The sequence below is a fragment of the Manis javanica genome, chromosome 16, assembly GCF_040802235.1.
Source record: "Manis javanica isolate MJ-LG chromosome 16, MJ_LKY, whole genome shotgun sequence".
NCBI lineage: Eukaryota > Metazoa > Chordata > Mammalia > Pholidota > Manidae > Manis > Manis javanica.
Genome location: NC_133171.1, coordinates 26,273,884 through 26,389,569, shown reverse-complemented (window position 1 = coordinate 26,389,569; position 115,686 = coordinate 26,273,884). Strand labels below are relative to the sequence as shown.

General features: G+C 41.4%; 1 protein-coding gene and 1 long non-coding RNA gene across 2 annotated transcripts; one reads left to right on the top strand and one right to left on the bottom strand.

Moving 5' to 3' along the window:
• Window positions 1-36,882: 36,882 nt before the first annotated feature.
• LOC140846713 (uncharacterized) lies at window positions 36,883-80,677 on the bottom strand. Its single transcript, XM_073224287.1, has 6 exons — window positions 80,637-80,677; window positions 77,341-77,671; window positions 73,761-73,942; window positions 64,609-64,670; window positions 40,587-40,729; window positions 36,883-40,472 (listed from the first exon to the last, which is right to left on the bottom strand). The coding sequence occupies exons 1-5, from the start codon at window positions 80,675-80,677 to the stop codon at window positions 40,662-40,664; spliced, it is 684 nt and encodes a 227-aa protein (XP_073080388.1). The 3' UTR covers window positions 36,883-40,472; window positions 40,587-40,661.
• Window positions 80,678-83,432: 2,755 nt separating this feature from the next.
• Window positions 83,433-102,727, top strand: LOC108396182 (uncharacterized). The gene is made up of 4 exons (XR_001852900.3): window positions 83,433-83,710; window positions 84,238-84,307; window positions 92,028-92,175; window positions 100,995-102,727. It is a non-coding gene; the product is annotated as an uncharacterized lncRNA (long non-coding RNA).
• Window positions 102,728-115,686: the final 12,959 nt, after the last annotated feature.

The following is a 115,686-nucleotide window of genomic DNA, read 5'->3' as shown; positions in this document are numbered from 1 at the left end:
CTACCTCTTACCTCTTGCTTCTATCTTCTTCCCACTTGGGATGCTCTCCCCTCCCAGCTTTGCCTTTCCAGGTCTCCTCAGTTTTCCAGACCAGTTCGCACGTCCCCTCTTCTGCCAGCACTCGCGGCTGCTGGGATCCCACCCGCTGAAGCATCTTTCCTTTCTCTGGCAACTGCTCTTGTAGCCGACCACAAACTCCTTCGGGCCGGGGCAGCCTCTGACATCTCTCCCCCACAGCCGTGGCTTTCAGTCTAGTGGGAAGAATGCACCAATTGAATAAGTATGAGGGGTGAATCATGTAAGGTCATGCGGTTGAGAAGCACAGGTGTGAGGCCCAGAACTTCTCTTTATTCCTCCCTTTACTACCTTTTACCCCACAGGTGCTGGGAAAAGCCCCCCCCCAGAGCCTTGCACAGCCTCCGGAAGGAAGAAGAGCTTGAATGTGCCCCAGACATTCAAAACCGAATCCAGGGGGACAGTGAGACTCGCCGCAGGGAGGCGTCCCGGCAGAATGATTAGTTTAGGTGCCTTTTCGACTACTAATTCCATGTGGTAGTAGAACAAACGGACGGTAAAGTTCCCTATGAAACCTGTGACTATTCATTAGCTCTTTTTATATTCACTCTATTTTCTTTTAAATTGAAGCCAGGTTGGAAGTTCACAGTGTATTTTGTATGTGGTCAGCAATTTATAAAAGGGTTTGAGGATTGCATTCACAAAACAATTTTAAATGGCGCTTTTTGCAGGCACGGGCGTCCACCTGCCTCTGGCGTGGCACACTCACCACGCCATCCCGTAACACCGTGATGCTGTTTGAGAAGTGTGTGCACAGTCTTGTGCAGTTTGCTTACGTTCCTTGCCTGTTCTAGTAAATACACAAGCTCTCTTTGGTCTGAGTCAGGACTCACTACGGCTTTTATTCTTTGCACCAACTTGTACCTCAGTGTTCCATCTGAGAGGTGATACTAGAAATTATGTTGGCTTGGTTGTAGCAAAAATATGTTTCTTGAAAGTGTGATCATTCACCTCTGACGTGACACACACGTGGACACATGCTGCTTGGGGGGAGCAAAGTCGAGGCGGACGGGCAGACACGTGGCCCGCGGTGGAGGCTCAGGGTGTCCCCGCAAAGCCGTTCTCCCTCCGTTTCACCGGGCGGATGGGCAGCTGGGCACGTGGTAGGTCAGCCCGAGACTCATCCCCCAGCCTCCTTCCCCCTCTGCGAGGACCGGTCCGCGCAGTAGGGTGAGTGAGCAGGTGCGTGTGCTTTGCCTCTCACGGCTGGAGTTAGATACACCCACAACCCAGTTCCCACTCATACCCTGGCACAGAGGTGGGCACACATTTTCCATCAAGGGCCGAATGGCAAATATTTCCAGTTTTGCAACCACACAGTCTTTGCCTTGTGGTGTAGGCAACCAAAGACGATACACAACCAAACGGACGCGACTGCATTCCCATAAAATGGTGTTTTCAGGAACAGGCGGCAGGTAGATTTTTGCTCACGGGTCTGCGGTTTTCTAACTCCTGTCCTCTGGCGACAAAACCCCGTGGGAAGAAGAGGCGGCCACGCCGTGGCGGGAGCTGCCCGGCGACCAGAGCCCTCGGCCCAGGACCCCAGGCGCTCAGTTTTCTCTAAGCTGCTGCGCTCCGGGGCTCCTGCGCAGGTGGGGGCTCCCCGCGCTCCCGCAGATTCAACCTCACTTCGGAAAGCAGGACCTTCAGCTGGGCTCCGGCCGTTCCAAGTGGGACCTGTTGTTCCATCTTAGCTTCTTCCAAGAAGGCCGAAGTCATTCCTTCCTCTCCACCCGTTTTATTGAAGGAAGTAGAGCCGCTTCCTCAGTTCCCATCTGTCTGTCTGGTCCCTTACTTGCTTCCTTGAAACCGACACAGGCATTCAGCACAGGGGCTGTTCTGACGTCTCTGGAGCTGCCTGGGAAGCGGAGTCCTACCCAGATACAATAAGTGAAGGAGGTGAAATATTTTGGAAGGGATTTTTGGTTCCCCCTCTACTGAAAGGTCTCTTTCGTCTCCCCAGTTGTCTCTTCCACACCCTAGTCTTGGAGCGTCGCTCTTTCCTAGCTGTGGATTGAAGGGATAGATCATACAACCTAGTACGTCCTTTTCCCCCAATTTGTTTTGTTTTGCTTTTTTCCAATCACAGATTATATGATCTTAGAAAAAAATTGAAATTTATAAAGTTAAGAAGTTATGCACAATACAACTCCCAGACATACTCCTGGCTAACAGCTGTGGAGTATTAATTATGTATGCACTTTTGGCTGGTGTTTAGGCATAATTTAAGAAAACTCTTCAAAACCTAAAGAGATGAGATTCGGTAATTAAAGCTAATGGAGTTGGTGAATAACAGCCAGAGTGATCAGTTGTTTTTGCCTAAGGATCAGGGAAGGGTTGATGGGAGAGGTAAAATGGTCTTAGAGTATAAATAACATTTTGAAGGAAAGAGAATAAGGGGAAAAATATCCTATGATAAGAAAAAAACATGGAGGAATTCAAGTACATGTGTATATGAATAATTTTATGGCTGACTGTGTTCTGAGGAATCTATTAAAATTTTGTTCTCCAGTTTCCTTATTTACGCACTGGGGATAGCCATACTGGCCTTTTTATTATCCTAGAAAATGGAATATGTTAAGATAATCCATTTTCAAGTACTTTGAACTCTTCAAAGGAAAGGCACCTAAAAATCTACAGCATAATTGAGGTATCAGATTTTTGTCACTCTTACTGCTAGGATTTTATTCACTATAATAAGATAGAATAATTCTCCTAGTCATTTCTATGAAAAAATGTACAAGAAAAAGGTATTGGAAGATTTTAATAAATATTTATTCTCTAGACTTTTACTCACTAGGAGAAGCTATTAGGAAATCATACTTATTCTAAGTAAAATGAGAATAACACTGAGTTAATTTTCCTTAGGTCTTTCTGGATGTTTCTGACTGTGACAGTAAAGTGTCACAATAGCTTATAAAGTTAATTTTCAATCTCAGTCATTATTAATGTGGCTGTCTCAAAATCAGGTTATATGCTGTTCAAGCACCACTGCAGCGTCATGAAAACAAATCACTACTGTGTGTTCAGATATAAACGTTTCAGTTGCAGACAACTTACAGTTAGTTCAGAGTGTGTGTTAATATGACAACAATTGTATTTCAGGTATTTCTGCTTCTTGTAGGGTTGAGAAAAAATTAAAACAACCTAAAAAGCAGTGGAACAAAGAGAAAATATTACATATCATCTGCTTTAATTACCATGTGAATACCAGAAATGTCAGATCTTAGCTCATTTTAATCTTGAATTCCCTGTGTTTTATATGATGAGCAATATAGCCTCTTGTCAGGGGCCATGTAAAAAAAAAATTGTACTGGATTATGTTCACATTTATGATTGTACTCTAATGTTCACAGGGGCTAAATAAAAACCTGCTTATTTAGACCTGTACAGGAGTAATTTCCCTGTCATTTTGCAAGTTGGATTTTAGTTCACTAATCAAAGATAGGTTTATTTTTAAAGGAACTGTAATTGAGGTGTTTGAGGTGAAGAAAATAAAGTCAGGTATACAAAAAAAAATCCCAGTTCTTATTGCATTTCAAACAAATTGAACAGACCCTGACTCCAACCTTATCAGATTTCCAGGACACCCAGTCTCAGTCTTGGGGCCCCTGATTCTCTTAGGATCGTATCAACATTGAGAAGGTCGCATGGTGTGAGTTCAGGAAAAGGGGCCTCGACTTGCTGGGCCATGGCAGTCGCAGCTGACATACCATAGTTAACTTCAAAATCAATGGTTCCTTGAAGTGTCGTAGCTCTCTGTTCCGTAGCAAGCAGGAGTTTAGGGCTTTTTGTTAGGATGCGGCTGCCACCCCCCCAGGGGCTGTCCCCCCAGCACACTGGGGAGCCCCCCCTCTGGAGTCTGCTGCCTTTTTGCAGACACTGCGCTGTGCTGTGCTTTGAGACCTGCACGAGGGGCCAGGGTGAGGGCGGAGGGGTCAGCACCAGCCTACACCCAGCTCACCAGGCCCCGTGCTCCGGTAAGAGGCTGACTCGGTTCCCTCTGCTGAGCCCTCGCTCGCCAGCTCTCCTCCCACTGAGAAGCGAACTTCTTTCCTTGGCGTGGCTGCTTCTCAGAGGCACTGTTCTGTTCCTGTCCGTGACCCCAGCACAGCCTCCTTTCAGGACTGAGGATTCTGCGGGAGAGTAGAACGGCCCTTGGTAGTTTGGGTCTCTGCCTGGCCAGGAAAGCCACAGAAAGGAGTTCCTAGGACCTGGAGGTCAGCGTATGGCAGGGGACAGGTGAAGACCAACACCACGAAGTCCCCACCGCACAGGTGGAAGGGAAATTGCCGAGTTACTGTGTTTATGGTCTGCAGCTTGCACCTGAGAGAGGAGTTTTTTGGCCAGACCACCTTGGACTGCAGGACTGTTGTCCCAGGTGAGGACTGAGCCTGGAAGTCAAGATGAGGATAGGAGAAAGGAAGGGGGACAGGGGGCAGGGCATGGGGCACTGGGGCCAGGGCACTCAGACGGCCCCTAGGACATCCTGCTGTGTGCTGTGTGATGTATCCTCTGACCACCCGTACCCCACGAGACTAAGTGAAGACCTCGTTGCTTTCCAGGCTTTTTTGGGGGTGAGATTTGTAATCTTTTTAGGCCACATCACTGCAGAGATTGTCCTCCAGACGGCCTAGTGTAGGTGGGCACATGGTTAACTGTGCACCGCCACTCGGCAGGCACTGTCCTTGCAGCCACGGAGGGAAAGGACAGGCCTAAGAGTAAGTCAGACGAGCCTATGTAACCTGTGAGAATGGCTAAAATTTTAAAACTGGTAAGTGCCAAGTGTTGGTTAGAACATGGAGGAGTGGGAATCCATCACTGAGAGGAGGACGTAAGTTGGTATGACTTCAGGAAACTTTGGAGCAACTGTAGCAGAGCTTACGTATACCCTGTGACCTGGCAGTTTACTTCCTAGGTGGGCGCCCAACAGATGTGCACACGTATGTGCACCAAAGGACGTATGCTATAGCCTCAAACTGCCCCTCAAAGTGCCATTAGAATAAGTTAAGTCTATTCAGGATTGGAATTCTACGTGGTAATGATCATGAACCATTTACAGCTTCACAAAGCAGCAGAGCTGCTTCTCACAGCGTGCGGAGGGGAAGGAGTCGGACGCAGAAGCGTTTACGTTCTATGATGCTGTACACGCGGGGTGCAGACACAGGCAAAACAATGTCAGAGGCACTGCAGCTCAGGATGGGGCTGGCCATTGTGGCAGGGATGGTGCCAGGAAGGAAGGATGCCAGGGCTCCCTGGAATATTGGTGAACGTTCTGTATCTTTTTTCTGGGGGCTGTTTACATGGAAAGCTCGTTAAGATGCAGCAAGCAGTATAGTGACAGTTATAATAGGGGCACTTTTGGGCATGTTTCTCACTCTTCAGTAAAAAAGTAAAACCAAACACGGGCTTCCATTTTGCTGCACTTTATATATCGGCTTCTTCATAAGACTGCAATTTATCTCTCATAAAAATAATTGAATGGTAGCAGCATTGAATACTGAATCATTTCGCACCCATCAAACCCTGGTACAAAGAACTGAAAAATAACATTAGTTGAGGAACTTGGGAAATGGAATTATCTGTTCTTAAAGGTAATTGATGTCAGAGGATGTCTAACATTTTTTTTCTCCTAATGGCAACTCAAAGATAAAGGCACAGATTAAAGGAAATTGTATTATAATGACAAGCACAGGGCCTCACTTACAGTAAGTGGAGGTGTTTGTTTCTAAGGGCTGCAACCATGTGGTCCAAGCAGAGAAGCCCACATTTATCAAGACATTATGTCTCATAGAGCCTGATTCCTGCTTTCTACCTCTACTGGAGAGTTTGGACTGGATGCCAGTTCCTGTGTGTCTTGGGGGGTCCCAGGGATGGTCTGAAATGAATTTGCTTTTAAGGTATGTAGATGAGCAGCTAATGTTAGTCAACATTTATTGACTGTTTGCTATGTTCCAGGAATTGTTCAAAGCAGAGTTGATGGGAGGGAGGGGAAAAGCTGGTAAATTATGAGGAGCCAGGGGTCTAGAAGGATGCCTGGGGTGTATTGATATAATATGTCAATGCAAATCTTAAAGGTTTTTTAAAGTTTTAGTTGTATGACCCTGTTAATGGGGGTCTTTGTTTTGTTGTTGTTTGTCTGGCTCCTGACCTTTGAAGTAGGTAGTGTTGTATTTCACAGAGGAAGAAACAAAGTCTCTGAAAGATTAAGTAATTCACTCAATGTCATACATCCAGGAAGGGGCCTACCTAGGATCTGAACCCAGAGAGTGTGACTCCAGATCTAAGAGGTCAGCAAGCGGACTGCGCTACCTGAGGGATGTTACTTGTTCATGTGTCTATCGCCAAGCACAGGCAGGACAGAGCAGGATGTCCGCCGCAGTGCAGAGATGTTAGATATTAACCCAGACAGCAAGTGGTGTTGATCAAGGGGTCTCAGAAATCTCTGGTAAATGTTTTGCTGAAAGGTTTCAAACATAATTCAAGTTTATTTAAAAATCTAAAATAGTTTCTTACAAAAAAGAAGAGGCTCTATCCTCATCGACTGGATACATATTAATGTCCAAGTCACTAAAGCCATTCTATCTTATTTGAAGAGGTTTTAATCAATATTCTGAGATAATATACTTAAATGGTCATAAAACTCCTTTTTGCATTTCTTAGTAATTTAAAGCATTCTTTTCCCTGTCAGCCAACATTTGAAAATTCATTTCTTTCATATTAGTGGAATTTTATGTGCCTGTTAAATACCCTGTGGAAATAATCAGGCCCCATTATGAACCCAGGGCCACTTCAACACCAGTTGCAAAGCAGTTTACTTGGTGTCAGCAGCCATGCACTCTCTGCTACAGTGAACTTGCAAAACCCCCTGCTGTTCATTTTGAGTCCCCTTCTCTGACGAACATTAATCGCCTTGGCAGGATCTGGGCGCTGCTGGGGCTTGCTGGGAGCCAGCCTGTACCATCAGGGCCAGGGGGACAGCACGGAAGACGTCTGGGAGGGAGGCCGGGTGCTCTCTGCGAGATGACTGGCTTCCTCTTTCCGGGACTTGCATGGAATGGACTTCGTCCCATCACTCGGGCTCGGGTTGGAGAGTTATTTCTGCTTCTTAGAGAACTAAGGCAGATTCGCTACCAGCCTCATCCTCTTCTAGAACCTTAGCCAAGAGAATCTGGTTCCTTTACCATGTTGCTGAGGTCACGCCTCCTGGCAACCTCAGCTTATGTTTTTCCCTCATTCCTGACCTTTCAGTCCAGGTCAAGAGACCCTGACGTTTGGCAAATGAGACACTAATGAAGGGAAAGCAGAAGGCCTCTCACAGCACCCCCACGAGGGCTGAGTAGCCCACCTAATGCTGGCTTCCCCAGCCAGCTGCGACCTTCCGTGCTCTGCCTGGACTGTGGACACACCTAACTCTGTCCTGTCCACAGTATGGTACTTTAGAAACTAGGTCTTATTTTGAAACTAGAACCATAGAGAAAGAAACTTCTAAGGACTTAATACTAGCACAGATGAACTTCTTTAAAGGAATAACATCTCCTGGTTTAAGGAAACACGGCCTCTTTTTTGCCCATTATAACAGCAATTCATAATCCCTGCAGAAAGTTGGAAACCACCAGGGGAAAACGATACTGTGTGAAGCACTGCACGTGGCCAACCACTCATTCATTCATTCAGAACTTGGAGTGAAATGGCAAATGAGTTAGTTGCACACTGTCTCTGTTCTCATGGGTCTTATATTCTAATTATGTAAATAGATAAATAAATAAAAGAGTTATAGATAGCAATTCAGTCATTTCAGGAAAGAATACAGCACTTAGAAATAGCGATGGTGTGGGGTCTCCTAAGGAAAGGGTGGGTAAGTCTGAGAAGGCAGCACTTAAAAAGAGCCTGAATGAAAAGAAGGGGTTAGCCAGGCGGAGACCTAGAGGAAGAGCATTCAAGCAGAGGGAAGGGCAGGACGGGAGACCCTGAGGCAGGAATGGACTTCACGTAGTTGAAGAATGGAGAGGCGGCCAGGGTGTGTGCTGGAGGTCAGCAGCAGGAGGGGGCCCGAGGCTCCGCAGAGGGGCCAGAAGAGGAGTGGGAGGGGAGGCCCCGAGGCAGTGAGGTGGCGGTGACCAGCAGGCCTCTTACAGTAAGCACAGCAGGAAGCCCTTGGGGAGCTCGAGCAGGAAGCGACATGATGCCGTTTGTGCCCTAAAAGATCACCTGGTTGAGGTGTGGGTAATGGATCATATGGGGAGAAGCTAGGTGGTTTCTGGGCTCCAGGCAGGAGGTGAGTGGGGAGCCAGGGTGGGGCGAAGGGAAGCTGCCCAGGAAGAGGAACCGACAGGACATGGGGCAGCGCCGCCGTGGGCCCTGCTGCAGGGGAGCTGGGATGGGACAGCTGGTCTTCTAGGGACCTGTCCGGACTCTGTGCACAGAGTGGTCCAGGGGTGCTGGAGGGGGGTGACCCCACGGCTGCTTCTCATTCCTCTCCAGCAATCAGTTTGCTGCCTCGGGGGTGACTCCCTCTCGCTCGCAGGTGGCATCATGAGCCCCCCAGTGCCTACCCGGGCAGTCTGGAGCAGCTTCTGAGGTGGCCCTGGTGGGGGTGGGGGGCCCCTGCCCACCCAGCTGTGGGCTCTGGGAGGCGGAATCTGAAGAGGCGTGTAAGACTCGCGTCTGACACATCCGATGGCATCAGGCTGAGTGCCATGCTTGGACTGCACTGAAAGCTCATCAGAACCCTATGTGGGAGCTATTATGCACCCCTATTTACAGATGGGAACTTTAAACAGTAAGTGGTGGAGCTGGATTTTCATGTAGGAATTTGGGCTCTAGAGCTCACACCGTAACCACCGTACTTTCCTTTGGAAGGTGCTGGAAGAATACAGAGAGGCTCATTCAAGGATGAGATGCCAGGGAAACACACAGGCATCTGGGGGGGGGCCGGCTCACCGCGGGGGGCCAGGCCAGCTCAGAGGTCTCTGAGGCACAGATCTTCATGGCTTCTCTGCTTCTTTCCATGATTTTCTCTCCTTTCCTTTACTCTGTGCCGTCTCCGTGCTCCTCCCGCACTTTCTACCCCTTCTCCGACCTCTGTTCTAACCTGTGGCCTTTTACCTCAGCCTCTTACCCTCTGGTACTGTGTCTGGGCCTGGTTTTCCATTTTGACATTTCTCAGGGAAGCCTTGGCCTAACAGATTGGTTAGAATGTGTTGGTTGCAAACAACAGAAAATAAGTCTATTTTATTCTATTGTAAGTGAATCATTAGAAACTATGGGTAGATGACAAGAACCCTGCTTGGAACCTAAGGGACCTGGGTGCCTCTGCAAGGTCTCAGAAGCAGGCTCTGATGGACACCCATGTAAGTGCCAGACCTGGAATGTTCTTTTCTTTTCTGCCTTTAGGTAACATGGCTTGAAATTCAAAGCCCGTGAAAGGAGTGTCTGCTGAACAGACACTTCTCCAAAGAAGAAATACAGATGGCCAGCCAACATGCAAATGAAAAGATGCTCCGCACTGCTGGTCATCAGGGAAATGCAAATTAAAACCACAGAGAGATATCACCTCACACCAGTTAGAATGGCCACTATTCAAAAGACAAGAAATAACAAATGTCGGCGAGGATGTGGAGAAAGGGGAACCCTCCTACACTGCTGGTGGGAATGTAAATTGTTACAACTGTTGTAGAAAGCAATATGGAGGTTCCTCAAAAAACTAAAAATAGAAATACCACTTGACCCAATAATTCCTCTCCTAGGAATTTACCCAAAAAAAATCCCAAAGTCCCTGATTGGAAAAGACATATGCACCCCTATGTTTATTGCTGTACTATTTCCAATAGCCAAGATATGGAAGTAACCTCAGTGTCCATCAGTAGATGAATGGATAAAGAAGACGTGGTACATATACACAATAGAATATTATTCAGTCATAAAAAGCAAAAGAAATCCTCCCATTTGCCACAACATGAATGGGTTTAGAGGGTATCATGCTCAGTAAAATAAGCCATGTGGAGAAAGACAAATACCAAATGATCTCACTTATTTGTGGAATATAAATATAAAGCAAAATGGAAGGAATAAAATAGCAGTAGACTCATAGATGCCAAGAAGGGACGAGCAGTTATAAAGGGTGGGGGATAAGGGGCACTATAATTCGCAATCACAATTCAGGTTAGTCACAGGGATGGTAGTACAGCAGAGAGAATACAGTCAATGATCCTGTAACACCTTACTATGTTGACAGATAGTAACCGCACTAATGGGGGTAAGGATTTAATAATGTGTGTAACTGTTGGACCACTGTGTTGGATATTTGAAACCAATGTAAGATTGTGTATCAATGATACTTTAATAAAAAATAAAATAAAAAAAGAAAAGAGGGTCTGATTGCCCAAGTGTAAGTGATGTGTCAGCCTTGAGTTGTGCCAGGCAATTTTCACGAGTAAATTAGTTGAAGGAGCCATCAGTGATGCCTGGATCCATTTTCCCAACAGGAGGCACATAAAAGGGGAAAGAACTATCTAAGAAGATATTAGGATGCCCTCAGGAAGCAGGGGATGAATGTGGGGAAGACAGGATGAACGTTTCCCACGCCCAGTTAGTATTTTCTCTCCCCACAGCATGCCACTCACTGTTTGATGGCTAGTTTATAAAGGGCCCATCCTGTAAGTTGTTACCAGTCTTAATGGTTTTCAAAGTAAAATATAAATGACTTTCCAATTATCTGCTCTTTTGAATTATTTATGCTACCGCTTCTTTCTGTTTGTACATCCTAGAGCTGATCATGGAAAACGACTATATGATAACCATTTATCACACAAAACTTGGGCATTGTATTATTTACAAATAATTCTCAGCATTGGTCTTTTGTTTACCACAGCAGCAGGTATTCGGGGAGATAGAGAGGCACCGGATAAAATGTGATCATCGCTTTCTAGGTGATTAGAATTGAATATGGGAAACAACACAAAATAAATAATATAGAACAGTGCATAATAAAAGATCAGAAGTATGCCCATGCATGGAGGGCATGGAGGGCAGCATGGCTGAGAGCATAACCTGTGCCAATGGAAAAGAAGCTAAGTGCGATGTGTGATTTAAATCTTGAAAGAATATATTTGATCTGGCAAAGAGATACACTTGTGGTGTGACTACTAGAGGATCTGTGCCCAGCCCATGTTCATTACAGTTTTGCCTGTTCATTTGTTCCCAGACATCAGACAGATGGATTTAGAGTCTCTATCTCTTCTGTGTGTTGTAAAAGATTTTGTCCCAGGGGGCTCCCCCTAGGCCACAGTCCTGCTATGTCACCTGCAGGGAGATGCCGCATCTCTGCCATTCGTAGGTGGTATAGGCCTGGCCTGCCTGCCTCCCGATATCTTTTCACTGCTAATGTCATCAAACACCTCTGGCAGCATAAGTAACTTTATTACTAAGCTATAAAGTAGGGCAAGTTATTAATATTGTATGAATTGCATTACATTCAATTTTTTTTTTCTCTAATGGAGAGAGAGCTCACCATATCCTGGAAAATACATCCTTAAAACGGCTGGGCACCATGTATTGAATGAACTGAATTAGGAATCCCCGTTGCTGCTGGAAATTTTGATTGGGAGCTGGTTTTAATAAGTTCAGATTTACTTCTGAGATGCACATTTTCTTTAGGAATTCAACTGATTAAGGCAGCCTAACTCTCAGTAGTAGCTACAAGAAATTAGATTTTACTGCGAAGTATAAATAGGCATGTGATTGATGACACGCCACACTGAGCGTTATCAAGAGGCTCTGTTGTAGGAGGTAATCGACACTGAAAGCTTTTGAAAATCGAGGTTTACAGGAGCAGGCCCAAGTCAGAGATGTTTTGTTTCATCGGAGGCATGTGAATAGGGCATTAGTCGGCATATACTAACACCACATTGCAAAGCCCGCATTTAGGCAAGATATTAACCTTCTCTACAGCAAGCAGTATGTAAGTAGGAAAGGATAAAAGTAAAATTCCCTCCAGATCAGTGTGATTACTTTGAGGAACGGAGGAAGAAAGGGGTCTACAGATATCACAGACGGAGCTTCATTTGATATGGGTTTATTTCCCGTGGGCCGTTAACAACCACATGTTTTCTCCTTCTTTGATGCCTATCACTAGATGGAAAGTCTATCCTATCTATTACTACAAGTTGATTCAAAAACAAAACCCTCTTAAAAAACTCAGCATGCCAGGTTCTGGATTTTCCAGCAGCTCACAGGATTTTTCCACCCTTGTGTCTGCAAAGGCAAGGAGCACCCGACTCATTACATCGACTGGCACAGCTCTTCCTGAGCGGTTGCGGGGGCGGGTGCGATTCCCGGCTCCCTAGCAGGGGACGGACTGACACTCCGCTCTCCCACTATCCAAGCATCACTCTTTTATTAGTAATAACAAACTACTTGGCACACTGCCAACCAGGTGTGACTACCAGGAATCTTAACGCCTGGCGGGGACCTGCTGCATTCACAGTTTGCTTGGCCACAAATGGATCACGTGGTTTCTCTGTGCTTTCCTTTCCTCGTTACTGGGCCCCTTTTGTTCTAAAATCCAGTCCTCAATTCTACAAGCTCTGTCACAGAGCAGCAACTGGCCCCAATGAGGCCTTTTTGTATATTGGTATCATGTCAACATAAGAAATCGTCACACTTAAGCCTTCCAGGTCCAAATCTGAATTTGACAGTGGCATGCGGATGTGACTTTAGGGTGTGTGGTTATTCTCACTGGCATTCCACTCCAGGGTTATGGCTACTCCTTGAAAATATCCTAACTTTCTTTCATGTCTGTGTTGGACCTACTAGCCATTAATGCATAATGCATACAACTATGTTATGATATGAATATGAGTGTGGTGTCAATATAAAACGTGTATTTGCCAGCGCTTCCAGCCATCAGGGTGCTGGCCTGTAAGTTCCATGAGGGCCTGGCTTTGGGGCTGCTTTGTTCCTAGCCTGAGCTGGCACAGAAAAGCAGTCCAATAACGTTGAGTCAACAAGCAACTTCTATAGTAATGACAATATATAAAGTAACGGTGTCTTTTATTTTTTGTATTGTCAGTCTTTTTGTTTACATGTGAAAGAAACTTGACTTGAATCAACTAAGCAAAAAGAAAAGATGCTGTGGTGTGACCAACCCTAGACTGGAGGGTGGGTACCCGGAGTCAACACCTGTGTCCGTCTCGCATCCCTGATTCGTCCCGGCATCCTCCCCGAGGGGTCACAACCCAGTCTTTGCACAGGGGACCCTCTCCTTTCTCAGGCGGGCTCCAGTTTTTTACCTGGAGCAGCAACTGTTAGGGGCAGGGCGGGGTTCCACAGGAGACTTCTCACCAAGGATTTGTTAGTTCATGTTTAAAAACAGGTTAAAGGAGGGAAAGCTTTGAAAGGATGTTTCTTAAAGATTTTATTTTAATGAATTAATTTGTCAATCCTCTGATGTAAAACCAAGACTTTTTATTTTTGGTCTGGGACCATTGCTGGGAGCCTATCTTGTCCTTTTTGAGAAAGCCATGCCGTTTAGGCATCTTGTCAACTGTGACATCTTTAAAATGGAGCAAAGACTTAAAGACACTTACAATCATTCTGAGTGTAGAATTCTTCTAGATATTTAAGATTTCCCCCTTGATTGTGTATAATGGTATTTCCCATGATTTGTTTGACAGCTGTGTGTGTGTGTGTGTGTGTGTGTGTGTGTGTGTGTGTGTGTGATTTGCCTTTACTCTTCCTTTCAGGATACATTTCACAAAAATAAAGCTTTCATTTCTGCTTCACATATTTTATGTTTGTTAAATATTTAATGAAATTACACACTTGCAATAATATGTAAAACTGGCATGAAGGTGTGGGAATAAGTATCACTGACTCCTGCTTAGTGTACAACTCAAAAGAGGTAACTAAGTGTGCAAACAGTCTGAGAGACGCCATCGGGCCACAGTCTTTGGTGTGGCCTGGGCGCCAGCTGTCAGTGGGAGAGGCGTGAGGGGCCTCTGGGGCTGCGGCAGCTTCGCTTTGACAAAGGTGACATGTGAAACCTCACAGTGTGCAGAGGGACAGACGCGCCCATCTAAAAACATGCTGTGCAGACCGTGCTGGGTCCGGATCAGATCTCTGCCACGAGAGAAAGCAGGAGGGAGACCCTAACTCCGCCCAAGGGCGGGGGGTCAGCTGGAACTGCTTCTCAGAGACGCGTAAAGGGGGTGTGGGGGTGGGAGTTGGTAAGGATGAAAGCCAGATGTGTGAGAACAACACAGAGCTCCTGATCCGTCCCTCAGTGGAGGGACCCGGATCATTAAACACTGGAGAAACGCCAAGACAAATGCATGAAAATTGGGATATACTTTACATGTTTACATTTAATAAATTAAAATCGTTTGCACATGCAGAAAGTGCTATTCACAGGAATAATTTAAAAAACGCCATGCAGCTGGTGCGGGCCAGCACTGGGGCATGTTCGGGACTGCATGATGCAGGGCTGAGCGACGAACACCCTGTCAGCGTATTTATGTGACTCTGTGTATAATATCATCTGGAGATAAAACCGAAAGCCTAACTTCGAAGTGGTTATCAGCGCCGCACCATAGCCACGCGGCCTCCTCCCTGCCCGCCTCCCTGCTCAGACGTGCCTGGAGCCTGGTGAGGACCGCGAGCTGTACATGGCTGGGGTGGATGAGCGGCACAGGATGTTCTAAAGAACCACAGGAACTAAGCAATGATGGGAGACAAAAAACCCAATCAGGACGGACCTTGAAGCCATACTTAAAATCTGGAATAAAGGTATCAGAGAGCCCAGCAGTCCCCCTCTCTGTGAAAAGCTTTGGCGGTCACAAGCCCATGCTTGCATTTCCCCCACTTTTTCATATCGATTTCTTGTAAGACTGTGATATTCTCTTAAAAATATCAAACGGGTTTGGACTTAAATAGGAATTATTGTGTACCCATCAGACTGGGTAACAAAATGCTGAAAAAAACTTTGGCTGAGTGCATTGGGATGTAGAATGATTTGGCCTGAAAGATAAAATTTTGGCTCAGGTCGATTATGAAAAATGTTCAAGAAAGTAGTCAATACCAGAGCTTCATGCAAGTTCTGACCTTGATGGAGCTCCTAGACTCTCCCCACTTCTGCTTGGCTTTGGGGCTGCTTTGTTCCTAGCCTTCTCCGAGCTTCCACCATCATCATTCACTCTGACACACTCCACAAGGGGGTCAGCGGGTGACATCCCTCCCCATGGTGCTGCATTTTCCCCTGGCAGGCGTGGTTCACAGTGATGGATGTCATATACGTACACCGACAGCGTGCATGTAAAGTGCACTTGGTCTCATAGAAAACGGTAGGCAGAGTGACACTAGCTGTCAAAGAATGTGATGATCAAATCTGTTTTCTCATACTTGTTAATAACTCCACACTTTTTAAAGAAATAAGTACTGAGTATACTTTTGGGAACATTATCAAGGAGAATAACCTTTAATTGAAGGAAATAGATCTGACAGCAAGTCATGGATGGATTTTTTAGAGGGGCAAATACTGCTATAATGAGCACCTGTAAACTGGAGGAAATCAAGAGGCAATTGCCAGCTTTTCAAGCACGAAAACTCTCCCTTTAGCCTGGAGTCAGGAGCTTGGCCCCTTCAGGCTTGAACAGGCCCTGGCAAGGCTGACGTGTAGACTGTCAGCGTGATTGCCTGAATGGTTTAAGGAAGATGTAAAAATATGCTTGACGTTTCCAGGAGTGATATAAATGTAAAATTGTTGGAGATTTTGCTATTTTTTTACATATTTATTTTGGTTAATTTATTTTCCATATGGAATCAGAAGGTCTAACTTAAATGATCAAATTACAGAATCTTAGAACTGAATTGTTGATCAATAACATCAAATAATTTAAAAAGCCAGGGCAAAATGGTAGCTGCAATAGAGGTCATGAAATGTGAAGGTCGTGTTTTGAGATCTTTGCGTTGATGATTGGACTCAGCTGTGTGAATGGGCCCCGAGGCGATAATGTCTGGCTTAAGAGCTGCAGTGACCTGTCGCCGTTCATACACAACTTGCCCGTTTTGAGCTTAAGAGTCTCTGGCTCTGCCCAGTAATAAAAGGAAGAATGTGTCTACTCTGTTAATTCCACCATGAATGGATCATGAGTGGGATGGGATGGTGTGAATGGAGTTAAAAATAAACCTCTTGCCATACAGATGTTTCTCCTTCATTTCTACCATTTGTAAGTTGTGTTGATTACGATAAACTTTAGGTGGAATTGTGTTGGTAGCCATTTGTCAACACTGGTTTTACATATATCCATCTATTTTTAGAGGAAGGTTCACCAAGGGAAGAATTTTTTACTAGACTCACAATGTGAAATGTATTATATGTCATACAAATATATACTTAAAATATAAACATATAATACTTTTATACACATCTCTTGATGTTAATATTGTGTTACCCATCAGACTAGATAACAAAATACTGAAAAAAGCCTTTGTTTATATTTGTTTTTTGTTAATATTTGTTATTTTTAATACTTGTTATTTGTTAATATTAACATCTTTAGATGGTAATATAATTATAGAAGTAATATATGAAAAGCTATACAAATTATATAAATACGCATATCAAACAAAAGTCTCACAGAGCAAACGCCACTCTTACCACTAGTAGTGCTCTAGGACAGGGGCCAGGTGGGCAGGGTTCCCAAACCTGTGTGCCAGCACCACCTGGCAGCCAGGCTCACACATTTCCACAAAAGCAATGCTGTGCTAGCCAGCCGGAGCAATGTCCCCACCAGGCCACCTGCTAGAACCAGACCCCAGCCATGGGGCCCTGGGTGACCCCACAGACATGGGTTTCAAATCCCTTTGGAGGCATCCAGGGGACCCTAAGTGGGGAAGCAAGTATAGAATGGAGCATCCCAAAGGGAGAAATAGGAAATGGATGTGGAGGGACCCCGTCCACTCTGCAGGTCCTGTCCAGTCCTTGGCATGTGAGGCACTCGCCCTAATGCATGGGACGAGGGGCTAGGGTGACTGCCCTGAGATCTATTCTATTTTATACTATTATTCCACAGTTTTAAAAATGGCTTATGACTGTTTGGATTAACAATGCCCAATCTCTGTGTGCCTTTGTGTGTCCCTGGTTGGTGTCCTAGGAGCATTTGAGCAGCCAACTCAGTTGAATGAAATATCTATACCTGCACTGGTTAGTTGTAGACAAGGGGAACAGGATTCTGTAGTCCAGATATGGCCACTTGCTATATTTAACTTTTTGCATCAAAGGGTTGAATTCCAGCAGAGGAGACGCTGTAAGCCGGGCAGCCTCCCTAGGTGGCATCTGTTAGAGATGCAAATATTCCCAGGGTTTTGGACCCCCCATCCTGTTTCTCAAGGGCTCTAGTCCAGGAATACTGACAGGTAGGAAGTATTATCTGGTGTCAGTGGAGAAGAATCCAAGAAGTGACAGGCTGAGGGATTTGCTCAGAGTCCCCTGGGGAGTCCAAGAGAACAGGGCTGGCTCCACCCCTTGCTCCTAGTCCCCGGCACCAGGTCGTTCATTCAACGCAACGGATTCAGAGACCTCATTGGCATTAAAACTGCTTTGTTCATGTTATTCCTTGAGAAATGAACAAAAAACTCTACATAATCTGAGCTAATATAATGCTCTCCAAGATGTGATGTTTCCTGACACGTATCTTACGCAGTGTTACAATACGGCATTTGATCGTCTGCTCTGCACCCACCTGAGTCCCGCCGTCTGTGATTCTCTGCGCACTCCTCTCCCCCTTTCTCTGGTCAGGGAGAGCACGCCCCTCCGTTCCTCTTCAGGATCCTGTGTGTGTGTCCTTTATTACTCCTCAGAAAGATTGAACGGTGGCTCTGTAGTGACAATAGTAAAGCAATTTGTGATCCTTCAAAAAGATGCAGGGCAAGTAAAAAATGAATACTCTGTGTTAACAAAGCAACATGACACCTAATATATTTTACTCTGATTCACATGTCGGTAACACTGGCTTTTCCAGAATTAGGTCTACGAAAGTGTATTTTTAAAATGTGAAATAGACATTGGTTGAACTGGAAGAAAAGGTTTTTAGGCTTTTCTTTTTCTCTTCTTAAAATTTAGAACTAGCGGGGTTATGCTCATGGGCATTTGGAGGAGCATGAATTACTGGGTGAGGGCACTGGGTGAGCAGGTCCAAGCTGAGAATTCTATAATCTCTTCTGGGTCTCTGTCAGGATCCTGGTGTAAATATTTCTTAGTAAACAGAAAAAAACCCAAATAAGAGCCTTCCGTTGGTCTTAAAGCACGGTACACTTGTTGGTCATCCCATTAGACCTGTAATGACGAACAGTAAAGTATGTGCACGTATTTCAGAAAGGAAGTTAAACTCAGAATGTAGATGACTGCTCCTTTTAGAAAAAGAAGAGATTCTAGCAGAGAAAGAAATATAAGCAAGGAACTCAGCTAATGATTAGGAAGGAACACCTCTGTTTGGTCAGAAGTTAGTATCTCGTTAGTGTCTGGCTGTCATATAGAAATCTCTGGTTTCTGCTTGAAAGGTCTGAACGCAGCATTTAACTCTCCCCTGATGTTCATCCCCACTACCTAGCACTCTATCAGAAGGGTTTCAAATGGTTTCAATATTTTCTAAACCTTACTGGATTCAATTCTCCCCTTGGTGACAGAAAAGATAGCCACCTATACATCTCTGGCCCGCTCCCATGCCCCAACAAAATCTCTTCTGGTTTTCCAAGATTGAATTCGAGCTGTTCCCTAAACTTACCACTCGATGCTTTCAGGAACTGAGAAATTGAGAATACGGAACCGGAAGTTTCCTACCAAGGTAAGGGCCAAACACACCCAAAGAACCCCTCGGGCTGGTGGGGGAGAGCTCCCTATGTGTCCTGAGGCCTTCTGCTCAGGGATCTACGTCGGGGGAATTCGCTCTCCCCTCAAAGGACACGCTTGTTTCAGCCTCACAGCGGCCTAGCGGGCTGTCGGGCTGTTCTGTCGACCTGCTAGTCCTCAGCAGGTGCTTTCTTTTCACACTGAAATTGTGTGTAGGAAGAAGACGCAGCTGTCTAGGGGAGCCTTCAGAATGCCTGGCTGAAGTTAGTGGTAGCAGAGCACGCATGTCTGGGGCTGTCCAGACACATTATTTATCCCAACTCACCATAAATATTCCACGAGATTCAGGGGTAAAGCTATTACTTTCTGAGAAGAGTTTCCTGCAGGGAAGGGGCCGCGAGGGCACGGCTTTTCAGTGGCACACACTCGGTAGTTCCCCAGGGCAGAGCAGGAATGGTTCCCTTAGGAAGCCTTTACTTCTAGGTTGGGCCATCAACAAACCATCCCCTGACTCGGTCTAATTAAACCATCCATATTTGGAGGGATATTAAATAGAGATGCTGACACGGCAGAATGTGTGCTGCTGACACTCATGTTCTGAGAAGGGTGGAAGCACGCAGTGCTGACACAAACCTTCTTTGACAACAGCTGTTGGAAGTGATCTTCCAGTGTCTTCCAGGGGACTGGCTTTAAGCATTGTCTGGGCCGAGAGTGGAAGCCCCTGCTACTGAGATTCAATCCCCTAAAATGAAAAAACTAACCTATTGATTTTTCAATTACTGATTTCTCTCATGCCAGTAACCACTTACGTTAGAGCACGACGGCTTTTAAAGTCAGTACTAGGTGAAGACTGCGGTACTGATGGTCTCTGCATTACAGACTTAGTTTACAGGGTCTCAAGATGATTAAAGTTCATTTACTTTGGGGTGGTAGATTGTTATTGTATAAAATAAGTCACATCATAAATACAGATTTCATGTTGCCATGACTTCTGAACTACTGAGTTAACTGACAATTAGTGGCCACGGTTGATAATTCTGTAGATGAATGTGATGAAAGCTATAATTCCTCTTCAGGGAGAATTGTATGCCCACTCAGTATAATGTACACTTATTTAAGGGGCTTTGGACCTCCTAAAGTCACCTATGAACCCCAGGTCAAGAACCTCCTTCACTGGTCCCATTACTTGATCAGAGATGGCATTTGCCACACATTTGGGGGTACAGTATACCCAAAAAGGCTTTTAAAAGATTCCATCTTCACCCACAGTATCTTAAACATTGAAAATCAAGCATTTGTGAGTTAGCAGCATCTACTGGCTATTGGAGCTGTTCAAGTCTTCCTAGAAGCTAATGCCAAGACAGGACTAGGTGTGCAAGAGATTCACTGTTGGGGAGAGAATGCCTGTGAAGGATACACGAGGAGACAGCACACATTTCAGGTGGACCTTCAGACCTGGAAACAGGGCTGATACCCGTGGAAGCAGAGGATGGAGGGATGGGTGGGGAGCGTCTCAGCCAGGCCAGAAAGCTGGGGGACACCCCCTGGCAGAGGTTATGTGTTAGAGGAGTTCCACCTGCCTCCAGCAGCGCCACCTGCCCGTCCTCACCCAGGAGGGGCTCGGGAAGCACGGCCCAGGCATGGGTGCACGGCAGATTCGGAGCTGCAGCAGCTGGAGGCTGTCAGCACACATGCCCCCCACGTAGGGTCTCTTGAAACAGGATCTATGCAGTGGTTTTCTTGGCCCCCACACAGGGATAAGAGGGTCTTTTTGGTACAAAGGTGCAAGTTCTTTTTCCTCTGACTTCCTTACACTTCTATAGCTGCTCATCTTTGGCCAGTACAACACTCCCAGCCGGAGCATCCCACAGGGAGGGGTAATAGGGTATCACAAATTTGTGACTTAGTTTCTTGCCACTCTAATTGTTGGATGGGGTAGAGCGAACATGATCCACTGAGGCCGCACACCCTGGCTCCTTAATCACGATCTTTACCTTGGGCCCTGGGGCAATCACAAACAGATCACCACCATCAAAGCGAGAGCTTGCGGTTTCTGTGCAGAGGCAGGGGCACTCTCCCGGGTCTGGCAGACGCCACGCGGGCTTCAGCGGCTCCCTCAGCCTGCAGTCTCTGTGGCATGAGGTCCTTAGATTGGCGTCCAGTCTTTGATCTCCCTCCCCCCAACACAGGGGCTACTGGCCCTTTTCTCTCACTTCTACAAAAGACACACGGAGGATTTCCTTCCCTGAACAGCAGAGAGAGGGGGGTGTCCCCCTCTCCGGGCGCCTGTGTTCTGCGGGGTGGCAGGAGAGGCGCTCAGCGCAGCAGGTGCCGGAGCGCCCTACTGCCGGCGGGGGCAATGCTCCCAGGCCTGGGGGTGTGGGGAGCCACTCCCTCACCCCAGAGCAGTCATGGGCTGCGTGTACCAGATGCCATTCCAGGTGCTTGGGACACACCAGTGAACCAGACAGAGCTCTGCTTCTGCAGCTCACATTCTAGCAGGAGACACATGTCCACAGGCAATAAGCAAAATACATAAATAAATCACATCCACGTAAAAATATCACATATACAACCAGCGCTTTTCTTGAACCTGGTTTCAGCAGGACCCGCCTCGCCCGCTGTCCCCGAAGCGGAGTGTCCTCCCGGCTTCCCTGCCCCCTATACGTTCCTTCACCTTTGCTCGCAGTGTCTCCCCCTGGGAAGGAGCGGCTTCCTGGGTGGAATTCGGCCGGTGTGACCTCCAGGAAGTCACCAACAGATGAGAGCACCCTGAATGTATTTAGTGAATATCTTTGATCTCTGAAAAGCCTGCTTTTTAACTAGATCTTAATACGTTTCCTCAAACCAGTTCAGAAAACATATTTAAATATAATTGACTAAACTAAAATACTCAGGTCGTCAGTTCTGAATTCAGTGGCATTAACCTACCGAGGTGGGCCCGGCAGTGGCTAAAGGCAGCCACACGCCTCACTGACGATAATCTAAACCCCACAGATCTTCTCGGTAATAAACAGGGGGTGAGACAATAAAAGTACTCAGCTGGGCAGAAGGCAGACGTTTCAGCTCCCCCTTTGCTACATTAAACCATTCAGCCTGCACCCTGCAGAGAGGGGAGAGCGGCCAGGTGAGGAATCATGACCTCGAGGGGGCAGGACTCACAACTAAGCCCCGCCCCCATTTCAGGGCCCAGATCGGTTGAGCGTGTATGTACAAGTCAGTTGCATTTAATGGAAAAATTTTTTTTTTTTATTTTGGTGCAAGGGACTACTTAAGGTCTTCTGGGCTCATATTTTTTAGGAAAAAACCCCACAAAAATGAGTTGATTCATATGTAGAATAAAATGATATACTTTAAAAGAGAATATAAACGAATCTGCAAGCTACATCGCCACCTCAGTGCCAGGCCTATGCATAGACTCTATTGTTAACTTCCTAAATTTAAAAAGCCGTGGGTGGTTAAAAGGTAAATGAAGCCTGATTCAGCCAGTGTTCATTAAAGACAACGCAGGCCACAACCAGAAGTAATTTACAGAATGAATGGAGACTCCCTAATCCCTATTACAGGTATCATTTCACAGAGCGGGGCTCGCTCCCTGCGCTCGCCCCTGGTCCGGCCCACCTAGATCCGGCCGCCTTCCTAGGATGGCTCTTCTTGCCCCCTGTGGCATCTGTCGTCTTGGATGACCGCATCTGGCCCCTATCGGGTTCCCCCACTGCCTTCTCTTTTCCTCATTCCTTAAATGCAGGCAGAACCCCAGTCCAGTCACTGGTCCTCTTCTTTTCGGTATCGTGCCCCCCACAGCTCCCACTGGCACGCTTTGGGCTGGGAGCTCTCCCTAAAGCATCAGCCCTGAATGCACAGCTGTCTGCTAGGCACCCGCAATCGGACGCCCCCCTGGGGCCAAGCCAAAAGTCTGACACAGGACCTCGTTTTCTGCCCCTCTTCCCGCTCTGTTGGTAATACCCCCGGCTTATAGTCTTGTCGGTCTGTTGGGCTGATAAACTCTGTCAGAATCTCCTTCAAGTCCTTCTTTCTCATCCCTCACATTTAACCACCCATCTAATCGAATCTATTCCTTTTTCCTAACTGAATTTCCATTTGCAAAGCCGCTTTCCGTACTCAGGCTCATGGGAGGCTTTCTGCCCACAGTACCAGAACAGCCCTTTGCTGCAATCCCTTCCCCTCGCCCCGTCTTTCTTTCAGAAATGCTCACCTGTTTCCTATGATGTGCCCACACCGCGCTAGGAGCCTGGGGAGCAAACGGACCAGGCCCCGACTCCTCCGAGGGGCCCGCAGCGCAGCGGGAAAGGGCGAGGGTGATCCTCGCTTCTCCCGCCCTGAGGAGCGCTGGGCACAAGCACAGTCCGGGTGGCCGAGGGGCGGTCATCTGCTTGCTTGTTTGTTTTGCAGGAAGTGAGCAGAGGGAGCTCATAAAAGTTTAGTAGAAAAGGTGGCTTTGGGGCTGGGATTTGGGCCTGGACGGGATTTCACAGGTGGAGAGCCTCGCGGAAGGGTGTTCTGGTCCGGGTGACAATGGCACGAGCCCAGAGACATCAGGCGTGTGGTGCGCCTAGTGGCCTGGTGCCACTGAGCGGCACGGTGAGGCTGGCCGGCGGGCTGGGCCGGGTCACGACGGGCCTCCCGTGAAATGTGTGCGGCCTGGTCTGTAGGCAATTTGCACAATTGGTTTCACTTCCCTCCTCTAACCAATGACCACGTTCTGAGTGGACTCAGATGCCTGAATTTATCTGTTGTCCTGGAATCCATTTTGTTCCTATCTCATTTCTGGCCCTATTCTTGGGGGCCGTTGGCCAGATTCCTCTTGATAAGAATGAGAAAACCTCCTTACTGAATGCCTACCTTTAAATTAAGGATCTCTTCCCTTTCTTAGAGTGAACAGATAGGATTTGGCAATATGTGGCAATATCGGGTTCTATGTGCAAATTTCCTAGAAGATGATCTACTCACATATTTTTTTCCATTAAATTTTTGCCACCGTTCTGTGAGAAATCTCACTATGCAGACATTTTGCTTGCTTGCTGTTTTTTGGCCACTAGGCATTGGAGTGGTATTTCCATCCTGGAAATACCAGCCTCAAATGACATTGGGAGTGGCCCGTCCTTTCTGCCTGAGGGACGTAGTGAAGGGGCTACAGTACCTGCCACTGGCCTGGATGCGGATGGGGAGCAAAGCCCTCTACGTCCTCCTGACCAGGAGGACGCGCCACCCCTCCTCAGGTGGCTGCGGACGGTCTCAAGCCCTCCACCTGGGGACAGTGCAAGAGCTAGGCTGCTAGTGTCCCCTGCTGTCTTGAGTAGAAAATGAATGGAAACGAAGAACAATCCTTTGTCTAGTGACAAAATGTCCTTTGGTGTTTGAAAACTTCTGTCTCGTTAGTTATCACACAGATTCAAGGCTGTCTTAGAGAGGGGAACACCCCTAATTTTGGAAAGGTCGCTAAAGCAAACTCAGTAAGCTTCACCTGGATTATTATGCTGACAGTTTAGCTGATGATCGCCCTGCTCCCTTCGTTCTGTGTATCTTACAGTCTATTCTCTGATTTTTCCTGTTTAAAATGCATTATCTTCCAGGTCTGTGTTTAAACACTCCCGCATACTTCCTGTTGCTTATAGGATCAAGTCCAAAATTACTTGATGGCATACGTGCCTCACCAGCCTCACTGCAGATCTTGACCCAGAAACAACATACAAGATCTCTAGGAATAATCCCAAAATATGTGGGAGTTGTGTGCTCTGTACCGCTATCAGAGATTCTTGACATATTAAGAATTCGTGATGCCAGATGATCCACAGGGATTTGAAGACTGATTCTGAAGGTCCTAGAACTTCTTGGAATGAATCTCACTTATTTTGAGTGAGATATGTATTCCTCAGAGCATCTCTCAGGGGGATAAGCCCCACATCTCCTGTGAGACTTTCAAGTGGGCCTTTTCATTCCATAGGTTAAGAACCACAGGAAATCTTTTGAGAGCTTGGACATTAGGTAAGCAAATTTGATAGAAAAACAATATGCATAAGAATAGATGACAGTCTTTTAGTTAGATCATCCCATCTAGAACTTCATTATAAAATGTAACCACTGAGGCCCAGGGAGTTACAATGACTTGCCTGAGATAGATCGTTCATACACTGAACACAGTTCAGATGTAATAGTGCACTGTGTTCTGTTTGTGGGTTTCATATATTAATCCTTCTACAACTAGAATAGAGCGGAAGCTACTTGAAGGCAGGGACCTTGCCTTGAAATGATGATGGCATTGATGATGATAAAGATAATTTTGGAGGAAACTGTGAATCAGTAACATGATGAAGGTCACAGACTAACTCTTATAAGCTTTGAACCAAAATAAATATACAGTGTTACATAGTGCTATTTGTTACATAGTTTGAGCACCCACTCTAGCCCTTAAAAGCCTGGATAATGAGAATTTGCTTATTTAGGTACATTCAATAGGTCGAGTTTTCCAAATATGAGATTTTTAAAATGAAATGATTGGAATGATGGATCCATGAATTTGCAGGTCTGGTAACATTTTTGTTTTTCATGTTACCCAGGTGACTTACAGAATGATTCAAAAGAGAAGCTGCCATTTATCTGAGACATCTTCTATTAGGCTTTGTAAGCAAAGGAACTCACTTCACATTTTTGTTTAACCTTTACCAGATATTTCAAATCTTCCCATTGTCTGTTTTACTGATTTATAAAAGGTTTTAGGAATGGGTTTATTTTGTTAGAGAACTAAAGTGCCCTCTACTGTTCATTTTCTGTCATTACAGTCAAATATCTGTTCAGATACTGAGTAGATAAGTCCTTACAGAAATAAAGGCATTAAATTCATTTCTGATAAAATTATGAATTCCACTTATGAGAGGAATTTATCACCAGCATTTTTGAAGCAGCTACATGTCTTATATTTGGTCAGTATATAAAATCCCAAATGCAAATCCACTTTATAAACACTTTCAACTTTTTGCATTGGCTTCAATTCATTTCATAATGGACAGTTTTTTATTATAACTAATATATTTTTAAGAAGATGAATCAAATACACGTAATTTCAATTCTAAATGTCCAGAAGCATAAAATAAGGGTCAGTCATTTTATTAACATAATTAATGAAATTTGCTACTGAAAAAAATATCCATCTTATTAAGATGTCATGTGATTAACATTCTGAATAACTTAGAAATAGAATTGTCTTAGAAGTTGACATATCTGATTGTTGCAAACTCAAGTTTTGATCAGTAATTATGCATACTACTTCCCCTCACTAAAATATTTCAAGTTAGATCAGATTCATTTCAACCACTATTAATAATAATATCCTTTAAAAAAAGAAATGTTATCTCCAAGTGTTGATATTTCAATTATTTACATGCTTAGAGGCTTAGGATCTGTAGAGAACATTCTTTTTGCAAATTCATTAATCATTTCAGAAACACTTCTGTCTTTTTTACTCTCTTTTCCATGGGACTATTCCATCACTGCCAGGGTTTTAGAAATTTTCTAGCTATTGTAGCTATTCAGTTCTTGTACAAAGACACAAATTCTGGCTGCTGGCCTTTTGGCAGCTGCTAATATTTTCATAGACCTCAACTGAACTTTCATTCTGTTTGTGGAATTTCAGGGTCTGACAATAGAAGCTGCTTCTATTTGTCTTTTTAGCCTTTACTTTTCAACCTTTCCATCATCCACTGGAAAGCACTGTACTGACCAGTTCAGGGCTCGAGAGGGAAAAGAAGAAAATCTATGTTCACTCCATAATGTTTGCATCTCCCTTCTCTCTTTCATCCAGAGAAAAGCAAATTAAGCAAGCATTAAAACTGGAGACATTACGTCTAGGATTGCACAGGACTAAGATGAATACATAAGCCTCAAACTCATAACACAGTCATCTGAGCCTCTCATATGTGCCAGAATTTACCAGCAGAAGCCACCATAAAGGCCCAAATGACAGGGAAGATGGATTCACACCAAGCAGCAGAAGCAAGAGGGCTGCCAAGGAGTAGGGGGCTCACACTCACCCAACTACAGGACTTGAAATTCTCCATAACACGCAGGTTCTTCTGGGGCCTGCCAGTTGGTCAGTCTCCCCTTCCTGAAGCCCCAGGGAGAACAGCTTTCTGTCGGCCTTCCTCACCAGCTCTTCTCTAGGGGGGCAGGCATGGCCTGTCTGGGCCATGACAGCTCTGCCCTGCTTCCCGGGGCTCTGGGTCACAGCGTGGGTCGCCCCAGGGCAGGTGGAAGGCCAGTCTCCATGGCGGCAGTCCTGGGCTGCCTACTCGCCCACTCTCGGGTAGTTGCCCCACCGGCCAGGACACACTCTCCTGGATGCTGGCAGACCCTCTAGTGTCCAGCTGAATCCTACTTGTAATAAAATGTGAGGTGGATACCTGGGAAAATGATCAAGGGCCAATTTACCATCATATAATTGGTCTCTGCTGTGTTTTTTCTTGTGCTCTTGCACTGCCAGCCAGGGAGCAGCACGTAGGGTCTTGGCCAGTGAACTTTAGCTCATCCTCTCCTCCGAGGAGTGTTTTTGTTACCTACGCTATACTAAATGCCTTCTACGATGTATGCTGTTTAATTTGCTGGAGCCAATCTTTCTGACATTTGTGTTCTGGCAAACCTTTTGGACCTGTAATGTCAGACAAAATAGAGGGGAGTAGAAATGTGGAACCAGTTGCAAATAAGGAAAGTTAACTGTGATGCAAACTACAATCTGAGTTTTATACAGTCTTTAAAGAAATGTTTGTAGGAACATAGGGTGAAAGTGAGCAACAATTTGGGCTTGCTGGTAGGTCTGCAACATCCAGAGGATCATTATAAACTTCACAGCAGCCCAGAAAGATGGACTGAAAATCGTCATCAATAGCAGGTGGAAGAACCTGTGGCTGGCTTCATAGCATTTGAAGAGACGAGGAAAACACATGTACGATGCCACAGATAGTCTGTCTCCTTGGGAGCCAAGCTAGCCCGCTCCGGCTCTGGGATCAGCTATGTCTCCTAGACGCCTTGGTTCCTTCTAATGGGACCGAGGTCTGGACGCCAGGCTCGCTGGTTGTTACTTTGCTCTCTGGCCCTTTCAATAAGGAAAACGACATCATAATTAAGAAAGCCTCTCCTTCTACACAAACTTTAGAGGAATCATTTGTGTTTTCTTTTGTTACTTGATAGTTTAAATATATATATATATATATTTAGATCTCTGACCCATTTGGTGTGTGGTGAAAGGCACAGATCTGTGTGGTTTTCCAGCTGGCCATCCAGGTGTCCCCACACTATACATTAAACAGAGTGTTTTGGCCCCACTGACTCGAGATACCACTTTTATCATAAACGAGATTTTTAGATGTAGCTGGATCTATTTCTGGAGGTTTCTTCTATTTCATTAATCTGATGACTTATTCTTGGGCCAACAACACACTGCTTAAGGAATGCAGCACATTTTTATACGTGGTAGCAGTTCTTTCTCCAGAGGGCAACTAGTAATTACCATCTACAGCCCTGCTTTGTTTAGGTGCGTGCCACACCTGGGCTGACTGATTCGGGCTTCACAGTGAGTCATACCCCACGCACAGATCCTAAAGGACTGTGGGTAGAGAAACCTAAGATAATCCGCCCAAGGCCCCTGTTGTGCCCTCACTCCTGCTTCCCCTTTTCCAGTGCAGCCCTTTTCCTGGGTCTAAACTTAGTAGCCCTGCTAGAAAAGACCCCCGAAAAGCAATTTTCATTCTTCCCTGGGAGCTCACTCCCTGCAGGGGCCTCCTTCTAGGTGCCCAGCTTCCCTCTGTCCTCCAGGGGTCCTGTAGGCTGGGTGTTTATATGCACACTATTTCTGTCAGGTTGAGATATCCGTGTTACACTTGGCTTCATTAAAAAAAGTCAAAAGTTATTTGTGACTTCTTTCAGTCTCAGACAGTTTATGCAGTATTAGGATTATCTGGTCTCTAAAGGTTTGGTAGAATTCTCCTGCGTGATGATCTGGGCCTGATGCTGTGATAACGGGTGGCTAGGAACTTTTTTTCTGTTTCTGTAAAAATTGTCTACATTTTCTATCTCTACCGGAGTCAGTTTGGGTACAGGGTACGGGATATTTGCCTAAGAAATTATCCATTTCCTCTAGGTTTTCAAATTTTGTTGCATAAGCCTATGCAAAAGTAGATGTTAATGACTTAAAAAATTTTTTTTCTTTGGTATCATGATTATTCCCAACTTGTAATTTCTCATCTTGTATATTTGTAATTGCTCCTCTTTTTCTTTGTAAAATTAGCTGGTGGTTTGCCTATTTTTGTTTATTTTTCAAGGAACCAGAACCTTTGGTCGATTTGACCTGCTTTTCCGTTCTCTCTTTCATTACATTTTGCTTTTACCTTGAATAACTCCTTTCTGCACTTTCATTTGATTTATTTATGTTGTTCTTTATTTAGTGTTTTGAGTTGGGAATTTAGTTCATTTATTTTTATTCTTTCACTTTTATTGATATAGTTATATAGAGTTACAAATTATTGTCTAATTATTGCTTTAAATGTATCCCATAATTACTGGTATATAGTGTTCTCATTATTTTTCAGAAATACAGTAATTTTGCCTTATTTCTTTTTCACCCAAGACTTAATCTTACTTAATGTAAGATCTTTAATTTCCAGGGAGGAGTCTTTTATTGTTTGGTTTTATTTTTAATTTCCAGTTTCATTGCAGGTTGGTTAAATCATTTTTTTTTGGTATGGCACTTCATGGAAAGTACCTCAATATTCTTGTGTTCTAGAACAGTGGTTAGCACACTGTGACCTGGAGGTCCGTACATTTTCTTGTAAGTTTAAGAAAAAACACAATGGAGAATTTAATGAAGTATTAATAGTTATGAGGGTAAGAAATATTTTTAAATGAAAGTTTATCATATTTGGATTTATGTCTTCCCTATTCCCACAACAAAACAACCTGAAGACTTATTGTAATAATATAGGTCTTCAGTCAAACCCAGAGCCTGTTGGAAGAACCCCACTCCTCACAGCAGTGTGAGTTTCATAGCACACTCTTCTGCCACGGAAAATGCTGATGCTGTTCAAGACATCGAGAAAGAGCTCAGCCCTTATAATATGTTTCAAAGTTTAACATGTAGGCAGATTATACAGAAAATGATTTAAAAAGGTGTCCCCAAACAAATCTAGTGCTTTGACAAACACCTGAGAAATAACTTTAAATGTGTTCATTTGTTAAAAAATAGTATCTTATAGAATGTTTTTGAAATCACAAATTACATGGATGAACAGACGACAGGTTGCCCTGAATTAGGGATAGTGGAGAGAAGGGGGGGTCTGTGGGACATGAGAGAGGGATCTTTGTGGTGATGGGATAGTTTGCATATTAATTGCTGTGGTAGTTACATGAATCTATACATGTAACAAAGTGTTACAGAACTACACACATGTGTTGAACCAAGGTCAGTTTTGTAGTTTTGAGAGGGCACTAGCACTTTGTAAGATGTAACTACTGGGGGAAACTGAATGAAAGGTATGTAGGATCATTCACACTACTTTTGCAACTTGCCCTAAATCTACAATTACTTCAAAATAAAAAGTAAAAATACAAGTTTACAATCTATTCATTGTAGGTCATTTCACAAGTTAGCTCAGTATCATTTAAGAGATATGTGCCACTGTTAAACACACACAGAATAATTGCCTCTAATAATTTCTGGAATGAGGCAGGATTATAAACAAACAAGCTTAAAATAGTTCAAGAAAGCTATTGAATGAAAGGTTAGGAATTTTGTGATTAAATAAAGTAACCTTACAGAGTAAAGTAATCAGAGTCAATTTTCAGCAAGTAATAGAAAAAAAAAATATCCAAGTGTTTTAAAAAGGCAACCCTGCTGGTTTAGGGGACAAATCTTCTTTTTTGTCTTTTCCAAAGTACATGAACACCTATTGCCCCGTTAGTCATTCAATAACTGAAATAATGCAAATCCCCCAAATCTGAATGTAAACATGAGAAACTGAATAATGTTGGCGCATATGTAAAGCAGTATATACACGGATGATGCGGTTACTTTACAGTCAGAGTTTGAAAGACAGTTAACCTAAGAAAGGGAGAAGTCCTATGCCATCTTGCACCATGAAAACCGTAAGTGCAGTAAAAAATTTGAGTGACATTCTTTAGCTAACATTATTGGTGACAGTCTATTGCCAGAATGTGGATCTCAGAATTAGAAAAGGCAGAAAAATTTCCCAGGAGGCTGTCAAATCATGATATTAAGCTCCAGACCAAATACACAGGTCAGAGAATGGCAGAAACTTTTCTTCTACATTTTGTTAATCTCAAGCTCACCACAGACATCAGATTGTACTTTTTAAGGACTTTAATTACTACAATAAAATTAAAAGGCACACAAAAGAACCAAGTTTAGGTTCTTGAAGGTCATACAACACTAAAAGAGAGGTAATAAATAAAAAAAATATGACTTATTGGGTCAGAAAGACCTAGATTCGAGACACATATCTGATACCAACAAGCAATAGGAATTTGGGCAAGTTATTTAGGCCAATTCTAAATTTAGGCCAGATTATATTACGGTTACAAACTCGCCTTCTCCATCCTCAACCTGAATCTCAGTTTATTTACCAAGACCAAAGTCCCCTCTGTGTGTCCAGCACTGGACGCGGCCACTCAGGGATCCGGGGCGGCGGGGGCTCCTGCGGCTCTGCCAGCGCAGCGGGAGAGGCACCCCGTGAATTGGGCACACGCGCTCTTAGTGCCCGCCTGGTGCTTCTCACATTTCATTGAGTGCCTGGCACATGGCAGGGGCACTAAGCGCTGGCCTTTCGGCCCGTAGCGAGGTCTCTGGCACAGAGAGGCCGTAGTGCCACTGGTGGTCGCTCTGTGTATCGCCAGAAGGGAAGTCGCACTCGCTGCCATCCTGCCCCGACGTACTGGGTGCTGCGCCAGGCCAGCGAAAGCCAGTGACTCCAGTGGCGTTCCCGGGGAGACAGCAGAGGCCCACGGAGGCACAGGTCAGCGGGAGCGCAGCAGGAACAGTCCCCACCAAGCTGGACGCTTCCTGCCCTGGGGACGGACCCCCTCCTGCTGGCGCGGCCGTCCGGTGCCGTCGCGGGGCTGGCTGACCCTGGCGAGGGGCGGGTGCCAGTGGGAGGGACGGCGCGTGGTCCGGCCGCTCTGCGGTGCCTGCTCTGGACCCAGCAGAACCTCCTGGGGCTCCCGGGATCTCCCACCACCCGGCTGGGGTCCACCCTGGAACCCAGCCATTGTAGCACCAGAGGTGGTTTTGAGGACATGTTTGGTCTTGTTTTACAGGTTTCCAGTGACTAACCTACAGAGTCAAGTCCTGATGTCAGATCCTCGAGTCACGGGCATGACTGAGCTGCAGAAGTAACCGCTTCACCCTAAGAGACTGGGCGGTGAAAGAAAACGGGACGGATTTTACTCTGAGACAAAAAGGAAGCACCCTGAGGCCCTCCTTGGCTGCTGGTAACAAAGCTTTGATGGACCCAGCCTTACAGAATGCCTGCGGGTGCCCTAAGGTCCCTGGGTATTTTTCTAGTCAGTCTGGAGGCAGTTTCTCCTCTTTAATTATGATGATTTTTAAGATCACCCAGATCAGATCTCCTTCAGACCTGCAGGCTCCGCAGCCAGTACACCGCAGGGCGTGTTAAACTGAAGACTCCGAAGTGTGGATAGTTTGAATTTTCCCGAAAGTAAATCATCTTGAAGAACATCCTAAGGTTGCCTTGGTTGGGGGCTATTATTACTTTGGTCAAAATTATTTTTCTGTTGTCTGGTTCTGCCCCATACCTTGTAAGTGGCATTTCCCAGTTACTGTGACAACCAAAAATGTCTGCTCCCCTTTCCAAACACCTTCGTGGGCTGCACTGTTCCCCGAGGAGAAACGTTCAGTGGAGCTCCTGGCTCGTGTGACTTGATGTGTGAAGAGGTCGAGGTTTTTTGGTTTGGGCTGGATATAAGCATCCTCAGGCTGGTGTTTGAAGATAAAGCCTTTTCTTATAAGAAATAAAATTTAAGAGACAATTTTAACAACACAAAATATTCTTTCATTTCAAGAAGACAAAAGTTCAGTCACAATAACCATTCTAAAGATGGGCAATAAGGATGCTAACTTTACAGTCTTTTCGTAGTCTTGACTCTGAGCCATAGAGCGCTTCTATTTTCGTGCCCCATCCTGGGTTACCTGGCAATGGACATACTTCAGGCATCACAGAGTCATTCTAGCAGTGTCTCCTGCAGGTCTCAAGTGGCTACAGAAACCTATTCTGTTCACTTCCCAACTGCTTTTAACCTGTGTGTCGGGGGACGTGGTTTCACACGCACGCCACCCTGCAATGTCCCTCACCAGCAGGGTGTCTGAGAATCCAGCTCAGTTCTCTTGCTCTCTGCTGGGAGATGGCACCCGATTCCCGGCTCTGTCTGACCAGACTGTCCCCATGATCCCAGCTCCAGGCTGCCCCCTGTGCTCCTGACCCACGGGCTGCAGAGTGCAGTGCCCACAACCTCCCCTTGGGTCAGATTAATTTGCGGGAGGGCTCACGGAGCTCAGGAAAACACTTATGTTTACCAGTTTAATAAAGGACAACATAAAGGCTATGAGTCAATGGCCGGAGGAAGAGACACACAGGCACTGTCCCAGATGAAGGAGCATCCGTCCTGTGGAGCTTGGGGCCTGGCTCGGGGGCACGTGGATGTGTTCGGATTCCTGAAGCGAGGAAGGTCTCTCGGAGAGGGAAAGCCGAGGAGGAGAAGCAATGCCCTGAAAGGTTTTTGTGAAGGCGTCACTGCAGAGTCACGATTGACTAAGTCATTGGCCATTGGCTGATTCAACCTCTAGCCCCTGCACTTGGGGGGGTGTCTAAAAATCTCATTTACATAAAAAACCCATTTCAACTCTATGGCCCTAAAGTGTTTTCAGGAACTGCGGGTGAAAACCAAATATATTTCTTGCACATCGTTTCATCACACCTATATGGTCCTAGTGAGTCCGTTAACCTTGTGATGCCCCTGCCTCCCTGAAACGCAGCTGACTGAGGTGGTGGGCATGGTGGCCACAGCTCAGCACCTTCTAGCTGCTTCACCCTGAGAGTTCAGTAATTTGGTGACTTGTTGGAAAATGAGGATTGAATCAGTACAGTGAGCTTCTGAGAGGAGTTGTGCTCTGTGAAATAACATATATCTTGGAGAGAAGAGGATGTTTGCTCTAAAGTCTATTTGCTATGTGAGCTTACAGATGGTGGGACAGTTTGGGTCAGTCCCAGAGAATGTTCCTCAGAATGTGTGCTGTTACTATGTTTTGGGAAGAAAGATGCTCTGGGAGAAAGAATTTACTTAGTGAGTGCTTGGATAAAGATACATTCCTCCTTTATTTAAGGTCAGGTGAAATAGTTTAATGTTTTAACACTTAATTTTTAAAACCATTTTATTACAGTATCACATACACTCAGAAAATTGCAAACATAAATTTCAGCTTGAAGACATGTAAGGGGAGGCAGGTCCTTGGTGTGACCATGAGAAAGAATTCAAGAATGGGCACAAAAGTGGGTTGAGCTTTTGGGAGTTTACTGGAAAAGAAAGAGTTTAAAGGGAAGCAAAAGTGCGTGCTGGAGAGTTAAGCATGGCTGACCCCCAAGTCACTCTGAGGATCTATTAGGGTGCTTTTTTATGTAAAGGGGGATGAACATTAACTAAGTGGTAATAGGTCTCAAAGGGAACAGGTGGAGTCTCCTCAGAGTTCAGGCCTGCTCCGCCCTCATGCCTGGTTGGGGAATTTTTGGCTATATTTGGGTCTCATGGGATCTGTTATGGCACAGAGAAGTGTAATTTTTACTGTTAATGGCAGAAGGGCATGATTCTTACTACGTTAAAGTGTATAATGTATTTGGGGGTGAAGTTGGGTCATGTTGGAAGCAGCCGATTTCAGCTGGTCTGTTATCTGGTCTCACCCCACGGTCTTGCTTACACAGAATGTGTAGAATGCAAACAACCAGCCATATGGATATAATGGTCATCCTCTCCTCAATGACCGCCCCACCCCATTCACTGCTCATGTCTGGCTACTTTTTATTCTACCATGTCTATTCATGAAGGGACACACCTGTGTGACCAGTGCTTAGAGCAAGAACCCACACATTACCAACCCCCCAGAAGTCCTATCCCTCATGTCCATTCCCAGTAACTATATCCTGACTTCTGTCACCACAGACATAGATTAAATCTGCCTGTATGCCTTCTTTTGTGTCTGGCTTATTTCATTCGCATTCGTGAGATTCCTTGGTAATTTCTTGAGAAGTTGCAGAGTGTTCATTCTCACTTCACAAGAGTATGGTACTCTCTTGTGTGAATATACCACAATTTATAAACCCTACTGTTACTGGGCATTTGGCTAGTTCCCAAATTGGTGTCACAGGAAGTGCTGCTGTGAGCATTCCTACTCATTTCCTCTGGAGGACCCCGTGCAGACTTCTGTGGGGTGGGAAGAAGAGCTGGGGCGCCGGGCATGGCTACACTCAGCTTGAGTGGATTCCGCCGGTTTTCTAGAGTGGTTGTGCCAATGAATGCCTCAATCTGGTGTTGCTCCACATCATTGCCAACATCAGATACATTTTCTCCTTGGTAATTTTACCCATTCTAGGTGATTTCAATTTGCATTTATTTGATAACTAATGAGGCTGAGCAACTTTTTATGTTAAATGGTCATTTGCATATCATCTTGTGTTCAAGTCTTAGCCCATTTTTCTACTGGGTTGGTATTATTGATTTTGTAGTAATTTCTTATATATTCTGGATACAAGTTGTTTGTTATATTTTTACAAATATCTTCTCTACTATACTGCAATTCTTAGTGATGTCTTTTGATGAACAGAATTTCCTGACATTATTTTCCAAATTGTCATTTTTTTTCCCCTTTCTGGTTAGTGTAAGTAAATTTTGCCCACTCCAAAGTCATAAAGATGTTCTATTTTTCTTCCCAGTAGTTTTAACTTTCATGTTGAGATCTACCATCTGGAATTGATTTTTATGCATGGTGTGAGATGGAATCTAAATATTCATTGTTTTCAATAAGAATATTAAATTTGGCCAGTGCTGCTTATTGAAGAGACTACTGTTTACCTAATGTACTCAGTGTCATCTTCGTCATAATGGTACCTTTATTCTTTTTGTCCATCTACTGTCTGTCTGTATACAGACATAGCACACTACCACACAGGCAGAGTATATACAAATAGCATACTATCACAGTTACTGTGACTTTATATAAGTATTGATAAATGGTGACTTCTCCATCTTTTCTTCAAGATTATCTTGGCTTTTCTTTTTCATTTGAATTCTAAATTTTAGAATTAGCTTACCAATTTCCAAACACCCCCTCCCCCCCCACACATACACACATCTGCTCAGATTTTGTTTGGACTGCCTGAATCTACTTGGGGAGAATTAGCTACTAACAATACTGAGTCCTGTTCTCCATGAACATGGTATACCTTTCTGTTTTATTCAAGTCTTAATTTCTGTCATTAATATGTAACATCCAGTGTAGAGGTCTTACACATCTTTTGTTAGATTTATCCTTGGGTTATTTCACAGTTTTTGCTGCTGTTATAAGTTATATTTTTAAAATTTCATTTTGTTACTGATAAATAGAAATGCAATTGAGTTTTGTATATTTTCTGCATAGTTTTTCAATGACAGAGCTTAATCAAAATAACATGCAAGAACTGCTGTTGATTAGTGAGTTGCTCTCTGCAGTTTTAAAATGAAGAGGAGAAAGGAACTATATTAAATCTAGAGAAATCTAAGTAAGAGTATTTTTATAGAAGTATATCACCACTAGGCATAAAAATACTTCCATTACAGGGACTTACTAATTTAAACACATAAGGACAAGAAGACCATGAATTCATAAATGAATATAGGATATATATATATATAGGCTTTTATTTCTGTTGAGTTTTTATGACACGAGTAGGCTAGCAAAGAACTGTCAGTTGAAGCTTAGGTTTTTTTCAAGTACAAATGAAAGTTTACATTTAAAAATAGCTTCTTCTTTTTAAAGTATTTACAGCATTTTCTTATCAAAAAACAAATATACATACAGTGTAAAAATAAGTCATCCTTATTAGTATCTGGAGAAATATAAACTTGAACATTGAACAGAGTAAGGTCTAAGTTAAAATTTACTTGCACTATATAAAATGATAATTTGAATATATATAAACACATGTACATTTAACCTTTTATATTATATATAACTGCTTAGCAATATCTTCTCAGTAACCTCTCAAGCACGTTTATTAATTCTACTTACCCATGTCACAAAACAGGCTAGCAACAATGAGAATATATTTGGAAGAATAATGCCAAATACAAAGGCTAACTATAGCATGTAAATTTGTATCTAGAGGCTTTTCATAGACAATGAAAGATTCCAGAATATTTAAATTCATTTAGTTTTGAAAGACTGACAATAATACCATTAAATAAAATTAGATATTTCAGATACATAGAACAAGATGTTTAGATCCTGACACATAATGTATTTATTTGCAGGTTTGTGAGTCGGGATTTTGTTTCTGATCAATGCTATATCCCCAGACTCTAAAACTGGCACATGGTGGGTGCTCAATAAATATTTGTTGGATAATGGAATGGCTATCAGCATCTATTTCAGTAAGCTTTGAAACAGCTACATTCACAACTGAAAGTCAAAATCAACTTACACCTGGAAGATGTGACTGTCTTCCCTTTTCGACAGAAGAACCAAAATGCTACGGGGAAAGCAATCTCTTCTCTCTGACCGCTTTGAGCTGCTTTTGCAGTTACCCAGATCATCTGCATCTCCTGGAAAAAGTAGAACTTCAAACACCCAGAATAACTATTTCTTTGAGAAGACTGTATAGTATTGCTTCAGAGGTCTTCCTCAAGCCTATAGGCAAAATCTAAACGGGTTAGTGGCCCAGACAAGCGCGAGTCGCTTGCCACGCTCCTCAGTAGTGTCTCCCACAGCCCCATGTCCAACTTCTTCAAATACTTCCTTGAAGTCACATGCTAGTCATTGTACTTGTACACTTTTTTTGTTAAGAGTCCCACGAAACAACTGTACCTATTGTCTTAGATTTTTCACTTGGCAAGGAGCTTAAATTAAAAGGTCCTCTAATAACCTAAAGCAGTAGAGTGTCTCTTAGTTTAGGTATGACCGTCAGACTTGATGTGCCAAGACAATACATGTAAGTTACTGTACTCAGATTTAATAGTCAAACCAGGGGTTAATTTTTAAACGTACTTTTCAAGTACTTGCTATATCAGAATATACCCTATTATTTAAATGTGCTCTTTGAAAAGAAGATATTTCATATTGATTAGAAAACAACAGAGACTCAAATTTCGGGTAAGTCAAATTCTAGATTAGATATTTAATAACTCTTTTGATCTAAATTAGTTCCATGGAAGAAATGAGGAGTGACGCTCTTCCGGGTAAGGCTTACCCTACGAGCGGGTCCTGTAGATTTTCTTAAAATTCTCTTCTTGTGCCCTACCTGCCGCCCCCGCCATCCTATCTTTTCTAAGGTGTGTAACTGTGTTCTGGCTTTGAATGGCAGGCCTCTGCACATGGCTCATCACCATTCTTTAAGCCCAGGGCTCCCAGCTGCATCTGATCCTTGACAAAATATCAAGTCCCAGGACACCAGAACTTTTTTTTTTTGCTTAAAGAAAAGCTAAACTCGGTATGGAAATGCTGCTCAGGTTAGTGTAGCCTTGTTCAGTTTAATGTGCAGGCATTTAGTGTTGCTTTTGTAGGCCGGCTACAGCAATGCACAAGATGTAGCCTCAGCTTTGTACAAGTTACCAGAACCTTCATGTCTTGAGTATTCGGTAATTGCTCTCCCCACCACCCACGTTAAGTCAAGGATAAGTGATCTTACAAATTATTTTCTAGTTGTTAGCATGACACAGTCAATTTACTTTTTTTCCTTTTGGAGTTGACCTCGTAAGTAAATACTGGATAGGCTTCATTACAGGACACACACAAAAATACTCCGAATCCATTTCTCTTTAGTTGATTTCCAAGGCAGAGAGAGTAAACAGCCTTCTCCCAGCTTTCTCACTGTCCACAGCTGAGAGTGTAGGATGTTTACAGTATCTGTCACTCAGTGGGGTTGGCGGTCAGCAGCACAAGCCTCAGGAAACCCAGCATCATTTCAAGATACCACAACGTGGGACAGGGGAAATCAGCAAGTGTACTCAGGAGTAAATGAGGGTTTCTGCAGGACTGGGGGTGGCAGCGGGTGGGGAGGCCACAGGCACTCCCTCCCCACCGCCTGTTCAGTTCTTGCTGTCTTCCTACTCTGTGCATCCTGGGATTTTCCTTGCACACTCACGGAGGCCTTGCATACCCAGACTGTGGCCTCACACACTCATGGATTCTGTTAATAATGGATTTTCAATATTCTACAATTTCCAAAAATGCTCTCAGAATCACCCATCCCTGAATGGCACGCCTTTCCTCTTTGCGTGTGGGAAGACGTGAAATCCAGCTTCTCACTGAGCTATACGGCTTTGTCCCGGCTCCTGCCTGCATGTACCTGAGGACAACGGCCGTGCTGTGCTTAACTACCCAAGTCAAGTTACTTGAATTATGTTACACAGTCATAAGCTCAATCAACTGAGCAGAAAGTAAATAGGATAGTTACATGCATTAAAAATGTAAGTTGCTAAGAAAATGCTGAAATTTAAAAAATCTAATACATTGGGGAGTAAATCTGTAATTAGCAGCACATATGTTAATGGAATTAGTTGATACCTAAAGTTCTTTTTCTAAGACTAATTAGTTCACTTGGTTCTTGGACATCATTTCTACATTGATCTGTGATGCATGAAACACTTGAGTGAAAAGTATGCCATCAGTACTGTGTATCACAGAACAACCTTCCAGAATAAGAGAACACCACACTGTAAACCAAAGTGGTACCTAATTTCAAACCGTTCCAGGATGTTGTTTATTCATTCATTCAACAAACATTTCTGAGTGACTCTCATATGCCAATAATGTTTTAAATTCTGAGTGAGGAGAAATGGTTTCATCCTTCCCCTTAAGAAAAACACAGCCTAGTTTCTTTTTAAATCACCATTGTTTTAAGTGTGACAGGTGCTGTGATGGGTCAGAAGACACTACTTCCCAGGCCGAGTCTTGAAGATTGAATGAAGTTAGCTAATTGAGATGGTATCACAGGGGTCTGGAAGACAGGCAGGGAACGCGATGGCACAGTCCGAAGTGCAGCAGGAAGAACAGTCCTAGAGCTGGAGGAAGAAAGGGAGTGTATGCTAAGACCTTCCAAAATCTAGAGCTGGAGTCCAAGATCCATGTCCAGGTGAGGGGGGCGGCCCCCGGAGGAGATTCTGAGAGTCCCTGTAGGCCCAGCCAAGGCACTGGGACACTGTCTCCAAACCGTGCAGGCCAGGGCAAGATGGTAAGCAAGCAAGTGGTATGACTCTGGCTGTAGGGCTGTGAGTAAGGAAAACAGGAAGAGGATATTGCAATCGTATCGAGGAGAACAGGAGAGCCCCCCACAGATGCCCATGTCACAGCACTTCTATCTTACTGCAATTATTTGCTTACCTGTCTCCATAAAATGCTTTCACTTCACTTCATTCATTAAAAAAATTTCAAACCATGTAGCCAGTTTGTTTGGTACTACAAGAGGTTCCCAGCAAACGCCTGATGAACGAATGAATGAGTGAACATATGATGCCATCTGCCACCTGGGAATTTATTAACAATTTGAAGATAATTATTCAGGTTTCAAATATTTAAATAACAAGTACTTACCAGTTCTCAAAAATTTGTCTTTAAACTCCCAAATAATTCAAGGTTAGGCAGCTTTATTTTCCCAAGGAACTCATGGCTAAGAGGAGAAATTACTGAATCACAAGCAATCATTCCTTAAACGACAGGAAAACCTTCTGGGACGTCAACTTTTCATGGAAGGAGTTTTTATTTATTTTCTTATTTTTGTGATGGATTTCAAGTGAAGAAAACCCAGGGTACAAACAGTGCAGAGGAGAAATGCATGTAAACACTTTATAAATGGGTAAGAAAGAAAGGAAATGGCCCCCACAGTTGGGTCTGACTATTGAATAATCATTTAGGACTTGACAATGTTCTGACTGGAAAGAGCCACACCCTAACTAAATACACTCATTAAAATAATTTTAGTTACATAAAATGATTTTAACCACTCAAAGGCAAGTCTTAGAAGGTCCTGTGGTAACCTGGAATCTGCTCTTTGTGTTTAAGTAGGGCTTCTGATTTACTCACATAAAACCAATCTCCGGTAAGCTAAGAGTCTGGTCACTTTGAGTACTAAACGAAAAGATATTTATTTCAAGGGTATATTACCTCTAACCACATTCGGCACATTTTGCATTCTGAAAGGTCTTTGAATCTATCACTTGATTTAAAAAAAATCTGCAGTTGTACACTTCGCCTTTCAGGATACACAATAGTTTTCCTTCAAAGTTCATTTTTTTAGTTAAAATGTAGCAGCTTTGCAGTTGCCACGAATGACCCCCCTGGACATGTAACACCCTTACTATGGTGGAAGCTCAGGAATATTCAGCTGTTCAGAAAATCACAATGAAAATGTGACAACACAAACTCTATTAAACCTCCTTCGTTTATAGTAACTTCAGAGATTCCTACTCTACTTTGTATGTACCCGAGACCCTAAAAGAAAACGGCATGGATGGAATGCCTCACTGCATCATAGACAATATATGGATGACCAACAGTCATGTGCTTTAAAAATATGTCAGTGCAGAATATGTTCACAAAATTCATGGCAAATTATCTAACTAAAACATTCCATGGTTTAATTTTCAAATCATTTGCTCTGAGAAAGTCTACTCCCTCTTTAATGAATCTCATGTTTGTCCTTGGGAAATAGCTCTCTCCCTGTACTTACACACTGTGCCTGAAGTGGTTCTATCTCAAGTCTGTCTCAAGTTTTCACTGCAGCTCGATCATACTGTTCAAGTGCTGGTAAATTCCACAGTGGGAGGGAACAGCCTCACGTCAGTGTCATCTTTATGTAGGATGCTGTGAGAAGGCTCAGAGGGTTAGGAGTCTTGGTAAGTGTGATGAAGCTATTCACTTACTGCTTTTCTTAAAAGTTCTTTGGGCTTTTGATTCCTCTAATTTTATTTTGTTTGTTTACACTTACTATTTCACTTAAGTTACTGTGCCCAGAAGAAAAAAAAAATAACATGAATTAATATTTTTTACTGCCTATCAATATAATTATTTTCCTTTTAAAGGTGGTTTTTTGAAAAACATTGTGGGAACTTAAGTTTTAAATGAATATATATACATATGGGCTTTCAATTGAAAGAGGTAGAAAAACTGAATTCAAACAACAATTTTTAAAAGGCAGTTTCTAGAGTCCTCTTGCCATACATTCCGTAATGAAGATTACAAACTACAGATCATTCTGACAATTTCAGACACAATACTTATGGGTCCTGGGCTTAAAAGGCTGCTACCTCTGACTCCAGCCATGGTGCTGAGGGTGTTGCCCTGCGACAGAAGCAAAGGTATTCGGGCAGTGTCCCCACCCTGGAACAATCACTAGAAGAATAAAATGGTGGTCCTGCTGAGATTTTAGTTACATCTTGAATATTTACTACAGATACCTGAAATAACTCTAGAAACATTGGCCATTTCTATAGAGCATCGAATTGCTGTAACACTACTTAGTGGCACAAATCCATATTTTGATGAGGCTAGGCTCTCCACTGAAGAGGTTTTTACCAGTATAAAGCTGCTTTGGCCAAATGCTACCTTTTATGTGTCAAACACACAACCCATCTCTGTCTCTAATACAAATTGTATGTGTGTGTTCGGGGCAGGGGTGGTTCTGGAAAGCCTTATGCCAAACTGACAGTAATGGTGACCTCTGGGCAAGGAGGAGGGGTCTAGCAATGGGTGCCAAAGAAGATCCCAGCCTTATTGGCAATAACTTAATTTTTAAGAAAGAGAACATACCCATGCTATACATATATACAGATTAAATTTTTAAATTTAAATTAAATTCTAAATTAGAAACAGGGCTCTATTAGAATTCTGTCTTCTTTAGAGATTTAACCCAATCATCTAACCCTGACCATGGGTACACTCCAGAACCCTCTGAGCCTCAGCTCTTCCACCAGTGGAAGATAAAATACCACAGTGCGTACCTCATGGGGCACGCCAGGTGCGTTCTCAATAAACGCACATCTGCAGGAGAACTTCGTAACATGTTATGAGTCTTAGTATTTCCAGTGTTGGCAGGTAACAACGCCTTCATTCTTTCTGCCTTAGTTTCCTCCTGCACAAGGGCACAAATCTGCGCAAGCCTGAGGAGGAAATGTAGGGACACTGGCTGCTCCTGCCACTTGGGCTTCTGCCCAAGCAGCCCTGGCCCAGAAGGGAATGCGGGGTGGGAAGGAAGAGGCCTCTCAAGGAGCCTTCTTGCTGGGAAAATAACCACTAACCAAAGGCTCTATGATTACTTAAAAAAGTTGTAGACAGATAAATCAGAAAACGTGAAAACACAGTACCACCAGGTGTCACTGTAAACTAGGACACTGCGGGCTGTTCTCTGTTCAGTTGGAAACTTACAGGCAACCCAGAACTTTTACAAGGCTTTCCATGTCAGTAATTTAGGTTGTCATAGTTACTAAACTACAGTTACTAAATTCTAAACAAGCAGATCAACACAAGCCTTAATTTAAAAAATTATAATTGGCGACAATGAATGTGAAATGATTTAAAATTCAGTAAATAGATCTTTGAAGGTCAAGGATTTCATATTTTCAGCTTTGCCTTTGGAAGGCCAGCCCTGGAGCTCATGCGGACGGTAATGGGTCATCATTGAGACAGGTCTGACGAAGGAGCGAGTGAGTGCGTCTAGCTGACTGCCCACCACTTTTCTTGTTCTATTCCATACTGGGAATACTTATGAAAGTAATAAAAAGTTAGAAATTTCCATAACGAATTAAATTATAATGAATTATGACATTTATTTTAAAGACATAATTTATTTTAAAAACCACCCTGGAATTTTAACATCATTTTTATATTTTTCATATCTTAATTTCTTGATGACATATGATTGCTTAGAGAAAAACTTATCACACTGTATACTGGGTTTTAAAACCTAGGATGTAACATATATGCCAAAAATAGCACAAAGGGTGGAGGGGAGGTGAATGGAACTATAGAGCTATAATATAAATATCTGACAAATACATACATCTTATATGTGTTGATATGTATCTTACAAATATATATATCTTACAGAGTTCATTCAACAATAATTTTAAGTTGTGATAAATTAAAGCAGCATATTATAATCCCTATCTGTAGTAACCATTAGAAGAATAATGAAAAAATAGAGCCATAAAAAGCCAACAGATTTAAAATGATACACTAGAAAACATTTAACACAGAAGAAAGCAGTGAAGGAACAAGAAATAAGTGAGACAAATAGAAAACAAACAGCAAAGAGGCAGCCCTGAATTCAAGCACATCATTAGTTGCATTAAGTGTAAATGGGCTAAACACTCTCATCAAAAGGCACACATTGTTGGGCAAAGCCATACAAAAAAGGTAGACTCAGCTATATACTATGCATAGGATGCACTTTAAATGTAAAAACACAAGCAGGTTGAAAGTAAACGGTTAGAAAAGACACACAGTATGCAAAAGTAAGCTTCAGCGGCTACATTAGGAACAGATTAGGCAGAATCTTAAGAAGTATTACTGAAGTTAAAGACATTTCCTAATGATAAAAGAGTCTATACAGCATATACATATATAACAATTATAAATATATACATCCAATAATAGAACTAAAAAATCCATGAGGCAAAAGAAAAAAAAACACTATCAGACTTCAAAGGAGAAATAGACAATTACAATTATAGTCACACTGATGACTTAAGTGTTTCTTTCAGTAATAGAATAAATAGACAAAAAATTAGTAATGACAGAGTTGCACAACACTATGAATCAAACTAGTTTAATTGATATTTATAGAGCACGGCTCCAAACAACAGTACATTCTTTTTATGTATACACAGAATATTAATCAAAACAGACTATGTGTTGAACCATACAAGTGTCAATATAGTTCAAAGGACTGCATTTATACAGAACATGTTCTTGGACCACAAAGAAATTTTACTCAAAATCAGTAACAAAACGGTATCTACAAAATTCCCAAATATTTGGATATTAAACAGTATGTACATAAATGATCCACGAGTCATAAAAGAAATTATAAGGGATATAAGAAAGTATTTAAAACTGAATAAAAATGAAAATGTCATCAAAATTTGTGGGATATAGTTGAGATACGCTTATAGAGAAATGTACAGCTTTAAAAGCTTATATTAGAAAAGAAAAATGTCATTTATTTTAACTAGGCTTCCAAATTTAGTAACTCCAATTCTCTTTTTATTCTGCTTGATGTTGAAGGAGTTATTGCCAGTTTTTAATATCTGAAAAATAATAGTTATGGTGGTATATATTTCTTATTACCCTTGTGGATAACAGAGGGAGATAGGAAGCAAAGAAGTAATTACTAAGTGCCCACAGGGCAGCAAATGGTGTACCTACATGCAATAGCTTTTTTTTTTTCTCCTTCTGAAATGCAGTAAGTGAAAATGACAGTAAGTGATGGAGAAGTTCACACTTGCGTGCGCCTCGGTTTACAGCTCATACTCCTACTACACAGCAGGGTACCTGCATTCTTAATTTCTGTTGAACCTGTGGTCCACCATGGCTCCTGAATTTCTTTCATGCAAGCTTTAATCTGTTCGTCTTACTTTCCATTATGGTAGCTTGTTCCTTATTAAGTGGAGTCTCCCACAACCCATTGCAGCTTATGCGAGAGCAACTGTATCTCTGACACTGTGTCGCCCTTTAGGTTATGAAGTCATCCTGGGCAACACTTGTGTTTCTACATGGAATGTGGCTGGAATGGTAGCAGTCACCCTTAACACTGAATGCTAGGAATTCCCCAGAGGGTTACTAAAAGAAAATGTATTTATTAAAATTAATTCCGTTGAGTTACCTGAATAAGTCACATGCTATAACAGTTCTGGGTTAACATGATTGATCAGACTTTAGTAATCATACTGCTTTTCATGTTCTGAGCCCTGTGCTAAATGCAATTACCATAAGGCTGTTAATAAGCCCACACAGATGAGGAAACTGTAACATGTCACATGGGAAATGTAAATATGTACACCCTAAAGACAGAAAGTAGGCCTAAGTAAAGCACACTCTGATTTTAAAAGCCTTGTATTAGTAGCTACTGGTATTAGGAAAGTAACAGAGGCTCAGGCATATCTGGGTACTTTAGAGTCCTTCCAAATTCATGGGGGCCTGTATAAAATTTTAAGTTAATTCTCTGGGATCATACAATATCTTTATCATTTCTTGTCTATCAGTGTTTCAATATGCAACAGTGGAGTCAAAAAATGCCTGCTTTCACAGCTATAAGCACATAACTCCCAAAATAAAAAAATCCAAATTTAGAGATCACTACTAATTTTTCAATTGAAAATTTCAAGTAAATGAATTTTCTGAGTTAGCATCTGCTACTAAATTAGCAACATTTAAACATATACACAGGACAGATATGCCAGCTCTGTCATACTTTTGCATAGCTAAAAAACCTGCTTTTGACTCAGTGATATTGCTTAGGGTAATTTGTCATAACAAAAGAAAGCAATGGAACTAAAAACTATAGGGGAATATTCATTGTCAAAATGAAAACAACTTAAACAGTAATCCAGTGTATCAACATAATGCAGTCATTTAAATGATTAGCATGGTACCTAACTACAAAATTTTCTAAAAAGCACAATTGCCTCCACACAAAAATGGCAGACACTGCACATTAAGAGGCAAAAATTAAAATATTTGGGTGTGAATAGTAGGATTATGAATAATTTTTCTTTGGGGACTGTTTGGCTACTATTTTCTCAATGTTTCAACAATTTTTAAGAAGATAAAGGACATGAGAGCATGTAGCCTCACAATGATGAGACAAATGATGGAATGCCTTTCGGTAGTTGGAAAAAAAAGCTGCTTGCTCGCTACGCAGTAATTGTGCTTTTAAAAGAGTAGCAAAATACAGTAAATTCTCGGGTGGCTGATTGTAGATTGTACTCAGGTGAAACCTGAATACGAGACTCTTTCCATGCAAGAAAACTCTGTGAAATGGCTTCTTTTTGGCGGCACTAAGGGTGGTATCCTCCTGCAGTTTCGCTGCTGCTTTGTGTATTAACATGACAGAATGTTTTCTTTGACAGAAAACAGAACCCAGCAGAATCAAGCAATGAAGAAAATGTGCTGAAAATTTCAAAGCACATTGGAATTAAAATATTTTGAGAGTTTGTCACAGTCCTTAATTTTATGTTTAATAGTATTGTACATATAGATTAAATTTATCACAGATCTTTTCCAATTATGTTAAAATTGAAAATAGGTTTCAGATGAAAAAATTAAACTTATGATTAGTCTTTTGAAAGTCATGGGGATGTGATGTACAACACAGGGAATACAGTCAATAATATTGTAATAAATTTGTATGGTGACATGATAATTAGACCTATCATTGTGACCATTTCATAATGCATAAAATATATCACTACCTTGTACACCTGAAACTAATATAGCATTTCAATTATAATTCAATAAAAAAAATCTTATGGTGAAAGAATGTTATCTTGTTACCTTTGGAAAATCAAATTTTGGACCCAGTCTTCTCTATCTCCTCCCCACCAAGAAAATCCTTAAAATAAAAAGAAATCCTATTATCTGAAAGTTCATCTGTACATACCCTTTCTAACTCAGAAAGCTGAGGAGTTTGCAAGGGAAGAAAGAAAAAGTTCAAGTGCTTAAAAAAGATCTGACTGGCTCCAAATCTAGTTGCTTCACCACCAGTACCCAAGTGTCTCCAGGGAAGCAAGAGACATAAGTGCGGGTGAAGGAGCATAACTCAGAAATCTGAAAGATGTGTTTCCCCGCCATCTCTCCTCTTTCTACAGCAGGGAGGAAAATAATGCAACATGAGTTAAATCATGAGGAATGAACAGTCACCTTCGAATTAGACAAAAGAAATGAAAAGTAAAATCGAATTGGCTGTTTCCTTTTCTCCAACATTTCATACTGAAGTTCATGGAAAAAAACTGGAGCAACTGATACGCAACTTGCAGATGAAGTATAATTGAAATTCTGGCCTTATTCATTCTGATAAGGAGGAGACACTCTGAGGTAAGTGGCTGCTTGTGATTAAGTTTACTGCATGGCTCTTTATGTTCATTATGCTTTCTCTATAAAGACACACCAATAAATAGTTACAAATTTTACAATAGTGGGTTGTAACCACAAATAGTTACAATAAATAGTTAACTTGTCTCTTCTTTGGGACATTTTATAGGGTCACATGACTAAACAGAGCCACAGGTCTGAGCTGAGATGCAGTCTCTGCTTACCACTAGGATGACCTTGGGAAGTGCTGGCCTTTAATCCGCTAAGCTAAGCGTTAAAACAGACAGTGATGACAGCAACTCCCTCATTAAGGCAAACCTCAAGGTTCTTAATTGTCGAAATTTAATAGGTATGTCTCTGTTCAAAAGAACTTATGGATTTACTGTGGACCAGGCATTGCTCTAGATTGTTAGGGATGCAGCAGTGGATCCCTGATCTCAGGGTGTTAAATTAAATTAACATTTAATTTGACACGTGTGACAAATGCTTCAAGGGGAAGGATAGGCTGAGTGATCAGGTGGGGACAAGGGCGATTTTAGGTGGAGGTAGGGGCCAGGCAAGGCCTTTCCTACTAGTGACATTTAGCCCGGAAACTAAATGAAGCCAGGAAGGGAGTCATCACATATCACATCACACATCTCATTTCATTTAGGCATGTTTCTAATATCTAGGTGTTACATACTTTTGTACAGGAAGTACTACCTGGAGAAACAGTGGTTTGAAAGAAGATTGGGAAGTAAAGAGACTCATAGGAAAGTATATGAAGGAAGAGTGGAGAAAACAGCAAAAGAGAGAAAAGAAAATCTCTCTTTCCTTTGGCCCACTGGCAACTTCTCACACATAGCACCTGGGTGTACATGAACACCCCGGCCTATAGGACCCCTGGAGGGCAAAAGGGAAGCTGGGCACCTAGAACGAGCCCCTGCAGGAAGTGAGCTCTCAGGAAAGAATGAATATTGCTTTTCTGCAGTCTTTTCTCATGGGGCTCCTATGTTTAGACCCAGGAATAAGCTGCAGTGGGAGAGGGGGAAAGGAAGCGAGTCACGGCACAATAGGGGTCTTGGGCGGATTATCTCATTTTTCTCCACCCACAGTCCTTTAGGATCTGTGCGTGGGGTATGATTCACCGTGAAGCCTGTATCAGTCAGCCCAGGTGTGGCACCAAAACAAAGAAGGGCTTGTAGATGGTGATTAGCAGGCGCCTCGCCTCTGGAGAGACAGTGGGAGAGATGGGTGTAGCATAAACAATTCTCTGAAAATGCTCCGAAGAACATTAGACTTAGGCAATGTACTAAAAAACTGATTCATTGTTCTTCTAGGTTTTTTTTTCCCCTGTGGCAAAAGAATCAAAAGGCTTACTTAAAGGGCAGTTCTCAGTTCAAAGACATCTGCTTCAGGTGACAGTGCCATTTTTACAGTATGTTAACCAGTGTGTGAGAAACCTGTTGCTAGTGTGCACTTGAACTGTTGGCAGGAAAGCTATTAATACATAGTTCAACCAGTTTCCCAATCTATCTAGACCTCAATGCCATATTTTATGTTACAATCTCAGGAACTCAAAAAGCTTCCACTTCTGCAGATGCTATTTCCCAGCTCTGGGCTGTTCACCAGAGCCCACCCTTCAGCCTAAGCACAGCCAGTCAATACTGGACGTTTCTGGGGAGGCAGGGATAATGTCTGACTTGTTTACAGCTGTATCCTAGAATCTTAGCACAGGGTCTGGTTCAGATTGCCTTTTTAATCAGTATTTATTAAATGAATAAAGAAACACCTGAAATCCTGTCTTAGATCCACAATAATCTTTTTTCTTTCCTGAGAAGGATGTGGGAGAGAAGGCAGGCAGGTATTTACACAATATGGGTTTTGATTTTCATTTCCTCCTTTTTTGATAGGATTATTGGATAGGCATTCAGAGAAAATGTGTTGAGCAAAGTATGTTTGACCAAGTCTCTGAAGATGTCCTTATGGAGAAATTGAGCTGGGATCCTAGTACAATCTAGAAGATTCACAACTGCTGAACAACCGCGCCCCTCAGTAACTTCGGATCAGACAGATACCAACCCCGGAGGAGAGTATCGTGAGCCAGACCTTTCGGCTTTGTCCTTGCTTGGATATTTCTTATATGACAATTTTGTTTTAATATTTATTATTATCTTTGGTTAAAGTAGAGAATAAAGGCTTTCTCAATTTGACATAAAAGTCAAGAAGTCAGTTATTTTGTTGGCTAACTGAATCAGGATCCAAAGGTCTTTGACAAATTCGTTCAATGGGCCAAATCTAGCTTAACAAATTAGTAGCATTTCTATGAAACTCCCCATGGAGCGAAGGGTGACATAACTGCAGCCCTTGCGAATGCAGCTCAGGGGCACATGTAGTACTGAGTTAAGTTCAGGTGCTGCTCCTGACAAGTACGAACAGGGACAGAGCAAGTCATGGGAAAGGAGCCCAGCTGAAAAAACACTGACGGCTGCAAATAAAGCAAGTGTGATTCAGCTGACACGAGGACAACCACCAGGCATATATCCCGGTTTTAAGGCACATTCTAGTTACAGGACAATGAGTAATCAGGAAACAATGTAAGGTACATGATTTGACAGCCTAACTATCAAGGAAATTACTCCTCAAAACTTGCCAACACCCAGAATCAAAACTGAAAACCAAAAATCAGAGGCTTGACTATACTCCATGGGCACCGCCCATTAACTGATTCACCATCACGGCCAAAGTCATCAAGAACTTGCTGTAAAGAAGGCCTACTACTCTCTTTCTTGAGGTCAAATAATAGAAATATGTCTTAGAAATGGTCTTTTCTGGTTTAGTTGTTTTAGTTTTAAATGGAATATAAATTCACTTGTCTGGAAAACTCAGTTCTGAAGATCAGCTCATTTCTGAATGGGGTCGAATACATCAGACTGTCACACATTACTGCCCGCAGCTCGAATTACTGCCAGGGCCCTAACGCCCGCCCTTCCTTGCTCAGTCACCGAAAGGCCCGTCTCCTGTTCAAGGCCAGTTCTTCTCTCTTTGAAGTCGCTGTTCCACCGACTTCTCCTCAAATTCCCTGCGCCCTCATCTTCCTCCTCCTCCCGGCTCCCTACCAGGGATGCTCCTCTACCCACCTTTAAAGGTCACATCTCGGTTCTGCCCCAGGTCCTCTCTCGTGCCTACTGGGCATCACGACCCCCAGGGCCCTCTCCGGAGCGGGCTCTGCCCTCCTCACCTCCGTATTGTGCACGTGCTCGGTACCTTCCAGTGGGTCTGCCCCGCCGACGCCCTTGTCCGAATCACTGCATGCAGCACGCTCAGCAGAGCTTCTCCCTGGGCCCCGGCTCCGCAGCTCTCGGGAGGGCTTCCAACCGAGGTTCTCTCACGCAATTGCTGGCTTCCATGTTTTTATCTTCTTTTTAATCACCAACTCCTTGAAATAAGAGGCGGATCGTTGTTTGCTGTACCTCTGTGTGGGGATGGTTCAATACATGCCTAGTGTGAACTCAGGATGAATTTCGGATGCGTGAAATGTGATGACTCAGGAGATAGGCAAATACTGTCTGGATGACCAGTTGGTGGGGCCGTCATTTGACAGGGATGCAGACCAAACAGCTAATGTCCCTGCTGAGAGGACGAGTTTATGATGTTCTGAGGATCCCATACCAAGTAAATCTTCCTGAAGTTATTTTTTTTTTTTGAAGACTGGAAATTAACAAAGTCTAAATAGACTGTACAATAAATTTAAAAGTTCACTTAAAAAAGAAGCATTATTTTGCCCTATGCCATTTTCTTAGCAGACAGTAAAACACTTTGGGTGACTGTTGTTCTGTGTTATGGCAGCATGGGTCACTGTCTAATGAAGACCTAAACCACCTTGTGTCCTAGGCCTGTAAACTTAGAGGAAAGGGGTCTACCACCGAGACGGCTTCCAACTTCCATTAACTGCTGACCCACCATCTGACCCTGCCTGACAGGTGCACCAGACCTAGAAACGTGAGCCTTCAGCAATTCCCTTGGAGACCTCAATGCGATCAGACACATAGGGGATGAGGACAAGAACATCTTTTCCTCAACTTTGTACAACTGCTATTTTTAACATAAAGCTAGTTGGATTTAGGGCTTTTTAAAATACCAAGTCTTATGGTGATTATGTGAAAGACAAAAACTTCCTAGCTTCTGGCATTGCTGGAGACATGAATAGACCTCTGGCTGTTCAGTGAAATCACAGTTTTAAAGCTTCTTGAGAGACTGTTATTTTCTCACTAATTCCCCTTAAGCAAAATATTTAAGATCAGTATGAAGTTAAGAGACTTTTTTATTCTAAGGATTACCTTTCATGAAAATGATAAAATGGAAAAAATAATTATTCCACAAAGTCCAATGAAAGGGTCAAATCCTCCCAACAAATTCACAGATACCATTACCCTTAAATACACCCCACTTATCAGTGGGGAGAAAAAGACGACTTCCTAAGATCCATTCAAATATAAAAACATTCTTTACTACATTGAATTTTTACAAAATCCTATTGTTAAATACTTCCTCTCAAACTCCTGCCAGATGGGAGGATTACTGCTGAAACAGACAAGGAGTATGTGACCTCCTTCTCCTCCCCTGATGCGCACCAGGGTCACACTCTGGCACACACACAGATCTATTTTCTAGAAAGGAAGCAGCTTTTCAGAGATGTGAAGGATCTGGAATGAGAACACTGGCCCTCATCAACCCACTTCCTCTATTGGAAGGGAGTCTCCCAAATAGTCCTCTAAAGGAAACACTGGTATGAAGTCACCCATGTTTAGTAAAGTGACAGCATCCTGATGATGTGATCGTAGCAGAAGTGAGACAAGGCGTGGCAGTTAGACCAAAAGTTCACTGGGACTTTTAATAATGCAATTTTAGATAAATATTTGCACAGATGTACACATTTATTTGTTCTGCCACAATGGGAGTCATCCAAGTGGTAGTTTTAAAATATAAACTGTGTGGAATTGCTGTAGTGATGACTAGCAAAATACAGCAATTATTTGCCGGAGCTGAAAACTATTCATCTAATAAGTAGGAAGATGTGTGGGAGCAGAAGGAGTGAAGTCCTCTAGCAGGCGAGGCCCGCTGGAATGTAATCACTCACTCTGGCAATCATATTTGTTGCATCAGCAGGCCAGCGCTCCTACTGTGCTGCACAATGCCATGGACAGTCTCCATCTTAAACACCCACCCTGTTAGCAGAGCGACTGTTTCTAGCCAAGCTGCATAATTACGATCACGGCAGCAGCCCTTGGATATATACCATTTATTCCATAGCTCTGAGCAGAAGATCTGTACAACCCAGAAAGGACTCTTGTTAGTTCAGAGATCAGTTTGGCAGAGATGCCATCAGATTATTTGAAAATGTGTTATTAAGCAGTATTTCAGAAGCAGCTCATGTGTCAGCAGATAGTTATGCTGCAGTTACAGAACATAAGACAGTCTGCAGACCACAGTCTGAACAGCTCCTTAGTGATACAAGCAGGGTCCAAGATGTGGAGAGCTCTTGCGGTGTTCTCCTGTCATTAAGCAATGTGTTCCTTCTTCAAGGATAATTTCCTCATCACTTTGTGCTGAAATTAACTTCCCCTTCAAAAGTGAAGAGATTTTAAGAATGTATATGCATTGCTATAGTATTAAAGGCAGGCAGATGTAACTGATGAGCAGAATAATATAATTAGATTAACCTAACACCTATTATGCAAGCAGCTCGAATTTATAAATAATAAACAAATGACCACCCATGGAAGGTCCACATAGAAGTTAGGAATGTAAAGAAATGGAAAGGGTGAGAATATATAGTCACACATATGTCTGCATACATATGCTCATACAAATATTGCTGTTTTCTGTGCTTATTCACTAGTTCTCTTATGTTTGAGTATTAAATATAATTTAGTTAAATTAACTCTTCACCAAGATTAACTCTATTAGTTATTCATAGTAACCCAGAAGCCATAGGCCCTTTTTTCAGATACTCAAATACTGCCTAGCAAATATTTTTTCCCTGTGGCAAATGTGTGGTGGATGTGGAAATGTTTGTGGAAATAATCTGAAATATTCATTCAGTGGAGGAGGGACAATTAGGTATTTGAAAAGATGGGCATTTATGAAGAACAGTCTCATATCTCCTGTGCAATGAGACGTTTGCAGTTAGTCACAATATGGACTTACTTCCTGGCCACCAAAAGGGTGTGGCTGTAGCCGGCATCACGGCCCAAGCAGGGGGCAGACCCCCACTAGCACAGCCCAGCAGAGGTCAGCAGCCCGCACACCAGAGACCCCGAGGGGAGCCCACTGGCGCCAGGATCAGGAATGACTTCCCGGTGGCACATGGGGCCTTGGCGTTTTGGGGGTGCACAAGAGGAAAGTGATCACGGCAGAGAAGCAGCTGAGGAAGACTTGGGGTGAAAGTCTGAGTTTAGTACAGCGGATTGGGAGATCGGAAACTCTTTGAACATTTACTAAGAAACCTGACCGGGAACTCCTATACTGGAAGGTACGGAACACGGAGACATCATGAAGGAGAGACCCAGGCAGGAGTCAGGCCCTCAGCTACAGCCCATGGAGATGGGTAAGGGCCTCACTTGGAGGATTGGAAGTCAGTGTTTGTGTAAAATTTGGTGGAGAGTAATTTTGCTTTAAAAACCCTTTTTAGAGAATTGTGAATAGTTCCCCTCTAGCATTCCCCACAGTCATTGCGGAGAGGGCAGCTGTGATGTAGAAGAATACCGTCCCACTATGGCTACCTTCGCCACAACAGCTGCTCCTGCTGCAGGCCTGTCGGACCCAGGCCTCGGCTGCTCCTGGACAAGGAATCGCTCAGGCCACTGTGATTCAGAAGCATCCCGGCGCTAGAGAAGACACCAGGAAGGCCGGGAGACAATGGCAGCCTTAAAGGCCCTCGTTGAACAGAATGTATAATTTCATTTAACAGCTGCGGAAGCTCATTAACTACGCTGGCATGAATGATTCTTTACAACTACAAAGAGAGAGGAAAACAGCAGCCTATTTACAAATGCAGCAAGAGCCATGCCTTGTTTTCTAGCTTTCATGAGAAACAAAACATCTCTGCATAATAACTTTATCCTATGATTCAACACTACTTAAAAGTGCAGCTTGCCATAAGCTTAATGAGATATTTTTGCACCACATTTTCAGAACCTCCACAATATTTCAGTGCAGTTTCTGACTGCATGGCTTTCAGGTTCCCTGTGACCTGCTGAGGGGCCACTCAGGCAGCCAGGCACGCCCCTCCTGCCCTCAAACATTTCTTTCCACACACACCCGTCCTGCGTGTCCTCAGCTGGAGGACAGTAGAGCTTACATGCCTTCCACATCCCTTCCGGCCCAGAATGCCTGCTCTTCCCTGTGGGATCTCTACTCCGCTTCAGGTTCTCTGCAGTTACTGAACGAGCTTCAGCAAGTCACTTAGCCTTTCTGCGCCTCAGTTTCTTTACCTGTAAACTGACAGCACCTACCTCACAGGGCTACTGTGAGGGTTAAATTGTGAGTTAACACAAAGCATCTAGAACAGTGCCTGGCACACAGCATACACCCAGTAAGTGCTGGCCAGTATTTCTTGATCACTACCACTACTTAGGACATCATGCACCACTATTACTTATTTTACACGTATTTTGTTAACTCCACCTAAATAAAAATTACTCGAGGACAAGTTTTGGCATCTAGGGCGAGTATGGGTGCATTTAAGCATCCTTCTTGCCCTCTTCCCACTGCTCCCCATCTCCCCTGCACCTGCCCCAGATACATACAGAGGAGGAATGCACTAGGGTGGGGCAAGTTGGCTGACATTTTCTTGGCCACTGGGCTCAAGGTGAAGGTTCAGGAAGATCTAGGCTAAAGGAGTGGGAAATAAATGATTCCTCAGTGCAGCCTGGTTCATGAGCATTCTACACTGTGCCGGGAGGGGATGCTCTACTTAGTGGCAATATTCTGATTGCTTTCCCTTTACTTGTCATTTTTTTCCTGTGAGGCCTTTTCAGGCAGGGGTGGCTGGTCTCAGGTGGGATTTGGGTAATCCTGGGTCTCTGGTCCACATGGTTTTTGTCTCATCCCACCCTGATTAGCAACCAGAGGGATCAAGTTTTTCTCAACGTTGTATCCTACAGCCCCCTAACATTCACTGTTCTTTATATAAGTAGGCAGGCATTCAATGGGCATTGAAGCAAACTATTATTCATCCTTTCAAAAAAATGTTGCCCACATTCTGGTTGGGTCAGGCATGATGACTGAGGGCCTATCATCTCATTCAACTATTCAAAATTCAAAGAACACCACTCCACTGCCTGTCAGCACTATTGAGACTTAACACTGTGACCCTAAGGCCCTACATTGCCTGACCCCAGCTTACCTCCCTGACCCCGTCTTGCTCCCTCTGAACCGGAACACTTCATAGTTCCTGCACTTTTGCACTCGCTGTGCCCTCTGTCTGGGATTCCTTTGCCCCAGAATCTCACAGGACGGGCTGCTTCTGTGATGTCTGTCTCAGGACACAGGAGGAGCCCACAGCACGAAGAGAAGCAAATAAGAGAAGACTGCCCCGAAGAAGTGATGACGTTAAGTACGAGACCTAAAATATGAGCGTGCGTGTCTCTGTGTGCACATGGGTGCAGTGTTAAAGGTGGCTGGAATGTGCAGAGGGGAGCACTAAGGCAAAGCTTTGGACCGCCAGGGAAAATGGCCAGGTCCGTTTGAAGAACTGGAGGTCAGCGTGGGTGGAACTCAGACATGGGGGGACTGCAGAAGAAGGGACAGGAGCCAAATCACGGAGGCCCCTGTACAAGAGGCAACAAAGGAGGGGCAAGAGCAGCGCTTATGCGCCGGAGCCCGCAGGTAGTGTCGTGATCCAAGACTCAGATCGATCATCCATCTCGAGCGGAAGGCTTGCGCTCTCGTGCGTGTCCTCCTGCTCTTCCCTGACCTCGAGCGGCCGGCAGTGCTGGGTGCCGGTCACCCCAGGACTTTCACATTTCCTTCAGCAATAAAGTGAGCCGCGCTGCCCGAGATTCAGGGGTGGGACGCTCACCGGCTCCTGGGGACTTACTTTCCAACCCTGAACATGACCACTTCTCATAATGCTAGTCCCGGTGCTATTCCTGGGTGGGAAACGGAGTGAGTTTTTAAAGCTGGCTCTAATTAGCAATTATCATATCACACACATTCAGTAAGAATAAATTTGGCCCAACAAACCGAAGAGCATCTTTTCTGACAAAAAGAAAAAGTAGATATATTTCACTGTAAGTTGCATTTTGACCAATAGAATTTATGCTATTAAAATAGCCTTAAGAACAAATCAGCAGCAGACTCACAGAACCCAAGAATGGACTAACATTTACCAAAGGGAAAGGGACTGGGGAGGATGGGTGGGGAGGGAGGGAGAAGGAGATTAAGGGGCATTACGATCAGCACACACAATGTAGTGGGGGGGCACGGGGAGGGCAGTAGAGCACAGAGAAGACGAGTACTGACTGTAGCATCTTACTACGCTGATGGACAGTGACTGCAATGGGGTATGTGGGGGGGACTTGATGATGGGGGGAATCTAGTAACCACATTGTTCATGTAAGTGTATATTAATGATACCAAAAGAAAAAAAATAGCCTTAAACTTTTATAATTTCTAATAATTCATGATTTTTAATTGCTCACAGATTTAGGAACAAGTCACAAAAAATTCAATGAAATCAGCGTGGAAACTAAAGCTCAAGTACAGAAGGGTTAGATGATTGATTCAATATACAACTAAACATTATACTATGAACAGGCAGTGTTCAGATTTACTAATTTTGTATTCAGTGTCTGACTGCCAGAACCTATTTTAAGTACAATACAGATTTACTTGGGTAAGAGAGTGGAATGAGGGTCGGAAAGAGACATCTGTATCTGCATGGCCAAGAAAGCCACTGAAGTACAGGAAATGAACAAATGCTTCAAGATTAAATTTGCCAGGTGGCACTCCACAGCTCAAAGATACCATGCCAAAGAGAATTTAATATTACAGGGTAACTGAGTAAGGAATTTAGCAAAACCACTTCCTTAATATGCACTTAGAAAGATCCATTATATGTTAATTCTGGATACTCAAAGTTGAGTATCTGAATTTGTAACTTTTACCAATTCTCTGACTCACTTCAGCAAACTTCTTACATTCAGAGCAGATAAATCTTCATTTAACCAGGGCACGAAGGCTTCCGCTAACCAGCCACACACATCTGGGAGGAGCCACTCTCTTAGGGCATCTGCCATCTATTAACATATTTAACTGCATGTGTTTCTTTAGCTTTTACATACAGTTTCCTTCATGGGTATAAACATTTGTTCAAGAGTTTAACTCTCTAGCTAAAACACACTAAGTCCAAAACTCAGAAATAGTAGCTCAGTCCCTGCAAGGAAGCACATTAGTAACAAGCTTATGATACATTATCATACTGTAAAAACATTTGCTGTTCTCCAACACACTTTCCACTAAGATAGCTCATATCTGGAGATCTCATGGTGTCATTTTGGAAATGAGAGCTGAGGAGCAATTCTGATTCCACTAAGAGTTATTAAGGATGTGAAGGAATTCATTCATTAATTTCCCTAACCATGTGGGGCCCTGAAGCCTTTGGGGACAGTAAGTTTATATTTAGAATTTGTGCTGAATGAATCCCTAATCTGCTTTGTTTTAATCTGCATTAAAAAGTCTCTACTCTCAAAGTGGTGCATCATTAGGTTTCTATAATAATTAGGCATATAAATGGTAACATTAACTTGGACACCACACATAGACTGAAGATTTAAAATGCGTGTATTATCAAGAGAGACTTGTTTATGCCTGACAACTGAAGAAGCCTACTACAGAATATTTAATTCACTGACTGTTATTTCTAATAATAAGGCACATTAAGAGAATTAGATTTCCTTTCTCATTTTATTTATTGGCTTTTTGCAAATAAGAGGAGCAAAAATGAAGGGGAAAAACAGTAATCACAAAAACTCCAATCTCTTAAATGATTTAACAGCTTCATTCGTGCACACACTATCAACCGTGTCTTTCAGATCTATTTGGAGTACTTATTCTGACATAGTACCATAGGAAGAGACTCTTTTCCATTATTTTAGTGAGACTAAGACAGCTCCCCAAGAACTGTCTTTAAGATTTCAGTGGGTCATTTAAAAAATTAAGAGGAATAATTAACTTCCAGTTACTCTTCTGGCATCCCTGCATCAGTCTTTCTAAGCCACCCCAAACTGACGCCACCCAAGAGAGCCTTTTTCCCAGGGGTGGTACTTCGCTAGGACTTCAGGCCCAGAGGGCCAGTCTGATGGTGGTGTGGGGGGGGGGGAGGGTGAGAGGAGGCGGGTTAGAGGGAGGAAAGGGTCCACAGGCTGAGCGCCCGGCCCCAGTCCCTAAACAGGGCCGACCTCTGCTGCAGCCGCGGGCGTCTCCACAGCCCCACCCTGGTCTGCTTACTCTTCAGCAGAGGGACCATCTCACACAGGAATGTTTACAGACAGCATCACTACAAAACAGGGTGCAGGTTGACAGCAGAGTCTCAAGGTCAGGATCATTTAAATAAGTCACCACTGCCACTTGCAGAACCACTTTAGACCCCGTCACACTTCCTGTAGAAATCTCCCTTTCAAAAACATTTCAAGAATGATGTAATTTTTACAAATTAAAATATTCCAATAAGTAATTACTTAAATGATGGAAATAACCAAATAAAAGTGGGAAATGGAAAATTTACAGTGCAGTGAGGCAAGGGAGGGAATGAGAAATAACACAGGAGGAGAACCTACACAAAGTAAAGATTAGAGAACCAGGAAAAGTTTACACGTTTCTACAAATGTATAGTCATTTACTGAGGAAATGTGGTTCAGTTCCTGGGGACACAGTTGAGTTATTTATGCTAAATGTTTTAAGTTTACCTATTAAAAAACAAGGCACATTCTCAGTTCCAGGCTCTGGAGCCTGGTGGATGGAAAGCCGCCCGCCTCCCACTCCTGTTTCGGTGGCAGCCTGCTAACCTCTCAGGGCACAGCATGATTAATTGAGTTTTTTCACTCGATGGTCTTACGTATGACGGAAATTTAAAGACATTTCTACATATTTTACTCTCCATCCCAGCTAATTATAAGTTCAACTATCCACAAAATGTAGTGGTATGGTCACACTGTTAATTTCAACTCTTATGAACATGAATATTAAACAGGGAAGATAAACTATTATTTCTACAATAATAACAGTACTACATGTTTAGAGATACTGTATTTTAGAGGACAAACGATGCCACCCTTACTATCTTTACAGTTTCTCCTTTGCATTATTTGTCTCACTGTAAACATATCTGCCTTAAGGCAAACAGAGATTTATGAAAAAGAGAAGTCAGAAGTTTGATCCTTCACAGAGACCCACAGTGGGATTCTCTAAAAAATCTTAGGTTGCCTTCGTATATTTGGGGCAGCATTTGATGCACATATTGTTCCTGAGATACGTGCTGTTGCATAAAGCAAAAGTAACAGTTCAGATGAACGAGGCAGTAGCAACAATGCCTGGCGTGCTATTCTCATCAGCTGAGACAAGAACAAAGAGCCTTTGCAAATGTGAGTTGAGTCAACATTTGTTTATTTTAGGCACTTCATTAAATTGAAAACTAATTTATTACTTAAAGACTAAAATTGTAAGGAAATAAAAGGGGTTTAATCCAAATAATGTGAAAGTGAATTAATTCTTCACTCTGGCTGGCCTTTGCTTTTCTTCCTTTCAAATAATTTAGATTTCATTACTAGAAATGTTTGTGAAAGGTTTTACCTATTTTAAGTTAGATAAAAATGAACAGCAAGACAAAACATAACTTTTTAGAGTGACTTGTGAAATACCACATAAGTACACGTTTTTTAAGAGCAAAACTATTATATTTCCTCACTTCTCTCAGGAATTCTCTCCCTCTTCTTTCCTTCCTTCCTTCCTCTTTTTTTTCCTTACATTGCCAATTCTGCACACATACAGAACACTTCTCCTGCCTTGCTGAAGTCCTCTAAAAATGTACAGAGATGGTTTAAAAGGTATTTGATTTATACCATTTACACCCAAGCTTTGTAAAAATGCATCAAAGAGAAAGCCAAGCATTCGGTTCTGGTTAGCAAGGTGACTGCTCCTAAAGCCGCTCCCTGAGGTCGGCGGCAGTCGGCAGCTGCAAACATCCGACTGAAAGCCCCTCAGAGGCTTCACAGCTTCCAGTCGAGGATGTTTACAGCCGCTCACTGTCAACAGGAATAGGCCTTCTTTCTGTCTGGTTGACCTGAAGAAGGATCCCTATCAAGTAAGATGTTCAGGCAGCAACTCTGTACATGACTAACGTCTCATTCAAACACAGAAGTATTCTGGAAAACGTCTAAAATTCAAAACAAAAAGCTCCATGCATGTTTGTTATTCACGTACCAAGTTTCTCTAAGATTCTGTAATATATGAAGACAACATATGCAAACAACTTTCCTCCATTACTGTTAGTTACGAGGAACACATAGGCAATGGTAGGGTTACTCAGTATGACTCCCACGGGCACTATACGACCAAAACCCTTCCCTCAGCAAAAGTGACCGAACAGAAATTATGTTAAAAACATAAAGTGCGCATTTAAGTGAACTTAGACTCTCAAAGAAAATATAAAAGGTCTATTTCAAACATCATAAATTCTGCCCCCGCCCCCTCAAAAAAGACTTACATGCTGCTTTTATATATCATTTGTGCTCTGAAATCTGCCTCCAGAGACAAGTTGTGTAGTCAGCTGGTTTTTGAAAGAGTAAGCAACAATCAGGAGAAAAGCAGCAAGGAACAGCGAGGTCTGCAACAGGCTCCTATCAGTGTGCGGATCAGTTTCCCACTGGAAAAACACAGAACCCATCACTCGCAGCAGAGTGACGCACATTAACTCCAAATCTGAATGTTTTGAATTCCACTCCCATTCTCTTATGAAAATAAATGAGGAAAACTGAAGGTTAAGCATTATCAGTCACTACTTTCCTGAAGTAATTCAAAACCCTTTCTAGTCTAGTGAAAGATCAAGTTGATACAGAAAAGTGGGTGTGCCTTTCCCCACATTTTATTTTCAGATGAAGTTACCATAAGGTTCTTAAACTGCAGAAGTCTTACAAGTTTGTGACACCAAACCCAAAACAAAAACAAAACCCACACAGTGTCATGTTTACTGACACTAACAAACGTGAAGTGCCCCATAAATTACTTTCTCCAAGCAAAGGGAAACTCGATCCCATCAAGGTTAAGCAAGTTAATCTTTGAGGCAGCAGGTGAAAACAAGCTGAATTATGTCGTGATCTTTTTCTTTATTAACTAAGGACTCTGAACTACTAAAACTTCCTAGGGAACCACATTTTCTCAATGGGTCAAGTCACAACGGAGAACAAAGCAAACTCTATCTGTGCTGTGCGGTTCTGCATTCCAGAAACTCTTAGTGCCTGGCGTTCATATAACACTGATTACTGGAGCTCAAGGCAGTTCACCAAACTCAGCTAGACCTACCGACCTTGTGGACTTCTCACCAAGACACTCACTTCTTTTAAGTTAGTCACAAACAGGCAGGCAGGGGACTCTTTAATTAAAACAGATAAATCCCAAGCCTTACACCCTGTGAAGTCATTGTATAGCAGTAACTGTTTACAAAAAGAAAATACTTTTACTCCCATCAATTTTTCTCAAAGTGACAGACCCCCTACTTGCCTCGGAATCTTGCTGCTTTTAAGTAGTAACTTTAAAAATTAAAAGTGGTAAGTGACTAGTACAGACTAAGTAAATAACCTCAACAACTCAGTGAGCAGTGAAAAGAGCTACTAAACCTTAGTGCAACCTTGAAAATCCAGCCGTCTGCTCAGAGCTCCATGAATAAACAAAAAATTTTCCCAAAAAAGCATGAAAGACTGTAAGATCTTAGCTATAAGGGCTCATAAATCAAAGGGCATTTAATAAGCAGCAATATAGTACTTCACTGCCTATATCTAGGCTTCCTTTTTAGCAAGGCACCATCTAGATAAAATATATGTGAAAAGTAAAAGCCGGTTTATCCCAACCAGGTGCTGAACAGTTTTGCTACTTTAAGTGAGACTCAATGTTATTTACTTTCAACTATTTGCTTGTTTTCTGGTAATTAAGCAGAACCCGTTCCATTTCAAAAAGCAATTCTCAAAATGAGAGAGTGGCAAGGGAATGATCAGGACAGCTTCTTTTAATCCTGGGTGCCTGAACTGCCTCTAGCCCGTCCACTCTGCAGTTCTGGTTCTGATGGGGAGGGTGCTGAGTATGTATCCTGTGAAAATTATCAAATGATTTTGCTATGCTTTAGAACTGCTAATTTAGAAAGATGGAACTAAATAAAGTGCTTGAGGCTAAAAAATTTTGCCACTACCTGAGAAATATGACCAGTAAATCCGTTAAAAAATTACAAACTAAAAACAAACATCGAAGAGTAAGATTCAGTTCTGTCCAGTACATCAGACCCTAAGTTGCCTTACATAACCCTGGAAATGCTCACAGAAAATTTAGTTCAAAATCGTAGGAAGCCTGACTGCTTGAGCCTTGTAAGACAAGGTCCTTAAGTCTTCCCAACCCAGAAGTGCAGCTCTGTATGTCTACACTCAGGATAGGTTTTATAATATTCCCCATGTTAATTTAACTGTTTGAAGGCTTAATCCATTTCGGTGGATAGTTTAGGACTGGCCCAGATAAAATTTAAAACTTTTTCTTAGCTACTCCGAACCATTCAGTCTTGAATCCTTTAACTGACTCTAAAATCATGCGTTTTCCTGAGCTACGGATAACTAAAAGCAGCTTAAATAGTACAGCCATTCAAACTCCCCTCCCTCCATCCATTTACCAAATTCTCAGAATTTTAAGATGTCAGAATATTTAAATGAAATGACCCATAACTGAATGGTGAGATTTTAGGCACTTAGCGGGTGGTAGGAGTTACCATTACTTTATTTGTTCATTTGTTCATTTATACTAAGACCCTCCTTTGGCCACGGAAAGGCAGAGGCACGAGTAGGTGGCCCTGCCGCACTGACGAATGCTTCTCCCTCTGGCTCCCACCTCTCTCCTGTGCCCACCTCACCCCCACCCACTGTGGCCTCCAGGAAGTGGGGTGCTTCGTGCCAGCACAGAGCCCAGTGTCTAGGCTCCCTCTGCATCGTCCCTCCCTCGCTCGCTCAGGAGGCCAAGGTCCCAGGCAACGATATCAATAGTCCTGGCGTTCAGCCCCTATCCCTTCCTTCAGAAAACCCACCTGGAGACAAGAAACACAAGTGGTCTCTGCTTCCTTTTGCAGAAAGCATACCCAGAAGTGACCTGAAATGGAAGGAAATACATAGATGAACAAAATAGGCCCTTTAAAACTAATCTTCACCTTCTATTTATACTTCAGTCCCAACAGTCCACAGTTTTTAGCCTAAATTTCCTTATATCTCTTTCTAATGACAGTGACGATGAACTTCCTGTTGCTTTCTTTGGCTAATTAATAGAAATACAGACCTACCTGGTCCTTGCCTCTTGAAAATGGCTGAAGACTGTAGGAATTTACTGGGAACGGTTTCCCATGGATTGTGCACACAGGGGAGATTATGAAACTGAAATTCTAGGGAGAAATGTATTATCTTGGAGAATACAGAGCTTACAGAATTATAAAAAGTAAAACCTCTTCTACTCTAGAAATCTAATTTTTGATCAATTAAGATTTTTCTAATAAAAAGGTAGTGAGAAGTCGAAAATCAAGTTTCATAAACTGTGTATATTCAAATTCATAGCCTTAATTTCAATACCATATCTTTTGAGTATGCCAGGCACTATCTATGCATGTTCTCATTTCATCCCTGCCAGGGTATGCGAAGCACTTACTACCATCACCATCACACAGATGGGACTCTAGTCCTTTCTTGGAGAGATGAAACTGCATTTCTCACTCACTTTCCTACTCTGATGTTCTGCTTACTGTAAGCTCTTTTAAATCATTCGTGGAGTTGGGGAGGATGTGGGTTTGAATGACTATGAGACAGTCAATGATAATTTAATAAAAATGCTCTTTTCATTGTGAATTGGATATAAAAATTAATAAATGGAAAAACTTTTAAAGAGTAGAAACGAATATCCAGATCCTTTAGTGATAAAACAATTCATTTAGTCACCTATTCATTCACCACATATTTATTATCTTGCCAAACTCCTTTAAAATAATACTGATTTACAATCTAGGCCAGGGTTTCCCAGACAGGAGCTCTGCAGGCTTATCAGAAAGTTGTTTGCTTATTGCCATACTCCCTCTCTGTCTGGAGCCCCTCCTCTCCTACTCTGGCTGGCATTCCCACCAGGGAGGGGGATCTCAGAGGGCCAGGGCATCCTAGCCGGCAGGCCTAAGGGACTTTCCGCCCCACTCCTCCCATCCTCTCCCTCCCTCCCTTTCCTGGGACACAGCACCGTCAGCAGTCCCCAGGCTGCATCCCTCAGACCATCTGCTGGCTCAGCTCTCCCCCACCAGGGGTTCCTGCTCCGTCAGATGCCACACAAAGAGCAACTCTCCTCTGGGAATACCTCCCAGTCCTGCTGAAATATAAGAGCATATCCCCAAAAGGATGTCAGGTGAATTTCAGATGAATTTCACTGTAATAATCACATGGCAGAATGCAGAATTCAAACAGACCTGGTTTTTGCTTTTTAAGTCAAAGCTATTAAAGTCCCCTAAACATAAAAAATTTAACACCAATTGTACCTTCAGAATAATGATAAATGATTTCAGAGGAACACAATTCTATAATGGAAACTTCATTTAAAAAATATTTTTGGTTATAAACTCAATTTAAAAAAGTATGCTTTTCTAATTTAGGTCAACTGTACATAGTTGATATTTCTATGGATATTTTAAGCAAGTTAAAAGATTTTGATGCTCTTACAGAGAGATGTGAAAGTAACCTGCTATCTAGTTCATTAAAAAAATACTTTTAGAAAGTATTTCTTAGTAGTAACCAACTTACTCTTTTACTAATCATTTGTGCAAAATAGCATCAGTAATTGTTGTAGAAAAATAGTCAGATTACTGACGTACTTAGAAACTAACCTGTTTTGAAATTATGGCTTCATTAAAACATATTAACAAAACTATGTAATGATACAGAACATGAGATACCCATCAAGTAAAACAAAAGCCACGAAAAAACTATGTATGATATAAATATTGCCATGTTAAAAAATTCAGAATATACATGATTTATATTATACATTTTCTCTCTACTTCTCTGTATTTTAGAAGTTCTCTCTAAAATGAATATTTAATTACAAATATTTAGAAGAATTTGGCCCATTTCAGACATAAGAATTAACATTTCTCAGAGCTCCAGAGTAAAACAGATAGTACTAGACATCTCTCAAGAACAGTTCTCTATCCAGCTGAATCTTTTGAGTGGACAGCGGATTGCATAAATCTCCTCTCCCCTGAAGGCCAGGATTCTGTCTCAGTCACTTCTGTGTCCACTGAAACAGTGTGTATACTGTGCCTTACTCACAGTAGGTATTCAATATCTAATGGCTGAATTTTGTGAATGTTCATAAGGAGATTCTTAAAACACATAATATTTACAGTTGTCCAGCATCTTGCTTTTGAAAACGCATGAGCTCATAGATCTTCAAAACGTGGTTTTTTCGCCCTTTCAAAGTAGTGAAATAGACAAAAGTTCATAATTAGTCCAAGCTTAGAGCCAGTGCTTGAACATGAAGATGCGAGTCTTCAGGGCCCCTCTGATGGGTGACTGGCATGGACAGGTCGCTGACCACTGCTGAGCATACCTCTCTGCGAAGGGAAACAAGGATACCCACACCTTACGAAGCTCTTCTGAGAGTGACGGCCATATGTGTGTGTAAGCATCACATGTTAGTTGTTCTTACTGTTAACTACCTTCCAGTTACGAACATTTTAAAGCAGATTAATCAGAATAGGGTTTACTAGTGGAAATAAACTACCAGTGTCATTTGGGCTTTTAAACTAGTTACATGACCTCATTTGGCCTCATTGGACATCAGTTGCTCCAACTGGAGTATGAGGGTTAATCAGATTTTTTCTAAAATCCTTCCAGCTATAAAATCCTATGACTCTAATTCCTTCTTTGTCTGATTTTATGAGGTACATGAGGGAACTGAAGTGGGAGAGAGTTGAGATAATTTTCAAAAACTTAAACATACACAAATCATGGAAGTAGACTTCCCTTAACTAGTTTGATTTTTCTAAATACAAAGAAGCACCAATTACTCTGACTTCATTCACTATCACAGTCCACACCCACACATTTTTAAAAATAGTGTGACTACAAAAGAGTTTAAGCACATATTTACAGACATAGTTAGGAGCTGACTTATAAAGCTTTCTGTGGAAGACGTTATTTCTCCAGTACTGTCTGGCATGGAAATTGGGTTATAAATAGCAAAAGAAAAAGGCCCACCCATATACCTTATACCTGTGGCAAACAGTGACACAGCATGCAGAAATAGGGTCATAAAAATGTTTAATCAGAGTCCAGGCTTGAAATCAGGTTGCAAGACCCCTACACCATTCCATATAGAGATTGGGCAACTTAACTTGAAGTAGCTTTACTAAAGCATCACAAAATCAAAGACACTTTCATCTGACTGTTGCTGTAGCTTAATGTTTGACTTCTCACTGTTTGGGGCTATCAGCAGCTTAGCTGCTCACACAAGGATTTCCTAGATTTTCAACAAAATAACTGTAACTCAAAGGATAAAAACCATACCCTGATTCAAAGAATAGTTACTCAAAAATCCCAGGTTATAATTTCATCTTACTATATTCACCTAATTAATATGTACTCACAGATCTGGGCTAGATCTGAACCACTAGGGACAGCTAATGATGGAAACACAGTGTGACTGGCCCTGATTTCATTCGCACAGTTAAGCACTAAGGCTGGAGGTATGAAGTGCAGGCCAACCAAACGGGGCGGCCACAGAGCCAATGACAAAGCACCAATCACTGCTGACGCTCCTGCCCTGGCAAGGAGGGTCTGGGACAGTGGGAGTAGCTGGCATGAGCTTCTAAAGGCCCAGGTTCCATTTCTGCCTCCTTCTAAAAAGCCTTAGTGTGGTCTTAATTCACAACATACAAATGGGGCACATTTGATAAGCAGTGGAGGAAAACACAAATTTCCACGATTACAGGAAAGGATGGACAGTGTGGTAAAAAAAAAATGGGTAAATGAGAAAGGAAAGCTCCCTTCTCCCCTTTCTATTCCCTAATTTATTAGTGGGTCTTAAACGTTTTACAGGATGTGATTGCTGTGCAATGGTCAAGAACAACAATCTGTAGTTTACTTTGTTCTGCCTGGGAAATCTAATCAGTTCTGTGAAGACCAGGCCCCTCTATTCGGGAAATGAATAACTATTTAAAAATAGATTAATTTCTTCAAATCAATACTTCTCATTTAGATTAGCGCAACAGTTTGTTATTTAATGCAGGTGTTTTTTATAATGCTACTTAATAATGTACCTATCTACAGAGGGCAGGACAAAGGGAGAAACTTTGGGGGGCCATATATGAATTATCAGAAAGTTTAAGAGTAAACATGGCCATCCCTTTTGGATTTTCTGGGAGCATATAATTTCAATGATTCTGTCCCATCATAAGTCAGTAGGAAATACTTTTAGGCCTGTGATCTGGCCAAGAAAAGTCATTAGAGATGACTTATACAGCATTAAAAAAATCCTAAATTCCCTAAAAAGTTAACCTTAGTTTTACAGTCTATAGAGCAAAAATGCCAACTTTTATTTTACCTAAATTATCTCCTAAGAAAAGAGGATTTATACACAAAAAGAGTAGTTTAAGCCTACTTTAAAAAAATAATTGATGAAACCACTCTAACTTAAAGTCTCTGAAAACATAATTTTTAAAAAACCTACTATATTGGTTGGCATTCCAAAGTCTGAATGTCCTAACATTCTTCTTTCTTTCTGAAGCACTTCTGAAAATTGTCTCTGGTATTTTTTAAATGTGCTCAGAAGTCTGAGGATTCCAGCAGTTTTTTAACTAATAAAATAAACACAGCAATCAAGTACCTGCAGTTCTGCTAACAGCATGGTTTTTATTCTAAGCCCCATTCACAAAGGCTGCAGAGAAAAATATCCAACACAAACAAATATTACTTAGATGCCAGTGGCATCTCAAAGAAGCGTACCCAAGTCTCACGATGCACTTCTGAGGGAGGGACCCATGTTCCACTCCCGTGGTGCATAGCTTCCTGGTGACCCTCACATCAGGCAGAAGAGACTGAAAGTGCCTCTCTTGACCTGGAGTTGGGGAGGAGGCGTGGGTGTGAAGCAAGTCAGTCACTCTCTTTCTTCACTTTTTCACCATCCTTCTTTCCCCTCAACAAATCTCCTCTTCCCCACGACATCTTTCTTTCTCCCTGTTTACTCCTAGCTGTTCTCGCTTATTGCTTCTCCAACTCCGACAGAAAGGATAGCTTTATCCTTTAATCTCACTGCTTAACATCAGTTTCTAGACTTCATATGAGTTCATACAAACACTCGTCAATATTTCCGAAGTAATACCTACAGGAGGCGACAAGAGAGAGTGAAGTGGGCTGAAGGCTGGGGAAGCTCTTCCCCAATACTGCAACGTGCAGCTTCCAGCTGAGAGAGAAGCTGAACCCGTGGAGGACAGAGGCTTGAGCCTGGGGGCTGCCAGGAGGAGGTGAGGCCTAAGCATTCCTGCAGCCCCATGAGAATCACAGTGACCAGGGCAGCCCAGCTCTCTACTGACCAGGCAGCTGGAACCTACGGCAATGACCACTTCTCACATGACGTCCTGTCCCGGCACTGGGGACAGTCTCCTCTTTGTGAGTCTGGCCTTTGCTTCTTTAGCCCAGGGCTTACAATGGAGGAAGACGCACTACTTTTTAAGACAGGGCCCAGATGACGCTCTGATCTTCTCCATGCACACTCATTTTCCCAAACTCTCGCACATCCTTTTGTTGACTCTTAGCACTACTGTTAGGTTATCCACTCTGCTTACACTTACCAGTCTCCCCCCAGGTCCAGTCCCTCCCCTAAAATAAACTCTATGCTTAGTTTTCCTCATTGTAAAATGATAACTGTAACTTTACAACAATAACTATTTGTGTTAAAAGGATTAAATAATCTAATTTTGTACAGTGTTTAGATGTCTGTAGTATGTGAAAGTGTAAGATTCTGACAGATAAAAATCAAGATAATCTGTGAAGACATGCATCTAGGTTCAAATGACAAACACTCTTTCTGATGGTGAGACAGACTTCAGGCAGAAGAGAGCACACACGGGTGGTTTTGTCCACACACATCTCAGTCCAGGGGCACTGCCAAGGGGATCACTCAAGGGGAAGGGCTTTAGTTACTGCTCTGCACTTGACCGGTTCCAGCCTGGGCCTGGGCCACTTACCTACCGAGGAAGGACACACCCATTTGCTGGAACCAGCTGGCACGGTGGAAGCAGAGCTCGGCCCCCGCCGGGCGGCGAACTGCACCAGGCTACTCAGCATCGCCTTCTGGGCGTTCCTTCCCTACTCAAGAAGCTTTACTGTATATTCTAAAAAAGGACAGAGTTTGAAGTTCAGTGTTTGGACAAAGGTAAAAGGACTTGTGCTGGTTTAGAGGTGGGGTGATAATGGGATGAAAGGGGCAGCTGTAAGTTGTCAAACTGGGAGCAGAAAAAGCAGGAGAAAAAGAACAATCTGGAAAGAAAAATGACGATGAGAAAATGGTCATATTCATGAAATGACTAATCACCATGCATGCAATGTGTGAACAAATGGATATAATGGTTCCAAAACTTATTATAAATAAGGAAAAACCTGCATCTCTAATACCAAGCTGCATATTTGAAAAGTATAAAAAAATGAATTTTTTTATATGAAAATAAAACCTCTGGCTTAAATTTTATCTCCTCTATTTAAAAAGTGCTTTTAAGATAAAAATATTTTTAAAAAGCCATGTCTGGAATCTCAAAGATAAATCACCCCAAATTGGTAGTTACCAATGTTTTTATGTTCCTATCAACTTTTAGCAAAAAATGTAGCTATTTTTCCATCACCATGAGAAATAGTAATTTAAAAACGGTTTAGACAGCTACCCATGTTAAAAGTTACTTCCACAGACTAGTCCATAAATGAAATACCCAGAAACGTTTAAACATTTCAGATGTTCTCTGGTTGAGAGCAATAAAATGTTAAGCTTGAAATAAGAAATACATTTGACTTTGTTAAAAACAGATACATCATTTATAATGAAATAAAATTCCATTCATAACAATTCAAGGAATATAATAAGAATCTGCTATCAAAACAGGTCCTTTGAATCCTTGTTTAATGAAAGTGTCAGCACTGATGGGTGTTAGTCTACAAAGACTGGAATGGAAAGTTCCCCCAACTCTGATTACCCTAAAAATATGTAGTGTTGAAGTGTTAAGCTTCTCTAAATTTTAGCATTATACCTTGAAAAGTCCTACTACCTCTGCCAGGAGACAAGTACACTTCATCTAAGCAGGAAATTTCCATTCCTCCTATATTAAAAAGCCACACCCCATATAACTAACGACAGGAAAGTATTTCAATTCAAACCTCTAACACCATCCAGCCTGAAGCAAAATGAGAAAAAAATAAATAAAACACAACTCACACTTTCAGAGAAGAAAGGGAACTCTTGCTAAATCATTAGCAATTATGCTGAAGAATTTATATGCTAAGCACGGCTGAATGTAAAAACAACAAAGCAGTCAACCACAGCTTTAGCACTTTGAGTATGATTAACAGAATGAACTTGCAAAGGTCAATTAAATGTCAACACACTTTGAAGACATACTCTTCTTAAGTCTGGTCAATGTAAAACAGCACCTCATAACTTAGGGGTACCTTTCTTAATTTAAGTGTAATGTGCATGTGATACAAGTACACACACATGCAGACTTACAACCTGTCATCAACCAGATCACTACAGAAAATCACCTAGCATCTATCCCAGAGTTTTAGCTATTTTCATGTTTTTCAAGTTACGAAATGACTAAAAGGATGGCATAACCGTACTTATTATACAGCACTAGCCAATGAAGATAAAATGCAGAGTAAATGTTAAGTGCTAAGACTAAGGTTTATCCAACAGCTGACCTTATTTATTCCATCATACGAAGTCACTCACAAGGGTAACCCTCATTGTCCCTAACACATCACTGGGTACCTAAAGCATCCCCCACCAACTCTTCCCTTGAATACTTGTAGTTAAGAAGCTTGCCAGAAAAGGTACTTGGCATTCAAAACTTGCTGGGTCCCATCCCACAGAAGGAAGGCCACATTGTCCCAGAACCTCAGAATGAGTAAGAACCATAAACATCATGTGGCTCAAACTCCACGTTCACAGCCGGGAAAGGAAGCAGCAGGGGTAAAACAGTCTGACTTGACTCCCACCGCTCCCTGGTAGAGGTCAGGTCTTAAAAATTTACTTATTCATTGCTTTCTTTTCTTCATCAAATGTATCATAGACTTTTCCTCCATTAGGACTTTAAGACAAGGTTATAATTGACCAAATAGGTGCGGTCACCATCAGAATTCAAAGAATGATGGTATCTTTAAGGCATTAATGATCTGGGAAGGTTCCAAGGAAGAGTTAGAAATTGATGAATGGGTAGAATCTGGGTGATTTGAGGGGAGGCCTATGGGGTAGGGCCTGGTGCTGGGTAAGCTGGCCATGTTCCAGGAACCAGGGAGAGAAAGTGGTTAGAGTGGGATGGGACCCTGGTTTGAAGGCCACAAAATAAGCCGGGCAGAGGAAGTTCAATTTGCTAGGAGTGGCTAAAAGAGTGGTTAAAAGATTCTGATTTTAGAAACCTGATGCGCAGGCAGTAAAGATGAGCCTAGCAATAGGTATGCAAAAGAGAATGGAGGTGGCGAGAGAGAAAGATGTAAGGTGCCTCACAGGGGTTCATCTAGTAACACTAATATTTTACAGGGTTGTTGTAAGGAAAAAATGAGCTGATGAGAGAAAAAGCACTTTGAAAAGTAAGGACTCTTGAAGGTAAAAGTATTCTTAAGTCAGGGGGCAGGGGACTCTGTGATCACGTCCCAAGTCTTGATAGCATACACTTTTCTGAAAAGGCATATCTGGTGTTGAATTCTGCATCTATTCCTATGGGGTCAGAGTTAGAAATCTCCTCCTTTCTAATTCCAAAATCTAGGCTCCAGGAGAGACAGCTGCCACCCATAAGGCCCCGGAGGTTAAGGACCATCAACACTAAAATCCAAAACCAGGATTAAAATTTTGAAGCTAACCATATAGTCAATATTTCTCAAAGTGAGTCAAAAAAGGATGTAAAGTGCTATAAATAAGGTGGTACAAAAAGGAGGGTAGAAGAGACAGCACCTGAGCCAGGGGACACACAAGGACACCCAGGTTAGCAGCTGGCGCTCGGTCTGCATCCTCCGCCCATCCTTTTCCCTCTGCTCAACATTACTGTTGCACGTGTGGCTTTCCCTGGGTCCAGAGCAGCTTATCTCCTGCACTGCCTTCCTCTCTTGTCTCTCTTCTACAGCAACTCTCCAGGGCTAAAAGAGAAATTTTTTAAAGTTACTATAATAAAAGCTATACATATGGAGTATACATTGAGTGACAGTTATTATTTGTCACTGATTTGTATCTTACATAATTCCCCAAAGAACTCCTCTGGGGCAGGTACTATTATCCTCATTTTTCAAGTAAAGAAACTTAAGCTTAGAGGGTCAAGGACGCAGCTCAAGGTTTCTTAGGCAGTAAGTGGCAAAGCTAGGATTTGGATCAGGCGTGGCAGACTCCTCAGCCTTTGCCTGAACCTCTTCTCAACTCTTACCTATTTTTTCAATAAACATGCAAATCCTCACTTACATGTTGGGGTTTTATGGATACAGCGGTTATTTGACAATAGATGGCAAGGGGCCCGTGCTCAGCCATGGCCTTGGGCTACCACACTGGCAGCTTTAGGACTGAAATCATCAAATCTGAGTGTTCAACTGTATTGAGGGGACAGCTTTCCACTCAGCATTCTTGCTCTGTTCTCAGGCTTTCTGTCCCTTGGGGTCCATTCCCAATGATTTGCTTGAAGGCTGATCTCCCTAGGTGAAAAGGAGGAGGTGGCTGGATTGCCACTCCCACAAATCACACACAAACTGAGGGAGGGAAGGTGGGAGTAACCCATAGTCAGAGGGGTCTCTTGGGCCTTGTGCCCCAGAGCAGCCTTAACTGTGCTTGCAAGGTGGTGTCCTCGTTTGCTGGCTGAAGTGGTTCATGAGGGGTTCCCTGGCCCCAACTAAGAGATGAAGCCCACAAGCCTGGGGACGGAGGGGAAGTGATAGAGCAGGAGCAGCTGGCAGTACTTTTTAAATAAATGTTCCTAGGAGAAAGCGACAGTTGCCATTAAACACTGGTAAGAAAAGTGTAACGTTAATTCTCACAATGTAATGTGATTAACTCTCACTTTGGGAGGAGCTTGTAAAGAATACACAATCTACGTGTTGCTCATGGACGTTCTTATTGTTTAAGTGTAGGAAGTTGCCCAGGAGTCTTAAATTTTGTAGAAGATTCTGCTACAAGTGGTTAAAGGACCTTACTCAGGTACACTGCTATTACCGCCCTGCTCTGAGGAGAAAGCACAGTCCACAAAGGCAGCCTCTTGTTCAAATATCAATGCTAGGTTCTAGGTTGAGTGGTCATTTTTAAATAAGGCCACTAGGCTTTCCAGAAGTTTCCAGGCTTACAAATGTTGGGGACTTATTTTCCTGATGTCACCAAATTGACTATTGCCCAGGTCACTCAGTTAAAATACAGTATCTCACCCATAATGCGGTCCATGTGGGGGATTTCTCCACATACATGGTACTTGGCTAGAGTGAAGACCTTGGCGAGACACTATTTCCAGTGCTTATTTTATGTTTGTTGTAAGACTGGAGATCATTTTCTCACTGAGCATTTAGTTGATTTCAAAAGGTACACTTCCCTTCAAGGAAATGTATTAAAAAGTTTATTTCATACTGGTTTCAAAATAAGACAGCGCTCAAGTGAAATAATATGGTTAGGCCATTTAATCAGACATTCAGTTATAATGTAAAAAGCAACTGATAATTTAAGAAACACATCTTTTCAAGGGTTTGTGTTCTTAAAGAAATCTAGGTCATAACATATTAAGTCAATATTGTTATCTCTCTCCTAGAAACCCTATCAATTATCTTTATCTTTTTCCAAATCTGTAGCCGTATTTTAAGGTATAAACTTTTGGACTAGATACTGGGATTAAAGTATTTTTCTGCCAGTCTCTGATACCTTCTTTCTTTTCCCTAATGATGATATTTCTTATGGATGGGCAAGAAGAATTTTTGATTATTTTTATCTGAGCACTGGGTATTTTATCTAGAGAATATTTGTTTAGTAGCTATATTTATGCATTTACATTTTAAAAAAATCAACTTTTGTTGTTATAAGGTCCACAAGAAAATGCCCCATGGAGCACCCGCCATCTAGAGGCATGAATGGAGAGAAAACTAGGGGAATTTATCGTTGAGACAACAAAATAACTTCTCCTGTATTCAATACTGACAAGGATATATTTAATAGCTGAGATCATCTTGGTTAGGAAAAGTGATTTCAGTGTTCATGGAAAAGATGCCAGGTTATTATGATAACCAAAAGTTAACGCTCCACTGTATTGCCACACAGCCTGTGATGGCAATATTTTAACACCATTGCCAGACTGAACCTTCAACATTAATAATTTATCAAAATTATACATGTCACTAACACATCCCAACAAAGAAGATTATGTAAGTGAGCCGTCTTGGCGTCAGGGATAGTGAACACAGCAGCTATTTTCAATCCTTCATTAAAATTAGATTAAGATGTACTTGCATTATGTGTTGCTGGTCTTGTAAGGCAAGATTTGCTCTTAGTTTAAGATTTACTTTGGTTATTAGTTTCCTTGTCCGAAGTTAGAGTCCGCACGGACCCCCCCACAAAACTTTCCAGTAGAAAGAAGCACTTACAGAAAAACAAGAAAAACACCTGCCCTGTTTATTCTCTCCGAGGTATAATACAAGCCTTGTTCTCCCCCGACACCGAGTCCGAAAGGACGAAGGGACCCGGAGGGCACCTGCCACTTCACCCCTAAGCTGCGTCTCTGTCCCCAGCCTGGCCCTGGAACCCCAAACGGGGCAGCAAAGGCTACCAATCTTAAGCGTTTAAAAAACAATGCGTAATTTATTTTTCACTAGGAAGAAACCTTCAAACAGGGCTGTTCGAAAACGTCAGACTTAAAAGTTACTTCTCCATAGGCCGCAAGGTGGACGAGGCGGCCGTAAACACGGCCCGGCCTACCGCTTCCCAACTCGCTGGGGCCCCGGGGGGGATCCCCGCAGAGACCTTCCGAAGGACGCGCGCCCGCCACGGCCCCCGGGGCGCCGCCCCCGCCTCGCCCGCGAGGCGCCCCGAGCGGCCGAGCCGCCCGTCCAAGGTCAGGCGGAGCCGGGCGCAGCGGGACGGGCGCGCGACCTGCCCCCCGCCCGCGGCCCCCGCCCCCTCGCTCGCGCGTCCGTGTGTCCTCCCCGCCCGCCCGCAGCGCTGCAGGCGCCCCCCGCGCCCAGAGCCCGCCGCCCGCCGCGCGGGGTCCTCGAGCGGCCCGGGCCTCCCGCCGCCCCGCAGCCGCGCCGCCCGCGGGCCCCGCGCACGCCGGGGGCCGCCGCCGCCCGCCCGCCGAGGCGCCGCAAACTTTTCCCGGCTCGCGAGTTGCCGGCTCGGCGGCTGCGGAGCGACGGGGGCGCCCTCCCCGGGCGGGGTCGGGCCCGCCGGCCGCCCTCGGCGCGCGGGGCCGGAGCCGCCCGCATTGTTCCCGCGGCCCCGGACCGGCCGGCGGCGGCTCGGGCGGGCGCGGCCGGGAGTCGCCGTCCCGGAGTCGCCGCCCCCTTTCGCCGCCGCCGCTCACCGCATTCTTTGTGTCTCTCGCCGCCCTTGGGCCGCCGCGCCGCCCGCCTGACAGCTGACGGGCTCGCCGCGCCGGTGCCGCTTCCCTGCCGCCGCCCGCGGAGCCCGGCCGGGCCGAAGGAGGAGGAGAGACGCGCGCTGACGGCCGCTGTGCCGGAGCGGCCACCGCCGGCGAGGCCCCGGGCTGCCTCCGGGAGGCGCGGCCGGCCGCGAGCGCCGGCCCCGCGCCTGCCCCCTCGGGGCCGTTTCCGCGCCGCACGCCCGCCCTGCCTCCGCTGCCGCCGTCCCGGCAGGCGGCCAGCACCCGGCGCCCCGCTCCGCGGCCGAGCGCGCTCGGTCAGGGATCCTGGGGGAGCTGCCCCGCCCCCACCCGGCGCCCTCCAATGGTCTGGGCCTGTGGGGCCGCCTCGGTCCAATCAGGTGGCGGGAAGCCCGGCCCGTTCCCCAAGAGTGCAGCCAATAGAACACGACCCGGCAACACCCCCGCCCCGATCCACTAGGAGCCGACCGCTCAGCGCCCGGCGGTGGGACTCGGCGCTCGGCGCCCAGGGCTAGTCCGGTCCGGCCGGAGCTGGGTCCCGAAGGGAGGCTCTGCGGGGCGAGGTCTGGTGCCTAAAGGACTGTCCTGCAGCGTTAGACGTTCACGAAGATAGGGACGCGGGCGCACCGCTTTTGTAGGTCATTTAAATCCCTACTGTGAACTTAAACTTCTCTAGTGAAAGTTCACATATGGAAGAACGCTTCACAGACACGTTGTAGCCCCACAAACTGTTCAAGTTAGGGCCTTGCTTTTCAGAGCATTGCTTGGAAGTGTCTAACTAGGCAAGTGCTCAGTGGGTGCACCCGCAGTTCCGAGCATTTGTATTCTTAATAATTGTGCCAGAACACCACGTATCTGAAACAGAGGTTAGTTTCTATCCTGTTCCAAAACACAGGCGGTCATGGCATTGCCAACTAGTTTTTTTCTTGGAGAAAATTGCATTCAGGAATGAAAATACAGTTTTGTATGCAAGTCATCTTTACTGTGAACTTTCTGTAATAAAGCCACACACTATTTTCAATGGAAGTTGTATGAAATAGATGAATATGCATATATATTTTCACAGAGATAGACTGACACAGAGAAAAGACTTGAGTAAACCACTATAGCCCTTAATCATAGTACCTTGCAAATAATAGGCACTCTAAAGTTGTTTATTTGATATGAATAGGATTTCTCAATTCTCGTTGGTCATATAAGGTTTGTAACTTTACTGTGCTCTTTACAGAAAGTGGACCACTCCATAACGAAAACAGTTTTTGGTGATGTATATTTGCATAAAATCAAATCACACTTACTTGTACTTTAAAAAGTTGTCACAGTTTATTCTATAAAAAGTTTATTAAATGCAATAAACCTTGCCTTTAAACATTTTTGTACATATATGATATGTTCCTTCTACATAAATTATTTTAGAGTCAAAACTTTGTTTCTGAACAAAATTATTTTGGTGACCAAAAATTAAAAATTTCTGTACAATGAACCAAAAGAAGAAAAAGGAGATCAAACAAGTAAAAAAAATGGCTTATATTACCATCTTGCTTTCATGATTGAAATTTACCACACCATATCACATTAGCTTCAAGGAATAGCATGGACCCCAAAACTAAGTCTTGTAAAAGATTCCAATTCTGGATTGGCCTTGAACAAATCTGTTAATGACTAACTCTGTTATAAAAAAAAAAACAATATCCCCAACACTGCCTGCTTCAGAGTTGCTGAGATCCAACCGAGATAGCAAGAATTTATTCTCTGTAAGATGTGCCAAATGCACAACAGCCTTAAATGTGTTATTTTCCTTTTCTGCTTTTCTACACCCAAGAATCAAGATACTTGCCCACTAGCAGACTGTCAGTATTTCCTCTCACTGCACACTTTTTCAATTTCAAATATTTTTTGAGCCATTGGTTTTCCATCAAACTAGATATGAGTGAAACTACTACTCTTAATTCTAGAACAAAGTAGTATTTCCAGTTTTTTTCTTTTCTCTCTTTTTAATAGAGAGGGGTTAAGAGAGAAATTTAATGAATGTATCCTATGATTGTCAATGTGCATAGTTTTACATAGAAGTTGTTAATGACTAGGTCAAACTTCTATCCATTTAATCAAGTAATTTTGAAGGTATTTATTAAGGATTTGCTTAAGGAATTTGTGCTTAGTTTTTAAAGAGGAAAGCAAATGCGTATTTTTAGAGGTATTTCCATGTGTCATAAAGTAATTTGTTTACTTTGGTCCCAAATATGCGATTTAGTACATAAGTTTATTACTTCAAACAAGTGTACATATGGTAACACTAAGATGTGAAATTTGCTAAATTTAATTGAACAAGCAGTTGTTATTTTCAACTAATTAACTGCACAGATTTCATTTTCTGAGTGGAAAATGTGGAAGAATCAATCAATATGAATCTAATATACATGACTTATTAAGTATATTCAAGTCAAAACCAGTATTTGGTAATTTCCTGATAACTGATGAATCCATATCCATTTATTATGGGGAATGAATATTTTATCAGTTGAGTAATATTTGTGACTCCACTGTGGTGATGTTTCACTTATAAGTGATATTTTCAAAATTTCCATCAGTGATTTCTTCATCAGTTGTACAATATAGAACAGGAGAGCTAGCTCTTTTAGAGAACTATCAGTTTTAACACCTATTTAGATGTGTACTCGAGAAACTAACTTTAGGGGTAGTTTTAGTATTTGTAAAGATGATTTTTTTAATATGCAGACATGAGACCTTTTGCAAGTCACATCACATGACCTACAGTAATATGACTAATGCAATATATTCTCTGTGTTTTTACATTTCCGACACTGTCATGTTAAGATTGTTTCATCAGTGAGTATAGCAAATAACTGGATTCATGTCTCTTGGATTCCAGTCATTGATCCGCCTCTGAATTTCTGTGTATCTTGGACAAATCAGACTTCCATGTGACTTCTCTCCAATTCACTGAATCCAGTGAATTGGAAATGATGCTATTTGGGTGAGTGAAATACACAAGTATACATCTATGTAGAGAGCATAGAAAAATAATTGTTCATTTTCCATTCTATATCTGACATGGATGGGGGAAAATTCCTTTTGTGAGCCACAACATCAGATCCCTTTTATTTTCCTTTACAAAACTTGTATTTTTCTGATTTCTTGCACTTGGTTAGGCAGAGTTTCCTCACTGTGGGATATATTTAATGCCAAGAGTCTTTTATATGCATATGGAGGAACAGAGGGAAAATTCCAGAAAATACTGGACTTCCGCCTCCACTTTATCTTGGACTTTCTTCTCCATTTTATCGTGGACCACAGTCTCTAGGTAAAGTTCTTTTAGAGTGTAGTATTAGAAGTTTGTTTCCCCTGAACTGAAATCTTTGTAACTTCCCCTTTTCATTTCAATTATCAGGAAGCCCAGAACTAAATTTACAGCCCAGTTTAGGAAGGCATTATGGCCTGCTACACTGTGACTTTTAAATAAACATAATGTTTACCTGTACACTACTAGCTTAAATTCTTATGTATGCAGTTTAAGCTACTAAAATACTTTCTGAAGCAAGGTGGAGTATAAATTCATGAATAACACATTTTAACCCATATGTAACCCCTGAATATGATAAGCTGAGCATAACTTACGCAGAATGTGTGGTGAGCTCAACATAAAGGAGATTACTGTGGTTTTCTTTCCTTCACAGAGAAAGAGGAATATGATTCACCAGGTATAACATTTCTAAACTTTTTTCAGATAGGCAGAAAAGTATATAGTATAAGATGGGGAAAATTTATTATGCTTTAAAAAATTGAAGTTATAGGAAACAGATTTATGGGTGTTTTCTGTAAAATCAGAGTTTTATTCTAAAATAGGATATTTGACTTAAATGTAAACTGAAATACCTATTAGAAAGTATGCTTAAATCATGGTCACTTCCCATGTTACCCATCCATAGCCTTTATACTTAAGACAATAACTCCTACAGTATGTTTCAAATGTAATAAATCTTTTCACTAGGATTACTATACACCTATTTCCTTCAATTTTTGTAGTCTCTTTGAGAAAATAAACAATGCATCCCCCTGCTTTCAAATAATATTTGACAATGGCTTTATTTTTAAAAGACTCTTCCTGAGTAAGATACTGTCTTAAAAGCATTGCAGAACTTCATCTTATCATTTTTTTTTGCTTTATGAGATACATTTTAATTGGCTATAACTTACAGGTGAAAAAAATCGTAAGTCCTTTTAAAATAGAGTCATTTACACAAAGTAGATGGTAAATCCCCCATCCTGACCAGCAGGTCAGCATGTCAGAGGTGCTCAATGAGGCTAGCTGGATTTTTGTTACAAGTGATTAGAAAATTCAGCTCAACCTGACTTAAGTATATAAAAACATTAGTATTAGCTTACATAATTAACGGTCCACTTTACAACGCTGACAAAGTAAAAGAAAATGAACAACTAGCTGACAGAAGGTGGATGTTGAAAGGAGGGAGCGAAGGTGGAAGATGAGCAGAGGCATTAACAGCCTTATTGAGCCTAGGGTGGTGTCAGGAAACTAAAAGTTATTGAGCAAGAAACAGAAGTGTATGTAGATATTTCTAAATTACAACCAACAAAACAAGATAGCAATGTCATTATCAAAATTGCAGAGGTGTTGAGAAAAGGATTACAGTAAAGGAATAAAACCTCAGTTTACAGGGCCGAGGGTCAAGATAGATAAATAGATATTGGTTATTTCATTATTTAACCTTTACATATTTTTTCAAATAAGTTTATTTAGTTTTCTGAAAGCATACACGGTTGAAAGACTTTTGGGAGAGTGTTTGCAATTTGGTGTGAGGAGGGTTGTTGTCTTATTTTTTTTAAGCAAAGTATTAATATTGTTTTGTTGAAATTTTTCAATATTACAAAAGAGTTTTAGTATGAATGTATTAAAAAAATAAATGTAGAGTATGAGTTTATATTGAGAAACTACAATCATAAAGTATTTAGAGTTAGGATCTTCATGTGCTGAAGTACAAACATTAATCAGGATTATATATGGTGGTTTTGAAAAAGCAAGTATAATGGATATACAGTGAAATTATTTTATTTTATTTATTTTATTTTATTTCCTTCATAAGAAAGTCACAATGTAGTAGATTATCTTTTTTGTGCTTGAGAACAACTGCATTTGGATTCTACATATTCTAGTACAGACTAAGCATGGAGAGGGTGTTTGTTAAATGCCTGTTTGTTTTTGATGAAGTAATTGTATCACTTGAAACCACCTGCCTCAGCACCCTGGAAAACGCAATAGAAAATGTGTTCACTCATGAGATTCCTAGATGGAGAAATGAATGAAAATTATGGAGAAGATTCTGTGGAAAGTTACAAAAGGAATTAGAAACGTGGAACATAGAAAATTTGAGGAATTGGCGTTTTTAAGCTTTTGGGGTTCCAGATTTTTCAGATGTAATTTATTGTTAATTTTCTGTGCCAGTGAAGGAGAATATTGGGGCCACTGTGACCTGCTTCTGAGGGGTCTCTTAGAATCAGTTCATCTTGAATAAAAGGGAAATCCATCTGCTGGACTTGCTGTCTAGGTTGTAAATATGCAAAGGCAATTTACATATTGGTGTGTGTGTGTGTGTGTGTGTGTGTGTGTGTGTGTGTGTGTGAGGGACTAGGATGACTAAATGTTTGGGTCACCAAACATTTGGATCACCTGCCAGTTGATAAGGAGCAGGGTACATCTAAAAAGCAAGTCCAGAAAAATTAAAGAATCATGTTGGAAGTAAAAATTACTAACAGAATATAATGTTTTAAACCTAAAATTTAAAGCTTTGTTTTGTAATGTACTGGGCCACTTGGAGGGAATATTTGTGGAAACTACTTGAACTCTAACCAAAGCATGCTCATGTAGGTGGCATCTTTCCAAAGCTGTCTGAAAATAAATACGGGAATAAGTGTTGGCTTTTCATTCACATTTGTTTGTTTCATTTGGAAAGAATATTCACATATGCAGTGACATTAGTTCCCCATCACTTTTCTTCCAGATGAGGAGAGGTCAGCATCGGATAGTATTTGGATTCAAAGACATTTTTGAGCTCAGCTTCTTCAGTGGGATGAGTCCAGTAATTCTTCTGGACCAGAACATGAAGATGATAATAATTACAGATGCTGTCCGTCTCTCCCTGTATTTTTTTTGAGGATGGAAGTGGCCAATTTGCATGTACTTTGCAGGCTGTTGTGTGGGTGGCCAGTGTTCTCCTTAGCATAGGCTCTGTTTCCACTTCACAGCAAATGGAGAGGAGACCCAGTGACTGGGATGAGTCCTCTGTGACCCAAGTAGGTAAGGTTGGGGACCTGGGGTCTCCTAGTTACTTGTAAGGGCTTGTTCCAGTCCTTTGATCCATGCTTTGAACTGTGGTCAATATGTATAAAATTAGAACAATCTGGTGGTTTCCTCAATTTCTTTTTAGGAGTACAGTGTTAGGCTAATTGGTTACCTGGGCCCTTCCGGTTGGAAAGCCTACATGAATCAAGAGCTGGGTTCTTCAGCTCTCCGGGAGGTTCCATTGGCCTAGAGGGTATGCGGGCACCAAGGCAGTAGGTAAAGGGCTCTGTAGAAAACAGAATGCCCCTTGCTTCTTAGAGAAGAGAAAGGGCACAGAGAACCAGGGAGATGGTACGAGCTGGGAACCAGAAAGGATGAACCAGTTCCTGAAGGTTTCCTGAATGTGGAAGTAGAAAGGACACGTGGAGAGAGGATTTCAAAGGTTCAGGGCACCTTGAAAGGTTTATTGACATCTTCTAAACATATACATGGTCTTGTGTGAGGGTTTCTTTTTTTTTTCAGTGTCTGTTTTGTTTTAGCAGATTCGTATGAAGCAAAGGGAAACAAGAGATGACCAAGAAAATGTAAGATTCTCTTTTCTTCGAGAAGTTGGTAAGACTTTGGACATCTATATCTAGATGGCACATGAGATAGAATGAAGACAAAAAAAAAAAGACAAGCTTTAGTTATATTTGAGGGCACCCATCTCTTTTATTATAGCTGAAGCCCATGGGTTAGAGAAACAGAAAGGAAAATTGTAGCATGTGGAGATCATTGCTGAAAGCAGGTAATCCCACATCTCAGAAGTAGTTGAGAAAGCTAAGTGTATTTATCATGGCAAATTTTGCCCTTATTTTCCATCAAACCCTGTGTTTAATTCACATAGGGTAGAGTATAAATTGTGGTCTGTTAAGGATATAATATAGGATATATTTATATGACTAGAAAATAATCTAGAAGGATCAACACCTAAATGTGGTTATCTCTCTGCAGTAGGATTATGGCAATCTACATACTTCTATGTAAAATTTCACACAATTTTTTCTGAAAAAATTTCCAGTAAAATGTTACAATTAAAATAATAAAAAATTATTTAAAAGGTATTTAGCTGATATAGAATCTCTCACTTCTCCTCCTTATAATGTTAGTTAAAAGTTTACAAATAAAAAAAGAAGTTCATGCATTATATAAATTATATTAAATTATCTGTTTCTTATAGAAAATCTCTATTTTGGACTTCTGAGACAAAAATTTGAGTACTCAATGTGATAAAATAATTTACATGATTTTCATAACTAAGTAAAAAGAAAGAAATAATTTAAAGTAAGTGAAATAAATTTCCAGTGTGTCAGGTTACATCTAACACCTAAATTTTAGTTTTTTTAGTTGGCTGTTTTTCTTTGAAGGATATAGAAAATCTTGCTTGTTTATTAATTCACTTTAGGTGGAATACTTAAAGGGCTAGTAAGATAATCGAGTTGGAGCAGAGTTCTCAACCAAGGGAAATTTTGCCCCCCGGGGGCCTGTTGGCAATGTCTGGAGACATTTACGTTTATCCCGACTTGGGGGAGGTGAGTGCTGCTGGCATCTGGTGGGTAGAGGCCAGATGCTAAGATGCACAGGACAGCCCCAACTACAAAGAATTATTCAGCCCAAAATGTCAGCAGTGCACAGGCTGAGAAGCCCTGCTTAAGACACCGTTTCATTTACAAATAAACAAAATGGCACTACCAACTTCAAAACTGACAGAAAGCAATCCTTATTTACATTTTCCTTGCAACAATAGAAAATAGACATGGTATTTCCCTCCTCAAAAGGTCAAAAGTAGAAATATTTCTAGTATATTTTGTGTTATAAAATAATATTTAAACAGTAAGAAACCTGAGGTAGCTACAATTCACAGTATTTGAGAGAGCAGAATTGGAATAACACAAGTCATAGAAAAAAATGTGCTTCAGTAAGTTAACTCAGCATGGCTTTTTTTTTTAACTTTCCTCAAAAGAATATTTTAGATAGTAATTCGAAATGGTTGGGAATGTGAAACCAATGATATGTCAAGAACATACCTTAATAATGATTGCTCTTCTCCCAAGAGATAAATGAAAACACAAAATGCACTTATTGCAATGCTTCATGTGCCCTTCGGAATCAAGAGTTATTAGCAAGGCGGTGCTGGCAGGAGATGCATGGATACAGGGCAGAAGTCTTCCTTCCACCACCGCAGTGTAAAACTTGTATTCTCATAGGAAGATTCTTGGATGAAGAAAACCGTAGCAACAACAATAACAGGAAGTTTGGCAGCATTTTGTATTGTGTTAACCCCATAACCCTGAATCATATTTTTCAGGGCCTTTAAAAATACGCTTTCGGTTGGTTAGCGCATGAAGTTCAGTGAAGGTCACTGCATGCTTTTTTATTTTTCTCCCTAGAGAGAGCATGAACTTAGCTCCCTGGAAATAAGAATGAAGACTGTTAACTAAAGTGTACCCATTCGATCTTTTATCCCCCTCCTCAAAGAACAGGCTATTTTTTCCTGTGAAGGATGAAATGATATGTCGTGATCATATTTTCATTTTAGTCTTTAGTTAAACGTGTAATGCTCAAAGAGCAACAAATTGTCTTTGTCAGATAAGATGAAGACATGCTGAGGGTCATGTGACTTTATGCAGTCAGAAGTTTTCTTTTCAGTATGTGATAGAAATGATTCAATGAGGTTATCAGAAAGTCATAAATCCCTTTCTTCCAAAGTTTATTGTATGTTTTAATTGGTTTTAATTGGTGTAGGGGTCAGGAGGGAAAGAGGATTACTGGATTACTTTGTCAATGTTCTGTACTTCTTTATAAATATACAGTATTTAAAAAAGATAATTTCTTTCAGGTCATAAAAATATTATCAACTTATTACTTACTATTTGGAAAATTCAGAAAAGCATAAAAAGAAAATATGCCCCCCACAGACCACCACTACCAACACAGGTCAGCTGCACCCAGCTCTTCCATAAAATTGGTGACACTGTTTACCCAGCCCTGCCTTCTGCCTCCGCCACGCAGTGAACACTTACCCATCTCATCAAACTTCTTCCAAAACTAAGTTTGTAATGTCTGTATCACAAGTTCCTTGACCTTAATACGTGAGAAACACAGCTTTTAAAATAAAAGTACTTGAAATTGAGTAATTTGTTTCTTTCATATTTAGTTTTTTTTTAGTTGGTATACAATATTATATTGATCAGCTGTACAATACAGTGATTCAACAGTTACATGCATTATTAAATCCTCACCCCAACTAAAGCAGTCACTATCTGTTAACATAGATACTGCAGAACCATTGACTACATTCTCTATGCTGTACTTTCATCCCTGTGACCAACTTATATTATGATCGAGATTTCTGTGCCTCTTTATCCCCCCTCACCCACCCCACCCACACACCCCAACCCCTTACCTTTCCTTCCTTCCTACCTTAAGTCGATATTTAATATTCTTTGCCAATTTTTCTATTGAGGTTTTAGGAGTTACATAAACTCTTTATATATTAACTATATTAAACACTTTTGTCATAAGTCTGTGTCAAGTATTTTTCACAACTGTGTACTTTCTAAATTATATTTATTTTTTCATGATGATGGAGAGTTCATTTCAGTTTTTAATGCTCTTTATTCCGTAGGGAAATTTCAAATTTTATTCTCCATTGTCAAATTTATAGTATTTTTGCATGATTTCTTTCAATGCTTTTAATGCTAGAAAGCATTTCCCATCCTGAATCTGATAGATGCCCACATTTTCTTCTAAGTTTGTGTGTGTCTGTGTGTGTGGTTTCAGTTTTTAGCATTAAAATATTTAATTATTCCATAACTTATTTTGGTTTATGTTATAAAGTGAGGAACTAACTTTATTTCCATTTGTTAAATAGTTGATTCATACCATTTATGAATTGTCTTTTATATGTTCACTAACCTGTGATATCACCTTTATCTCACTGGGAACTTTTCCATTCTTATTATTGTTTTGTTTTTTTAATCTGCTTGAGTTGGCTTGTTGTCTATGTATTTTATTCCATTGTTAGATCTGTTTTCACATCCCACTACAGTTTGATGGGACAAACTTTCCCATTGAATTCTCAGATTTTTAAGTTTCTCCTATTTATTCCTGATGACCTTTGAAATTGCTTTGAAAAGATACTTTATCATATGGTATTCCAAGAATATATACTGGCTCTTTGATTGATCGCATTAAACCTATTTTCTCCCCATTCAGCCCCAAGTATGTTCTTCTCTTTATGAAAGTCTTTTTATTCTTCTCATAACCTCTTGTTATTTTCTTGTATTGCTCTCACACAATTCTTTTAAAAACTATTCTTGCTTATTATGATATATGGTTATTATGAATTGTATATTTTTCATTATGTTTAGGAAATTGGATTGAACTTTTGTATATTTATTTTGTATTTGGTTACTTACTGAATTTTACACTTTACACTTTTCAGTTGATTCCCTTATATTGCTAAAGTGAACAATCATTATCTGTAAATAATTGTATATGTTCTCAATTATTTTTTAATTCACAAATACACCTAATTTTTCTGTTTGTTTGTTTATCACTTCTAGAACAGTTGGGAATGATAGTTGTCATAACACATACTTTTGCCTTGTTTATGATGCCACCAATATTTTTATAAAATATGGTGATTGGCTGTATGTTAAAGACAAATATTCTTTACACTGCCAATTAATTATCATTTACTCTGAGCTTATTAAGCAGGTTTTAAAACCCAAGAGAGTTCATTATATTTTATAAAATTATTTTCCAGTCTACTGAGATGCTTTTGTGTTTATTTTGTAATCTATTGGTGTGATTTATTTGCTAGGAATTACATAAATTAATTATTAGGATAATCCTTCATTCTTCAGGGTAAATGATCATTTTAATATAATCTGAATGAAATATGCTGATCTTTTATTCAAACTTTTGCATCTATACTAAGCATTTTTAGTTTTTGCTCTGAGGGTCATTCTGGCTCTCAGTTGGTTGTACCAATTGACAGTCCCACCAACGGCACATGAGGGTTTCCTTTAGTCCACACGCGTGCCGTCATTTATCTCTTGTCCTTTTAATGGCGGCTATTCTAACAGGTGTGAGGAGATAGCTTACTGTGGTTTTAATTTGCATTTCCCTAACAACTAATGATACTGAACATCTTTTCCTGTGCCTATTGCCCTTTCATATATCTTCATGGAGAAATAGCTATTCAGGTCCTTTGCCTTTTTTAAAAATAGCTTGTTTTTGTGCTAGTGAGTTGTATGAATTCTTTGTATATTTTGGATATTAATCCCTTATCAGATTTATGGTTTTCAAATTTTTTTTCCCATTTAGTAGGTTTTATTTTCACTTTATTGATGGTTTCCTTGCTGTACAGAAGCCTTTTAGTTTGCTGTAGTCCCACTTGTTTATTTTTTATTTTATTGCTTGTGCTTCAAGTGTCATAGCCCAAAGAACCATGGCCAAGATCTGTGTCAAGGAGCTTTATTCCTACGTTTTCTTTGAGGAATTTCATGGTTCCAGTTCTTCCACTTAACTGTTCAACCCATTTTGATTTAATTTTTGTGAGTGGTATAAGACCTGGGTCCAGTTTCATTCTTTTACCTGTAAATATCCAATTATCCCAGCACCATTTATGAAAAGGTCTGGCTTTTTTCCATTGAGTATTCTTGATTCTGTTGTCAAATATTAGTTAACCATATATATTTGGACTGAGTTTTGGTCTCTTGGTTCTATTCAATTAGTCTTTTTGTCTGTTTCTATGCTAGTGCCACCCTATAGCTTGCATTTTAGTGCAGCTGGAAGTCCGGATGCCTCCTATTATGTTCTTTCTCAAGATTTCTTTGGCTGATTGAGGTCTTTTGTGGTTCCATATAAATTTTAGAAGTGTTTTTTCTACTTCTGTAAAAAAAATGTCAATTGAATCTTGAGGGGGATTTCATTGAATCTATAAATGGCTTATGGTAGAATTGACGTTTTAGCAATATTAATTCTTCCAGTCCATGAACATGAGACAACTTTCCATTTATTTGTGTCCTTGACTTCTTTCCTCAATGCCTTATAGTTTTCAAAGTAGAGAGCTTTCACTTGCTTTGTTAAACTATTCCTAAGTATTTTATTGTTTTTGATGCTATTGTAAATGGAATCTATTTATTTCTTTTTCAGAAAAATTGTTGTTAGTGTATAGAAATGCTACTAATTTTGCATTCTGCAACTTTACTGAATTCATTGATTATAAAAGAAATTTTTACTTTCTTTACATAGGAGATAATAAGGAATTAAGCCCTGTGTCTTTCTTTGCTTTGTCTTTTCTTCACTTCCATGTTTCTCTAACTATAATCTACAAGTTTAGATCCATATAATTATCAATAAATTAATAGTTTACTTGATATGGTTACCTTCTGTTGTGGAACAATATCAGCAATAACTCTTGAGGTTACCCTTCTGTTGAACTGGTTTAATCTGCTTGACGTCTTCATTAGGATTCATCTCTTGATCACTAGGAGCATAATTCTAATCTTTCCAAGAAGCACACATAGATATTTCATTTTCTGAGCTGTTGTAAGCCTGAAAATATTTTTCTGTTTCCTTCATAACTGAAGGTCAAATTGTCTGGGAACACAATTCTTGAAACTTTTACCCTCACAATTTTTCCCTAAGAGATGTTGCACTGAGTTCCATAATTTTATTTCTGGAAAATAAAGCCTTATAAATAGTATGTGTTCCAATTTTATTAGAAGTAATTAATTCTTTTCCTTCCTGACTGCTTAAAATAAACTTTCTGAATCATTGAAATCAAAGTGTTTTTCCAGAACATAGCTTAAGGTGGTTCTGTTTCATTTTTTTCAATAATTTTTTGCTGTGAATATGGTTAACATTTTTTATCTTAACGTTCAAGTCCTTTAGTGGTGTCATCCATGTAAAGTTTTGGACTTTTTCCTCGCTCTGGCGTATCTTGCATGATCACATCTACTGTAATAGCTTGTTTTTTCTTTTTCTTGAGATAACCTATAACTCTTGGGTTCAGTTTTGGTTCTGTTCCATGACTATCTTATTTCTTAGGATTTTCATCTTTTCATCATTTTCCTCTGCTTTCTGCAAAAAGTACTGATGTTTGTCCTTAAGATCCCTGATTCAATGTTACAAATTCTGAGGTTTTTTGATTTTCTTGTGGATGTACTTTAACTATTGCATATTTTAAATATTTTAAAATGTATGTATATATCCACTATATTACTGATGGACAGACATTCAAGTTGTTGTCAGATTTTTGCTGTTACAAATTATTCTATGATAAACATTCACATATATAATTCCTGGTACATCTACATAAGAATTTCTCTAAGGTTAAGCATGAGTGGAATTTCTGAGTTATAATTTCATTTTCAGGGTTTTTTTTGTGTGTGTGTCTTTTGCTTATCACTTGTGTATCTTATGATCTTATCATACTTTTCTTCTTTCATTTTCCTTATAAATTTCTGATCTTATTTCATAGAGAAAATGTTTTTTGCATCCAATGAAGGATGACAAATATCACTCTAAAGTAGTTAAGTAGCTTTAAGAGGTATGTTTTTAATATAGGTGTTGAAAATTATGTTCATTTTCCCTCTTCCTTCAATTACACACCATTTTCGACTTATTGTGGTTTTGAAAGTTTGTCTCTACTCACACTTAAATAAATGACCATATTATTCTGTGCAAACTGTAGGTCAGTAGATCTTAGCACAACTATTTTCCCACTGTTAGGCTAACATATCAGCTCTTTGCACAATTTTTACCATATATTCTAATTGACAATTCTATTGCCTTATGATGGCATTTTCTTCCTAAGCTCCAATTCCTGACTTTCTGCCCATCTGGAAATGTTGTAATATATGAAAAATAGAAATTCCCAGCATGCTCTGTTCTCAGGGCTCTTCCTCTCTCTGCTTTGACATCCCTGGAGATCCCTCCCAGATTCTGGTGCAGGTTTGCCTGAGAGTCTTGTTGTCCTTCCATTGTATTTCTATCTTTCTATTTAATTTAAGCAGCTTTGGGTGAAAAGTTGGGAAAAGCTTTGTAGCCAGGTTCTCCTTTAAAACAGAACCCTTTGTATATCTGACAGATCCTTCCAAGCCACAGAAATATGCTGTTGCCCTAATACCTTAACTTCTAGAGGGCCCTTTGGAATTTTGTATCTGTATTATTTAACAATCAATGCTTAAATCAATTATTTAAGCAATCAATGACGAGAACGAATAATTCAAAGAATCGATCATCACATACATGCTATTTTCTTTTTTTTAAATTTCAGCTTGGTGCCCCTGCTGACCTACTTCCTTATGAAATAATGCAGCAATTAGCTGGTCATGCCGATCACGCTGGAACTAACAAAGAGTGCCGTCTGTTGCTGTACATAAAATACTCTTGGTATCAGTCCTTCATGGCATTGTGGACTCAAGGTACTCACAATTTTATTTTGTTTTAATCTTTCAAAATATCACAGGGTCACTATAAGGAAGATTTAAATTATTCCCATCTTACAGATGACCAACATGAGGTAAAAAATGAGGGAATTTGTGCTATAATCAAACAGAAAGTCTCTCTAAAAATCAAAAAGTATAACCTACGTCACACAATTTCCAGGAAGATGTTTTTTTTTTTTTTCCATTCCTGTATCTGAGCAACCTACCTTTTGATAGTGGGTATTTATTACTATTTGTGAAGTGCATCCCTGGCCAGGGCTGTCCCCTCTGGGAGGGTCGTTGTCTCTGCAAACCATTCCTTTGCAAGTAAACCTTGAGGAGCAGTGAGAAGGAAAATGTTAATCCAGCTTAGTGTTACACCATCACATTTATTGGTTTAGGAATAATCAATAATGCTAATTAAGTATTTTCATTCAACAAGCTACCAGGTATTTTAGTGACCTTAATATATCTTTGATTGGAAAACTGTTAGTGGTGTGCATTCAGAGAAGCCTGGCTTATCCAGGAAATTAGAAGGAGGTCTGAATGGAGACCTGTCAGAGGAAAAAATATGCAAAGCCTTCTGGATTTCTGTTACATTCTGAAAGTTACAGCATTTTTTTCCTTTTAGTGATTTATGCTTTGGAGAGATACATGTATCTTTAATAGTTTACGGCTTACAGATACACGTATCTCCTCCGTCCTGTTGAGGAATAGAAAGAGACATAGGGAACACAAGATAATAATAATAATAAAATAGAAGCATGTCACATTTTTTGTGTGTGTGCTTAGTATGTCAGTGTCTTTTCTACATATACTGAAACTCATTTGTCTTCAGGACACTGTATGAAATAGTGAAGATTATCATCTTCATTTTACAGATGAGAAAAATAACAGTCAGAACCCCTCCTGAGACCTTAGAGCAGGTGTCTTGTGGAGACAGAGTCACATGCAGTCGGCGTCAGGCCAGGGCTCTCTCTCTTCCCCACCAGGCCATTGCCCCCGTTGACAGTGAGCCATCAACCCTGTTTTATAAGCCGAACTGATAAATTTAGACAACGAATCTTTGGTAGCTGAAACAGTGCTCTGCTCATATGGGAGAAATCAGCAAACTATTTCCCCAAAGGACAAATTCAAGACAAAATAATAGTATTAAAGGGGACATGCTTGTGGCAATTAATTCAAAAGAAGTGTTTATTTGAGACATCTTTGCACATTCCTGCATTTGTTTGTCCCCACTGGGACCTGTCCAGCCCCAGCTTAGCGTTTGCTTCCTTGGCTTCCCTCCTAGCTTCGAAAGTGGGAAACGTTATGAAAATCAGCAGCAGCGTCAGGGCGGCCGGCTGGCAGAGGGAGACCCCAGGCATGCTGTGCAGCCCCTGTGAGCTGCTCGTTCGGTGGGTCTTTGGCCCACAGGCCGAGCCCTCGGCCGGCTGGCTGCCCCGGAGGCTGACAACGCTCCGGTATCCCAAATGCCCAGACACAGCTGACCAGAGCTGGTCTTCGTGCACTTGGAGCAAGCTGTAATGATGAAAATATTGTCAGCCAGTGCATGGGTCATAGGTTGTTGAGAAATAGAGTCACAAGAATAGGAAATAACAACGCTCTTTATTCTGTGGTTTTGAGTCTCCAGTAGGCTAAAGGGCTGAGAAACTATCCCTAAATATCGCCCTGTTGTATCATAACGGGCTCAGAACTGCTCTGTGGCTCCGGGGGACTTGGAGGCCAAATGCAAAGCACATCACCTGGTCTTTGAGGTGTTCCTGTTCTGGCTACAGCCTTCTATGTAAGCCATAGTCCTGAGATGCGCCAGGCTGCTTATTCAGAGGCCGCACAACTGGCAGAGTCCTGCCGTTACCTGCACACGACATGCGTTCTGTGGTCAGTGTTTATGCCTTGATAGCTGTTACATCTTCTAAATATCACTCCTTCTTCACATATGCTTCATATATCATACTTTGAAAGGTGAAACCCTATTCATTTCATCTCCTGGGCAGTATACTTTGTAAGATTTCTGATTCTGACTTTAGTTTACGTTTGCCATAATGCCGAACACTTCCTGGGTCCATAGTAAGGGCTAAATAAATGTGTGGTAAGAATAAAAGAATGAGAAATACTGGCAGAATATACCCCTCTGCATTTCTTTTCTTGCCCTGAGAAGGGCAGTGGCTGCTGGTGGGATAGCCTGTGAAGGCAACGTGTGTATCTTCCAGTTCTGTTGACAGGATTTCCCAAAGCCTGGGGGACGCAAGGAGAAATTGTGAAACCGGGTTCTGTTTTTTTGTGGGCAGGGAGCAGAGAGAACTTTCTCAGAAGCTCAGATAGTTTCTGTGGAAAGGAGAATAGTTAGGCGAAAATACAGGACCCAAAGAAAGAAAAATATAGGGCTCATTTGAGAAATATCCATGAGTTTCACTGAGGGAGGACCCCTGGGCACCACAGCTGTGACCCCCATGACAGCAAACACCATTGTCTGCCCAGGTGCCAAGGAGCAGAGGGAGCTAGTGATTATTCAGTATGTACTAGTGTCTACTAGAAACAGTTAAGAAGTCAGCCTGAGGCTGTGCCGGGCTGCCTAGAATCGAATCCTGCTTCTACTGTTCGGTGGCTGTTATCCTGGGCCTCCATTTCCTTAGAAGTTAAGCTGGAATAATAATAGTATCTCCCTCACAGGATGGTCAAGAGAGTTATAAAATAAATAAATATTCATAAAGTACTGAGAATATAGGCTAGTAAGTAATAGCTAAGACTTTCCTAAATTGAAAATGTGAACACATTATATCCCAGGAAACATGGTTTTATGTGGGAGTTCATTATAATTTGTAAGTGCTGGAATGTTCATAGCAGCACTATCACAGCAGCCTCAGACTGGAAACTACTCAAATACTCCTGCGCTTAGAATGGAAGCACAAACTGTGGTAGTGTCACCCCAGGGTATGTCAGGCAGCAATGGGAACAGAAGACCTACGGCTGGTTACAAGGGTGTGGGTGACTCTCACAGACATTATATTAAGTGAAACACTCCAGACACACAAAAGAACACCTACTGTAGGATTGCATTTCTATAAAGTACAAAAAATGGCCAAACTAATCTGTGCTGTTCACAGTCAGGGTAATTGTTCCCCTTGTGTACAGGAGGGCTTCTGGGGTGCCGGTAATGTTCTCTTTCTCAGTCTGGGTGCTGGTTACACAATATGTTCATTTGTGGTAAATGTACTCTTTGTATGAAAATTTCACTTTAATTAAAAAGTTGAAAAATGATGTGAGAGTGAAATAAAAGTAGAACCTATTATAATAAGCTAGTTAATGATCCTAGGTTAATATATCAACAAGGAAGGTCATTAGAGAGATAATGAGAAAAATCTCGGGAGTATTCAGACGGAGACCTGCCAGTGGTTCCAACCAACCAAAAGATTTGTAAGGCTTTTGGCTGCTGACGTACAACAAATCGGGTAGTTGACCCTATATGCGAGTTTTCTTCCCTCCTTGTGGCCCACTCACATTTGTATCACCTTAACTTCCTTTGAATATTGTAGTTTTATTCAACAGAAATTCAAGTGGTGTGATGGCACTGGAGAAGGTCACAGCTTCCTTCCACCTCATTCCGTATCCCGCCTCAGCCTCTTCACACCCCGTCTCCCAGTGCTCCCAGTTAAAAATCTTCCTCCTCTCCTGGAGTCGCCTTTCTTGACTGTTCTTGCCATTTTAAGGATCCCTTAGTACAGCAATTCCTACGTCCAGTCAATAGCCGTTCTACATTCTTATAATTACTATTGCCGTCAACAGAAAAAGAGCTAGAGCTGAGGAATTATTATCACCAAAGCAACTGAACTTCCAAGCAGCAGTGTTGTTTATCATATAATGGGGAAGCTGAAAGATAGTCTCTTTCTTTCTTTTTAAAAAATACCAATGCCAATAACTCAGAGACCCAGAAAACCTTCAGTGAAAATTGGTGAGTTATTCTGGTAATTACAGAGCTTATAAGTATGTTCAGGAAAGTATGTGTTTATGAAAGAGTGACTTCAGGGATCCCCAAGTGTTGTATGAGCAGTTCACGGGGTGGAAGGAGAGTTTTCTAGTTTCATACAGGATTTTGACTTCTTGGAAGAATCAATAATTCAAAAGAGGCTTAAATGGAGGAGGGCAGTTGGATGATGGAAAAATATATAAATGGAAACCCCCTGGACTGGGAGCTACTTGTTTCTTTAGTGACCAAGTAGAGGAATTGTTAAAACCTGGTTGGTTCCTGATCATTGTTTCTTTCTTGAATGAACCAATGAATCAATGAATCAATGAATCAATGAATCAATGAAAGAAATGGGTTCATCTAAAACAAAGGCTTTGAATCTGTTGATAATCTGAGGTGTGCATCTTTAAGTCCTCAGTAAGTTAAACTCAGAATCCATTAATTTCTGGATTCTAGATTTTAAATCAACAATATGCTCAATATTTTACAACACTTAGAAGATCCTTTTGAAGTGCAATACTATGTTCTTGCTGGTAGATGTGGATACACCTAGGTAAAAATTCATAGAAACAGCAATTAAATGAACTTGATAGCTTCAATAACTTTTAATTATAGTGAGAACAAAATAGTTTACCATACTTTGAGGAATTTTCTTTCAAGGGATTCAATAACTAAGTGTAGACGTATTTCAGGCCTTTCTGATACAGTAATAGCATTTCTAAAAAGACTTAAAAAGACCTGTATGAATACTGAAAAATCGACAGCGCAGTATCAGTTCACCCTTCAGTAGAGCAAGACAACTATTTATTATGTTTTTGTTATTATATTATTATTTATACTTTACACATTTAAGCAATCCTTAGTCCTTTTAACTGCTATCTGCTAGGTATTATAATTTTTATTTTGAAGTCGAGAAAACAAGATTCACTAAGTAAATTGTCCAGGTCACAATCATAAGTGGAAGACACAGGATTCAACCTAAGTCTCTCTGGCTCCCAAATCTGCTGTTTCTACTGTGCAATCCTGTCTTTAGACACAGCCAGATGAATGAACACACACACACACACACAGAGCAAATTTCTCTCCTGTCCTAATCCAAAACCTTATATTGGCATCAAAAGCATACAGGTGTTACACTAGTTTCATAGGCAATCAAAAAAGGCAACCAAAGCATATTCTGAATTGAATAGAACAACTTTATTCTTATCACTTAACTGAGTGTAGTCACTCAGTGGATTCAGGTTGTAACTGAGGCACAGTGGAAGTCTAGAAATTTTATGGCTGATGGCTCTTTTCACTTACCTCTTTCTTTGTAAACGTTGCTGGGTGCTGGGACTCGCTCCGCTATGAGGGATTCCCTTGTCTTCATGCCCCAGTTTTATTTGATGCTGTGTTTCCCCCTATGACAGTAGGGAGGCACTTGATGAGACCCCTTTTGTGCTGGCATGTCAATGGAACTTAATAGAATGACTTCTCCCAGGTTTCTTCAAATGCTTTCTCTCTCCATTTCACACTGCTACCAAGTATGTCACTACTAAATCGAAATTTCTAGGGAAAGAAATAAACCGTATGTTGCTTTTCCCCTCAGCATATTTCAACCATATGGTACCAGAAATGGGAATGTAACAGTGCTAGTAATTTAGACTCCCCATGCTCCCAACACGACCATTCCCAAGCTAATTTTAAAAAATCCTTACTAGTGGTCTGGAAAAATTGATTTTGCCAAGTAATTCAGGAGCAGGGGTAGGAGAGAAAATGTAGCTGAAAGGTGTACTTCTGATGAAGTGGGGCGGAGCCTGAGGACACCACTCAAGACTCGTCCACGGAACCCACACTGAACCCCTGCGAGAATGCGCTCCTTGTTTGCACGCAGCAGAGCGCCCAGGTTGTCGGTTATACTACTCATTGTTGGTAACATTAGGCCAAAGCCTGAAGCCTTAAATTTCCTTTGATTTACATTTACTGAATACTTCAGAAGGGACAGGAGTTATTCTGAGTAACGCTTTAAAAATGTTTCAGTGGTGAAAGAACAGCAACAAATACCTTTGACATAAAGCTAATAGGATTTTAAGTTTTAAAAGAAGTATGTATGGAATCAAAGTTTGTTAGGCTTAGAAACTAGAAAATGAGAAAACAGTCATGTAGAAATGCAGCATCCACTGGTCAACGACAGCTGTTCATTTACATAAGAAAAGATCAAATATGATATGAATGAATTTCATGTAAACTAAAAAGCACAGCTCAAAGCATTTCCAAATTTCATATTCCAGTCCGTACTTCGCTTCTCTTTGTGTTGGTGGTGACTTTGGACGTGAATAACATTTTCATTTTTAATTTTAATGTCGTCATGTTTATCAGTCTTTGGGTTTGGGTTCACTGAGTGTCATTTAAGAACTTATTCCCTACTTCAAACTCATAAAGTTTTGTTTTTTTTCATTTTTTTCTTCTAGAAATTTTAGTTTTCACTTTTAGGTATATACTTGAAATTTATTTTTGTGCATAGCCAGGGTAAGTATTTGATTTTTTCTCCCATAAGGCAAATCAAACATCCCTGTGCCGTTGATTGGCTATTTCCCTGTTGCTGGCTCATTTGTAGTGACACTCAAATTACATAATAATATTTATATATGTCTGAGTCTATTTTTGATCTCTGTGTTCTGCATCCTTTGTCAATTTGCCTATCCTTGGCTTAATACATAACTGTTTTAATCATAAAAAATATAGAAAGCTCTATCTGATGGGACCAGTCCCTTGATAACGCTCATCTTCAGAATGGTACCGGGGATTCCTGGTCCTTGAACTTTCCAAAGACATTTTAGGATAACTTTGTCAACTTCCTTAAAAATGTTACAATTTTTACTGTGGTCACATTGAATTTATATATGAATTTGGGGGAAGTTAAGACTCCATATGCTTGAGTCTCCCCATTCAGATTTTATCAAGTAGAACCCTAGCATCTACAGGTTTTGATACTGTTTTGAATGGGATTTCATTTTCTTGTTCTCTTAGTGACTCTTTTTAGTTTATTCCACTGCTATTTATTTTGTATGCTGGTCTCATGACCAGGGAGCTTTTGTGACTTGCCAATATTTTAAATAATTTGTATATTTCTGTGGATTTCCCATGTGATTAGGTCATTTGTAAATAAAGATAGTCATGTTTTTCTTCCTAATATTTGTATCTTTTATTCTTTTACTTCCTGCAGTGACTAAGACTTCTAATAACATGTTAAATAAAATGATGATGTAGTCATCTTTATCTTGTTTCTGATTTCAAACAATGTCTCTAAAGTTTCACAATTAAGGATAATGTTTGCTTTAGGTTTTTCGTAGATATTCTTTATCAAGCTAGGGAAATCACCTTCTATTCTGAGTTTATTAAGATATTTTATTGTATATATAATTTTAAACAATTTATTTGCATTTTTAGCATCTGCATAGATGATCATATTATTTTTCTCCTTTACGTGTAACTATGGTTTATGACTTTGTAGATTTCTGATGTCGGACCATCTTGACACTTGGGGTAAATTTTTCTTGTTCATGATATATTTATTTTTAATAGTTAGCTTAGTTACACTTGCTTTGTTTTATTTTTATTTTTGCATCTATGCTTGTAAGCAAGATTGGTCTATACTTTTCTTGTGTATTCTCTGGTGTGCTAATTGTTGCTATATTGTTATTGTTCCTGTTGTTTTCTATAACAGTTTATACAGAACAGTAATTTTTTCTTTGGAGTCAAGGTTATCTTGAAAGCCATCTGGGCCTCAGATCCTCTGTGGAATCTACAATTAATCTGGCTATTAATAATCCAATTTCTGTAAACTCTATTGCCTTACTGTGATTTTCCATTTCATCTTCTTTTTAGTGATTTATATTTTCTAAATATTATCCATTTCATCAATATTGTAAAATACATTGCCCAAAATTTTTCCTAGTATATCCTATGACTTTTTAAAATCTTTCTAGTATGGGTGGTTAGTTCTCTTTTAATTTCTGGCATTGTTTTTCACGCTGTCTCTCTTTCTTTGTTTCTTGAACAATGGTATTCTTGGTCCATGCTATTGTTCCTAGATTTTCATTTTATCAATTGCCCTGTATCTGTATTATTTCCTTCTTCTATTTTAGGTTTACTTTACTGATCTTTTCTAGTTTTTCATTGAATATGCACTTTGTGCATATTTAAAAATTTTTTAAATTTTGCTTTCAGTACATGCACTTAAGTCTATAAACTTACTATAAATGTATTTCTGCTTTATCACACACATTGTTTTATATATGATATGGAGAAAAGTCACTCTAAATGTTTTGTAATTTCCATTGCTCTTTGATTCAAAGATTATTTTGGAGTTTTTAGTTGTTGTTCACACATAAAATTTTATACTTTTATTGATATTTTGTAACTATAATTATCTGAAAATATGCTGAATATAATTTCTTCAGCTTATTGAAACTTAACTTTGTGGACAATATTCTTTCTCGTGTACTTAAAATTTATTTTCTATATTTTGGGCACATGTATGTCTAATACTCATAAAGTATGTCTATAATTTATGCATATCAATCAACATTGTTAATATTGGTCAATCTTACATTTTTATTTATTTTTCGTTTACTTGATCTCTCAGTTTCTAATAAAAGTGTGTTAAACTCTTATGCCATGACTGGAATTTTGTGAGTTTTCCACTGTTAGTCTTATTCCCTGTCCCATGATCTTTGATAACTTCCTGATCAGTTGGGGCATGATTAGAGAGTCGGAAGTACTGGGAATAATGTGGATGGAGGGATTACTAAATGGACTGTCTGTAGCTGTGGACTCTGGCTAACCTGTCTATGCTGCTTCCTGTAAGGTGCTGGTTCTGAGGGCAGCGGGGCGACAGCCAGCAATGCAAACGGCCATGAAGCGGCAGAGCAAGAATAAACCAGAACCTGGAAGGACAAGCTGGGACCTGGGTCTGTTTCTCGCTGTCTTCAAGGCCTCACACAGATGATGTAGGTGACCTGCAGGAGAAGCTGGTGTCTTTTTCCGCAGAACTCTGTACCCTGGTGCAGAAGTTGGAGAAGCCTCAGGAGGAGCCCCAGCAGGAGTCAGAGGAGTTCTGGGCTTGGGGGGCTGCCCTGGGGGCCACGACAGCTGAGCTGCAGAGCACAGGAGTGGCTACTATTAACTTCCACCCTCCGAATTTCATGCAAATTTCTACTGAGGCAAACTGTGGTCTGAAAACATACTGGGAAGGGAATTCTGGGAAGCCTAGTTCCAGTTTGGCTAAGCTGACCCAGGGCAAAGCCTCCACAGATTCCTTTTATTATTATTTAGTTTCTTTCTTTATTCTTCTACATGCTTTTAGCTGTTAACTATTTTGCTGGCATCACTATTTTTGTGCTTTCTTCTGTTAAAATATTGCATGTTAGAAATCATCCCTGTCTATATAAGTTTCTGTCTGTGGTAGCCATGAGGATGCGTGGCTCAGATCTCTGGCTCTGGAAGATCTCTGCTTTTCTGCATCAGACACAATGTTCATGATGAGGCCTTACTGCCCACAGGCTACTCCCAGTCAGAGACCGAGCATACTGGGAGAACAAATGCAGGCCCAGTTTGGGGCCATGCTGGGCTCCTCAACCGGTGACTCTGACTCAAGGACTCCAAATTAGAATGTTAAACATTTACCTGCAATTCCAAGACACTTCCTACCAGGTCCTCCCCTCACCCTGTCCCGCGCAGGGTTCAGACCTGCCTCACAGTGGGAAGGCTCCCACCCCTTTCCTGACCATCGCCTTTGGTTTTCTCCAAAAAATTTCCTGCACATCTACTCCTGACTTAGTGTCTGCTTCTCGGAAACCTTGCACTAACGCACTGTGTATGTATGTGCTCTTAAAGTGTGTTTTGAAGAAGCATATAATTTTTAATCCAATCCAATAAATCTTTCTTTTAATGAGTGAGTTTAATCTACTTAACCTTTATTGTGATTTATAATGTATTTAGTCTTATTATTACATTGTTTCCTGTTTGCCAGCCTTTTTCTTTACCCTTATTTTCCCCTTTTATGGTTTCAGTTTGATTGCTAAAGCCTATCAGACAGGAAAAGCTAGGGAGACTGGAATACCAAAGCACAAACCCTTGGTGGCTTCAAACTAAGGTTATTTCTTACTCATTCTACAAGATCATTGTGGAGTGGCTGACTGATCGCTCAGAAAGTTCACCTATTGCAGCCTCCACCTCCATACATACATCCTGGAGAAGCAGAGAAAGGAGATACGCCAAACACTCACCTAGCTTTTAAAACTGCCATCCACAAGTGATACAGGCCACTTCCACCCCCGTATCATTGACCAAACGCAGTTACTTGGACACCCCTGAATTCAACTGGGCAGGGAAATGCAATGCTATCATGTGTCTAGATAGAATAGGATGCTATGAATGTTGCTTTTGACTCCGTACCTATTATTCCTATCTGCTGCGTTGGAAGCCATAAAATATATTCTTATTATATTAACAATTATTTTAAATATGTCTTAAACATAGTACTTAATTATACTTATTTCCTTAACCAAGTCTAAAATTTATGTAGTATTTCTATCTTCTACCCAAATTCAATAAACCTTAATGAGCTTAAACTATCTAAGTTTTTGCTTTGTTTTTAAAAAACAATTTATCATTTCTTTTTGAACATTGTTTTATATCAATACTATTTTTTTATTTTAATATTTCTACTTGTCTTTTCATTTCATATCTACCAGTTCCTATTACATTTCTATCTGTTTTTGTTTTATAATTTCCTGTTTCTTTGAATCAAGGGTCTGCACATGTGGTTCATAGTCCATATTTGGCTCACTGCCATTTCTATAAATACAGTTTTATTGAAACTGTCACACTGATTCAGGTATATATTTGTACACCGATTCAGGTATATATTGTACATGGCTGCTTTCTTGCTCTAACAGCAGATTTGAGTAGTTACAAGGCAGTATGGCCAGCAAAGCCAAGAATTATCTACTACCTGGCACTTAACAAAAATAAGTTTGCAGACCACTGCTTTAAATGAATAGTGGGCCTTCATTTTTTTCTTTTGATCATCTTAAACATGCATTTACAAAGTCTATAGGTCAGATTGTTTTATATTATTAATTTCATCTGGAGGGCTGTCTTTCTTAAAATTGTATTTCTTCATATATTTTAGAACTTTGGGTTGCAGGCTCATTTTGAGAGGAAACATTTTTGATAAGTATTTTTCTTACTTTTTTCTCTCTCTCAGTGACTCGTCTCCTTTCTGTGGTAACACTGTCAGGACTGAGCACCACACACAGTCCAGAACTGTCCTTATGATAACAGTTTAAGCTGATGATTCCCCCTCTCGGTGACGGGACCCTTGGGGATCCAGGCATCAGTCCGAAGGAGTCGTTTGTTTAGTCATAGGCCCTTCCCTCCTCCTGCCTCTGGAGACTGGCAGCTTGTTGTGACCCTTGGCGGTGGGTAGAGATTAGTAGCATGTTCGGTGCCTCTTTTTACCAGAGAAGAAGGCAGACCCGCCGCAGCTGCTGGCTTCATTTGCTGTCCAGTTCAACTTCCCGACACCCTGGGGGAGTGAGCTCCTGCTTAACACTGCCTGCTTCTAAACTCACACCTGGAGCTCATCCCGCTGGCTCCTTTGTATTCCTGCTGTTTCTGAACCACAGAGTTGTTTATCCTATTTTCAAACGGAGGTGTTAATTTTTGGCTTTCTTTAAACATTTTTTAAGACATAATTGGTATGTGTTTGGAGCAGAGGAGTGTGTATCAGTGCATGAACTAAGGGCAAGGTCTTGACCCAAAATCCCCATTTCTTATTGTGTGTGACTATATCATGGTATCTGTTTACTTTGTAATTAAAATCATTCAGGGTTGAGTCAAAATGAAATTACCTGAGTAACTGTGATGAAGCCATTATAAGATGAAATGAATTCAGTTACTTCTCTCCTGGGATTCATCATATTTTGAAACCCATAAATTTTAAATGGAATTATTAAAGTAAATCAGATATTAAATTCAGCAGGAAAGAACTATTTTCATAGCACACAATATAAAATTGATTTTGACAGAGAATCATAGTTTTGCATTTGAAAGTGACAAAAAATAAATCAGTTACTTAGTAGAGCTGTAGGTTTTCATCCTGGCAAAGAGGCAGAGACATATGGACAAAGAGTAAACTAACTTATCAATTATGCTACCAGTAATATTCATTAATTATTTTTCATTTTATCCAAACCTTTTATTTTAGAGCCCTAGTGATTAATGTCCAGCTATTAGTTTATTGCTTAATGGCTAAAGAAACAAAAGAGCTGATAACCCATGTTTTTTTTTAGATTGGATTTGATTGCCTTATACAATCTTCTCTAGTTCCCTTCTTGATTTCCAGATGAACACTTAGAATCCTATGTTGCAGAACCACAAGATGGGAAGAGACTGGGTTTCTGGGTCACTATCAGACAAGAAACATCCACATTGGATTGCGAGATCAGTGAAAAAAAAATTTGTGTTACCCTACTAGAAGTTGGTGGTTTATGTTACTATAGCTAGTACTACCTAAGCGAATACAGTGCTGTAGGGTAACCTGTTATCTTACAGCTATTCTCTCAACAACAAGAAATTAGTGTGCTTTTAGCTTAAAGACATATGATTTTCTGCAGCTCTAACACATGTATAGCAGAGGAAAGCAGAAAAATTCACCTACTACTCATGAAAGTTATTTCTACGTAACCAACTCATGAAGTTTTACAACTGAAAACAAGCTATATTTAGGTTAGTGGGATTCTATTTTTATTTTCCATCAAAGCAAAATAAATACACATTTTACTTATTTAGGTGGTGTCTCTGTGACTTATTTCTACTGAATGGAAACTTATTTAATTACTTTGAAGTTAAACTTGGTCTCAACAATTGAAATGGGATTTGAATAAAGTCATTAGGATTTTGAAAGCTATCATTGGGATGGATATGCTGCATGATATACTCAATTCTAGATAACCAAGAACAGGGCTTGCCTAGTGGAGCTTGAGAAGACTATTTTAGAACCAATCAAATGAAGGAGTTGTAACACTCATGTAAATAATTTGCACTACATGCTCTTGAAATTGCTTTTCTACTCCTTCTAACATATTTATTGAACCACTGCCATGTATAAACTACTGTGATGGGCTCTTTAGGCAATGAGAAGGAAATATGAGTCACTGTCTCATAGCCTCTTCCTTTCAGGATCTTAGCTTTTGGAGGCAAGATAATCAAACACATTATATGAAATATTGTGCGATAAATGCCAAGAACTGAAAAGCAATAAGTAATGCAGAGACGTAATTCAAAGAAGGGATACAGGATCCCCAGCTGGGGCAATAAGGGGAGGTTTATTAGTGGAGGCAAAATGTAAGGTGAATGTTCTAAAAAGAGAAGATTAGGTGCATTTGAAATAGATTGAACAGCCATAACCCAAGCCTGTAAAATAAGGTAAGATGGTTTGTGGCAAGGGTGTCTTCAGACCCTCTCATGATTGTAATAGTGGGGTTGAAACATTCTTACCAAATTTTAGAGTGACATGATTCTGGGATTGCATGACAAAGCCATTATTCATAAAAAATAAACAGGTTTGGAGCACATTGTAATGAAGGGTATAATAAACTAGGTTTGGTCTTGAAAAACTAAGCTCAGGTTCTGCCTTCATAGGATAAGCTGAGATAGTCACTTAATGTCTCTGGACCCCAGTTTCTTATATACACATGATAAATATTTCTACCCTCTCTACATGAATAGTTGTGAAAATGAAATGAGAAATGTATGAAACAATGATTTGTAAACTATCAGCTGCTACTTCTCCCATTAAAGGGTAAAGTCTTTTCCCTGCTCCTTTACTCTCAGTGGGTTTGATGACTATTTTGAGCAATAGAACACAGTGCAAGTGATAAGATAACTGTCTCTGGAACCAGATCTTAAGAGATTGGCAGCTTCCATGTTCTCTATTATTAAGAGATTTTGCTCTTAGAACAAGCAACCACACTGTGAGGGAGCCCAAGCAGCCACAGAAAGATGCCTGTGTGAGAGGAGCTGACTTCCTCAACCACCTCCCTCAGTTAAGCCCCCCGCCCACAGCTATCACCAAATTGCTAGCTATATGACTGAGGCATCTGCAAAGTGCATTAGATAGCCCTACTTAAGACACTCCAGCTGACACTGCATGAAAAAAAGATGAGCTACCCCTGTTAAGCCCTGTATAAATTGCATATTTGTGAGTAAAATAAATGACAGTTGGTGCTTTAAACCACTGGGTTTTGGGGTGGTTTGTCACTGAGCAATAAATTATCAGAACAGGATGTTTATGAGTTACAATATTATTTCGGAGTATGCAATAGCTCATCATACATATTTTATTTGCTTCAAGTATAATTTTCATAATATATTTTGAGATATTTTTGCAAGAAGTATATTTCAGAACAAGGAAAAGAGTCTTTAGCTAGGTTAGGTTTCATTGCAAGCAGCTCCACCATTTGCCTCTTACAAACAATGGATCTGATGATACTTGAAGTGTCTGTGGCAGGTCAGGATGAGATATGGAGCTAGTGTTAAGGTCTAGTAGAAAAATCACAACAGGAAGGTTGAAGAAAAGCTGTATCCTCTTCATCAATACACTATTTTTTTGAAAAATAACTCTGGGTTTTCTCTTGATACTTTACAGAAACTGAACATCTGAACATGGAACAATGGATGACCGTATGACCTGAGCTGTATAACCTATTTTCCACTGGGTATTGTCTGATTCATCTAGACTGAAGAACTTCATTATTTCTTTTAGTGCCCTTATGATAATCTTTAAGGCTATTTTCACAGAGTATAGAATTGTAAATTGACAGTTTTCTTTTTCTTTCAACATTTTAAAGATGTCATGCCACTGTCATATGGCTTTCATTGTTTCCTTGGGAAGTCTTCCATTTTAATTATTATTTTCCCCTGAATGTAGTGAGTGAGTGTGTGTGTGTGTGTGTGTGTGTGTGTGTGTGTGTGTATCTGCTTTTAAAATTTTCTCTTTATCTTTGGTTTTCAGATGTTTGACTTTGTACTTATTTTGTTTGAGATTCCCTACATTTTTTTGTTTTGGATCTGTGGGTTGATATCTTTCATCAGTTTCAACATTTCTTGACTATCGTCTTTTCAAATATTTCTTTTGCTCCATTTTCTTCCTATTCTACTGCTTAGAATTAATACATGTACATTCGACCACAGGTTTTGGATGATTTTCTGTTCTGTACAAAATTTTTTTCTCTTTTCATTTTAGTTTGGATAATTTCAATTAATTTGACTATGAGCTCAGTGATGCTTTCTTCTGTTTTTTTTCCCCCAGACTAATGTAAAATAAATTGGATGAATTCAACATATATAATATTGTATATTTAAGTCCTAGAATTTCTTTTTTGTGTATGTGGTAAACTTCCAGTTCTCTACTGAAATGCAATTCTGTCTGTCTCCACATGTTGACCACCTTTTTCATTAATTTAGAAAACATATTCATATTGAATTTTTTATTTGTTAACTATAACATTTTGGGCACATTTGGATTTACTTCTATTGACTATTTACTGTATTGATGGATCACATCACCCTGCTTGTTTGTGTACCACACATTTTTACTTTATGCCAGAAACTGTGCATAGAAGGACTTTGAATATTATTTACTTAAGGAAAAGGAATGCCCGTGACAGGCTGCAACTGACGAAGCTGAAGCAGTCTGATCTGTAGCTGAGCTGCGCCTGAGGCTTGTAGTAGATTCGTTAGATCTGTTAGCCCACCACAGGTTTCAAATGTTGTATGAGAGAGATTGCGTCTACTTTATCTGAGCACCAGTAGAATTCTTTATGTTTTACAGCCCAATAGCTGTATGTATATTCAGTGAAGGTCCTGTGGGATAAAACTGGTGATTGTGCACACTCTCATAGGACCTTCTTAAGATTTTTATTCATTATGTGGCTATTCAAGCTTTGTTAAAATTTTGGCTAGTTTCTTCTTACCTTTGCCTAGAGTGGGTTTTCCTTTTCCTTTTGTGTCCATAGGTCTTGGGGTTCTTCTCTCCTAGGAAGGGTCCTTCCCTTTTTGGAATTTAATCCATTTGTATTTCTTTTTATCGTCAGCTATCTAACGGAAAAAAACAAAACTATAATTTTATAAATTTTCTGCTTTGTTCTCTTTGTTAAAGTGGGAGCAGCAGTCTCATGACCTTTTATATTCTACCTACAAGTACCTATATCCTTGTAATAAATTCCTTTTCAGCTTTAATTAGTCAGTTATTTTTAATGTTTGCAAACAAGGACCAGAATTGATATTACTCATGTAGAAATAAATACGAATATGTAACTTAATCACAGTCACATAAATTGAATTATAAAATTATTTAATTTCAGTTAATATTAAAATAATGATCTTTGGAAATTGCCATAACCAAATACATATGAATATGACTGAAGCTTCTTCACAATCTTAAATCTTTTGATTCAACTAAATCCCATTTCTTTTATTTTTGTTCTGAAGCAAGATTAAAAAAATATAACTTATAGATAACTTTCCTCATAAGTACATGAATATAATCTTCTCATACAGCCTTAGGTTTAATAACCATTAATTTATTATATATAACATATACAGGTAATATTTCATATACACAGACCATAATGATGTCATTACCATTTTTTTCTGTTTCTTTTATGGGACCTGTGCAATTTCTTATAATTTTATGATCATTGGAAAACCAAAATGAGTATTGTATTTAAGAAAGTGAGACTGATAGAGAAAGAGAGAGAAAGAACACTATACTTAGTAGGTTTATCACTTTTGTAAAACTGCTCCTATTTCTGTCGAGGATCACTATCTATTTCACAGATAGTATGTCATTACTTTATGGTGTGTTGATCTTGTAAATAGGTACTTAATCCTCATACTAAATCCTTGAATTTGATTTTATGCTCCTTGTCCAGTGGTTACGTAATTAAAAAAAATGTTTCTAGGATATCAGATATGCATATGAATTCCCCAGCTTTAGTTTTTCTAAATGATCCCAGTGTATTCATCCAGTGTAACAGTACATTTATATCTTAAAGATCTTTGAAATAATTATCTGCAGTTTTTTACTTTTTAGTTAAATTATTGAAATAGTTTAGAATATGATTCCAGAAATGTTTGGTCTTTTTCTTCCTTTTTTAAACGTTGTCCTTGTTGACCTCTTACTTAATGGTGATTAATGGTGACCTACAGCTTTCTGCCTGCTGCCAAGTGCTCAATTGTTTTTGGTTACTGATAAATCTTCTTAAGTTTCTAATTCTTGTACTCTTTAGTCTGTTCATCAAACTCTGTCATGCCAGACTCCCATTTTCTGTCAATGAGACATTTTTCTCATTTAATAGAAATGGTTCTCACTTGTTGAGGAAGTTGATTTACCACTTGTTCAATAGAGAGACGTCTGCTAACTCAGGGAGACAGAGCACCTGATCAGTAAAGGACATGGTCCACAGAATGAAAAATGCCAACTGTGGTAGATTGTATCAATATCAAAATTTGCTGCCTGTTCCTTATTGGACACTACTGTGGGCCATCTATGTGGGAAGATTGTGCTTCCCTGATATCAGGCTTTACCATGTGATTCGCTTCTGCCCAGTAAATATGAACAGCTATGTCATGCAGCAGTTGTGGGCCGGTGCCCTGGAGGCATAGCATGGTCCTGCCACTATTCTCTTCCTTCTCCCCTACATTCCTCGGGACTGCAGGACGCCTTCAGCCTGTATCCAGGAAAAAGAAGTCACATGGAACAATCTACATGTAACATAAACAAGAAATAAACTATTTTTGTTGTAAACCACTGACATCTACAAATTGTTTCTTACTGTGGCATACACCAGTACAAGTTTACTTTTACCAAGAGGGGATTTGGGGAGTTTAGAACTGTTTGCTGTATTTATGGTTCAGTTCCTAAAGCAAGTGCGGAAGTGCAATTATTCTGGAAATGTTTAAAATATGTATATATATTCATTTACATGTCTTGTAAGATTAGAGATGGCAACTTCTTTAAGAGTTTGTTTTGATTCCCCAGTGTCATCTGCATGCTCTTTCTTTTCCATCCGATGCAAACATGTAAATACTGGCTTGCCTGGGTGTCTCATTCACTGGACCGAACGCTTCCTGGGAAAAGGGACTGTGACATATTTGATTTTTGGAACAGCATCTAGCACAGTACCCAGGCCATGCAGGGGCTCACTAATGTTCACTGAGATGTAGGTACGAATACACAATCTGAAGAAACCAGAATGGCTCATTTGTAGCAAAACCTGACCTGATTAGAACTGATATAAATTTATACCATTCGTTAACCCACACAGAATGAACATTTGTGATTTTGGCTTAGGAAATACAAATAGTTTTATTATAGGGTGCTGCTCTAGAGCTCTTAACCCACCAGGATATGTTACGTGATGAAGAATATCAGTATTACATTATCTCTCTTAAATTCCTCACTACTGATTTCTAATGCACATTCTGGCTCCAAGAGTTAAGATAAGAGATTGCGGACCTGTGTCAGCACATGAGCATTTTTTGGACAGTGACCAACCACTGTTCCTCTGTATCTATGTCATATAGGCTTTCATCCTTTAATACATAAATGCCTCCTTGGATATATTCACAGCTATCTTGAATGAATTTCTAACTTTCAAGAATCTAGCACCCAACTACATGAAAAGAGCATGTTTTCAATTTGAGCACCTACGATTTGATAAAATGTGTCCTTCCTAACATGTAGCTATAAATGTTGATGGCTCTTGTTTATAAGGTCTCACTACTAGCATTAAAGGAAGGCATATAAATATTAAGATACTTCCAATCTATAGAGTAATTTCACTGAGTGAAAGCAAATAATTTGAGGGATGTAACAGAAAAACTAACTGAACAAATATTTGTTTCTAGTGCCTCCATGTAAGAAATAACAATCATGTTGGATTAGGAATTCATCAGCAGTGTAGTATTACTCAGTGGGTAGGAGTTACATGCACACAAATGTTTATGGACAAGAACCATGTGTCCGGTTGGACAGTTCAAATGAGGCTGGACATCTTAGTTACAGTAATGCAATTCCAATTTTTTTCTAATCTCTCTAAGTAGCACTGACAGGTTAGATCTGTAGAGCTACTGTATTTTCTTCATGTGTAAATTCTTATTTAATCAGAAGTAATATGGCAATAAAATATAGGCAAGTGTTTTAATGCAGTGCACGCCATTCATCACTTTTTGATATGAGCTGCTTTACATTCTGACTGCGTTGCCGCTATACAACGAACAGGATAACATGGAATTTGATAAAGACAAGAAAACTTCTATTAAACTTTTACAACAGTGAAATAAATTATTCATGCAATTGCATGAATAATGGCAGCCATGCTGATTAAATCAGCTAAGAGAAGGCAAAATATTCACGTGCATGGCATGAGCTCCATTTTCAAACAGTTCTGAAAGGAAAATGTAATATAAAACAACCCAGTAGTCGGTCCCCAAAAAATGGAAAGAAAAAAAAATGTGGAGTACAGTATTAATTCAAAAGAGGAGGGAAAAGTTTAGAGCACTCGCCCTCGTGAAGTCACTGGCCAGAAGGACTTCTCAGACAGAAGAAAGAATCCACCGCGTCAAGGGAATGCAATCAGAGAGAGAAATAGCAAAGATGACTGGAGCGCAGGGGGCGCAGACCTAAGGCTTCGAGAAGGGAGAGAATGGGGGTCTATGCAGTGAACCATTGCAGAGCTTATTCTATTTGGGGCTTAGATAACACAGGATTCTCTCCAAACTGGGTTGCTGGGCGCATGCCAACGTTTGGGGATGATGTGAGAAACGAGCTGCTGCTGGTTATTAGCAGGGTGCCTTCTTGGTCTCCCCTGCCGCCTGCGACTGTGGCTTGTCCGGCCATCAAGATGTTCCGCAAAAACAGTGTCAGCGTCCGCGCGTGGTCCCTCTGGCCCCGTGCGCCGGTGAGCCCGAGGGGGAAGCCGTGCGCCGCCGGGGCCAAGGGGCTGACGGCCGCTGCCGAGACCGGCCGACGGGGCACAGCCAGAAGGGGGCGGGCGCTGCGGAGGGTGCCCCGCAGAGCCCAGACGCGCCCCCCGCGCCCAGACCCGCGCGCGGGGGCCTTCGGCCGCTCCCGGCGGGCCCTCCGCTTGGGGCGGCGTCTGCGTCCGCGGGGGGCCCCGTCTGCGGCCTCCCTGCCCGGGGCCGGGGCCGCCGTCAGCCCTGGGCCCGCGCCAAGCCGCAGAGAGCGCCCGGCACGCTCACCCCGCGGGGGGCGTGGCGTGGTCCCCGCTCCCTCTTCCCTCTGCGCCCCGGGACCCCCTCCGTCCTCATCCGCCTTCTCTTCCGGCCGGACAAGCCACTGCCCTGCGGCCCCGGGAGGTCCCCGAGCAGACAGAAGGGCTGTGGACCCCCCGGAAACCCTGCGCTCCTCGGGCGGGCGCGGCAGCCTCCCCCTGTTTCGGGCTCTCCTGAGGCTTGTAGGGAAGCCGCGTGTTTGCAGCCCAAGAGCCCCTCGCTTTGCCAGGTTTGCAGAGCTCCTTCTTGGATAGTCAGGCAGCATGGAAATGCGCAGCCTGCCTGAGTGACAGAGGTCGGCCTGCCCCGAGCACTGCTGAGGACCCCCAGCGAATGGCTCAGCGCCGCACAGCGCACGGACGTCTGGCTTCTGCTTGTTGTGATCATGGACGGCGGCCGCGAGGCCACAGCCCGCCTCCTATCTCACTAGTCTTTTCCACGCTGCTGCCACTAGCCCTCCACCCCCAAACCCAAGGCTATTTTGGTTGACAGAGTTAGTGAAGACGCGTACGGTACAAGAGGAGACTGGTGATGCAGGGCGGGAAGCTCTCTGGCCGGGTCACCGTCAGAGTCTCTGCACCGCCTCCAAAGGGCCCCTTAGAAGCTGCCCCGTATTTCTGAGTTCCTGTACTTGCTACTCACCGGGTTTGGTGTTCAGGATAAATGGATGATTAAATTGTGGTCCCTGACCTTAAAGTGCTTCCAATCTAATAAGAGAAACACACAGTACCTTATACAACATAATAAAAATGTACATAGGGTACCATGAGCGCATGGGCAATTCTTGGAGGTATGAGGACAGGAAGAGAGGAAAGTTCTTCATCAGGAAGGCCATGCTTGAACCGAGTCTCGACGATGCGTGTTGTTCTCCAGGCACACAAGTGGGGAGTCGCAGTGGTGAATTTTCAGATGTGTTCGGAGGGAAGAGCAGGACAAAGGACTCACGTGAGCCCTTACCTAACTGTGTCAGATGACTTTCCTTGCTGCATTTCTGGGTCTCTTCCTCATTCCAGCTATTAATATTTCTAGAATAATATAAAATACAGGAGGTGAAACCTCATTAGAGCCAAAGAGAATCAGCTTCAGCGTTCAGAACGACACATTCTTACCACAGATGAAGCGAGTCCTTCCTTTTCCTCTTTCCAGAGCCAACTCTTTATATATTATACATACCACTCCCTCTCAATGCTAGTGGTAAAAACATCAAACTCTGGCCAAGGCAGGAGAATGAAGACAGGGTAATTATGTCAGTGAGAGATCTATATTTACTCAGCAAAGTCATGACTGGACTAAATTATGAGACCGGTCTGTCAAACCACACAATATATAAATTGCTGATCTCGGAATTTATAACATGCGCTGTTTTTATATGTGAACTTGTTCATAGAAGGAAAGTTTTGAGAGCCCATCCCAGTAGAAATTTATAGCTATTTTTATTCTGCTTAAAATTTATTTCTATCATGTAAACTAAATTTATGAACCACAGTTAGCTGAAATATGTTTAATGTATTGAAGTTCAAATGTCCCTTATCCTATGGGAGAGGGCAGGGAAAAACTGTATCCCAGTGCCGCACATGTGCTGGCGTCTCCTATTCCTGCCATGTTTTCTGTTGGAGGCAGAGCCAGATCCATCAGTGGAAGTGATTGGAGAGGACAAAGCTGTTTCCCCCAAAGCTCAAACCATGCGTAAGCTGAATTTCTCAGCCCTCTTTTCCCTACAGTGAGCCTATGGTTAGGTGAAAGGCAGCTACATCTAATTGCCATCATGGTGGAAAACTGTGGAAAACACTAATGGAAGGGGTTGCCTCCTTCACAGTGAACCCACTGCGATCTATTGAGTAGCCTTTTTATTCCCAGTACTTCGCTAGGTCCCCTGAGAGATGAAAGAGAAAAACTGGTCACCGATGGGCCTTATTCTGTCGAAATCTCTTCAGTGGGTTCCCACCTCTTTTGGTAAGAATCAAAGGCTGGAAAGCCCCGTAGAGTTCATGCTCCAAACCCCGTCTCTCAATGGGACGCTCCCCTCCACCACGGCCCTCCGGCCCTCCTGGACGCACTGCTTTCCTTGGGCCTGGGGACGTCCTTCTGCTCCACGCCCAGGCACTGCTGGTCTCTTGGTGCCCGTGCCCTTTTGCCAGATCTCCTCCAGGCCTCCCCTCCACCCCATCTGAACACTGTCTCAGTAGTGAGACCCCCCGTCCTGCCACCCCAGGTCCCGTGCCGGCACGGCTCTGCCCCCGCCCACTCCTCCCGGCCTTTCCCCGTGCCCTGCCCACGGCGTCCTCGCTGCCCTGTTCGTTCTCTGCCGCAACTAAGAGTTTTACTTGTTTGTTCACTGACTCTCCCCGGAATGTGAAAGCGGGATCTTTTTATTCCACTACAGGCCCAAGCCTGGAACACTCCCTGCACAGGGAAGGAGCTCATTACGGTGTTTATTCAGTGGACAGATTCAGCTGCTGTGTTCAAGAAATCCTACAATTGTGTGCTGCCTTGACATCTGGGAAAATTGGGAGGACTTCCAACGGCCTGACCACAAATATTCCTCCCCACTCTGCTCCAGAGGACACGGTCCCCCCCCCCAGTCAAATGCCCCTCCTTGTGGCACAGAACAGGTGTGGTTCCTGCTTGTCCCTGACTAGTGGGTTTCAGTTCCTTTCTTGCCTGTGGATTTCTTCAGACAAGCCAGTCACATCCTTCTGAGGGAACCAGGGGGCACCTCGTGTTCTGGGTACTACCAGCCTGCCTCCCATGGTCCCGGCTGTTTACTCCGTTCTTGAACGCCAACGCCGTGTGGCCCTGTGTGGCCCGGTGTCCTCCTCCCCTGGGCTGTGAGTGTATGTGACCAAGAAGTTGTGTGATCTGTATGTCCAATGCCAGATGCTGTGAGCTTGGCCAGCCCCGTAACCTTAGGGCAGGAATCCCTTCCTCCCCAGTGGGGTGAAGAGGCGGCGATTAAAACAAGATGCTGGGCAAGGCAAGGCTTATACCGGAATCAGTGATACAGCCGGGAGTGTCTAAGGAAGTAGCAAATTAGGGGAAAGTACGCAAAAGTGCTGTGGGAGCTCGGAAATATTTATTGACTTAAATAATTTTAATTTAGTAAACAATTTCTTTTATGAAAAATCTCATAAAGACTTTCAAATTGAAATAAAAAAGACCAGCAAGAGTCCTGTTCAGTGTGACCTACTGGGTTA

Excerpts from the sequence above, each read along its gene's own strand:
- LOC140846713 (XM_073224287.1), bottom strand. The coding sequence starts at position 80,677 with ATGGAGAAGAAAGTCCAAGATAAAGTGGAGGCGGAAGTCCA. Across the intron at positions 77,672-80,636 it reads AAAGTGGAGGCGGAAGTCCA|CGCGCTCGGCCGCGGAGCGG; the intron begins GTATTTTCTGGA and ends TCCCTGACCGAG. Across the intron at positions 64,671-73,760 it reads TTGTGTGTCCCCTGGCTCAG|GTCACTTCTGGGTATGCTTT; the intron begins GTGCTGTCTCTT and ends CTTCCATTTCAG.